The sequence below is a fragment of the Daphnia pulex genome, chromosome 10 (genome assembly GCF_021134715.1).
Source record: "Daphnia pulex isolate KAP4 chromosome 10, ASM2113471v1".
Taxonomy (NCBI): Eukaryota; Metazoa; Arthropoda; class Branchiopoda; order Diplostraca; family Daphniidae; genus Daphnia; species Daphnia pulex.
The window spans coordinates 10,834,925-10,976,774 of record NC_060026.1 but is presented as its reverse complement, the minus strand read 5'-3'; the positions used below and the strand labels follow the sequence as shown (position 1 = coordinate 10,976,774).

At 40.3% G+C, this 141,850-nt stretch overlaps 10 protein-coding genes, 1 long non-coding RNA gene and 1 other non-coding gene across 21 annotated transcripts; 7 read left to right on the top strand and 5 right to left on the bottom strand.

Moving 5' to 3' along the window:
- The first annotated feature begins 19,599 nt into the window (after nt 1–19,599).
- Nucleotides 19,600–20,791, top strand: LOC124205035. The gene is made up of 2 exons (XM_046602325.1): nt 19,600–20,488; nt 20,582–20,791. Exons 1-2 carry the CDS (start codon nt 19,615–19,617, stop codon nt 20,695–20,697), a joined length of 990 nt encoding a protein of 329 aa, XP_046458281.1. The 5' UTR covers nt 19,600–19,614; the 3' UTR covers nt 20,698–20,791.
- Nucleotides 20,792–23,797: 3,006 nt separating this feature from the next.
- On the top strand, nt 23,798–24,540 carry LOC124203516 (putative uncharacterized protein DDB_G0272516). Its single transcript, XM_046600190.1, has 2 exons — nt 23,798–24,424; nt 24,502–24,540. Exons 1-2 carry the CDS (start codon nt 23,798–23,800, stop codon nt 24,538–24,540), a joined length of 666 nt encoding a protein of 221 aa, XP_046456146.1.
- Nucleotides 24,541–64,982: 40,442 nt separating this feature from the next.
- LOC124203515 (zinc finger MYM-type protein 1-like) lies at nt 64,983–67,877 on the top strand. Its single transcript, XM_046600189.1, has 5 exons — nt 64,983–65,156; nt 65,222–65,393; nt 65,537–66,067; nt 66,165–66,653; nt 66,706–67,877. The coding sequence occupies exons 1-5, from the start codon at nt 64,983–64,985 to the stop codon at nt 67,875–67,877; spliced, it is 2,538 nt and encodes an 845-aa protein (XP_046456145.1).
- A 4,587-nt stretch (nt 67,878–72,464) lies between these two features.
- Nucleotides 72,465–75,042, top strand: LOC124205034. Its single transcript, XM_046602324.1, has 2 exons — nt 72,465–72,955; nt 73,137–75,042. Exons 1-2 carry the CDS (start codon nt 72,766–72,768, stop codon nt 74,291–74,293), a joined length of 1,347 nt encoding a protein of 448 aa, XP_046458280.1. The 5' UTR covers nt 72,465–72,765; the 3' UTR covers nt 74,294–75,042.
- A 128-nt stretch (nt 75,043–75,170) lies between these two features.
- Nucleotides 75,171–82,864, bottom strand: LOC124205033 (mitogen-activated protein kinase kinase kinase 11-like). Of its 3 annotated transcripts, XM_046602321.1 has the most exons (15): nt 81,774–82,850; nt 81,516–81,699; nt 79,969–80,298; nt 79,677–79,852; nt 79,531–79,614; nt 79,283–79,460; nt 79,054–79,131; nt 78,617–78,778; nt 78,222–78,464; nt 77,932–78,157; nt 77,503–77,863; nt 77,244–77,441; nt 76,824–77,183; nt 76,397–76,756; nt 75,171–76,326 (listed from the first exon to the last, which is right to left on the bottom strand). In XM_046602321.1, exons 1-15 carry the CDS (start codon nt 82,458–82,460, stop codon nt 76,243–76,245), a joined length of 3,711 nt encoding a protein of 1,236 aa, XP_046458277.1. In that variant the 5' UTR covers nt 82,461–82,850; the 3' UTR covers nt 75,171–76,242. The 3 variants fall into 3 exon arrangements, with proteins under 3 accessions (XP_046458277.1, XP_046458278.1, XP_046458279.1); XM_046602322.1 differs by lacking the exon at nt 79,054–79,131 and having other exon boundaries at nt 81,774–82,864; XM_046602323.1 differs by lacking the exon at nt 78,617–78,778.
- Nucleotides 82,865–83,131: 267 nt separating this feature from the next.
- LOC124205032 (pecanex-like protein 1) lies at nt 83,132–91,720 on the top strand. Of its 2 annotated transcripts, none has more exons than XM_046602319.1 (15): nt 83,132–83,444; nt 83,514–83,585; nt 83,652–83,827; nt 83,933–84,239; nt 84,303–84,667; nt 84,730–85,133; nt 85,193–85,327; nt 85,409–85,495; nt 85,556–85,615; nt 85,681–88,601; nt 88,664–88,912; nt 88,980–89,889; nt 89,956–90,953; nt 91,020–91,160; nt 91,223–91,720. In XM_046602319.1, exons 1-15 carry the CDS (start codon nt 83,364–83,366, stop codon nt 91,424–91,426), a joined length of 7,110 nt encoding a protein of 2,369 aa, XP_046458275.1. In that variant the 5' UTR covers nt 83,132–83,363; the 3' UTR covers nt 91,427–91,720. The 2 variants fall into 2 exon arrangements, with proteins under 2 accessions (XP_046458275.1, XP_046458274.1); XM_046602318.1 differs by having other exon boundaries at nt 84,297–84,667.
- Nucleotides 91,721–92,413: 693 nt separating this feature from the next.
- On the top strand, nt 92,414–95,337 carry LOC124205029 (molybdopterin synthase catalytic subunit-like). Of its 2 annotated transcripts, XM_046602314.1 has the most exons (7): nt 92,553–92,702; nt 92,771–93,268; nt 93,332–93,444; nt 93,545–93,732; nt 94,555–94,649; nt 94,721–94,886; nt 94,944–95,337. In XM_046602314.1, the coding sequence occupies exons 2-7, from the start codon at nt 93,140–93,142 to the stop codon at nt 95,270–95,272; spliced, it is 1,020 nt and encodes a 339-aa protein (XP_046458270.1). In that variant the 5' UTR covers nt 92,553–92,702; nt 92,771–93,139; the 3' UTR covers nt 95,273–95,337. The 2 variants fall into 2 exon arrangements, with proteins under 2 accessions (XP_046458269.1, XP_046458270.1); XM_046602313.1 differs by having other exon boundaries at nt 92,414–93,268.
- Nucleotides 95,338–97,319: 1,982 nt separating this feature from the next.
- Nucleotides 97,320–99,236, bottom strand: LOC124205030. Of its 3 annotated transcripts, none has more exons than XR_006879189.1 (4): nt 98,337–99,012; nt 97,979–98,249; nt 97,527–97,914; nt 97,320–97,334 (listed from the first exon to the last, which is right to left on the bottom strand). XR_006879189.1 is itself a non-coding variant. In XM_046602317.1 (4 exons), the coding sequence occupies exons 2-4, from the start codon at nt 98,421–98,423 to the stop codon at nt 97,778–97,780; spliced, it is 495 nt and encodes a 164-aa protein (XP_046458273.1). In that variant the 5' UTR covers nt 98,424–98,493; nt 99,034–99,236; the 3' UTR covers nt 97,326–97,777. The 3 variants fall into 3 exon arrangements, 2 of the variants coding, with proteins under 2 accessions (XP_046458273.1, XP_046458271.1); XM_046602317.1 differs by adding an exon at nt 99,034–99,236 and having other exon boundaries at nt 97,326–97,914; nt 98,337–98,493; XM_046602315.1 differs by having other exon boundaries at nt 97,326–97,914; nt 98,337–99,066.
- Nucleotides 99,237–107,555: 8,319 nt separating this feature from the next.
- Nucleotides 107,556–108,887, bottom strand: LOC124205028 (putative ankyrin repeat protein RF_0381). Its single transcript, XM_046602312.1, has one exon. The coding sequence runs from the start codon at nt 108,885–108,887 to the stop codon at nt 107,556–107,558; it is 1,332 nt and encodes a 443-aa protein (XP_046458268.1).
- Nucleotides 108,888–117,859: 8,972 nt separating this feature from the next.
- Nucleotides 117,860–121,797, bottom strand: LOC124205027. 4 transcript variants are annotated; one of them, XM_046602309.1, is made up of 17 exons: nt 121,592–121,797; nt 121,397–121,533; nt 121,202–121,336; nt 120,956–121,076; nt 120,747–120,889; nt 120,550–120,674; nt 120,332–120,486; nt 120,029–120,275; nt 119,837–119,968; nt 119,569–119,772; nt 119,330–119,501; nt 119,138–119,269; nt 118,927–119,039; nt 118,658–118,863; nt 118,267–118,580; nt 117,976–118,096; nt 117,860–117,905 (listed from the first exon to the last, which is right to left on the bottom strand). In XM_046602309.1, coding segments are annotated over exons 6-13 (1,101 nt in total). In that variant the 5' UTR covers nt 120,608–120,674; nt 120,747–120,889; nt 120,956–121,076; nt 121,202–121,336; nt 121,397–121,533; nt 121,592–121,797; the 3' UTR covers nt 117,860–117,905; nt 117,976–118,096; nt 118,267–118,580; nt 118,658–118,863; nt 118,927–119,038. The 4 variants fall into 4 exon arrangements, with proteins under 4 accessions (XP_046458265.1, XP_046458264.1, XP_046458267.1 ...); XM_046602308.1 differs by having other exon boundaries at nt 117,860–118,096; XM_046602311.1 differs by having other exon boundaries at nt 117,860–118,096; nt 121,228–121,336.
- Nucleotides 121,798–126,529: 4,732 nt separating this feature from the next.
- LOC124205026 lies at nt 126,530–127,871 on the top strand. The gene is made up of 2 exons (XR_006879187.1): nt 126,530–127,502; nt 127,564–127,871. It is a non-coding gene; the product is annotated as an uncharacterized LOC124205026 (long non-coding RNA).
- Nucleotides 127,872–139,980: 12,109 nt separating this feature from the next.
- On the bottom strand, nt 139,981–140,051 carry Trnag-gcc. Its single transcript has one exon. It is a non-coding gene; the product is annotated as a tRNA-Gly (tRNA).
- Nucleotides 140,052–141,850: the final 1,799 nt, after the last annotated feature.

Genomic DNA, 141,850 nt, shown 5'->3' with positions numbered 1-141,850 from the left:
CAAGTCATCGTCTGAATACTAATATATAATATATAAAAAATAGCAAATAGCAAATGCGTCCTTTGCCACCTTACACAGCTCCAAAGTCGCCGAAAATCTTTTATCCTTGTCACTTTTTTCAAAGACTTTTTGCTCGACCTCTCTGAATTCTTCTGCAAATTTTTCTACTCTCAATTTGCAAACTCTATAAAAATCTTAGGCAATCTAAACAAAAACATAATATATATATATTTTCACCGATATAGTTAAAAATTTGATTACTGCTTCTCGACATTTGGTTATCAAAGGATATCTATTCATTACGTCTTCAGCATCAACACCATCTTTTAGATGTACTTCCTTCGGTCGTGAAAAGTTAGTTTGAAGTATTCTAGCAAACCAATCGGCTCTCGTCAGTTAGAGGCGTTATTTTCTTTTCTTTTCTGAGCTTAAGCCTCTTTAAGTTGTGCATCAGTAGCAGACAAGCCGTCGACGCAAATTCTATAAATAGTCAAGCAATATTATAGCAAATTAAAAATATGCAGATTGAATCGTTAAAAAACTTTTTGGCTTTAGAGTCCCTAGGGGTCGATAAAAAATCACGGCTTCGTTTTTGTCAGCCTGTAAAAATATAATATTTACAAAAAAAAACATTTTTGTATTGTCTTTATGGCACGAAACTAACCCAAGGAGGAAGGTCTTTAGAATAAGTCATTTTCAAGTTTGGGAAACAGTGGATAGCAGATTTTACAATTTGCTCCTATTCAGCGTTGCTAGGGTAGTGTTTTTGTTTTTTTCCTGTCAATACATTATAAACTGTAACGAACAGAAGAGTAATAAATAAAAAATAATTATTTTACCCGTTGCAATTGTACATAAGCCATGACCCGATACATTTCTTCAATAAAGTAATATCAGACTCTTCACATGGTTTTTTGTTTCGTAAATCTGTGACTAATTTCTTCTACCTTCTTGGCTCGTTTTCCTAGCCTCATATTTTTCAATATTTCCAAAACAGGGTACAGATCCTGTACAACCAAAAGTAACTTAAAATAAAGCAAAGCAGAAAAATATAAACCAAACAAAGCAAGATCTAAGTAACCATAGTATAGTACTATTTTAGTTTACGTGATGATATGAGTCTTCCGGACACAGCAGATGGTGTGCCCTGCGTCGGTTGTTCAGCGTCTGAACCACCGTCGATAACTTTGCCGTTGCCTTCATCTACCTAATTAACAATTAAGAAATTCTTAAATTCCTTTGCATTCCAGAGCTACACAGATACGATCTTGCAAATCAGTGTTGCTTATAATGAATGCAAGTTGCATTTTTCACTTTTAATTCCGAACATCTTCTTCCCTGCATAACACCTTTAGTCTAAGCTCCAAGAAAGTCACAAAACACTTTTTTTTATCTAATATGCTGTAAACAACTCCTCACGTGTATTGCCTAATACGAACGATTTCTCATCCTTGTTGGTGGCTCAAAAATTTCAGATGCCATGCCTACGACTAAAAAGTTTAGCGCAATTAAGAACTGCTAGCTGCGCGCCTACTCCATCGTTTGAAAGTCTGGAATGCCATCGATAATGAATGGAGGGAGAGGAAAAAGAGATAAGAATGGTAAAACAAAAATTTGTCTCTGTCTTCGTTGGGGATAAAAAAGATGAGAGGGAAATAGTAAAAAGTACAAAGTCTTTTCTTTTCAGAAAAGGATGAGGGAGACAGAGAAGGCATGATCAGGGTATTGTAAAAATAGAAACGATTATCTCTGCGCTAAATTTTATTGACACGCGACGTATCTGGAAAATGTTGAACTGCTGTGTGTGTCTCAGGGAAATAGAAATTGATTCGGTTAAAGATTTGAGAAATCATTTGAATCTCTCCCTCACCCGGTTCCATGTCGTCAAAATGATTGTTCTAAATCGTATCCCTACCTTTGGCGTTTTATACGACGCAAGAAGCATTCTGCTGACATCAACGCTTTTGCGCCAAATGACCTTGGCGAGGCAGTTAACGGACAAGACGATGGCGAATTTGAAACCGTCGCATCGCCAGATAATGAAAGGTATATTAGCTAGCATCTTAATGCCTTAGATTTTAGCTAGTCAATTCGCGGATGATAATATTTAAGTTTCTTATTCATATGGATAAATTTAATTCAACAGATCGGAGGATGACATGGTACCGGATGAAACTCTTTGTGCGTTGAAGGATTTAATTAAGGAAACGCCATTTAATTTCTGATCGCGCTTCAAGAGAAGTGGAATATCCCTTACAACGAAACACTGGATTTCATCCGTTGGCTGAGCACTGTGATTGAAATGGTTGTTTCTTTGACTCTTCAAACCATCAACAAAGCATTTTCGGATATATCAGAGGTCAGCAAAATATGTGGAAAAATTGCGGCTTTAAATAAACAGTTAGGAAGCGCTAAGTCAGCCCTCATCGACCTTGACTCTGAATATCTCATTCAACAAATGTATGAAAGACATCCGCTCTTTGTTAAACCAGAAACAGTTTCTGTAGGGACACGAAGCGAAATTTTGTCAGACGGTAGGACTGAAATATTAGAATGTACTGCTGAATATGTACCCATCACCAACACAGTTGAATCTCTCTTTAAGAGTCCAGCGTTTACAATTCTTTTTTGCGAACTATCATGTTCCATACACATCTTTAACCTATACTCGCTACCAAGATGGTCAACGATATAGGGAAAACCTTCTTCCTGCCATTAAAACTATTTAATCTAACCCTGAAAATATTGTTCTCCTCCCACAGTTTTTCTATGATGGCATGGGCGTTACCAATCCACTGCGAGCCCAAGCATCACTTCAAAACTATGCCATGTTTTATTTTTTGTGTGCTCAATTTACCCACATCCTATTGTGTTTCTCTAAAAAACATTCACCTGGTAGCCATTTACAACAGTTTAGATTTAAAAAGTACGGGTTTAATGTAGTTCTTCGCCAAATGCTCCCTGATTCAAGAATACTAGAGGAGGAGGGAATATTGATTAACATTCCGGGGATAGGCTTTAAACGAATATTTGCGTTTTTCGCACATAGTTTACGGGGGATAACTTAGGAATTAACGAAGCCTTTGGCTTAATAACCTGCTTCACGGCTGAGTGTGTTAACCCTTTTGTTTTGAAATTAGAGAAGAGTTCCTTTTTTCGAGAGAGTCAATTTGAATTGAGAACATTAGACAAGTACAATAGGGACATATTGCAATTATCTTGGGGTTAAAAAACGTGTGAATTGACAACTCGAAACATTGGAAGTCTCTGCAAAATTGGACAAATGATTGTTTTCATACAATACTACAGGGAATGGCTAATGACGTCATCGGTTGCGTTTTATTTGGACTAAATGACGATGGCGTTGTAAATTTAGAACAAGTAAATCAGCACATTATTATCTATTCCACCTTTTTTGTAGTGGACAAAAAAACCTTGTTGTTTGAACAAGTGGAAAAGGCCGGGAGAAGGACTTTCCCCCAAGTCTGGCGTAGCTGAAACGTAGTGTTTCGTTCGTTTCTTCCCCCTTATGTTATCAGATTTCGTTGAAGTCAATAACAAATATTGGAAACTATTTATTCTTTCAAGAAATAATAGATATCATTTTCTCCCCTGTAATCTATATGAATAAACTCTTTTGCACTTTGAGGAGATTTATGCAGAATTTTGTCAAGATTCAAAGCGCTGTTTCCAAATGTTAACATTAAACCAAAATATCACTTCCTTTTTAATTTCAAAACGATTGTGAGCAAGAATGGACCACCAACAACCTATCGGGTTTTCAACTATATGAAAGGTTAAACGGCTCAATAAAAATCCCCTCTTGTGTCATGAATAACTTTAAAAATCCTGCAAAAACGTTGGCATACCGTAGACAATCAACTGCCTTACATCATCTACTACACAATGACTTCCAGTCATTATACTTACGGTGCAATACATTATTAGCAAATAGACTTGGATCTCTGTGACTATGACAATATTTTATTTTCTGATCTCGTTTACAGCGATCAACAGTTCCCTGTTTCGGGTAATAAGGATCGAAGTAATAACGGTGACCTTGTATTCAAGGAATTTCTTATTTTGTATGTCCTTCAAAACATGAGCCCTTTTTGTTGTATCACTTAAAAAAAAACCTACATTTCGATTGTCATAGTTTCAGCTACTGCATAGAGAGAAAGGTTCCACTTCATCGTGAAATTTTGTAATTAAAATTTTTTTAGATTACCACCCCTTAGACGGTATCAAGGCGTCCCCTAACTATATTTACATTAGATTGAAATATCAAATTTTTCCACCTCTGAATTGCTAAAATGGATTTAGTGTCATTGGTGGAACTGCGTTGTTATCCACTACTATCCATTATTTCCCTGGTGTTTTTGTGATGCATGTTTAATGTCTAGTTGAACAATAAAAAAAACTGAATAAACCACATGAATAATTAGCATGTAGTATTTTGTTACTAGAAAAGACTATTGTTCAAGAACACAGTAAAAAAACTTTTCAAATTGCAGCTTTGAACTTACTTCTACCGGGCTCATATTTCCGAAAGAAACGACAAACAAATTGTATTGTTGGCGGCTACGAATTCATCGTCTTTTTCACGACTATCTATCTTATAATTGCAATCGTCAAACCATTGTTTCTCTTTTTTACGACAACCATTTTGAGAGAGCATTTATTCGGCTTCCATCATCAATTTGGTTGGCATGTCAAGTATATCTTGCAAATAAATCCTTTGGTCTGCCAGAAATATGCGTCACTCTTCAATGGGAGTCAAATTGTTGTCGGTTGTGGCGGCGACGGTGGGCGTATCGAGTTTGAAAACGGAGCCATAATTTCCGGTTGGGGATGAACTGATGGCCTAGCAATTGGACGATGTAAACAGCGCCTTGCACGTTGGGCATTCCAACTTTATTTTTGACCATTGGACCAGGCATTGATAGCAAAAGACAAGGCCAAATTTTGGTCGGGATTTGTTCTCGTGCTGGCCTAAGAAAATGGTGCACTGCCCATTATCAAAGTCCGAAGCGGGGATCGAAGTGCGCGACAAATAATGGCCAATTTGTATTTTTAATCAGTTCAGTTGTGTTCAGCCAGTTGTGCGATGTGAATATCTTCTGAACTTATATGATTAATATAAACCTGTGTTGTCCAAATCCTACCAGGAGCAGTGGAAATTATTTGGTTATTTTAAATTTTCCTATTAGAAGGGGCTTAATGCTTAATGCTTCATAATTGGTACTACACCACTCCAAAAAAAGCTTCAATAATTTGAAGAACTACTTATAATGAACTAAAAGAAAATAATTAGCAGTACCAAGAATAATTTGCATTTAAAAGTGAATCAATTTATTTGTGGTTAATATTTAATAATATGCATACATTTGCTTCTAGATTTTTTACCAAATGTAGAAAAGAGGAAAAGGTCGTTTGATTATACATTCGGTTCTAACCTATCAGTGCCAAAATTCGCCAACAACTACCAAAAACACACATTAAAAAAAAAAAAATCATCACTCTCTCCCTCGAGCAGCTTTCGGCAAGATGACAGCTTGGCAATGATTCGGGGAGACAAGCTGCTCTCCATTTTCGATTAATTGATTTCACTGAAGAAATCTATTCATTCTTTCATGGCATATGATTGTATTATATACCTGACACTAATCACTCTTAATAAGTTAAATATTTAAGGAATGCTTAATCATTTTACACAGTTTAGCTGGACAAAACTTATATGTTTCTAGCCAAAAAGGACATTAAATATCCTAATTTTGAAGTCCTAAAGGTGGATGAATCTACGGGGCAAGCTTTTAATCAATTTTTACTTTTTGTCAAAGGTTAAACCCATATATAATGTTCAAATTCCAGACATAGGGTACTCTGATCTCATTCAACTCACCTCTTTGGATCCTAATTCTGGAGTTGGTTTCAGTAAGTTCAATCAACAGTTTTTTTTCTACAAATTTCATTTGAATATCTCCTTATAGACTTTTGTCGTGTAAATTGTTAATTGTCTCCCATCCAATGGCCCCAACACAGAATACGACGTCATGCAACAGCAGTTTAAAGTTCAGGACCATACAAAAGCCGATGTTAGTAGAGTTAAATTAATTTTATGAAAATAATTTGTTAACTATTTATCTTTCATTTTAGATTGACATGATTTTCAAAGGAAATTAGCTGGTACCGAGGATGAAAACTTTCAAACCTAAAAATGAAAGAAGAATGATTGTACGTATTCTCCATTGCAAACTGGAACAGTTGGATTTTGATCCATAGGTTGATGTCGGTGAGAATGAAAGTGAAATCACGATCATCCTAGATCAAAAGAAGGGGAATATTGAGGTCTATTTCCACGTATTTTTTTTTTAATTAGATTTCAATCGAATTAATTGATTATTTATAGGTTTTATCAGTCAGTTCTCCTTTGAAAATTAGTCTCCTGGCCAAACATTCTGCTGTCAAATAAGGCCAAAGCAGTGAAGAAGATGAAGCAAATTCAACTCCAGAAAAGAAAACTAAATGAAAATGTTTTTTTTGCACCTATAAATTTCTTAGCTATCGTAAATTTTTAATTATAGAATCATTCAAGGAAAGCATTAAATTCAACTTGTGTGTATTAATCTAAAACAAATTTGAATAGTGATTGATATAGAAAACAGTAGTACTGCATCTCATGTAACTTAGTAGATTGCTTCAACATCAATAAGCGAAAATCAAAGGGGGCAAATCCTGTATGGGCGAATAAATGTAGAAAACTGAACAAGTTTAATTTTAGTTGCCCACCCACCAAATGTTGCGGTCGACGAAATAAATGGCGAAAAGATACTCGTTAAACTCGTTCTGTATTGAGCACACGCTCCGACAACGCCGTAATCGAGTGCCAAACATACACTGAAAATTCAACTAGGGGGCCATTCGTCTCGTCCACCAGAAAGAGGGGATGGGGGAAGACGGGAGGGACAGGGTGGCAGCATTGCCAAACCGTTTCACAACATTCGGCCCTTCCTGACAATACAAGATCTCCTGATCTTAACAGATGGTCTACATTTTGGGACAGGTAATCACGACAAACTGCACATGAGGAGAACCAATTAAAGGGGGGGGGGAAAGCGACACACATGAACTGAATTATTGAACATCACATAACAATTAGACGGAAACGGATGATCAGGAATGTTTCGACAATAAGAAAAAGGAAACATGAAACGAACAAGTTGATAGGAGTATTAGTACCACGAGTAAATTAAATTATGGTCGCTACAGCTCTTCCGGCCCATGATACCAAACTAACGGGTAATTGTTTTGTTTGGACTGTTGACTTCCGGATGGCTCGACTTGTTGACTTTTTGTGCCATCTTCTTCGGGTAGCCGTACATTGAAGCGACGCCAAATTCTTCTTCTATACGCGGGGAGGTTTTCCACTTTGTGACGGGTTTTCGAGACTTGTTTCAACACTTGGTACGGTTCTATGAATTTCTTTGTTCATCCATTAAAACGTGGCTTTCAGGAAGCCAGGAATTTATCACCCGGTTCGTAGATTGGATTCGACTTGTTGCGGTGATGGCCATAGATGACCTTACTCTTTCGTTGTTTTGTTTCTATTAGACGACGGGAAACTTTTCCACCGTGACTTTCAACAAACTGGACACTCGACACGAGAATTCGTTTCACCCCTTTTAACTGAATACGCGTTTTATGCTCTCTTTTCGGAGCAATCACTTCGTCTTCTACCATAGCATCCATTAAAAGCAACTGATCGGTGGCTTTTTCAAATGAGTGGTTGGTTTCTACAGAGACGATTTATGCTTTTTCCTCACCATCATCGACGAATTCTTGTTCAGTTATATCCTTTGAAGCATCATCAGCAACTACTTCCTCTTTTTCTCGATTTACACTCGGCGAACATATTTTATCTTTGTAATTCTTCGAAACGTTCACTACCGGCTTCTCATCTTTGACGTAGATGACGGCCCCTGCTTTTCCAATCCAATCCATCCCCAATACAACTGGGTAAGCCGCTTTTTCCATCACAAGCACTTGTTTTAGATCTATTGTTTCGCCACTATATCTTACGATCAAATTAATTTCTCCTACCACAGCTAGAATGTTACCATCTAATGATCTCCAGTTTTTTACAGGGGACTGAATATTGAAAGATGACCGCTCTCGAACCAAATTAGCACAAATGACACTTTTTACAACAACGAAATGATATGGCGATTCGACGAAATGATTGGACGAATGAAATAAATGTATCGGTCGACGAGCCCAATAAATATCCGACCGAAATGTTCAGTGAACAAACGACCTGGAGAATAAGGACCACAACGATGCTTCCAGAACAAGAAATGACGACGAAACAAAATGGCGGCTCACGCCCACGCGCTGAGATGACTCAATCTTCAACACACTTCTCTTTTTTTTCTTTCGTTCGTTCGTTAACGTTCTTTCAGGAAGACAATACAAAGTGTACGATCACTTAAGACAAATGTTCAACACGAAATCAAAACCAGTCGAGACGTTCCGTTCTCGCACACCCAAAATGGCGTCTCCACCCGAGTTCTCTAACGTTCGACGACATTTACCCAACGTTACGATTTTTCTACGAATTTCTCGTAAAATCGACAAGACACTGATTTTTCACCTTAGAAAGATCTCGCCGCTGCCACAAAATGTTGCGATCGCAATGATTGATCAAATTAGATTGATTACAGACAGAAGTCACCTGTAAATCAAGAGGAAATGAGAAATTACATAATATGGAATTTATAAAACAATTTTACCTTGTGAGAAATCATCCAAAGTTCAAACAAAGTTCACAGATACCAGGTAGTAGATCCAATAAGACTTATAAGACACTATACTTCGGTCAGGCCTGTTTTACGGTGGCCATTGCACAGTGCAATTTGCACTCCGGATCCAGGTAGCGCCACCGTAACTCTAGGGGGGACACTTGGTGTTGTTGAAAATGAACAAAGTAAACATCATATGCGTTGAGTTTTTCAAAAATATTGATTCTATGAAAAAGTTCATGAATTCATCATTCATAATGATACAAAAATCCTATAAATACCCATAACTAATATACCATAGCTTACTTTAATTAAACGCTAGTTTTGTAGAATGAAAAAAATGAGATTGATTTTCGCTTAACTAAATTGAGATGCATATTTTAAATAAGGGAGTTAGGCTGCATTAAGGTTATTAAGGAATACAAAGAAAGGAATTAGCGTTATTCACAATAAACTGATGTGACGTATTTAAAAGAAAATCCGTAAAATTTAAATTTTTTTCGTAATGTTTACGGTTTTAGAGACCGAATCCACATTGAATCGGCCCGAGGGAAGAAAAGGAGAAAGAGAAAGTATGAAAAAAGGGAGACCCATATACTTACCAAGTACCCATATCACCAATAGTACATTTTTAATTATCTATGATATGTTTATTCATGTTATGACGTCTGTTCTTCCACAGGGAAGCACATTGTGGGAAAGGAAAGCCTTGCAGCAGCTGCCACTTGTATCCCTCAAAAGAAAGCCATGATTTCTTTGCTGGTGGTTTAATACGTCTTTGACTTGGAATGGTGCAAAGATGTCTTGGCAGTGTTTCTATTCATTGAATCTGAACTATTGGAGAGAACAATTAGCCAATCCAAATCTTCTTATGCAGTTAACATTTTCAAGAATCTGCCTCACTCTACACCTAAGTTGAATATCTCTTTAAAAAAACTTAAGCACTGTAGGTAACGTAACCTTCAGTGTTTTTTACTACTTATTTCAAACTTGTTTCGCTAATATGCGTATAGCACAATTGGCTGCCACCAAATCAAAACCGAAGAAATGAAAGGATTATAGCTGTTATGCTTCTAGAAAGGAAGAAGATCCGAATAATCTGCATCACAACAACGACACTTTAGCGTTCCCGGCGTATTCGTCTTCTTCAAATTCTTTAACTTTATTTGTAGCTGATTCCGGAGCTACTGATCACACGAATGATCAGTTGCATATCTTCAACGTATTTACAACCGTTACTCCTGGAGATTGGAAAATAAAGGGAATTGGAACTAATTCAGCATTGCAAGTTCACGGCTACGGCACAGTTAAAATCCGCAGTAAAGTCAATGGCATCTGGTATGATGGTATTTTGGAAAAATTCCTGTTTGTACCTAACTTGGGAATCACCCTCTTTTTCAATCGGGACGGCAGCTGATCTTGGCTGTGTTGTGACTTTTGATAAAAACCAGATCCAAATTTGTCAGAATAATACTCCAGTAGCTGTTGGAACACGCTCAAGTCAAAGCGATTTGTACTATTTAAATATTGAGGTTGTACCAATCACGGAAAATGCATCTTTGTCTCATCTGTTCCTCTCATAACTTGGCATCTACGTTTGAGGCATTTCAGCACAAACATTATCAAGTCAATGGAGTCAAAAATTCTGTGTCATTGTTTTACAATTGTATAACTCTTATACTACTGTAACGATTTGTTTTTTCCTCTATTTTAGAAGAGGTTTTATTTAATTTCTGGCTGAGGATTCTTCATCAATTCTAGAAGAAGTTTTATTTAATTTCTGGCTGAGGATTCCTCATCAATTCTGGAAGAAGTTTTTTTTAAATTTTTGACTGAGGATTCCTCATCAATTCTCACATTTAAATCTTATGCTGTTTTATCACTCTGTTACGCTTTTAGCGTTTTTCATTTCTAAACCTAGAAGAAGTATTTAACTTCCAATTCAATACCGAATTATCTCAAATCGCATTCCTTGTTTAAGGGAGGGTGTTGAAATAAACATGGAATCAACGTTTGAATCAACGTTTACTGAACATCGGTATTTCCAAGTACTTTGGATCATTTGCCTATCGTCTGTTTTTCTACCTCTTCCTTGTGGAAGAGAAGTATTTGTCTCAGTTCTCCTATAGAAAACTACCTTCTGATTCAGAAGGTTACCAAGTCTACAACTTGAAGTCAATACAATTTTACTTAAACGTACAACAGTGTTTTGCTGTCTCTCCGTTTCTTTCATAATTCAACAAAAATTACCTTGCTTTTTCTATTTCAATTTATTTTTGTAATTCCAGAATGCATGGTCGTGTAAAGAAATCTACGGTTGCAGTTCAACATCGAATTCATCATCGATCTAAGTTCTTAAATGGTTGAGATAAACAATGAAATACCTCGTACGCATCATGTGGCAAATTGTCGGTGAATGACAAAATTAGAAGATTTTGTGTTAGTTTACTGTTTGAAAGTAGTGAGGGACAATCTACTTTATACGGAAGGAGCACGAGGGCCGGTCAAATTCAGCAATGGACCACCACTAATCTTGTCTAGCCATCATATCAAAACAATAACTTCTTCAACCCAGGATGATTTTGAATTTCTCCATATCAGGACCGCTGCGTACAAAATCACGGCAGAAATAGAAATAGTCACTGCTGTCGATATCCGGCTGGCCCAACTCAGGGACTAATGGACAAGTCTCTTCTATTTTTATTAGTGAAGCTACATCATCCCAAACTCATAGTGATTCCAAGTCAATACAACTGAAATCCTTCCTTCGAAATTTTTGACAATAATTTAGCCACTTATGGGTCATCATTATTTTCAATACAATACCAAAACGCATTTCTTGGTGGAAGTTATTTTCTAAAGTAAAAAGTATTTGTCAGACCCCCACCATAACTTTTCCCAATTATTCGCGTCCAGAATCAGGATTCCACTCATGATCTGAAATTTTGGGACGATACTGCAAAAATTTGGATAATTACATGATAACCAAGTCTCAATAACACTCCTATTTAAGTAAATAGAGTAGTCGTAATTAAAAAAGAAAACCTTGATAGTTGGGGATTGGTAAGAAAATAATTGAAGATATCCACAAGGAGTACAAAGTTGTTGACAAATAGCGTGGGGCAACAACCGACAATGTTTCAAAATTTGCAAAGGCATTTTGGGAGAGTGGTGAGGCACCTAATGTGCCAAAATATGAATATGATGCCTCAACAATCTGAAGGATTGTTCATTGTATATGGACTGTTCATATAACACATATTCCAAGAATTGAGAAATTCAACACTAGTGAAACTTCAGCTTTTACTGAATAAACACACATAAATTTCTTTGAATTCGAACCAAATAATGCAACGCACTGGAGATCTGTTCATTTTAAAAAACGAATCCAGATGGAACTCCGAGTATACGCTGCATGGTCCTACTATTGAAATGGAAGAATAAAGGCATTAGAAATCTTTTTGATAAGCTACGTCTAATTCCTTTCACCCCTAACGAGCAATGATTTCCGAAGGAATATACAAGAAAAAAGCGATATATTGCTGATGCGTTAGACGTGTTGCAAGGCGAAAAGAATGGCTCGGGTTATAGAATGGCGTTTGGCTATGCTCACCAATCCTCTTTAAAGCTTCGATTCTTGGATAATGACGATGTGTTCGTCGCGCACTCAAAGTCGAATTGTCCGTTTTCGGGGACTAAAAAACCAGTACGAATTGCGTGTTATAACTTACATTTAAAGACTTTTATATATTTCTTACGCAAATGTTATTCAGTTACATTTGTAATTTTTTTAATAATTCAGATGAAATTACAAATATCACAACTAGCTGTAATTGACATAGATGATAACGATCGTTAGTTTGAATCTTTTCTCAAAAACTCCAGATAATAATCTAGAAAAAAAGGCAGCATTCAAAATTGAGGAAATGAATCACTCACTGTTAAAATACCCATGTATTAACAAATAACTTTTAACAAGCAATCCGCCACTCAACCGCACTGAATCCGTAGACCCCCCCTTTTTTTCTTGTTCCACTTTGGGATCTAAAATTTAAAAAAAAAATACAGCCTATCCAGTTTTGGACTCCGGATTTGCCTGATTTTCCAAATTCAAATATTCCCTGCCATTCGGGAGATATTTCACTTTAAAGACTTCTTCTGTGAAACACAAGAGTGTTCTTAAGTGTTTCTTATCAAGAAGGGTATCACTGTCTCAGTCACTTGTGTTAGGTAACAAAAAACCAATTTCAGCACTTTAAACATTTGGTAAATGAACATTGTAAACGACAAAATTTCTAGTTAGCCACACAAACAATAACCATGTCATTGAAACTGTTAAGTCAGCCCGATTTACGATCAGAATACTCCTGTTGGGGAAGCATATACCGTGATACACACCAACAGTCCATCTGAACACGCAGTGATGAATCAGTCACTCAAAGTATGTATTTCAAATCACTCAGTTGTAGCATGTTTATACAGTTTTGTTATTATGTATCAGAACGAATGAAGGTACCATTGAAGGAGTACTTTTCTAGTAACTATCAAAGAATCTATGAGAATTCAAACCCAATAAAATCTAGAGGTAAACCCATTCGTTGTAAATGATTACAGCTGATGTTTTACTTGGCACAACTTTTCCCATTCAAGATTGCAGACGAAGAAATATGTTATATACAGTCATGCTTGAAAGTTTCTGGACCAGACAAATTGCTCTATATGTTTGTATTTTAAATCGACGGAAGGTATTCCGAAAAGCACAACTTTCCCCCTTTTTATATTTCTTTTGCGCTTATTCTTCATTTCTTCTTCCCGTCCTTTCTCTCTTTCAACTTTCCCACCACAATCAACAAAAATTAGAGGTATAGTGTGCTTCCTAAGCTATACCTTCCGCCAAGTTTAGTTAATATTACATAGAGAAATTTGCTTGCTCCAGAATTTTTCAAGCACGACTGTACATTCCAAGTAGGTGATGAAGTAATAAGCCAAAAAATACTTTTAGATAAAAAAATAGATAAATTAGCCAAACGTGATGGCAGTTTAGTTTTTTTAGAACGTATCGTCAAGTTCGCACAGATAAACGGACGTAAATGAACTGAAACGGAAATTTAAAAAATTCCTGTCCAATTTCGAGGACTTGTGATTTAATAAAATATGCATTGAAAACACTGCAACTAGTGATCTAGGTTCAATGTTGTTGGAATTCGATAGATCAAGTATTCAATTTTTCTAAATTTAACTTGTTCAGGTGTTTAATTCGTGTAATGTTTACCTTCTCATTTGATTTTCAGAGCAAGAAAAAGAGGGAGTGCATGGATTACCACTGAAAGAAAGTGGGGTTTGAAAGATTGACATATGGGAATGTAGAAAAGATAATAACTACCGTAAGCCAAATAACGGACTTAATTTCACAAATCCTTGTCATCAAGGTGTCGTTTGGAACGTGAACATGGATGATTTGATATGTGAAATTTGCCATACTACTGGAATCCCATTGAAATCAATTTAAAAAAGATGGAGCTTACCAAAATTTATGCCACGCTGTTGACAACTTGTCTAATTTTTTTCCTTGTTCTCATTTCAAGATCTTCTAGTAGTTCGAAAATACACAAGGCGTTTTCGATGTACCACGAAACAAAGTTATTTCCAACAACAAAATTTAATTTTTAAATATAATTTTGTTTATGGATAATTCTCTATCAATTTCATTTTTCCCCATGAAAAATATTGGCCTTTCTGAAAACAAAGACCAATATGGAATTTATGGATTACAAAATTCAAATTATTCAGGTAATTGGGCATCACGGATCAATTCTTTCTCTGCTGTCCGAACTCTGAGAAACACGTCAGATCAGGGGCAGGAGAATAAGGAATACTGTTGACAAAGAAAAAAATGTATACTGGGTTGCCAAACCCTAATTGCTTTTTAGCACCCCCTTCTTTCTGTATCGCTCCGTGTTACTGCCTCGCTACTTGGTTGCTTATAGCACTCTCTCAACAGCAGAGTCTGTGACTCCACTGGACTAAACTCTGTGTGAATTCTCTTATATATTTCGTGTCTCATCATTACTCAGGATTTTCCCCATTCATGTAAGTGTCTCATGATTCTTGTTTGGTGTGATCAATACATAGAGATAGAAGACAGGTCACATTTCTATCAGGGTATGAGCCCAGACACGTGTTCTCCAGTACAAATGCAACAACATTCGCCATATGGCATGAACGATTCGCCCAGGTGAATTACGCAACCATGCAACGAATAATCAAACTCAAGGCGCTCACAGTCCTAAACGTCGTGGGAAGCACCTCACACAAAGAAGACTGCACAGCCTGCATAATCGGCAAAATGTCACGTCTCCCGTTCCCAAAAAGAAGAACCAGAGCTGGACAAGTTGGAGGAATCGTTCACTCAGACCTAGTTTGTCCATTTCAAGTAGCGACTCAAAACGGAAAACTGTAATATGTCATATTCAAAGATGACTACAGTGGATACAAAGTGGCATACTTTATGAAGAATAAATCCGAGATCGAACGAGGTTTTAAAGAATACGTCGAAAAGATGTTTACTGATACTCGACAGTGCCCTCGCATACTTCGCTCAGATAATGGGGGCGAGTAAACAAGTAACTCTTTCCGGAAATGGCTCTCCACCAAAGGTATTCTTCACCAAATATATGCAGCTCATACACCACAACAGAATGGCGTATCTGAACGCGATAATCAAACTACAGTGGAAGGTGCCCGAACTGAGTTACATGCCAAGAATATACCCTCTACCTGTGGGCAGCTACCATCAGCTATACAATTTACACCCTTAAACGGACGCTTCATCATGACACAACAGTAACGCCTTATAAAATTTGGCATGCCAAGAAGCCAGACGTATCTCATCTTCGAGTCTTCGGCACCAAAGCTTTCGCACACGTTCCAGATTCGGAAAGGCGTAAGCTCGAACCAAAACTGAATTCTTACTTAATCTCGACATTACCCTTGGACTTGGGAATGTTTCCCACATATAGGCACATTTTTCGGACGTTAACATAAGTCTTCAAGCGTCGGCCTCCTTTCATTTCAAAACCGTCAAACTGGAAAAAGGAAACTAAATCACCGTTGCCATCTGAAGGTATAAAAACTGTTTTAAATGTTACCTTCACGATTGCCTAGTCGTCGTCGTCATCGTCGAGGAGTGTCACGACTCAGCAGATGGAGGTCATATGGGAGTAGAGAAAAATCTGGCTCGAATTCGTCAACGATTTTGGTGGAAAGGAATCGCATCGACTGTTAAAAGTTACGTATAGTCCTGTCATTTCTACCAGACGTTTAAACCCCACGTCAGATTAGCGGTAGGGAAGCTCCGGCCAATTCCGCCACCCCGTGAAATGTTCCAGACATTGGGCATGGATCATCTCGGTCCGTTAAAGACTACTATTCCTGGAAATCAGCACCTCATAGTCTGCATCGACTATCTTTCTAGATGGATGGAAGCCCGCCCCGTGGCTAGTAAAGGAGTCGACCAAGTATTGCCTTTCCTAGAGGAAGCTCTTCTCCTACATCATGGAACGCCAACTAGAATAATATCCGACAAAGGGCCGTGCTTCACCTCCTTTGCTTTTTCCGCTTTCTGTAAGAAATTGGAAAATTAAACATGTACAGGCTTCGGCAGAGCATCCAGAAACCTCTGGTCGAGAGGATAAATAGTTCATAGCTACAACACTTGCAGCATTCTTCAACTTTGACCATTCTGACAAGGAAGAAAGAATCGCGAGGGCTTTGTTCTTCATCAATACGCCAAAACAGTCGACAACAGAAATCACCCTATTTGAACTAGTCTTTGGTAGACCTGCAGTTATGTCCATGGAGTCAGCATTTCCTTGGCCACCATCTACACCTCTTACGCACGAAGAACGAGTGGAGATGGTATCACGTTGGAGAAAAATGGCTCGCCGACTGATCATTATCCGCCAGAAAAAGAGTAAGCTAAATTATGATCGTTTCCGGAAAACTGACCCAAACTTCCAGATCGGAGAACTAGTTCTAATTGCCCGGCGCCTAAAAACCAAAAATACCACGAAGAAATTCATCCCGCGGTTCGTTAGGCCGTAACAAGTCTACCGCAAAGTATCACCTACATGCTATGCAGTCGAAGATTTACCGTGTTTCCGAAGAAAACGACTTTGGCGCCGTTTCAATGCACACTTCAGTCAAATCAGGCGATATTCTGTACGACGCGAGACGGAATGGTGCCCGTATAGCGAAGAATATGAGAACTGTGACGAGGAATCCGACGAAATTGGAATCACGCCTAATGAATCCAGGCCCATCGAGAATCAACCGTTGTAGCCCAGCATCGAGAATCAACCGTCCGAGCCCAGCATCGAGAATCAACAATTTGTGCCGAAACGCCACACTCCATTTGTCTCTCGAGCAGGAAGAGCGGCTCGACCAATCAATAACGACAATAATTTCATTTATTATTAATACCCGTTGTGCCGATTTGTTATGTTAATTTCAAATGTCGCGCTGTTTATTTCTGGTCGTCCGTCTTAATCTAATGGTCGATAACGTGTTTGATTTCAAAATCCAGTTTATTCATTTGTTCGTTCTATTCATTTTGTTGTTTTTCTCACGCACTCTGCTCCATCAATTGTATTACGATAATCTGTCGCTCGGTTTTATGATCACCCCCTTTTGTTCGGTTCTCGTTGTGTATTTAATTACTGTCTGTGGATTCCGGAATCAAAACAACAAAATCTTATTGTCAGGAAGGGCCGAATGTTGGGTAATACCTGGCAACGTCTCTTTCCTTCCCCCTTCTATTGTCTCGCTCGCCCCTCCCCCTGGTGGGATAAGGAAGAAACTAAGAAATTATGTAAGAAAAGGCTGTACGAGTCTGGACGCGCTCTCGATAGGTCGAACGAGTTGGCAACAGCCAAATACATTTCAGTCGTACTCAACGATTCGTTTCGATTTTCAGTTATTTCACAACATTTGGTTGCGAACGTACCGTTGTAGCGAGTGCTTCGCTCTTTAAGAATTGAATTAACCCGTATCCAAGGTGAAAATTTAGCTGAATAGCCAAGATTGCCCCGCATGTTTTGAACAATTCCATTGGGTCATCTTTGCAGACATTCTTAGGAATGTTGCAAAACAAGATCTGAAAATTTTTTAGAAAATGTTAGAAAATTGTTATCTCTACAAAATTATGTTGGGCCAACTTACATCACATTTGTTGCGCCTGTTTGGTGGTCTTCCTGAAGAGGGGTCACCACAGGGGTTTTCTCTTTTCTCGGGCTCATCATTTTTCACAGGCTCACCACTAAGGATGTGATGGGCAGTCTCACTGCTGACCATGTAAATTGTATTGGAGGGATATATTTTTACAATTGCTGGCGTAGGGAAAGGCATTATAGAACAACGAAAAACTTGAATGGGACATTTTAAGACCAAAAATTTAATAATTACTTACCCCCCAGCGTCATAATATTGAAAAAATTTCCCGCAACTACCACATTTGTCTGTTGGAAAAATACAATCTTTTGGTTCGCAATCTTCAATATGTTGACTGACAGGTTTAGTTTCAGTCATTCTTATCAGAATAACACACGTTCCACTCTTAAATCAACAATCGACCAATCTAAACGTGTCTAAACCTCCAAGACGGAACGACTGAAATGCCAAAACCTGAAAATCATATCAATCAATTAAAATCTGTGGAGTGATTGTGTTGAAATTTTGTTGAAATCGTGTGCGAGTCCGTGGTGACCGTAGCCGTGTCCGTATCCTTATCCTTATCCGTATTCATATCCGTATCCCATTTGTGTCCGTGGGCGTGTCCGTGAGGGGCAGAGAGTCGCGCAGAACACACCAGTGGGTCTGTGTGTGTGTGTTATAAGCACACAAGACTTTTTTTTTGCAGCGGGAGGCCTTTTGCAAAGAGGATGGAAAAAAAGGCCGTCTACAGAGAAGAAGCGGCGGTCTCCCCTTCTTTTCTATACTTACTATCACATCTATCCGTCTCTTTTTTTTTAACATTGAAAAACACGTGAGCGCCATCTTATATAAAAACGAGATTCGAGTCAAAGTCTTCTTCTTTTTTTCGCTGTGTGGAGATTTCAGGGCTCTTTTCTCTCCATGAAATGAGCTATAGTGATAGCTATAGCGATTAGACATAGTGATTAGACTCTTCTTCTTTTTCTTACTTTTCCTATTGAGAGGGAACTGGGTTATTAATATAAAAGAAACGAGGAAGACAAAAGCAGAAACGAGAAAGAAACAATGGGGTAGACATGAGAAGAGAAACGAGAGACATGGCATGAGACATGGCATGAGAAACGAGGCAGACAATAGAAATAAACCACGCAAGCTTGAGGCTTAGGTGGAAATTGGCGATAGACGTTTTTTCCAGCCATCCATAAATTTGTCCGCTTCGTTCAAAAATTCGAGGACCGTGGGAATTGGCGTTGGAGCCTCTTCCCGTTCCATTAGTGGCTGCTGTACAAAAAATTTAAATTAATACAGTTTTTTTAAAATCAAAATCAATATTTACCTCAATCGGAGCGGTTTGTGGGTGCGGGATCGCAGCCAATTGCCCCGGTAAATCATTTTGCTGTGGCGGCAGTGGCGGCAATTCCACTTCGTCCGCTTGAGGATGTTGTGGGGGATTTTGTGGGGAACGACGACGACGACAACAACCAGAAAGGCCCATGGAAAAACTCCATCCTTTCTGTAGCCACTTCCAGCAAAACTTTTTTGTATGCCCAACCAAAGCGAGCGCGGCAACAGCCAAAATCCAGTAGAGGAGTTGGCTTGGAGATAAATGGTCCAAAATGGCAATGCCTTTTCAGCGGCACCAAAGAAAATTTTTTCTAATTTTTCGTCAAAGTCCTCCTCTACTTTGGTTCGCTTTAAGACAGAAGATCAGGCAACTCTCTTTAAAACTAAGTTTGAGGAATGCCAAGCTGCGTTAAAGAAGAACACGACCGCAGTAAAGCCAACGTTGGCCGAGTCAAACATTGTTTCAACTCTAGCTGTGACTCTAAAAGAAGGTTCTTGGGAATGCCAAGGATGCTTTGCGCGCAATGATGCTACTGTGCTAAAATGCCCTTGCTGTGAAGCCATGAAACCTGGAGAGACTCTACCTACTTTTACTCCTCAACCGGAAGTGACAGGTGCAACAAATGACGCCGAAGAAGAAGAGGAAGAAGAAGGTGAAGATGAAGAAACAGTTGAAGAAGATCAAGATGAAGAAGAATATGAAGATTTGGAGGAGTCCATTATGTTCGAGAAGCGCTGCACACTCTCGTCCCTGGAAGGTGGTCAGACCGACAAGAAATGGGTGCTTTTAGGAACCGGCAATCTTAAAATTGTGTATGACGATGAGATGTTGTGTGCGAGGATCGTTGTCGAAGATGTAAATGAGCAGTTGCTCTGTGACAATGTCATTGCTATTGAGACTGAGCTAAAGGTTGATAACAAAGAGTGCGTATGGTCGGCTATCGATTATTTGTCTGAGGAATCTGTGCACAGAACTTTCCGTGCCCAGTTCAGCTCTACTGACGCTGCGCTTGAATTCCAATCGATGTTTTCCGAAGCGAAGCAGTATGCAGAGAAATCTGATGTGCACGACGAGCCTGATTTACACGCAGCGGGTTACGACCATAGCAATGACGATCACGGAGACTATGTCGAAGGAAAGTTTTAATGAACATCCGGAGAGAGGAGTTAGATTTTTTCATCGTTAATAAATGTTCCGAGAGAGAGCTTAAGCACCTAAGCTTTTGCAGGTCAATCCATGCCATCTGAAGGAGCCGTCACGTCTTTCAAGCCGGCAGTACTTGTTCGTGCTTGTGATCCGAAATTAGCCCAAGCGCTATCAGATATTTTAAATGATGTGAATTAAATGTTTTCTGCCTATTTTTTGGTAGGTCAGGGGAATATCCCCCTTTTTGATATGACGTTTCTTTCAGTTGTAAATGATTGAACTCACTCGTTTTTCACCTGTAGAATAGAAATTCCCGAAATAAAAAATTATTTAGAAAATTGGTTCTATTTCTCTTTCGGGGCAGCAGCGCAAGTTGGATAACTTGCATCGTTTCCCTTGGCTCATTTCATAGACTTGCATTTGTGGAGTTGGATAGCTAGTAAAAACAAAGCTTTCTGGTATGCAAATAGCATACTCATTAGCGGTTAGGCTTGTTCCCATCTGTTTTTCACAAATCACAATGATAAATAAAAATGGTAATGACCAAGTGACGACGGAGTAACCGTTTTTCTCTTTCGTGAGCACGGTCGTGTAGCGCGTGTAATCGCGCGTAAATCCAATATTAATGAAAATGACCTCCTCTGGTTACTTGCTACTCAAGAGTCTCATACTGAAGTGCATATAAGGACCACTCAATTCAGAGGTAAACATCCAACAGTTTCAACGGTGAATTCAGTTTATAGCTGAAACTAATTAAATTCCTAAAATGGATAAATTGGAAATCAACTCTCCAGAACCTGAATTCAAACCCATAACCAACGCTGACTTCCAGAAAGAGTACGGCCACATCCCTGTCATGTGTAAAATACTGGAACACTTCCGAGAAGTCTTCACCACCTACACCACGGATGAAAAACAGAGACATATAGTAGACAGGACTCTAAACGAAGTAAAAAAAGATCTAAATTCCATGACTGAGCTCATCGACCGTCTTATAAAGGAGAATCAAGTATTATCCCAGCAAATGCAATCCGCACAGTCGAAATCGAACCATCTCCGGGAGGAACTTGATGCCGGAAGGGAACGGAACGTACAACACCCAAAAGTAACCTGTGCTGACGATACGGCCTTCGAAACTCAATTTAAAATGGAATCATTGAGTGTGGATCAATCTAAAGACCGGCGGATCACGGAACTGGAAGAAGAAGTTGCCAAGGTGAAGCGTACTGTCCAGCAGCTATCCGAACTGGTTGGCACACAAAAGTCTCGTCCAGTCTCAGCGCAGCAGGCTCCTAGAAGTCCCAAAAACCGCACGAATGGCAAGAAACCGATCCCTGAACTGACTCCAATGGACACCAGCCAGTTTTTGACGCGCCAACCTAAAGAGACTCCGGCCGAGGATTTCGTCATTATCGCCGATGATGTAAACTAACAGAAATCGGTAATAACCTTATTCTTCTGAAGAACATTTTGAATCAGGACTATGGCCGTGTCGTTGGCCGAAGGCGTCAAAATGTGGAGAGTCTGGAACAGGAATACGGCGTAAAAATACATTTTTTCGATGTTAGGCCAGAGAAGTTAAAAATAATCATATCGGAAGGAGATGCGGACAGTCGTCGTGTGGCCTCCAACGACATCACCGAGAAGTTGCCGGTGGTTGTCGAGTGTCCCAACCTGAAAATCGACAGTACAGCATTGCAAAATGCCACTTTTGATTGCGATGTCACCATCCAACGTACAAACTTGAACAGCCGCGGCGTAACGATTTGCGGAAGGATAATCAACTGTCGTCAAGCATACAAACTGCTGGTAAACAGCGGCAACATTTTGTAAACGAAAAACGGCCACAAGATAATCTGCTTTGCCTTTTATTTCTTTCTTTCTCATTCAGTTTTCCTTTTTTTCCCACATTTATGACATCTTGGAACCGATCCGGATTTGCCAAAAGATTCGACTTTAGACGTTCGCGTTTTGTAGTGAATCTAATTCAAATCTGAGAAGTGACAATGGTGTCGAGTCGACAGATCAAATTTCAATAAAACTAATAAAAAGCCAACGGGTTTTTTGTTCTTAAAAAAATAGAAAATTACGTCACCTTGTTTATAATTTGTGTCATAAATGTGCTTGACGTCAAATTACGGTCAATTATCTACAAAATTATCTTAAGTTAGCTGCCAATAAATGTCTTTAGAATTCTGTAAAGTAAAAGTAGCGAGAAAAGTAGCTAGTAGTAGTACAGTTCTAGCTTTGTAAACATGCTGAAATATTTAAAATTTAAAACGGTCAAATGAAAACTATCCCTGCTTTAATAGCTAATCGACACAAAAATTATAGCTAATCAAGACTAACTAGAATAACAGAGAATAACATAGTAAGACGGTAAGACCTAAAAATCACGCAAGATTAATATGCAAGATTGTTGAAGATCGCATCCACAATTCAGTTTTTAAGACGTCAATCAATTCGTCATTCTTTTAAGGCCGAATATTTTCAAATAATTATAATCATGGTCTAAAAATGAATAACAGGAATTAATTTATACTTCACAATAAAAAAATGCAGGTTCCCCCTGGATCTCGGCCTCCACCTCCTGCCCACGGCCTACACGCTGCGACACGCCCGCGGTCCGGTAAATCAGCCCTCCGTTTCCAAAGACGGACTCTTGTGGACGACCCTATTCATCCACGTCAACGACTGCTTCCTAAACGAGCCCGGATCGACGACCACTTGGCCCCTGGAGCCGCCCGGGATGCGGAGAGACCCGAGGATGCAACAACATCCGCATTCAGCAGATGGACAAAAACGCCTCGGGACAGACGCACTACCTCAGCGTCAGCGGATTGGAACTCTACGGAACGGTGAAGGGAGAGCTGCACAACTGACAACGGCTTGATTGACGTCACGAAGGTTCCAATTCATACCGGTTGGGAGCAGAAGGCCAATACGATTTGAGATTGGGGCTTCGTACGATCCCGATACCGCCCAACAAAAACACGCAAAAACAGCAGCAGCAGACGGCAGCCACCACTTCGTGTCGTCGACCTTGTCGGGCAAAACATCTTCGGCCCTCAAGACCATCAACCTGGACAAATCGTGCACTTGGCTGTCCACGGGCGTTCTTCGAAGAAGAGAGAGAGGCCGTTTGGTCTCTTACCGGCCCCGTTGCTCCAGTACTGCGCCATCTATGATCACGCCGAGCAGCTTTACTGGTTCCTGAGAGTTTTCCTGGCCAAGGCACTTCAGGACTGCCGTCTTGTCGATTTGCCTCTCTCGGCCACCTTCCTCAAATTATTTTGCCATGGCGACGTCTCATGCCCGGCCTATTGTCGTCAGCGACAGCAAACGGAATAAAAAATACTTTCGGGATGAATTTCACCCACCGCAGCTGCAGCCGCCCCCACCTCCTCCCCAACAACTTCAGCAGCAGCAGCAGCAACAACAGGAAACGCAAAACCCCATGACGTCGTCAGTCTTCTCACAGGATCTTGGAGGCAGCGGCAGACCGTTGACGGGCAGCAGCAGCCCTCGAGATCCATCGCTGCCCTGGTTCTCCGGCATCGTCTCGCACGAAGATCCGACCCGTGGTGGATCCGACCCGCTGCCGATTCCTCCTCAAGTTTTGAGCACTGGCCACTCGTCGCCGACAGATCCTGACGGATCCAACGCTCAGTCACGAGGATCGCTTCCGCCAGGCAAACAATTTGGCTCTGGCCCATCGCAATCTGTTGAACAGCAACACGACGACGAGCGTGTCTATAGTCAGAACCGCATCAGCAACATCTCGCAGAGCCAGAAGCCGGCCACCATCTTCCCGCCACAATCTCAGCCGCCTGGAACATTTGGTGTTGACGCTCCAGTTTTCCAGTTGTCCAAAGTTTTTGGATTCATTGACGCTGAATTGCATTCCGGCGGTGTCAATTTCAAGGTCGGAAATAAATGATTTTATTTTATTTTTTTTTGTTTTGGAGATGAAATGTTTAATATTTAAATTGAAAATGTCAGGTGACGCTGGAAAATGGCGAGGATTATACGTGGAACTGATGGCGAAATTTTGCCTGGAACGAGGCATTCACCGCTAGGAATTCAACCACGTTTTCACCATGTCGCGACTGGCCGGCTTCAGCCCCTCTGAACTGTGGCTGCTCCTCTGCGGCGACCAGAGTCCCAGCTGGACGCGCGAGGACATACTCAACTACTCGGAGACGAAGCTGGGGTACACCCGCGACAGCCCAGGCTTCCAACGCTTCATCAACGTGCTGTCGGGCATGAACGCCGAGGACCGCAAGACCTTCCTCCAGTTATGTATGTGGAGCTATGTTTCCCAATATCATCTTGACAAATCGTCTCCAACCTTCGGCGATGGTAGACGAAGGCGTCTGTGCATCCTGTGTTTTCAATCAACCTGAAGCCCTGTGTTAACGTAACATGTCATGGATGTGGTAAGATCATTTTTTTGCGGAAACTGACTGTTAATTTTTTTTTAGAATACTATTTTATTAAATGATCATTTATTGTTAGGCGTGGTGATGCCCACACGAGCTTTCCATCAACTTCCCCGCGAAGAACAGTCGGCCAAAGAGAAGCAGCGTTTGTCCGAATACTGCCGCAAAGCATACAAGAAAGTTCGTGTAACGCGCACTGAAGAGAGACAACAAACAGTTTGTCAAAAGGTTCAGAATTTTAACATAGCGTTCCAATACCGAAACTTAATAATCAATTGTTTTCGGAGTAGGAAAACAGCTTTTATGTTGACACCGTTCGAACCTTCCGTGATCGACGATAGGAATATAAAAATCTGAATAAGACTGCCAAGAAGCAAGGTTTGAAAAGGCAGTTGTTTTAAAACCACCGAAAAAAGTTGTTTAATTTTCACGTTATGTCACCCGTTCTGTCGTTCGTTCTGTTCATTTTCAATTCAAGTGGAAACAGATATTCGCCAAGTCTACCGTCAAATAAATCGTTTACTGCAAACGTACAAAGATGAGAAACGAGGTCCAACTTTTGTGGCTATTCAGTCTCCCCATCGCAAATTCAAACACTTGACGAATTCCCGCTGGATCCCATCCATAGTACTGATCCCGACGGTTTATACGTTGTGCTTGATTGGCAGAGAGTGGGCTCAAAAGTTTGCTTGCGTCATTTCCTGCGTTTACACACCGTCCTCGACGCTAATCTGGAACAGTGTCGCTACTTCCACATTCCTATTGGAAATTTGCCCTCCGATGCCAATCTTTTTGGTGCCGACCTCTTCTTCGCCCGCCTTTTACAATTCGAAATAATTGTATTCTCTGGTGTTTACCGACTGAAAGTCCTGATCTGGGTGGCAAAGAGGCTGATGACAATCGGCTCGTCACGGAAATTGAAGATGCCACAACTACACTAGTCGTCAACAACCCCGGAGTATACACTAATGTCTGTGTCGAGATGGACGTGGATACGTTAGCCGTTGCTACTCTACTTCTGTCACATCAAGTTTTGGACGTTGAAAGCACACTGCTTTTGATGTTCCCCAAGTATCACTAAAGGTGTGTTATTGAATTTTTTAATGTTGAATAGTGAAAAAGATGAAGAACTTATGGAGCAATAATGGCTGAAAATTGTAAATTAGGAGAACTGTAATTTGATACCATCTACTATACTTCGCGTCTCCAAAAACACCAATGAGCTAAAGTTTGATAAACTCGTAATCAATTTTATTGTACTTGTTTGAACATTTTTACATTTACAGGTTTGTCTGGTGAATATTGGCACTTAAATAATGTTTAAAAGTAAGCGTCGCTCTAATTACCTTAAATTTGCATAATTAAATTTGGCTGCATAAATTTGCATAGCATAATTTATTATCGTTGGAGTATGACAACGGTTACCTTGACAACTTTTTTCCCACCTTCGGGATATTTCACCAATCAAGCAATTTCTCCACTCCTCAACAGAATGGTGTCTCTGAAAGGATGAACCAAACACCAATGGAATCAACCCGAAGCAGTTTACAGATCAAAAGCAACAGACTAAAAAATCTGTTTAAGAAAGCTGAAAATTCAATTCTGGAGTTGTGGGGAGAATTTTTGAAAAGCGCTATTTACGTATACTGAACCGCACTCTGTTTAGTTCTACTACGTTTTATTCGTCCACCAAGACACCTCATGGATTGTTCTACAAGAAGAGACCAAAAAACGAGAATCTTCGCGTAATTGGCTGTAGCGCCGATGTCCATATTCCCGATTGCAAAAGAAAGAAGCTGGACTCGAAGGCAACTCACTGCTTGCTGGTAGGATATGGTGAAGACTATGGGACCCTGTCTCTAGAAAAATTCTCCTAAGTCGGAACGTGATATTTGATTAAAATCTGATGATTAGTGACTTCAAAGACGACAACAATCACAACGCATCGAACCAGTTATCGCCTAATGACAACAAAAATAAGCATGAAGTTGATTTGTTTTACGCTAGACGTCACTCGTTATGTTTACCTAGCTGACAAATTTGCTGGTTTTGCCTTCATTTTTGAATATGTATAATATATTTTCTTTTGTGCAAATTCTACGAAATATTCGTATGTGAATTTACTCGCGATGTTGAAAACCGTCTTGATTGTATACTTAAACCTACCTTCTACTTGAAATTTAAGATGATGTATGCTTTAACTGTAACCTATCCAACCAAAACTGTTTTTGTTCTCAGGTTACCAAAACCATGACTAAAGCCTTATACCTTCTTCTTTCCTTATTAAACATCTTCCACCTAAAAATGCAGCTTCATAGCCCTACAGTTGTAGGATCAGACATCTACTAAAGGTTATAGCATAACTTTCTCTATTAAAACCAGCAGTGGGGAAACAGGTTAGGGGGGAAACAGTTTCACATTTATAAAATTTAACCATCTCACGACTGTCACTTATTTTGCAGGTACATTCATGCCAAGAAATTATGCTACATCAGTAATTTTTTGGATTTATGCATTTCAGGAAAAGTTGTGAAATTCTTTAACTACAATCCTGCACTTTTTCTTTACAAATGAAAGCTATTTATGTTAAGGAGTAGTCGTCCTAAAGAAGATGTAGGTAGAATGTTATTGAATTGTATTTTCAAAATTTTCCAATGCTATGTATTTAAATGCAGTTGTGTATCCATATTTGAGCCAGGAAATTGACGGCTACAAGAGTGAGACTGTGAAATAGCCATGAAATGACACACACCAACCCCAACACCAATCAATACTAAGCTATTTTTATAGACAGCATATGTATTCGTGGTGAAGTATAAAAGTTGTGATTGAAATTATGTTTTTGGTATTGCTTTCACTTTGCACTCAAACGCAATTTTGTTTCCATGTTTTGTTATTCAATGTTCTTTGTTTTCAGAGAAGAAATAAATGTAAACCAAATGTGTTTTGTGCGGTGGAGATGCAAAACACATTTGCTTTAGTTGCAAATGCAAGACACCTTATTGCTGTTATTTATGCAAGCAGGCTGATAAGCAATCCCACAGACGGATTTGTATTCAATAATTGTTAGTAAATTTCTATCCTTTTATCACATTCACTTTAATTCATTTGTTAATAATTTCACAGGGCCAGTGTTTACGCCAAAACGATGAAGCCTGCTAACCAAATCGTTAAGGCTGGTATACTTTTAGTTGCCTACGTATCAGTTGCTGTCGTTCCAGTTGCCGAAGTACCGATTGCTGTCGTTCTAGTTTCCGACGTACCGCTTGCTGTTGTTCCAGTTGCCGACGTACTGATGGTTGCTGTCGTTCCAGTTGCCAACATATCGGTTGCTGTCGTTCCAGTTGCTGACGTACTGATGGTCGCTGTCGTTCCAGTTGCCAACATACCGCTTGCTGTCATTCCAGTTGCCGACGTACCCGCTGCGGGCAGAAGGGATTTTTTTGTTGCAAAAATACCCCCCTGTTTCTACAAAACCGCTAAGCTTGCCGAAAGAATATCTTCAGAATATCCGGATATCTTCATTGCACACTACGTGTCGATGGTAATTAATTTTAAATGTATTTTCATTGTTTAATAGTAAATAATTGAGTTTTTTATGTTACAGGTTATGTTTTTGTAACACATCATTTTTTGAAGACAAAAAAAAATTTAAAGACACTGCGGTGCACAAAATCTGCATTACCTTCAGGAATGGCAATATGTGTCGCCAGATTGTTTGCCCGGGGCAAGTTTTCAAAATTACCGTAGCATGATATGTAAGTATCATGATACCAACGGTGTCTATCTTCCACACATCACTCGTTTGATGCTTGAAAAAAAGTTTCCTGAAAATAATTTGACATTTAAGGAATGGTCAAAGAGATCCATTACTGTTCGGTTTGGGGAAATTTATTTTGCCAAATAAGGTGTAACTTGAAATGACACCAGTAATTTTTTTTTAATCACAGAAATTTATTTTGGTAATAATTTGGTTTTAAACTGAGGTGATTGGTGTTACATGTCCATGATTTGCTAGAATCAAATTCTGATGCTGATACAAATTTTGCATGGTTTAAAAATTATTGTTACACCATTACCTCAAATCATGAGTTAAACATGTAATGGAGGAATGTTTGTCAGTTGATTGAAAGTTAGTTTTAATTACATTGAAAAGAAAAACAATTATGGCAGGCGTTTTAGGGCTGTTAAGAGTTATTGAGATGAGGTGCAACCATACCACAAAGGAGGGTAAGTCACTAGTTAACTTTTTATTCTTTATTTATTGCAGCTGTACTATAGCTTGTACACCGGTTGTCTAACATACGGGACTGTTATAACTCATCAAAACTCGGCTCTGCACCGTTTACTGACTGGAAGATTGAGGTCTTGTCAGTTGAGTTCAAGCCGAACCACTCTAATGCTCCATCTACTCGGGCACCAACGGACTGGACAAGCTTGACGGTCCCCAGTCTGATATCAGCCCGCTTCTGGTATCAGCTCTCCGGTGTAGCCGACAATTCAGCCGGGAGAGAGACTGCTGCTGATGGAAAAAGAAGTCTTTCTGCCACAAAAAAGGCTGATTTCTGCTATTACTTTTCTCTCTTCTGGATGGAACTATCTCCCGTAATATTAAAAATGTAATGTAATTCTACGATTATTGTTTTCCCAGAATGAAAAAATACGTTAATTTACGCGCACAACAATTACCTTACCTCTCTATCCATTTTTATAACTGATCATTAATTTTTTATATTCTACGCTCCCTTGTATGTTTCCCCACCCCATTTTTCGTTTTTGTGTGTTTCAGTTCATGGTTTCTCTTGTTTATTCCTCCACATTTGTTTAATTTTATTAAATTACAATGAACACGTACGACCGCCAACTGTTTGGCTGCATCGTGGCCACCACCCTGGTCCTCAATGTGACCGTGTAAATTCCGATAGACACGGCCTACTGGACAATCGGCAAAAACATCTTGCACTGGGGCTCCATGGTGGCTACTTTTATTATCCAATATCTATTCGGCGGTTCCTACTTTGGAATCCTTCACCAAGGGTTTGGGCAAGGCGCCTTTTTGGTATAGTCTCTCGTTATCCATCGTCATCTCTGTTAGTCTGCTGCTGTTGAGACGCTTTTTCTTTGATGATCATTCGACGCTGTTGGACCGCGCTGGTCACAAGCCAAAACTGCCCGCCAATCGGGCGCACAGTCAACGCCGACAATCGCTTCGCTCCGGCTACGCTTTCGCTCACCAGGAAGGTTTTGGCAAACTAATCACTTCGGGCAATATTTTGTGGAGGACAGACTTGAATATCGGTAGTGAGGCCAGCAGCAACAACGCAGCAAATAACAGCAGGAAAAGTCTCCTTGGCGAGACTAATGATGATAGCATGCAGCCGAGAACTTCGGGAAAGCTTATACGTAAGAAGGTATCTTCAGTCAAACCTGAAGTTCATCCGCCACCTCCAAAATCCGTAAAAATCCCAGAAGAAAACATTGGCACTAACGAAAGGCACTTAAACGAAAGTCTCCTGGGCGAGACTAATGATGATAGCATGCAGCCGAGCACTTCAGGCGAGATTATACGCAAGAAGGTCTTCTCAGTGAAACCTGAAGTTCATCCGCCACCTCCAGAATCCATAAAAATCCCAGAAGAAAACCGGAAATAAGCATCGAGCGCTCCTACAGCCTCTTGTCCCGACATTTGTTTGGTGTTCAGATCCCTGAAACTCAAATGACTGCGGCAATAGAACAATAAATTCCGGAAGTTGAAAATCAAAAATAATGAATTATTTATTCCTCCCTTTTCTTGCATTCGTAAAATGATTGTGTTTTTTTTAATTCAATGAAATTAAGCATGAAAGTATCTAAATTTTACCCTGTGAGGACAATATATGTATTGGTCAAGCCATTATGTTGGGCAGTCGTTTCCTATTCCTATCGTATTCCTTTCGTATTCCTATCGTAATATGTAGAAATATAATTATAAAATTCTTGTTTATGAAATGAACTTTAATTTAAGTCTAAGTTTAACTGTTAACCTTCCGTCATTCTACGTCCAGGAGATCTCTTTCCTGTGGCGATTTAAAGATTTGCAGGACAGCCTTAACAGAGAGCGCCTAGGAATGTCTTCTAACTTTTCCAATATGCAATGTTAATTACATCCTTCTTTGTAAGTCGTCTTCCAGATGCTTGCTGCCTCCAATTAAGCATGGAATGCAAAGCAAAGTTCAAAAGAGATGATAAATGGTACAAGGTAGAAGTGATGACTGTCAGTAATGATGGCAATTAAGTCACTGTATCGTTTGTCGAAAATTTATTCTTTATTCTTTATTTGGTATTTATTTGTTTAATTTATTTATTTGTTTAAAAATTGTTTCTTAAAAAACAATCAAGTCTTTTTTTCTAAAATTAAAACTTAATGGTTAGGCCTGTAGATATGAACCCACTGCCATGAAGGTGAGAGATGTGCCCAAAGTCTCTATCCCTTCTTCTGTGAGAGCCAATCAGAAGAAAAAAAGTTGGTTGAACTTCGCTATCTGACGTTTGAAGATGCCACCTCATTAAAAAGTAAATAAAAAATACTGAGGACTAAGAAATCATTGCAAGTTACCAACAAATATGACTCGCAAATTGATCTTTTATTAATATTAGAAATTTGCATCATTTTCCGCCCTGTTTGCGTAGGGTGAGGGTGTGAGGATACTACTAGTAAATTTGTTAAATAAAAAATATGTTGGTAAAACCTTTCACTGCACAAAACTCATGGTAGTTCCGTTGCACCCAAGATAATGCTGAAGTCAAAAATTGGAAAGATAAACACGCGTAAGTTTTCGTTCTAACTCGCTTAGTTTGAACCAGAGCTTTATTTTTTCCCTCCAATGTTCTATCATGAATTTACAACATTAAACAATCAAAATTAAATTTTGCAAAAGATAAAACCTGAAACAGAGATAAATAAGTGGATTATTCTTTTGATTTCAGAACGACGTGCTTATTTTCCGAAGGGTTAGGTTAGTGTGGGAGTGATCTCCTGCAAATATTGAACCGACAGCGAGCTTTTGCTGAAATCATAACTGTAACTGCATCAAAAAAGAATGTTAAATACAAAACAAAGTATCTTTATAAGTATTAATTAATGGTAACCTATAATGAGACAATCTACAAAATTGACACGAGCAACTCCAACCTTCTGATTACATAATGAGATCATGAGAGAAAACCTTCAGTGATGCAATTGACTCACGTTTAATATTAAAGTGCCTTACGGATTCCTCTGTTCCATTTAGATACATGCAGAACATCTTATCCTAGCGACAAATAAAACTAAGATTTAATTAAAATTCTAAAAAAAAAATTCAAATACCATTGTTGTCTAACAAGTAGCAAGAAAAAGTTGTATTTAAGTTTGAAAAACAAGAGAAAAACTTTCAACCTATCCAACAACGAATATAGAGCCAGAACATGGAGACCATAAAACAGAACTCAAATTTCAACACTCAATAGTATGTTTATTTCGTGAATTTTAACTAATAAACACATTGCTGAAGAGTTCAAATGTGTCTCAGCTCAGCCACAATTATCTATTTCTCCTTCCTTTTCAAACGAGATAGCAATATCAAACGCCAGATGGCGAAGTTGAACCCCTCATTTTTCGTCTGATTGGCTCTTTCTCTAGGAGAGGATAAAGAATTCTGCAATCTTCTCTGCAGTCAAAGAACTACATAGTTAGTTTTCAGGCCTTAACCATTACGTAGACCATGAAACAGTGAACGTAGTAGACGACCGTTGAAGGTTAAGGGCGTTCAGAGAACTAACGCTGTCTTCTAGATTTAATTAAAGAATCTGAGTGTGAAGGCATCTGGCTTAGCAGAGAAAAATTTGGTAACCATGGAAACGTAAATATAGTAGACCAAAACTCAGTAGACGCTTTTTTAAGTTCTTTTTCCTAGTTCACCCTTTGGGAACTGAGGTGATTAAGACTGCTTCCAACAATAAAAAAAATGATATTACCCCTAACTGAATATTCTCAAATGATTCTTTTATTCATACATGTCTAAAAAAAAAATATCAATTTTGAAATCAGCAACGATTTTTTAGACATAGGAAAATTAATAAATCAGGGAAATAAATTATTATTCTTTCAAATAGATTCATGGCAGTAAAAGGAAAACTAAAAACCCAACTTTTTTTTGTTTGTTTTACTTCGTTCTTAAGGGTATTTAGATTACGAACTTCTGGTATGCTCAATTTTTTCTGTTTATTAACTTTCTAATATCACATGATATGATTTATTTGCATTAGGAGGGCGTATTTTCTAACCTAAAATTTCTTCATGTCCAACCGCTGTGGTAGTTTGGTTAGACCAAAATACTTTAGCCAGTTCAATGGAGTTCAATAGAGTTAAAAACTTTCAGGGGGTAAAAAAACAAAAAACTAATACAGATAAAATAAACTTCGCACATTATGCAGCTACACCTGTTGCCACCAAAACCTCGACATGACCTTTAACATGAAATATTAACGTCAAAACTCTGCCATTTTAGCAAATTGAATCAAATCCAGTTTTTTAAGGAAACCTTGGATATTCGCACCGTAGAGCATGCATCCGTCGAGCAATAATTGCCATTAATTGCCTGTACGGCATCGAAACAGTTAATTCCAAAGTGAACGAAGGTGGAATTCCTCATCTTTTTCACACGCCGGATTAACCTCTAAGCCCTCCCTAAGCTTTTATCCGGTGAAATCCTGCGTAAAGTTACTCACATGAAGCACCTTTCCTTCAACGTGAGAAACGACACATCACCACCAGCAGCAGCAACCACAAAAGCATCCCAGCAGGTCTTACTTATTTACTTATTTATATTACTGTGATCAGTTTCAACTGATCTGAGATGAGTTCACACTTGTGCTTTGTAATCAAACTTCACGATCCCTTGTTGGTAGGGTGATCTGCAAAAGAATAATTCATAAAATTATTAGTATTAACTAAAACAAAAAAAAAACATAGTAGGTTAGTAGAGACTTACTCCCCGGGATAGTAATCAACAAGCTCCAGGCCGCAATCTTTGCAAACCGTTCCGACGTCAATTTGTTTTACAACAGAGTGGTCACAAGTGACGGCCCCTCCATTAGCTTCCTCGAAGACATCTTCGTTACTTTCAAAGTCTTCCATTTTGTAACGATTATCAATGAAGCCAGACCTTCGCCAGATGAAGACTAAATTCGGGATGACCATAGGTGTGAAGACTTAAGATGACAGCGCCTTCTGCCAGAGAACCACTTGGCTGGAGGGGTTCATCCCAGACGACAGTGATGTCTTCCCAGGGCCACTAGGAGAAATTATAATTTATTCTTGAAATAGATAACTTTACTAGGATTGACGAATAACTCATGGAGTAGTACGTCAGAACTTAGGAAGGAAAATAAACCACCAATGGATCTTATCTGAAAAAAGTGGGAAAAAAAATCCAGTGAACAAAAAAGAGACGAGAACGAGATGGTCGGCACTTGCCCGTGTCATTAGATAGACGGCAGAATGTCTACGTCCACGGGCTTGTTATTTATTTGTCTACGTCAAGGAGGTAGCATAGGATAGGACGGCAAGTGAGGACATAAGAGCTCGAGTTTGCATTTTGGTGAAACTAACGTCTAGTGCCAACCAATTCTCCCAGGGCTAGTCGGAAGACAAGGTAATCCGTCTCCTTCGCCAGCGCCTTCTTCCTGGAGAATGGAAGAGCTGGGCCGAAGCGGTACATTCCCTTCCACGGCGCCTTCTGCCAGAGGAGCGTTTGGTTGTATCGGTTCCTCAGCTTCATCAGCGATGTCTTCTCGGTTCACCTAGAAGAAACAATAATTAAAGAACATTAATAAAATCAAATGAAAAAAGCTTATTCTTAAATATTAATTAATTAAATTAAAAAATTTACCATTTGTTGCTGTGCAACTTGAAGAATTTAAAAGTGGTTCCGGAAGTTGTAACTTCTGGCGAAACATAAATGGATTCACTTTACCACATAGATAAAGGATTTTAAATAGCCTAAGGTAGGCATCAGTGACTGCATATTCCTTAATGGAGTCAATCACCGTCACCTTGTATTCTGAAAAAAAATAAAGAAATTATATACAACAAATATAAAAAAAAAAAAAAATTAAAGACTTACTTAAGCCAGGTAAAAACACCAGCAAGGTACAAACCTTCGCTTTCTACCTGTGGAACATTTGTCTCAAGCGGAACATTCCCTTCCCTAGCGCCTTCTGCCAAAGGAGCGTATGGTTGGATCGGTTCATCAGCTTCATCTGCGATGTCTTCTCGGGCCGCCTAGAAGAAACAGCAATTAAAGAATATTAATCAAATCAAATCAAATTTCACGTATATAAGATGTACTACTACTTCTCCTTGATGATATCTTCTGCTTTTTCTATGAACACCAACGCGAGTCACCATCAAATACGTTCCATAGAAAGGCCTTCCTTCCAATGATTCGATAGCCTTGTCGGCATTTTCATCGTAAAATAAACCCACGATGACCTGTCTACCATTCTATATCAAAAGTGAACAACGAGTGAACGAGAACAATAATGCTGCCGAAGAAGTTACTTATGCCAATGAAGTAACAAATGATGATTGGCCATTGAAGGTGACCTTTGCAGGTATAGCAAATTCCGAAAGTCAATAACAAACAGGATAGCATTAAAAATGCATTCAGGTATCGCTTTGCTCCCGACCAGCGCATGTTCATTATGATAATAAAGAACGTATACATCATCAGGAATGCTTGAAATGGCAAGAATGTAGGCGAAAATGAAGAACGGACAGGCAGCCAAATGTCAATTGGTGTGGTGCAGTAAACGTTAACAAGATGTATACTGTCAGGACGACATAGGAGTTCAAGCTTGGCTGGTTTGCAGGCTGGAACGAATTTGGGCGATAAAGAAACCTCCATTAGGTATTTGAGCTCGATGGTGTGCATCATCACTAAGAATAGTCCAATAATTAGTAAACTCCACCAGCGGACCAATCTAACTACAGGAATGATTTTTCTAGTTCCGTGGAAAATTCCCGTTTGTGATTCTCCATCTTGCTTCTTCATGACGGAAATGGTATGTCCGATGCTCATAGAACAGAACAGCAATATTCCTAATGCAAAAAGCACTTGGTGGCCCAATCAGTTTCTTCTTGTGGGGCAGTTGATGTTTGGGTCGTTGCATTTGATTAATACTGTTGTGTCTTGGAATGAGTTTCATGGCATAAAAAGTAAGGGAAAAAATCTGAAAAAAATTCAGACAATAGAAAAGACATAAAATGACATAAATCCCAAGTTTGGTGAATTTATGTCATTTTTTCGATTTTTGCCAACCGAAAAACCCATATGGAAAATACACGCCGCCTTATGGAACGGCGCGGGGTGATCCCATACTTATGGAGGGGACTGTATGTCACTTTGTCTTTTATTTTTGTCATGAATATATGCCGCAAGGACAATGCTTTCTTTCCGTTTTACAACTAATCTGCTATGTAGTCCCAATAACCAGTAATAAAATCAGAACCTAGATTTATAAGGATTATTTGTTTTACTAAAATTTGCAGTAAACCACAGCTTTAGCCTGAATTATTTATCTAGTTGACTATACGATAATGTTACTTTTTATTTGTATTCTACATGATAGTCTGTTTTCAAAAACAGGATGTGCTGGGCAATGTGTGGTGTGTGTGTGTGAACTTTAGGGCCAGCTGGATGATGATGGGGTTGACGCCATATTGTAGCATTGTCTTGGCTCCTCGGCGTGTATGAGAAAGGCAAGTCGGGTGATGTCGGTCTACTATTACCTGAGCTACCGGTGTGATTGGCTCTTCTTTTTCTAAGTACCTTGCAGGTAAAATACATTATGATAAATGTCAAGTATTTCAAAATTGCCAGTTTTCTCCCAGATTCATACCCAAGCTCTAGTTTTCCTGATCCAAATGTAAAAAGTATGAAAAAAAATTAAAACCCAATAAATAATTCATAAGTTGATTGATATTTTTTATTCCAAGCGTCAGTTTTGTCGTGATCATAGAACACTTGTCATTAACTACACTTGTATTCCATAAGAAGTAAGAAAATAGCAAATTGTGATGCTTCACTGGGGAAATGGTTTTGAAAACTTAAACGCAATACAATTGATGGGCCAAAGACAAACCACCTTAGAGGCTTATACAGTTCACTAACAACTCAAAATTTTTAAATTTTGGAATGTGCTGTGTGTTTTATCAAAATTTAACTTAGAAGAAAATTTTTGGTTTGTCACTTTAAAAAGAAGACACACTGAAAATTTCTTCATAATTGTCATTGATGAAAAATTGTTTTGGTCAGAAATCATTTCTAAATTTTGTTGAAAACAAAGACCAGGGGAAAATTGGCTATCATTTTTAGTTGGAGTAAATTCAATCCGAATTTGTTCTAGTGGAGATGTTCGCAGACCAAGTTCCTCTAGTTGTGCATTTACGGCAGCCATTAAATGCATTGTGATTTTTTACATTCAATAAAAAAGCAGTTGTAGATATTCCACTGATGGAAATGTAAACAGTTTTGTCTTTATACTGAATGCCGCGCCTGCATAAACCAGCAACTTATTCTTTGAAGGAATAGAGGAACTGGTTCACGTCGCCCGGTTTACCTGGTCAATGATAAATGCCGCCAAAATACGTTATACCACCCTAGAGAAAAATAATTAACTAGGATTTATTTTGATATAATTTACATAAAGGTAGTAAAATCGATTAAAAATGCTAATTCCTACCAAGAATTCTAAAAAGAATCGACCAGAATTCTGATGTGATACTCTTTTTCATTGGAATTCCATCCACGTTGAGTAAAAGCTTCAACTCAAGAGGGATTTGTATTCCTTTCAACTCTAACAATGTAGCTCTACATCAAAATGGCAGTATTTCCTGGTGGAACATCAATACACAGGAATTTTCCTCGTTTGGAATGTAGTAGGGTACTCCCACGGAGTGGTAAATCAGTTAATTCAGATTTTCTGTTCAGCAATTTCAGTAAACTTGAGACGTGTGCTAGAGGAATGCGGTTGTCAATTGCACAATTACGTAAACAGGCTCAAACTATTTCCTGTGAATCTGTCTTTGCTGTTGATGCATTATCTTACTGTTGATCAGCATCTATTACAGTGTTGTTGTTCTACCAGTATTCGGCATCGTCATTCTCGATTATTATCGTCGAAACGTTTTCCTCCAACAGGAAAATTTCTACATCGAATGAAATGGTCCGTTTGGCACTTGTTGCTGCAAAAAACGGGTCGGTAGTTTATATATACTGCACCAATCATCGCAACATGTATATTACGTTATTCAACGAGCTATTTTCAAGTATTCAAAGAAAAATGCCAAAGTCGAAGAAACTCCATGTTCATCCCGCTCAAGCACCGAACAAAACTGACTCATCTGATTTCAATACCTGTACCACGATCACATCACTTGCTGGCAGTGATTCGATTCAGTGATTGATTTTAATTCTAGTTTCATCATGTCAATTGCAAATCTTATTTTTCGTCCGTCAATGAATTTACGTACTCAAAATATTTCTGAATTGATTTTGCAAGGTGAAATATCCATGTTCTTTGACATTATGGTTATGTAATAGTGCATTGGAATTGAAAAATTTCAAATTTAAGCAAAATTCACAAAATAATTTTGAAAATTGATTAGTTTTTCCAGGGGTTAATTTCGTAATTGGATGATTGACCAAGTAGTCTAATGGTAGCTTAACAGTGTTATACAATTTGTATATGTTATCTAAACAAAAAATAATTAGATCAAATAAATAAAAAATAAAACAGAAATAGTAACCTAGATGTTTAGCCATAATATTGCTTTTATCTATCAGAATATTTGCTATCTTATTCCTGCAAAAGTAGCGTCCGAAGCGGAAGCAAAAGATATTCTTTGTACAATGGCTTTCGTTTAATCGTTCATTTGCTGCAATTAAAGAGCAACGTTTAGATAAAATTTCCGTGTTCAAAAGATAATGTTTCTATAATTACATAAAACAAACCGCCAATATCCTTATTCATTGTGTTTTGGTTATAACTCCTCAACCTTGCCCATACCCCAGTTTTTGCAAAACAACCAATTGGTGTATTAAACGTAACGAATCCATTTTTATGAGATACATTTTACTCTCAGCTTTCAATTTTTTATTGCATTGAAATGTTTATTAATCTAAAAATAAAATTTCATTCGAAATATTTCCAATGTAACATAGCGTGTCATAGTCCATTCTTTTATTGTGTATTCATATGAAATTAAATGTTTGGATAGAAAAATTGAAACTAAAGGAAAGCAAAGTAAAAAATCTTCTCTACTCTCGGCAAGGTTCAAATGATTTTGTCACATGTTTTCTAGTTTAAAAAGTTAAAGACACGCGATTGTGGTGTCTTCAAGTAACACACAACATTTATGTATGGAATTCAGAAATAAAATGCTTTTTCTTCATTGAACAAGTATATCAAAATGAGATAAAAAAATATCATAGCGACACGTTTGAATAGATTTGAAGTCTAAAAACATTTAAAGAGAAACTGTCTATATTCTTTTTGGTTCGAGAGGGAGCGATATGACGTACCATGATAGGTATGATGCAGACACCAAGGAACTTCATCTTCCAATGTCGCATGTAGCTGATTTATTCAAATATGTACCTAATAGTAAGGTGGGGTACATGGTTAACTTCACGAGTTATCTAAATGGGAAAATTGATAATTTTGTAAGAATTTATTTTTGCGATAAATAATAAAATTCAAATGATGTAAAAAAAATAATGTCTTTAAGGCAGGGAATTTAAAAGATCTTGAAACGGCTGGCATTAAACCTGTGGATGTTATCTACATGGCGTATGGTGTTAAAATTTAACGACAGATTACAACGAATATGGAGTAGTTCTGAATTTCAACATTTTCTCTGGGGATGAGATGCTTGAAAAAATTTTTGAATACAGTTCTCCAACGTCCACTGGAATTCCTGATTCTAATGAAACATAGGTTATTGGGTTCCTTTCAGCTGTAAGTCGAAGCAGTAAGTAAGGAAATGTAAAATTATGAATTATAATTAATTTTTTTAAAATTACATATGAAATAGAAACCGTAACACGGATGGTTCGTAATGTGGGAGGTCGAAATTCCCAAGCAGTTCCCAAGTAAAATGTGTGTAACAATTGATTCTTTTAATCGTCTGAATTATACAACCTGGACAAATTTTCAATAAACTGATTCTAAACTAACAATGGTGGTCCTTTATTATTATTCCCCTCTTTTGAAAATTTGCAGCTGGAGCTGATTTCTTTTCTGATTTCTTTTTTTTTATATCCCACCGTGTAAAAAAAGGCGATCTTTTTTTGACATCGCTCAGGTAGTAAATGCTCAGGTGCATTTTGATCTGAGGCGTGCAGAGCAAATAGTATTTCTATTCCCCACCAAAACAATAACAGTGAATAAGAGAAGATGAGTGAATTCTTTCCGATTGAGAAAACATGAATCAACCATGAATCAACGTCTAAATGAAGCTGACGTGGAAAACTAAACGCCTGCATGGATGCAAGCAACCAAAGAAAAGATTCTTTTTTTAAACTATCTGTTAATAGAGGTAGTTGTTGTTTAGACATATCGGCAATACACACCAGCGACATACCAGGCAAGCGCTCAAGACACACACAGATATAAAACGAAATTTTAAGTTACAAGGCGTTTAGACCATGAAAGAAATAATTGTTCATGCTGGTCATATGCAGAGTCAAATACGATTAGTTCATATATGAAATAATTGACGTAAAGGCTGTGAAAATTATGACTTAGTATACAATGCCTCACTGGCCGTCAGGCCCCTTTCCATACAAACAAAAATTATGGTTGGTATAGATGCCATAGCAATGCCGACGTGTTGGCAAGTTGACATAGATGCCATTGAAGAATTCACCCTCCATAGTCGCTTCGACGGGAAGTAAAACAACAAAGCCTTCCACTTATTTTTGTACGTATAGCTCTATTTTTCCCAACATTCATTATGAATTTCAATAAAATTATAATATATTTGGTGATTCATCCACCACCATACTAGCTTCGACGTCTTACGTTCCGTCTGGTGCGAGCACCGACTTTATCCCGGCCACTTCTATGTCGTCGGGTGCTGGATCAAGCCATTTTCCCCCTATTGAAAAGAATTCACCCGCCATAGTCCTTTCGACGTCTTCCGCTCCGACGGAATCATGGAATCTGAATCTCTCTCCAAACCACTTTCAATGAAAGAAATTGTTCTTCATCACAAATTCATTATTGAACACACTACCAAAAACTTGTACGGGATCAAGAAATTTTTAATAAGGAAAAAGAGGAAAATCGAAAAAGTATTGCAGAAGAAATGGAAAAGTTCGAGGAAAGAAAAAGAGAAGAAAGCTTGAAGAAAGAGTCCGGCAGCTTGAAATGAAGTTGCAGAAGGAGCAGTCAAAAAGACAAAATCCTCCAATCCTGTTTGATTACAAGTCAATAATCCTGGAAGCATAACAAAGCAATCCAAATCCTGGATTACTTTCATTGGGTGACGAAGAGAAGATCAATTTATTCTTCCGTCACAACACAACAAACAACAAGCGTCAAAACCGTATTATTCGGTTGACGTAAATGGAAAAATACGTTGCCACTGCTTTGGGAACCCACCTGCAATCTATAATTCAGAAAAAGGTTATTGGTGGTGCCGCAAAAAACTGCCACTAACGGCAAGTACTCCCTTTTCATTCCTAAACTTGATTAATTTTGAATTGTATTCATTGTTTAACGAATTGTAAAACCGTTGATGCCGTTTATTTCATTCCAGTTAAGTATTCCAACGTAACAAAAAATATAATACTAAGATAAAAACTTCTACTAACGTCTGAAATAGCCTTTTATTATTCCTTATTCAATTAGCGTGTGGTTTTTGAACGCAACGTCACTTTTTGGCCTACCTTTTTTATCGCAACTTTTTTTGCTCTTGACGAAAATGATATTGGAACATTTACCTGTTGCCATCTAATCCTGGCGATGTGATTTCATGGTGTGTGGTTTTTTGTGGTGCGAGGGATTTCTGTGTTCTTGACTGCTAACTGCAATGTTTAGTTATAATTGCTATTATGTATAGTTGTAATTGCTGTTTAGAGATATTGTGCCAAGGCTTATCCTCCACCAACTAAGAAGACAAAAACATCAAGCTATAAACTGTTATTGTTAGTATAACATGTACTAAAACAGACCTAGAACTGGGGCAGAAACTGGTCCGAATCAGAAGCGAGGTGGGTCAATGCACATTCAAGTAGGGAAATAAAAGGGACCAAAATTAAAAACTCAAATTTTTCAAATTCTTCAACAGGGTGACACTCGTACACCCAACAAGGTGAAAAAATAGCAGCAGAGAGCCTTTCCTGCCTTACAACTGAAAGGGCTGCATTCGTATTGAATCCTTTTTGTTGCCTATCGTATTGATTCGAATTACCGTGACTATTGTGCAATTCCATGCAGCAGGGCGTGAACGACGAAGGTGGCAATCAGAAACAGGGAAGACACAAACAAGAAATAAGGAAAAATGGATTGAATGACCGAATTCTCCTCGCTTTCTTCCGCTTGCGAAGGGAAACACATCAACGCTTGCAATTCCTGCCAATAGTGTTAGCATCGTTTGTTACACCTACTGTGTTGTGCTTTTTGTGCTCCCACCAAATTGGATATTTTTAACTTTTTTTAGTTTGTTTTCTTCAGAAGTCTTTGATTTAACTCATGTGTGAGTGTTTCAGGGCTCTGTAGAACACATTTTTTTCCAGAAATCGTATTTCTTTCATATCGCCTTTTTCATAGCCATTTTCACTCATAGTTCCCCTCCCACTATCATCTTTCAAACCGAGCTGTCAGTGGCCCGACTTCCCTTTACTTTTCACTTTTCTTGCCTCTCTTATTTCTATATATCTTGATCCTCTCAACCACCCCTCTCGTTTCACATTATTGTATCAAATTGTTTATTTATTTATTTATTGTCTTATTCCAAAAAATTAGGTTCTCTCTCTCCCACTTGTTCTGTCGTTTGGATCAGTATAGGAAAATAAAAACAGTGATTTTACCCAGTTAATTGTAAGTTGCGGAGTACATTTTAAAGTTTTTTAAAGCAGGAAATGCGTGGTATAGATTCCACCCCGTCCGGTCTGGTTATAAGCAACAACCGAAAAAGGCTTGGTCCCCTTGGGTTTCTAGCTCTTTGAGCTTATCCCTGGTGATCTCTCTCTTCCTCCCTGAGCGAGTAGCACGACCAGTGTTCAATCCGTCCTTGTGTCGTGGGCTTCTGAGGAAGTGCCGGAAACCTTTTGGTGGAGACCTTGGGGGGTTTGGGGCGCTCACTCTGCTCATGCTCTGTGTGATGGGGGGGGGAGGGAACTGATGTAAACATTGCGATAAAGTGTTCCAAATCGTACAAAATGGTCATCGCTGTTGCTCTGAGGATTGCAGGAAGGCTTGTCATGCGCAAAAGAGACAGTCGGCCAATACGTCATCGGACTCAGCTAAAAATCGAAAGAAAAGGAAGAATGATAGTCGTTCCCCTGGCGTCTCTGATGCCAGCAACGTAAAGAAAGCCAAGGCCGATTCTGCCCGTGCCTTTCTAGCCGATCTTTCTGTAGACACTATTAAATCACTAAATAAGGCCGACTTGATTTCTTGCCTGTGTTCTGCTGTAGATCTACTAGAGATCCAACTTCTTTTGATTAGCGAACTTGAATCCAAGGTCTCTCGTCTTGACGAAGACCATGTTTCTGATCTTGAGTCCAAAATCTTGCTCCTTAATGATGATCTGGGAAATCGTGATGACCAAATTAAGACCCTCGAAGAAAATGCTGTCCAAATCAAGGTTTGTTTTGCTGAGCATGTATTGAGCCTCCAACAAGCCTGCTTACCGGGTTTTGCCGGGCAATCTTTTTCTGGTCCGTCCGCTCCTGGCCCATCCTATGCCTCTGTTGCCCGTGGCAACCTTTCTGGTTCTGTTTTCATGGCCAAGTGTGCTGACGATTCGGCACCGCCCTTGAATGTGCAAGCAGTTGAGGACTTATTGGACACCAAAAACAGTGGTCTTATTCCCACCCACGTTCGGTACAAGAACAACACATTGTTTGTCACTCTTGACAACGAGGTTGCCGTTGCCAAAACCGTGGATATTCTCAACAAGAAGCCTGAGTTCCAGGCTCGTTTTGATACTGCTTGAAAACTCAACGTTCTTTTTCCTGTAGTGCCCCTTTTTGTCAACGTTTCTGACACGGTCAGTTTGCACAGAGAGTTGGAACACCGCAACCAACCGCTGAGAAATCAGATCCAGTCGGTTAAAGTCATTTATACCAAACCCCACACATCAGAAGGGCATGTTAAGATCTTTCTTCGCTCCAGGGCAGCCAGAGACAGCATTTTGCTCAGAGTAAAAGCTTCGATTCTAGGCACGAATCATAGAATTGTTCCTGTAGACCTTGACCGAGAAGTTAGACGCTGTTTCAAGTGTCAGGGGTATGGCCACACGCAAAAATTCTGCCCGGCTGCCACACCCGCCTGTGGCAGATGTGCTATGCCCCACCAAATCTCGGATTGCGTTAACCCCTCCGCGTTGAAATGTGTAAAAACTGCGGTGGCTCTCACCGCTCTGGAGACAAACTTTGTCAGGAGCAGATCAAAGAGGTGGCATGGTACAGAGCCTTCCTAGACTCTCATGTGTAACCCTGTTACCCTGCTTCGTCTCTACCCAAGAACGTTCTCCCTCCCAACCGTATTAGATGCATCCAGATTAACCTCCATCATTCCAAGTTAGCGTCGGCCACTCTGGCTCAGACGGTGCTGGACCTTGATAACGATGTAATCTTAATCCAAGAGCCATATGCCTATTCAGCCGAAATCCCAGTCGTTGCTAACATCCCACCCGGTTTCTTGGCATTCCACCATCTCTCAAATGATCAAGCGTATGGCTCAGTTATCCTAATCAAGGATTTCTTTTCAATAGCAGGCAACCTAAGCGTTATGCATCTCTCAAATTTCGCATCCTGGGTTGAACTTCATACAAAATCGGGCCCGCTGCGTTTGGCTTCTATCTACCTTCGTCCCTCCATCTCCGACTTCCCCAACACCGTTCAATTCATCTTTGATGCTCTTTCCTCGCCCTACTCGCTTTTTGGCCTGGACTCCAACGCTAAAACCGAGTTTGGAACAGCTCGGTTAATGACAGACGGGGTGAAGATCTGGAAACTCTTATTTTTGGCTCCGGCCTTAACATCGCTAATAGGCTTTGCGATATGCTGGATTTTGTCCCTGGAGGCACAGCGTTTGTTGGCCTCACCCTGACCGGATCACGCCTGTTCATCTCTCAGTGGGCTTTTCTGACGATGCCATCCCTCTCGGACCATCCGTATATCTACTTTGAGGTCGACTCGCCTGTTTTCACTCCCAAACCTAAAGCTCATCCAAACAGACTTAAAAAACCACCTTCCCTGTCCAACATGAATCTGAATCTGTACCGTTCCAAACTGCTTGCTGCCTCGACGACCTGGCCTCGCTCTCTTACGTGTAGTTACGAATCAGAAGTCGAGGAACACATTAACGTTCTAGTCACTTCGATTCACTCGTGCGCTCAAGCGGTTAAAACTTTTCGGCCAGTGTTGTCGAGAGCGAAATCCATGCCCTGGTGATCCAGGGAACTATGTGCACTCCGCTCCAAAACTCGCTCTCTATACAGAGCCTGGTCTGCCCAAAAGTCTCATCTCCCAAATAAACTGCTCTATTGCCAGAGCAAAGCCAGCTACCAGAAAGCCCTGCGCTCTGCAAAGTGTGCAGAATGGGCCAAACTCAGACTATTCGCCTCATCCAGCGACACGTTCCGCGCTCTGTCTCCTTTCATGGGCATATCTAGGTCTATTCCCCTCCCAAGCAAACTGCTTGTCTACGGCAAGCTTTCGTCTGACCCTGCCACCATTGCGAAAGATTGTGCCTGCCACTTTTTCCCAATTTAGCCTCCTTCTAACTCTTACCACCTAGAACTAGAGGCCTCCGTCGTCCGCTCACTCTCACTCCCCGTCTATGTCAACCCGCCTGTCATCTCCGACTGGGAGCTAGAGGCGGCGCTGCGATCTCTGAACCCAAAAGCAGCCCCCGGATCTGATGGCATCTCTGCTGAGATACTTATTCTCAGTCTGCCGGAAATTAAGCTCTATCTATCAGCGATTCTTAACGCTTGATTGCAGCTGCGCATCTTTCCTTCCACCTGGAAGCGATCAAAGGTAGTGGTAATGGCAAACCCAACAAGCTGGACTATAGCTGCTTAAACAGCTTCAGGCCTTTCAGTCTGGTGTCTCATCTTGCGAATATTTTCGAGAAAGTCGTGCTCGGGCGCCTGCTCTGGTTCACAAACGCCCACGAATGGTTAAACGACTGTCAACATGGATTCAGAGAAAATAGATCTATGGACTCAGCAGCTCACTCTTTTATTTCCTTCATTGAATCAGCTTTCTCAGAGAAAAAGGTCGCAGCCGCTGCTTTCCTAGACATTAAGAGTGCGTTCGACTCGGCCTGGCACCCAGCTATTATTGCAGCGCTTTCCAGCCGTGCCTGCCCAACCTATCTTGTCAACATAATCTCCAGTTTCCTTAAGAACAGGTCGGCGGTTCTCTCCATTGGCGATTTTACCTCTGAGCACCCCGTGAGCCTTGGCTGTCCTCAGGGAGGAGTGCTATCTCCTTTCCTATGGAACGTCCTAATTGACGATATTTTTAAACTCTCCTTCCCTCATTTTCCAGTCAAAATGGCCGGTTTCGCTGACGGCCTCTCGATCGCCACGACTCACAAAGACCCTCTCGTGGCGACCAAAAATTTGCAGACCGCCTGCGATCACATTGGGGCTTGGTTGGAATCAAGGAAACTCCAGCTCAATGCGGGCAAAACAGTGTTCATGATTTTGCCCGTAAGTGTTCGCCCGGGTCGAGCGAGCCCCTTGTTCTATCCATAAAGGGGGTTCAGATTGCCCCTTCACTTGATGCCTCTTTTCTTGGTCTTACTTTAGATCCCAACCTGAAATGGCACAGACATCTGCAAGGGAAAATCGTGTTGGCCAAGCGGGCCATGTTTGCTGCCAATAGCTGTATTCGCCAAACCTTCTGCTCCGATGGCCATCGCCTGCGTTTTTTATATTCCACAGTTGTTGAGCCTATTTTCTCCTATGGCGCCTCGGTCTGGATCTCTGCGATGAGAACTAAAGCAGTTGTAAAAAAAACTCAGGTCCTTTCACCTCTCGCTCTGTCGAATGATTACTGGTACGTTCAGATCAGTCCCCTATTCATCCCTAGTTCTTCTTTCCAACCTCCTTCCTATTGAACTCAGACTACTGGAAATTGCGGCGTGTCGTTTTATCTCAGTGTCAGCTAAGTTCGGCCAAAGAGATGTTCCTTAAGCATCTACCCTTCCTGGCTGTCTCTCCAAAAACTGAAGTCTCTAGCTTGCCACACTCGGCAAATCATCCCCCATGGAAGCTAAAAATTCGCAGCACCACCATCCCCTCAGTAATGGTTCCGTTGCTTCCAAGTGTCCCCGGCACTCTCCAACTTTTTGTCGCTACTTTGTGCTCAAGTTCCAACCCCAGTTTTGCCGTCGTGGCCACTGACAGCATAGGTATCAAGTCTGTGTGTGAGGCGTCCCTTCCAAGCTCAATCACTCATCGCCAGGCTAGCTGTATCTCACTTCTAAAAGCTTTGAAAGTCATACAGGCCTCCCAACCTACCTACTCATCCTGCAACCTATTCCTGTCTGCCAGCTCATCCATTCTTCTCCCTGCGACTCCTCTCTACCCAGAAGAAGTTACGGCGCTGGTTTCTCTCTCAGCCCTAGGCCCTTTCTGCCATCTATTTCTTGCGGCCAATCCTCCTTGCTGTAAGCCGGGCGAAATCTCCGTCTAATTGTTTGATGGTTCACCCCACCTTCTCCCACAAGTTCTGCAAAAATTCCGTCAAAGATCACCTTCTCGCTGTGTGGAACAATGAGTGGATGACCGCGAAAACCGGGTCTTCAACTCGCAGCTTTTTTCCCGACGTACATGCCGCCCGCTCCCTCCTCATGCTGAGGTCAAACGTATTGGCCAATCAACTTATTACAGGCCACTGTCACCTCAATCACCACCTTTTTCGCCTAGGCTACGCTCCAACCCCCGCTTGTGACTGTGGTTGGCCTGATGAAAACACATTTCACTTTTTATTTGATTGCCCGAGGTTCTCATCTCTTAGAGGAAAGCTGATCTCGGCGTGCGCGACCTCCAAGGTCGCTTGGCCCCCTCCACTACCGGCTCTCTCCCAGTCTAGCCTCATCTGGAACACCTCCATTCGCTACCTGTCCAAGACGAAGCGGTTGTGCAGTAACGCGAGCCTCGGTTTCAGAACCATCCAGGAGCATACCCCCATGCCCAACGCAGAACTCGGAAGGTTTCCTTCCGTCATGCCTTTGTCTCTCGCTGGGGTCTAGGAACCTTCGGCAGTTGCCGCGCTGGCTCCTTATTCGCAGACCGGAGCTGCTCATCTAGGCTGCCGGCGCCCAGCCTCTAAACTCTCTGTTTTTTAAATCTGACCAATTCGCCAATCTCTCAGCCCCACAGTCTTGTTTAACCACAGGCTCTGGTTGTTCCGCGTTTGTGTGGTCCTCCCTAATTCGTAGCTCCTCGCAACTTTACCGCCTCACTCCTATAAACGGAGGCGCTGGGCGGCAAATAGTGTCGAGTTTTGCGCCTTCCCCGAGCTAACGGGGTGGCGCCGGCATCCGATCTAGGTCTCGGCTACACCCGGTGCCCACATCTATAAATTGTGGCGTCTGGCGCCGGGACTGATCGGGCAAGGGAGAGGGGGGCCAAGCTGGTCCTCTTTTTCTCTCTGCCCGTTTTTCAGCAGTAGCTTGTGGCCGTTGCTTTCCCCTTTAGTTTTGTGCCCCAGGTTGTTTTTCTTTTTTTTTACAAGCTTTTACTGCCCTCCTTTCCTTCTCTCTCTGTACTCCCTAACTGTGATACCCCATCTGTCTCGCTAATACACTGTGCCATACTCGGTCGCCGAGTCCATGCCTTTTTATATAAAAAAAATAGTAATAATCGGATCATGACGTCCCTTCCGACAGCCCCCCAAAGGTTTAATAGCATATAATTTAATAAAAATATGTCCTTACTACACCATCTTCGCTGACGAAATTGTCGATACATTAATCGTCGTGTGGATCCTGCCATTTGGGAGGATGTAAAACTCATCATCGCCTTCGACGAATGGCCGGAGTGAATAGGCCCCGTGCTGGCAGTCTAGAAAGACTCCATAGCTGACGACGAGGGAGGAAGAGAAGGTCATTTGCACTCACTTTGGGTGTAATTTTCACTGGTGCCAAGCCATCATCAAGAAGATTCGTGACCTCAAACTTTCTGCAGCGTACAAAAAAAAGGGCCCAATCCAATTCGCGATTTTGTGTTCCATCTTCTTTGCTTGGCCTATCTTCCTGGTAGATATTAAACGATTTTTAATTGCAGCTTACCTTACCTAACCAAACGTCCACTCCCATGTCCACCCCTATGTCGGACATATCAACTCATATCAACTCATCAACATCAACATCATCATACTCATCCACATTCTGGCCATCAACTACCGACACGGAGGGATTGACAAACACCTCTAATTCTACCACCTCACATCAAATTCTCCTCACCACATCTAATACTAACCAAAGCGGGACCACAATTGATTTTTGCAGCCAATCGACATTGATTTGTGCAGCCCATCGACTATTGATTTGTGCAGCCCATCGACAATCAGCAGCACTGTTGAAGTCAGTTTATATGAAGAAAACCTTACGACAAGTCAACAACGAAAAATTAATTTGTGTCTGAATATTAATTTCTGTCTGTAATTTGTATTTGAAATTCAAATTTAGAATAAAAGATGCGTAACCTCAAAAGTTCTTTTTATAATTTTGCCTATTCTGGGTTATTATAGATTATTATTCGATTCAACCATTATAATTAGTCAATAGAAGGATGTGCAAAGGGGAGAGCGAGCTTGGGGGGGGGGGGTTGAGTCCCAGAGTAAGCGCGAGAAAAATCCCTCGGAAATATCTTATTTCCAAATTAACCTTATTAAGTTGTATTCCAAATTGAGTTTTCTCACAAATGGGCTTTATTTATATGATTGCATTCAACCTTTTAATTTAAAAAAAGTTTAAAAAAATTTTAAATATAAAAGTTACAAATGAAAAACAAGCAGGACAATTATTAACATGGTTTCATCGGCTGAATACTATATGAACGGTGCCGGATCTAGATGTCGACAAGTATGCCAGATCTCATACCTGGTAAAATATGACAGGTAGAAATAGGACTACAGGATGGTAAAAATATGACTGCTCGTATGGAGAAATAAGACTAGCAATATTCAGTTGCTAAAAGTAGTCCTCTTTCGACCAGTCCTATTTCTACTTAGTCCTAAAACGTAGTCCTAAATCTACCAGTCCTTTTTCGTTTATTTCCAAATCACCGCCAATCACATAGAAAACAGTAGTACTGTATCTTGTGCAACTTGATTGCTTCAAGATAAATAATCGGATTAAAGTGGGCAAATCCTGTATGGGCGAATCGACGTAGAAAAACTGAACAATAGTCAAATTTTAGTTGGAAATTAGATTGCTGATCATTGATTTTATTTGACCGGGATAAGAAGACCAAAGGGGAAAAAATTACAGACAGAAGTCACCTTTAAATATTGAGGAAATGAGAAATTACATCATATGGAATTTATAAAACAATTTTACCTTGTGAGAAATCATCCCAAGTTTGAAATCATAAACATGACATGTGACTCATACAGATACCACATAGAAGATACAATAAGACTAATATGAAAATATCCTTTGGTCATTGCACGGTGGCCATTGCACAGTGCAATTTGCACGGTGGCTATTGCACAGTGCAATTTACACTCCGTACCCAGGTGTGGCAGGAAATCATCAACTGGGTTAACTGCTCAAATATCTTGTTGTTGCCAATTTTGGTTGAAAAAATATAAGATCGAGATTGAAGCAGGAGATAGTCCTCACACAAGGGTATTTGAGTGGTGAACGTTTGTTAAGTTTCTGCAGCATGCAACAAGAAAATCACGACAATCTTGTCGAAATACAAAAACGTCTTTTTCTTTCTCCTACAGATCTTTCAGCTTGTTTTTACATGCTGGTCCAATTTTGACTTTTTAGCAGGGAGGAGAATGTCAGAATCATTCAGATACAGAAGACAAATTTGATTCAAGTTCAATTCTGAACCTTCCTTTGGTTTTAACACGTCCGGTTTGACAATTAACTCGCTCGGAAATATTACGATATTAATAGCACCATATTCTTTGTAAGGAAAAACAGAAAGAGGCTTTGATGACTGAAATCGTCGAAGGAACGGTTCAACTTCTTGTGAAACGGAGATAAAAAATTTTACTTTCGCTCGAAGAAACGGATCCTTTATGGCAGATTGAAGGGTAGAATAACTGCTTAAAATTTTCAGGTGATCCTTGGTTGATTCAGTTTTTCAAGAAACATGGTCGAATAACTATTAGAAACCTGTTTGCTACTGCAACATTCTCGACCCAGCCAGGACCCAGCGTATTTGACAAAATTTCAATGGGAATACTTTGTTTTTCGTGACGTTGATGTACTCTCTTCGGCGAGCTGGACAGTCTTTCATCAAATACCAGACTGCAGAAAAAATCTTGTGAAGGTTCCAGCCTACTTTACTGTGGGCAATGCCGATCGAACCATGCACAAAATGAAGGCCGAAAAAGCCAAGTTCTAAAAATAAAGGCGATCAATCGGGTTTATTTTAACCAAATTTAAACCAAACTTCTTGTTTTAATAGGGCCAGAACCTTCCAGTTCACATTAGGGCCGTCCATAGAAACTTGTAACAGATTATCCAATTTTGCGCTGAGTCCCAATAAGCCATCTTTCAAATCCTGAAGAATTCTTCTGCTTTTTGCTTTCCTAGAAATGATGAATTAACATAGCGGGTTGACACTTTTTGTGATTCTTGATCAAAGAAACGAATGACTATATCTTGCTGCTACTTCTGGGCAATTTTGTTCATGGACTCTTCAAAAACGACAACAAAAGGATCACAAAAAGTAGCCTTTTCCACAAGCTGATCATGAAAAGTTTGGGCAATGCGCCGACGCTGTTAAAACAGAGATGTAAATACAAGTTATCTACAAAATATCTATAAGATAGAAATCGCATAGATCTAATAGATATATAATGTGATGTATCTTAATAGTATCCTATAGATGTAAAACAGCAGATAGAAAAGTTGATATCTATAAGATATCTACAAGATAACTTGTTCTACTAGGGTAACGGGGAAAATAGTTTTCTGAAATCAGCAGAGTTTAGTCTAAAGTCTAGCGAGGTAAAAAATGCGCAACTAGTTTTTGCTGAAATTAGTTGTTTAAAAATGTGAATAATGCCATTATTGATTTTATATTTTAGTAACCAATAGTATATAGTAAATCTAGCTAAACTTAGCTTGTTTTAATTTAGCTATCCTTTTCGAAACTGAATTTAGTCATTTCTTACAAATTTCAAAAATCCTACTGCGAATTTAAAGTGATAGATGGCATTTATTTAGTTTACGATAAAAATGTAATTGCCATCGGCTTCCAGAAATCAGAGTTCTATATATCAATAAGTAAATAGTTGATAATAAAGATGGCAATACAGAATAGAATTGTTTTTAACAGGCTGTTAACATTTGTGTTACAATTTATGTACCAATTACTGATAAGTATTGCTGTGTAGTTTAATTTAACCAGCTAAACTTTATAAAAGATGTAAAGTATATAAGTATAATAGCTACTAATATGGATATGTATACTAGCTAAGATTTGATGATCAATTGGTATAATGGTTAGCAAGTCGAGCAGGGAATCTAAGTGCGTAACGATCAGAGCCCTATTCTTTTATCCGGCAAATTATACTGCCAAGATAATCCTAACTGCAATTAGTTAAATTAAATCTAGTAAGCGATAGTATGAAACTTAAATACTACGCATATTATATACAGTTTCTTCCTGGTTTGAGTGCAAACTTCAGCGATAAATATTCTAGTAGAAACCCTTGATACCGTTACTAGAATTCACAAATTTAAGCGGTTTTTTATACGTGATAGCTATTTAATTTTGAGGATGAGACAATGAAATTTAAACTTGTAATCTTTGCGGGTAGGAGCTGATGTGTATTACCTGTGCATATCAAAGGCCTACGGTATATTAAATTGAATACTTGTTTATAGTTGAGAGAAGAAAATAAAGAAGTCTTGATTGCCCAGTCCTGATGTAACATCTGGTAGTAGAATATATTTAACAGCGTTAGAAACAGCCCAGGTAAAAATGTTTGTCAATTAATTGAAAATTCAGCCAATTAATTGCGAAATCACTTAATCAATTCGGAAAATTATTGATTAATTATGAATTAATTTTGAACTAAGGAATTAATATAAAATTTTATTCGCAATTAATGGTCTGTTGCAAATTATTCTTTAAAAATCGTAATATTTAGAAAATTAATTGATTGTCAATAAATTAATTGGCAATTAATTGAAAGATAATTATATTATAAGATAATTAATTGAAATTGATTAAAACAATTTCGCAATTAATGGTCTGTTGCAAATTATTCTTAAACAATCGTAATATTTAGCAAATTAATTGAAAGAGAACCAAAATAATTGTTTATCGCCCAGGTCAAAATCATCAAACAACCTTTAGGAATTAATCGGTTTATTATGCATTACAGTTAATCTTTCTCAAATGCAAAGTTGTTTTCAAAGCAATATTCTCGTTCGTTCATATCTTTCATCAACAAACATTTAAATTGAATTAATGCAGCATCAATGACTACAATTGGGGATAGAACATTTCTTTCCCCTTTTTGTATGAAGGAAAGTTAGATTAAGGGAGGAAACAGGATCATAAATGGGGGGGGGGGCACTTGACTTAAAGTTCACGGTTTGGCCAATATTATCACATTTTAATCACATTGCTGCCCTGTCCGATATTTTTTAATGAGACAAGTTTTATCATTCCGGCAATTACATTTAGTATTTCATAGAATAATCTTAAGAATCTCATAAACTTTTCGCACATTTTGACCGTGTGAAACAACCCAGTTATCTCTTTTATAGTTTTCACTGTAAAACTTTGTTGAAAATTGTTGCCCTTTGATTGCCATTCTCTTGTAAGAAAAGGCAAACATGCAGTTTAAATTTGGTAAAACGGTTTTCACAGCTAACCATTCAGATGCTGACAACAACACAATTTCCTTTCCCCCGACGTGAAATGACAAAATTGAATCTATGAACTCGTAAAAATCACGCACTTCATCAGCTGCAAAAAGAATGAATTTTCTACTAATTTTTCTATAATTTTTATTCTTCATAAAAATGACCAAATATTTTATGGTTGACGAAGGTTGTACCGTGAAATTAATTTTTTAAAATGCCTCCGGCATCTTCAAATATAAAGGATGAACTGGACCATGGAGCTCCCCAGCGTTCAACGCATGTTCGACTACATGTTGAAGAATATGTATGTTGTAGCTAGAATTCTCATGCTCATATAAACTAGGAACTAATTCAATGAATCTGTGGATAAGTATCTTTGCCGTGGCTAAAACTGAAATTGTTAAATTTTTCCCCAACAATAAGCGAAATGCATTTACCTATAATAGCCAATGATTGTAATATAAGTACTACTAAGAATCCTTTTGAGAGAAATTGGAAAGTAAAATAAGAGCCAATTTCGGTGCTCACTAGCTTTCAACACATAAAGGAATTTTGCGATCGATCTTGGGGTTCGTCTTATTTCGTTTGGCGGTTTGATTTAAAATAAAACTTGGTCGATCCATTCGGCACGTTAGATATAATAAAGAGCACCAGTTGATGTTAGCCACAACTTTAGAAATTAAAATGTGGCACCCAACCACGAGCAATGCATATAGTCTGGGGCGAGCCCAGATACAACATTGAAAGACGGAAGAAGAAATAGAATAGATTGCCCCTTCACACCACGAAAATGCGTCAAGTTTCGTTCAGCACAAATGGTGGCAAGTTGTAAAGTCATGGCATGAGTTCTTAGTTTGGTCAAAGGAGTTTTTTTTTTTGATAGACCTGAACATGACCATCTCCTTTCTTAACTCTAGTTCCGGGGTCAAGAGAATACCCACAACCATCATATTCCGTTCCCCGTTCAATTGATTAACATTTGCAACCATTGCACGTGCCGGAGCGTCTAATACACACATAATGAATCTAACGCGAGAGACATGACTAATACCGTTTCATATCCAGGTGAAACCTTCGTTATCTAGTTTTTGAGCATCTTGAACAAAAGGGAGAAGAAATGTTTCTGGTTTGGGCTTCGATTCAGACCACAGTGCTGTCAATGCCATAAAAGAGGGTTTCAAAAATACATTTAACTCGTTGGTCGTTACAGTTACTGGCCAAAATTCCTTATTTGATGATTTTGAATAACGGACAGCGTCCGTGCTGAATGTCGCCGTGAAATTGTCCCAGCAGATATCATGTGTATTGCAGCAATTGTTTTGGTTTTTCATGATTCAGGCGTCTTCCCTGCTATATTGTTTAATTCTCATATAGCAATAGAAGAAAAAGATTTTTTTTATGTCTAGTTTCATGGATTTTTGGGGATGTGGGGTGTAGTGGACTAGAGCGTCAACGCTTTGGAAAAAGGCAATGAGGCTCTGGTATCGAACCCCAGCTGAACCCGTCATAAAACTGTTAGTAGCGCCCTTGAGGCTGCATGAATTACACAGGATTCTTGATTGCTTTCAAGGATATGACGTTAAATATACTATGATGTGTTTAATCACATCTTCCAAATCGGAAACTAAACCAGCGTCATTTGATCTAATCTCTGTGATATGGAAAGTGCGCTGTATAAATCTCATAAATAATAAATAATTATTATAATTATTGACGCAACAGTCCTTTTGACATCAAGGAGTGATATTTATTTCATCGATTAACTGCTTGTGCAACTAGCCCAACGGACTATTATTTTTCCCGTGAAACAACACGTCGTGGGATTTGAAGTTGCATATTACGTACAAACAGTTGCATGAAAGAATGCACAACATTTCTTTTACCTATATCAAAAGCATTGTTAAAGTAATATTTCGATAATTTACCACAGATAATTTATAACAATTTTTCCTATAGAATATTCCAGAAAGAACTTCGTTTATACTTGAAGGCTTTAGGTCTATATTTTCATTTAATAGTAGGAAAAAAATGAGATCTAATATTATGAGGCTTTCATAGACATTATTCTGAAGTTCGGAGGTAAATATCAGTAAAAACCCTTCAAAGCATAGATTTCAATAAAAACACAAGTTGTCTTTGTTTTCCAGTTCAGACAATTACATGTTCATGCAATAATTTGTACGTAATTTGCAACTTCAAATCCCATGAAATATCCTGATTCCCACGTCCAGTGCTTTGCTAATATTCTGAACTTAACTGTGGCTGCTCTTCTTTCTTATTAAAAAGGCAACGCACCATAAAATCCAATAAAAACTGACGAAAAATGTATCAAATGAGTAATAAACATCATAATGAAGGTTAATGTCTTTCTTTCTTCCCATTTCAGCTAATGCTGTTTTTTCATGTTTTCGTCGTCAGCTCCGAGCGCTGGAAGTTAAGATCCGTGGCTCTTCTAGGCGAGGTGAAAGTTTAACTTAACTTGCAAATGGGTTTTAATAGATAACTAATCGTGATAATTTTATGTAGAACTACATCAATGAGGGTATTCCTTCTTTTCAATTCCTTGCACTTCATTGCCTTCTCTGTTCTCTTTGCTCTCTTTGTCTCTCAAAACTTCAACGACAGCTCTTGATCTTCTATTCTACGTCGTATTTTTCATCCTTTTGAGTTCTTTCTAGAACTCACCCCTTTCTCATACCCAGAAATCCGGATCAAAACGCAAAATTTTCCCCCATAAAAAATGTTTACAATTTGATTGATTCTTTTCAACTAAAAGTTTTAAGAAAAAAGACATTCAATTTTATTTATTGTAATACATTGCGATGTGCACTGAATCATGAAGATTAAAAAAATTCTAGCATAATGGAGAATTGGTAACTCTAAATGTCCAAACGAGGACGCTAAAGTATAGTGATTTTGACATACAACCCTCCAGCCTCCAAATTCGGACAATATTAAAAAATGGTATCATGTTCAATTATTTAAAAAAACATAAAAAACTTTACCGAGATGTATTAATCTTGGCGACATCTATCGATTTCTGTCAAATTGACTTGTTTTAAATTTGTTTTGGCCAAGTTACTTCAAGTTTTTTCTTGTTCTTGTAAAAGTAGAGTTCATTACAGTTTTTCATGCTAGGTTTTCGTTGTTCGGATTTTTCGCGCACTGTTTGGAAGGAAGAAATTGAAAAAAGGTTTGATCCGAATATGGTCCACTTGTATGGGTATATCCCCAACAAAACGTCTTTTGTCGGTTTTTTGGAAACGGATTAACCGATGCATGCTCTGAATGGCCTTAAAGATCACGAGGGGGACGTTGGATGGGACGCCGGAAACACAGAACCAGACTGCCTTATCGAGGTGGGAGGGGGGAGTAAATCGATTGCTGTTCTTCAAGCAGAACTATTGTCACGTGGAATCTAGAGACACACACTTGTTAATGAATTTCACAAGAATCTCTCCCACCCTTCTGCGATTGTAAGGTCAAGTAGACTTATATACTTGACCATCTTAATAACTTCTTCCATGTAAACTTCTCCTTACCCTCAAAAGGGGTTAAAAACCACGTAGCGGTCATATAGACGTTATCTAGATGACCATCTTTCCCTAGACTCTTCCGGCGTCATCCGGTAACAGGGTGACGCTTTCTGTTAAATACCTCGAGTCAAAGCAGATTCGGGGTCAGTCTGGCTAATGCCTCCGCTTAGATTGTTCAAATACACCCAGCTTCTTTAAAGAACCATAACGTGTTCACCTTACTTGTTTTTCTCAGCACATCTTCAGAAATCCCTGTCAAACTATCAATATAGGAAGAAACTGTTGTGCTGTCTGTTTTGTCTGTTTATTTCTTTGACCCTTCATTTCTTTGATCAAGCCTGATATCAGCCCGCCTCCAGTGTAGCCGACGCTTCAGCCAAGAGAAAGACTGAAGCCAGAAAAGAAGTCCTTCTACCACAAGGAAGGCTTCTTCCTGCAATTTCTTTTCTCTCTTTTGGATGGAAGTATCTCCCGTTATAGCCCATAGTAATATTTAAATATTAACTGGGTGCAATTCTCAAATTGCATCTATGCAAAAAGTTCTATATTCTGGGTAGTCCCACAGCTGCCACCGATGAATGCACAGGCAGTGATTAGGCAATTGCCTTTTTGGTCTCACATTTTCTAAAATTGCCTATTTGACTGCGAAGGTTTTTCTCGCCTTTCTCGTTTTCTTTTTGGTTGTACAAAAACAGGTTTCAGTTACCCGTATTATATGAATGTGCGACTCTTATCATCGAGATAGACAGACACAACTTTCCATCGAGGAACAAGGGCTACAAGTTAGGAAAAAAAATTGTTTTTTTTTAATTGAATCACTGCACTGCAGAAGTGCAGAAGGGATATTTATGGATGTCTTGTTTAAAACATTTGACAGCATTCCATTGAGCAAATGCTTTGCTAAGAAGAAAAAACTGGAGCCATTTAAAATTAAAAAAACCGGCTATAACAATAAATATCTACGTTTGGTAAGTTGTTTTTCAAAAAAATTTAAAGATATGGCCAAATATCCTAAATTACAGCGTTCACTCTGGTCCCAGCAGGATAGAAACCGCAAACATTTCATTTAGGATAATGTGTTAAAGTTTGAAATAAAACATTTCAGTGTCCAACAGACTAAACCAACCATAGACGCCCCTTTGAAACACAGGGATATGTAAATATTTCTCCCCACGGGATTCAAATTTCTGGTAAGAACAATTTAATGTTACTTTCTTTCTTGATATAAGTAAGTGTAAACATTTTTATTTTTAGGATGGCAATCAAGGAATACAAGACTTTTGATTGGAAAAAAAGCTATGAATCATTTTCAACAACAAGGGGCTTTAGAGAAATATGGCAAAATATGGTTCTCTGCACATCCCTAGCTGTGACTGTCTTTGTACAATATTGTGAATTTTTGAATTCTTCTAATTTTTTTAAATTTATAAATGAGATTCTTGTAGCTGACAAGTCCATACCCGCCAAAACCAAAAAACAACGCGAGTTTGTTCCAATTACAAAAAGTTTTTTTTTCGATTTGAAGTCAATTTTTTATTTTTCATGGTTATCATTCGTCATACACCGGGTTTATTTCCTAATATTCCTTACACATTAGTTCTAAGCTAAATATCCCGTATGCTAGGCATGCTATGCATGCTATGCAAGAAAATAAATGTGGCCAATGCAACCCAAATTATGAAATTCTCCGTATTCTTCTGTTTGAGGTGTCAGGCCTTCCCAACTCCATAAAAATGACCTTCCTCAGCTCAGTCGCTGACGACTTCCGATTGCTATCCCCAATTGACTTTTTTACTAGAGCCCCAATCGCTGATATGTTAACTAGTGACTTTCCTCGCTCATTGGCCGATCACTTTAATGAGCTCTGGCATTGCACAATCTTAGAGTTAATGACATTGCGACGGAAGTGGTCATAGCAGGCCCGTAATGTGATTCACGCATCTGGTAATATAAATAAATTTATTTTTAGATATAATTTAAATTTTCATATCGCTGTCTATTCTGGAGAAATTTTCCTTTTTTAAGAGGAGAGTTTTTGAATTTTTCCATTCTTCTTTTCCATATATATCTTATTAAGATCCAAAGGTATGGGTCAAGCCGACCCCTTAGCGGTGCGTTGCAGTGTGAAGGGGTTCCGTGAACAGCAGATTTTTATTTGGCTCGCCCGATAAGGTTGCTCACAGGGCTTTTCGGGTAAATCGTGCCCGAGGGAAGAAAAGGGAGAAAAGGAAAGTCTGGTCCCCTCTTTTTTTCATTCTTTTACACGACCGCTTTGGTGGTGTAATAAGCTGGGGTATGTAATGAGCTCCATCATGTACTCTTCCTCGTAACTTTCTTCGCCCACGTCGAATAAATCGTTTTCATCCTTACTCCATGGCCTTCTTCTGAGCAATGCCTATCTAGACTATAGACTGGGTGTGTCAAAAGGAAGACTGAAGAACGACTTGATGCTGGATAACGCTTGAGTGCTTCTCCTAGTTACTGTAAACGGAAGGAACAATCATCGAGCCACTTTTGGGCGCATCCGGTGCTGAACGGCCAACATGACGGACGAGACCCCGGTCTTAACCAGACGCTCGAATGGCGACACGCCCATGTGAAATTTGGCGGCCAGTTTATATACATTACACTAAGGTCTCCAGCTGCAAATGATCACCTGTTTCAGAAAAATTGAATAAATAAACCGCTCACACGTGGAATTGGTTTGACATTTCATACTTATTATGATCAGATCCTGACGACTGGCAGATAGCAAAGCCACAATGTGTGATCCCAAGACTTGGCTGGCATCTTCAACTAAAACTGCAATTTAAAAAGGATAATTACTGGATATTTCAGAATTGTATAGAAATAAATTTCTAATGAACCGATTGTTGGCTATAAAAGAGCGAGAACGTCCCTGCGACGAGTGGCACCTGTGATGGGTAATCCAACGACGTCGACAGAGCGAAAAACTGCCTCTTCTGACTCTGCCTTGTATTCGCGTATGCAATTGTATTCGCGGATTCGGCCCCGGTACGTTTGCTCCATTTGGTGCAGTTTTACATCAAGATCGCGTTCCAGTGGCGATTGAGCCGATTGAGACTGGCTGCCGACTATGATGACTTTTTGGGTGCATTTTAAAACTTCTTTTAGAAATTGATCCAGGGCTTGATTTTTCAAACAGATGACGACCGTCGGGCTCCGCATGTCTGTCCACAATTAACCAGAAATCTTGCATTTCTTCTCTCTTGAATTTGTCAACGAGACGGGTGTTGTCTTGAAAAAGAGCATTTTGTTACGAGCTGCCAAAACAGAGGAGACACCAACCGGAACGATAGAAGGGGCTGAAGGAGGGTACAGTCAGGCAAAATTGAACACTCCATTTGAAGGTCTGCTGGCCGAAAGCGTTGGGCATAAGATCTGATCGGTGGAAATAAAAAGAAAATTTGTCAATACTATGTTCTAAGAAATAAAATAACATTGCTCTTCTTATTCAAAAGCAATATCTAAATTTCTTAATATTTACTTTTCGACCAGTCTTGAATATGTTGTCAAGACTTCAAGACCGACAACCGGGGCAGCAGGGGCACCTTAGTAGATTTTATCAACGTTTAACTTGGGCTCTTGATTCTTAAAGAAGATTCTGAAGTAATTCGTGTTAAAAATTTTTGAATTATTGTCTAGAAATTTCATAAAAAACTGTCATTTTATGTTCAGAGTAGAGGAAAAATTTCAACCCAGTACTCAAGAACGCTACTCAAGAACTCAAAAAGACGTCAAGATATTCTCAGGATTTACGAGCGTGGCAAACCCACAAGTTCCCTCTTATCAAATTGCAAGGTTTTTTTATTTTTTTATTTCAATTTATTTGGTTCTCGAATGAAGTTTGGCTTGTCATTCTTTTACAGATTGATAAGACTTGATTCTTAAAGGTGAACTCATCTCAGATCAGTTGAAACTGATCGCAATAATATTCGAACGTTGATTCCAAGTTCCAACAGAAATTTCAGAGTTGCCAAGTCGGCAAATTGAGAATCGCATGTTGTCATTTGACTGATAATAACATACAAAATTTCCGAAAAAGTTCTCAAAAATGAAGAAAAATCTAAAAATTAATTATGAAATTATACTATACAGACTAGGAAATGTGCTCAAAATAAAATCTGAATAAAAAACGTCTGGAAGACGCCATGACGGCGACGGCGTGGATCTGTCTTGTCAAGGATTTGAAAAAAATCAGGTTTATTTTCCATTTAATTTTGCTTGTCATGATATACAATTTATGATTTCTAGGAGGAAGAATAAGTAATTTGCTATTCTATACTCAAACCTCTTTTTTTCCTCCTGTCTAAAATATACGAACGGAGAAATCTAAATATATTCTATTCTGCAATGAACGGAACCACACCATCGGGTTTTTTTTCAAAAAGGAAATAGAGAACATCATCCTTTGAAAAGGCATTCAAGGAATATTTGGAACATCTAACAAAAAATCCCAGCCAGATTCTCTACTGGATTTTAGGGGTCGCAGCTCGCTCTGGTTCGGCACACGAAAAAATTCTGCTGGTCCCTAGTCATGAAAGGCTGGATATTTTTAAAAAAGGGTATTCGGCGCCTTTTTTGTTGTTGCCCAAACAAAAATCCACAAACCGAAAACCACAAATTAGTTGGAGCGGACCCGCAAGGCCAGAAATCTAAAAGCACTCCGGAATAAATATATATAGAGAGAGCGAAAAGGGGCTTCTATGATAAACAAGAGCTTCGGGAGAAAAAACAAACAAAATGAACTACAACTAAAATATTTCTATTCTACAGGAAACTTGACAAAAGAAGCGGAAAGTGACATTGAAGAAAAAATGGACAAAATATTTTTTGCTGCCGCTGAAAAGGCATTCAATGCCATTGTGGACCATCTATCGAAAAGTCCAAGCAAACTCCTCTACTGGATTTTAGCTGTTGCCGCCCTCGCTCTAGTTGGGCACACCAAAAAGTTTTCTTGGAAGATGGTACAGAAAGAATGGAGTTTTGCTAAGAGCAAACTTAGCAAAATACACAAGTGGACGAAGTGGAACTTGTCAGAGCGGTTCCGCCGGACTTGCCGCCGCATAATGATAGGCCGGGGCAATTGGCTAACGTGGACCCACAACCTGCTCCGATTGTGGTAATTATTGATTTGGATTTAAACAAAAATGTATTTATTTAATTTTTTTAAAATTTGCGAGCCAGCAGCCACTAATGCAACAGGAAGTGGCTCAACATTGGCAAAATCTGACTGTTCTGGAGTTTCATGATGAAGCCAATTAATTGATGGAAGCGCGGCGCAAAGTCAATCGGCAGATCAAACCACAAAGTTGAACTCCGTGAAGAGCGAAAGACATCCGATAAGTTGATGGAAACTGGCATCACGGCCGCTGTCGATGATCCATAAGTCCCTGATTGAAAATTTGTCTTCGTTGTATGTTTAGAAAAAGTGGGCTCCTCCGCTATTCAACGGTGACTGTTGCACGATGGGACGACCTTTGAAATAAGTAAGACCTGCCGTGATGTCGTGATTTCACATCATTACACAACAGCAGCAGCAGCAGCTCGGCCAAAAAAGCCTCAAGTCCAATGGAGATGTGACTTACCGTTACCGATGTTGGCCTCGACGGACGAAATTAAATGGCTTGCGGGAATAAACGTCGGGTCCGACAGACAAAGCGTCATCTTGAGCTGGCAGATATTAGCTGGAAAAATATGTATTGGGAAGATGGAATTTTTTCAATCAAAAGTGTGTAGCCTACCGAATGGCGAATGCCCACAACTGTCAAGCCAGAAGTCTGAATACTTTCTGTAGTAGCAGACTAATTACCAACTGGCTCAGGTTAATGGTATAGCCTTAGCCCAACTGCTGGTGACCCAGCTGCTGGTGACGTGTCGTTTCTTACGTTTAGGGAAAGGTGCTTCATGTGAGTAACTTTACGCAGGATTTTACAGGATACAAGATTAGGGAGGGTTTAGAGGTCAATCCGGCGTGTGAAAAAGATGAGGAATTCCACCTTCGTTCACTTTGGAATTAACTGTTTCGATGCCGTGCAGCTGGCAATGGAGGCGCTCGACGGATGCATGCTCTACGGTGCGAATATCCAAGTCTTCCTTTAAAACTGGATTTGATTCAATTTGCTAAAGTGGCAGAGTTTTGACGTTAATATTTCATGTTAAAGGTCATGTCAAGGTTTTGGTTACAACAGGTGTAGCAGCACAATGTGCGAAGTTTATTTTATCTATATTAGTTTTTTGTTCCATTACCCCCTGAAAGTTTTAACTCTATTGAACTCCATTGAACTGGCTTAAGTATTATGGTCTAACTAAACTAACACAACGGTTGGACATGAAGAAATTTGAGGTTAGAAAATACGTCCTCCTAACGCAAATAAATCATATCATGTGATATTAGGAAGTTAATAAACAGGAAAAAATCGAGCATACCAGAAGTACGCAATCCAAATACCCTTAAAAACGAAGTAAAACCAACAAAAAAAAGGTTGGGTTTTTAGTTTAACTTTTACTGTCATAAATCTATTTGAAAGAATATTAATTTATTTCCCTGATTAATTTATTTTTCTATGTCTAACAAATCGTTACTGTTTTCGAAATTGATATTATTTTTTTAGACATGTTTGAATTAAAAATCATTTGAGAATATTCAGTTGTGGGTAATATCATTTTTTTATTGTTGGAAGCAGTCTTAATCACCTCACTTCCAAGGGCGAACTAGGAAAAAGAACTTAAAAAAGCGTCTACTGAGTTTTGGTCTACTATATTTACGTTTCCATGGTTACCGAATTTTCTCTGCTAAGCCAGAGGCCCAGGGCCGCCGAGAGGGGGGGGCTAGAGGGGCAAGCTGCCCTGGGCGCCAAGAAGCGGGGGGCGCCAAAAAGCGGGGGGCGCCAAAAAAAAACAGAAATTAAAAAATAAAAGAAATAAATAAATGATTGTAAATGATGTGTCTTGAAATAGGAAATCGTCTATGTTATTTCATACTTAAATTGAATTTTAGGACGAAAGTGAGAAAGTGAGAGAAGCGAGTAAGCGATATGAAAACGATTTTCCAATTACTTCACTACTCAACTAGCCCACTAGGTGGCCATCAGGCCATGCTTGTTTTCCTAGTGTTGAACTGTTTATTCAATAAGTCCTCATGGCTTCGATGGGCCATAAAAAGCTTTCCGGGGCGCAAAATCGTGCTAAGGCAAAGAAAAAAGAGGATGAAGTTAACAAAAATAAACGTACGCTAAGAGATTTAGGGTTTTTTACTGAAACAGGTACAACCAGATCGTCCACTTGCACATCCAGCACTACCAGCAGTCATGAGGTAATCAATTAAGTTATAGAGTGTGGCACTTTGTAGATGAATGTCTGGAAAAATCTTTAATGTAGGATCCCCTCGAACGGTCTAGAGATCAGGTATCGGAGGAATCAATTCAAGATTCAGCTCAATTATTGCAGCCGGTTGCCTCGAAAGGCTCTGACGAAAGTTGTGAAAGTGAGGTCACGTTAGATTCTGACAATGATGACAAAACTATTTCTGACGCACTTCAAGCAGAGAGTGGTAAATATGTCTATAATTCAATAACAATAACAACCCCATGGAGCTATGCTCATCAATAACTTCCTAATTAAATTTCGTCCAAGATAAAAACGACAACGGTCAATCTATGTATTTAAATTTAAAATTTTTATGGCGCGTGATAGGTATCCAGATAGCAACTGATCCGATACATTGGCCTCGTGATTTGAAGCAAAGTGATAGAGATGATATCGTGATGAAAGGCCCTCCAGCTCTTCCAACCAACTTTCCGCGAGATAGCAAGAAGAGAGAATTCCCGAAGAATATTCTTTTTCAGAAACTACCTAACGGCGAAAGCGTTCCAAGAGATTTTTTGGTTTGGAGTTCCTCATCAGCCGCACTTTTGTGCTTCCCTTGTTCGGTTTTCGGCAAACAAGGAGCAGCTTCAGAGAGTTCTCTCCTTTTCCGTTGGAACGGTGGCATCAAAGATAACTGGAGAAAACTGTATGATCGCGTCTCTTCTCATCAGGGCAGCCAAATACATCAGAAGTATTACCTCGATTGGAAAACTTGTCTTGCAAGTCTCGCAGACCACACAGGGATTGATTCGAGTTTGCAAAAAGCAATTACTGCTGAAGTAGCTAAATGGCGTGAAATTCTCCGAGGGATTTTAGACGTAACACTGTTTTTAGCTTCACGCAACTTAGCATTCAGAGGTGAGAAAATAACAGATGACTGACGAAATATAGAAACTACTAAAACAATATGTAATTAACTCGATAATACGTTTGTGTTCATTCATAAATTAAACAGGCCAAAGCAGTTCCGTGATTGACGAGCAAGGAAACGGCAACTTTATCGGAGCGCTTCAAATGATTTCAAAGCACAACCATGTTATTAAACACCATCTCGAAAACGTTGCTCGTCATCAGCAGGAGGGTTCGAGAATGCAGGCTCATTACCTCTCTTGGCAATCTCAGAACGAGTTTATAAAAGAGTGCGCCTCTATCGTCAAAGAATCCGTCTTGAAAGAAATCAAAGCATCCATCTACTACACGATCATCACTGACGGGACGCCGGATGAATCCCACACTGAGCAAATCACTTTTGTCCTTCGCTTTGTTTTCTTCAAAACGGATGAGAAGAAGTGGGAAATAAGGGAGCGTTTTCTAGGAGTCGAAGATATGGAGAAAAAGAAGGGTGTCGACATTGCTAATCTGATTTTTGACGTCCTTGCCAGAGAGAAGATAGATCTGCAAAACTGCAGAGGACAAGGCTATGACAATGGCTCTAATATGGCAGGTACCTACATTGGTGCGCAGGCTCTCGTTCTAAAAAAAAAACTCGATGGCAGTGTATGTTCCCTGTAGCGCTCATAGCTTAAATCTAGCTGGAGTTCATGCCGCTGAATCATCCGCAGAAATGAAGACTTTCTTCGGAAATATTCAAGCGCTTTACGTGTTCTTCAGTTGCAGTCCTGCTAGATGGAAAATATTGCTAGAATCAACCGGAATATCCCTTCACAAGCTATGTGACACTAGATGGTCAGCGCGCATCGACGCAGTCAAACCCTTGGCTAAGAGACCGCGAGAAATCATCACGGCACTTGACTATTGTGTCGATAAACTCGACCTCACTGGCGAAATGGTCAATCAAGCCAAATCCTTAAAGAAATGGTTAAAATCTTTTGATACGGTGGTCCTTCTTACTGTATGGCTCAAGACGCTTCAAGCGGTGGACGACGTCAGTCGTCTCTTGCAATCTAATTCAATTGCAATTGACGACGAAATTATCCTCATCAATCAGCTATTAGATGATTTGGGCCGCATTCGTTCGTCATGGAACGAACTTTTGTCAGAAGCAAAATTGGTGGCCGAATCTCTCGGTTTTGAAAAGGACTTTGAAGTCAAACGAACAAGGAAAACAAAAAGGCACCATGATGAACCTCCGAATACAGCCTACTTCCACGACGGCGCAGAGAAGAAGTTCGAGGTGAGTGTTTTCAACGTTGGATTGGATCATCTTATACAACAAATCCGATCAAGATTCGAAGTCGTTAAAGAGGTTTATGCTAGATTTGATTTCATATGGTCATTGACTGATGATATTGTTGCTCAAGAACGAAAAGCCCGTGAGCTTGCCAAGTTCTACTCTACCGACGTGAATGAAGAAGATCTTGTGGCAGAAATTCGTCACTTTGATCGCGTGAAAGGGGCCCTGTTTAATCCTGGCAACTCATTGAATCTCCTCAATCAGATCTTTTCTAAGGGGCTAGAACCCATGTTTCCATCGATCTGCATCCTTCTGCGGATTTTCAATACGATGTCAGTCTCTGTCGCCGAGGGAGAAAGGTCATTCAGCAAAATGAAAATCATCAAGAACTATTTTAGAGCGACCATGGGACAGGAAAGGCTTTCGAGCCTTATGATGTTATCTATTGAAAACGATTTGGCCAGATCCGTGTCGTATGAAGAAGTAATTTCAAATTTCGCGTCGAGGAAAGCTCGCAAAATATGCCTTGCATAAATATGTGATTGTGATTTGTGATGTCTTGAATGCCTGTTGGATCTATCTACTGAATAACGATCTATGCGCATAGAATATTGGATTTTACGTGCTTTACTAATACTAAATACTGCACGGATGAAGTGACTAGTTAAACTAGACTACTGTGCTATCTTGAAATGTAATAACCCAGAAAACTGCAAACTAAAATAAATGAAAGCCTATTTGGTTCATCGTCAAATTTTGTCCAATTTTTTTTAGAACTGTATTACTCGAAAGTGGCAGGGCGCCGGACGACGCCTGCCCCGGGCGCCAAAATAGCTCTCTGCGGCCCTGCAGAGGCCTTCACACTCAGATTCTTTAATGAAATCTAGAAGAGAGCGTTAGTTCTCTGAACGTCCGTAACCTTAAACTGTCGTCTACTACGTTCACTGTTTCATGGTCTACGTAATGGTTAAGGCCTGTAAACTTGAATGTAGTCCTTTGACGGCGAGAAGATCGCAGAATTCTTTATATCCTCTACTAGAGAAAGAGCATGGAATACTTTATATAAGGACGGGACTCTTCGCCTATCTCGCCGTATTAAAGCTAGTCGGGTGGGCTATTTTCATGAACAAATTAATAAAAAATATCAAAAATATTCAGTTTTTTTCGCTGATTCTAACTATGTAGATAAATCTAAGTAAAATTAACTAATCAATAAGATATTGTAGTTTTACTTTCAGCAGTAAGGGTAAAAGTGGGAAACACCGGTGCCCTCTACCAACAAAGCACCCTAAGCTCTTGCCAATATAACCTACAAGGTAAAGGAGAGTTAGACAGCTATGTCAGAGGAATAGAGATAAGAGAGTGGTCTCTATTGCACGCAATGGGTATCTGCTTGTAAACTTACAAGAGCTTATGAGGTTTGGTTCCTAGATGGCACCGGTGTTTCCCACTATTTTAAATTTTCAGTAAAGAAAATTTAACAAGCGATCTCCCACTCAACCGGAACGAAATACCGTCTTTTTGGTGGAGGTACTTTTCGGATCGTAATCCGGAAAAGGACTTTAAAAATCCGGACTAGGTCTATTCTGTTCAGAATCGCAAGGCGATTCCAACGGAATTAAGTCCGGATTTTTATCTTTTCCCGTTCACGAGATAATCACGGTTGAAAATCAGGAAATATCACGAAAACCCAAAGTCTCCCCGTCCGACTACATCGCTTTTAGCCGTATATTCGGCTTGTAAAAAAAAACTAATTGATACAAAATGTAGCCCTTTCATCCCTCTTTCAGAATCCAAAAGGATTTTTTATAATTCTTTGAGATGTTTGAGATATCACGATTTTCGTGATACCCCCATTTCGACACATTTTCCAAGTATTTTATTCGGCGTTGCCGATTGCCGTTCGCTTCTTCGCTTCGCCTTCGCTTCGACTTCGCCCCCACTCCTTCGCTTTTTCCATTGTTTCCTATGTATCAAGTCCCATCTGTATCGATATACAAGGCCTTGATACATAGGAAACAGGGGAAAAGCGAAGGAGTGGACAGGAGAGGGGGCGAAAAGCACATATACGGCAATCGGCAACGCCGAATGAAATGCCTGAACGGTATTTCGGTCTGGTTGAGTGGGAGATCGCTTGTTAAATATCTCCATAAAGATAAATTTTAGGGATAGGAACATTAGGTAATTAAATAATTATTTTTTTATTCTGATTCCGATTCGCCCGAAAAAATTTTTACATGGCCGACATAGGAAATGCCGAAGAGTCCCGTCCTTGTATAAAGTAGTCCATGGAAAGAGCCAATCAAACGGAAAATGAAGGGTTCAACGCCATCTGGCGTTCGATATTGCTATCTCGTTTGAATAGGAAGGAGAAAAAGATAATGGCGGCTGAGAAACGTTTGAAGTCTTCAGCAATGTGTTTATTAGTTAAAATTCACGAAATAAACATACTATTGAGTGTTGAAATTTGAGTTCTGTTTCATGGTCTCCATGTTCTGGCTCTACATTCGTTGTTGGATAGGTTGAAAGTTTTGCTCTTGTTTCTCAAACCTAAATACAACTTTTTCTTGCTACTTGTTAGACAACAATGGTATTCGAAAAAAGAACAAAAATCTTAGTTTTATTGGTCACTAGGATCAGAAGTTCTGCATTTCTCCAAATGGAACAGAGGAATTCGCAAAGGGTTGCCGACTCTTTTTCCCGTGTTGCACTCGTCGGGAAAAATGGGAAAAATTTTGGGAAAAATAGGCCGAAAATTGGTCAGAAATCGAACAAAAAAAAAGTTTAGTGGAAAATGCTCTTTATTAGTGGAGTCAAGATAATTTTTGACCGTGAACAAATTGCAACACGAAATTTTTTTCATGAGCTTTGTTTTTAAATATGATTTTATATTTCTTGTAAAAACCCTTCTCAAAAATAATTATTTTTACTATAAAAAAAATATAAAACAAAATGTAAAAATTAGAAAATGTGTTATAATTCTGCTAAGAAATAGAAATAAATTTTTTTTGACAGCTAATAAATGTTCCCCGTCTTTTTATTGATCAGGGTTCAAATTTTGAATGTTCTAGCTTTAACGATTTTTTAGTAATTAAATAAACCATGAGGGACTATGCCTCAAATTTTATAAAATCACCAAAAGGCGTTTACAAGGGACCTTATGGCGGATAGTCCCTCCGTAAACACATTATATCTAGTCATGTAGTTGTCCTAAAATTTTGATCTTTTGTACATTTTTAGTTAAGATATCAATTTTCCTAACTGTAAAAGTCGTTTTTTTTTTTAATATTGAATAGCTCTTTAGTTATTTAATGAGAAAGTTCGCAGAAAAAAATTATTTGCGGATGCGACAAAAAGTCAGCGGATGCGTAAAAAAGTCAGCGGATTTTTTATTGTGAAAGGATCGAAGAAGACAGAAACAATTTACTGCAGCTTTTATCCTAATCAAAATGGTACGACGACTGCGGCGTGTTCATCACGTTTCCTGGTTATTTTTTGTCTAACTCTTTTATTTGAAGAGTTGAAGAAATGGATCGGATACCCCAAGGTAAAATAATCCCCCGTCAATTTCTCCAGAATCCAGAGAAATAATTCATTTAATTTAATAAAAACTCCAATTCCATTCGAGTTGGCGCGGATCAGCGAGAAAAATGCCATGAATTTGACATCGGGAAAATTCAAGGCACTGCGCGTTTTTCAAATTCTTCATCTTAAGTTTATTTTGGAGTTGGTCTTCATTTGAACGGGGAATAAATATAGTTTTGGGTCAAGAGACAAACACCGTTGAACTTCCAGTAGAGACTGAGCTTAGAAAAAAACGATCGAGTCTGGGTGCAAACACTTCACATCCAGATGCGAAATTAAGTAAAAAATTAAAATGTTCAAAAATTCTGGTTTCCTGAAGCAGGATTAGATTAAGTTATGTAGTGAACGATCCATGCGGACAGCGTGGCCATAAATGGGGAAAAAACAACCGATAGTCGGCTAAGCCTAAAAATTGAACACAAATAACAACGTATCGTAATAAGTTTTTTTTATGCTTTATGCATTCTAATGTTTTAGCAACTATAATACTTGAGATTGGAAAGCTTCAGCTTCAACCAACTTTGAATTAAACATTTTAATCATTTATATTTGAGAATGCTACAATCGTCTCCGGATTACATCCTAACAAACTAACTGCTGGAGGGGACAAACACGAGATAGACAATGGATTAACAAAACATAGCTACCGACAAAAATAAAAGGTGATCCACGGTGATGAACATGTCACTGATACCATTTTTAGGACGCACAATCATGTTCACTCTGACTGGCAAAATCTAAATGGGAATGGGAATAAATAACAGCGATTAAAATTCGCACCCGTTTCACGGGTTACCTGTTGGAAGAGGAAACTGGCGCCCCCTTTAAGAATTTGTGTTGTTCAATAATAATTAACTGATGACAATAATCTGATAATAATTAAATTAAGCTTTTATTGCAATCAAATCGATTTCGTTCCACCTATTGTGTTACCGTTACACGATAAACTTGCAGACTACTTCGGCTTGTTTTGAGTTGCATCGTTGAAATTAGAATTACTGTCTAATTTCTAATCACCTTCAATTGAGCCAAATGGCCACTTTAAAACGATAATAGCCTTTTTTCCTGCTAAGTGTAAACTTGTGTTTTAACGAAAAGGGATCGCTGAATAGTGATTTCCATAAATCAACTTGGGTGTTTCTGCCAATGGTTACGCAATTTTAAATCGTTCCCCTTTTTGTGTTCAGCACACGCGTTCCAAGACCTACGATCAATCACACAAAAATGTGGGTTATCTTACATTTCAAAATCACATTTCGTTTTTTTTGCTCTTGAAATGATGTAATAATACGCACCAAGGGAAAACAAATGTCCTTGTTTTTTTTACACATACTTTTCAAATACGTTTGCATTCCGCAAGATTTGCATATGAAATGCAAGACTCCGTAAAACCGTCATGTTACCGTAACTTAAATTTTTACAAAACATTAATTTCCAACTTAAAACTTGAAACAAACTTTTTAGAAAAAGAAATTTTAGGATTTTTGATTTTCCGATCCTGTTAAAATTCCACGGGGTTGTATTCATAAATCTGGCAACGTCTATTTTCATTTTCATGGCTGACAAACACTTTGTTTTTTTCAAGATCTTGATTGTTAATTTCTCCTTTGGCGTATTAATTTTTGTTGAAGTAATGTATCTTCTCAAATTTTGAAATCTACTGAAAATTTGTAACTGCAATTGTTAAACATCGTTTCGACCAAACCCAAAATGGGTAAATTTCGCAAGAAAATTGACTGTGACCCATCAACTGCAGCAGGTGTGTCACTTTGAATCGGGAAAAATGATCCCTGGCTAGATTTCAAATCTAAGCCATTTCGGAATTAATTGGAAAATTATGTCAGACGTGACTATGGACTATAGTGGTGATGCATCGCAAGCCGATGAGGCTGCTCAAAGCCCTGAAACTTGTGTGCCCAAATCACCAAGTTCACCGTCATCACACAGCAGAATCAAGTCAGAGGATAACAGTGACTTTGAAAGCAAGCCCAAAGCCCCTGAAGGGGGAAGACTCCAATTTTACTTTGGTAATAAATACATTTAAAAGAAATGATTAACCTGTTCACTTTCAGAAAAACCTTAAAGTATTTTGCATAAACAATAAACATTCTCAAGTGACCCTGTGCTTGCTAATCAAGGCTTGTTTGGAAAACTCACATTTACATTTTGTATCATATTGTAAACTAATTGTTTCTTATTACCTTACAGATGGGAAAATAGTATTAGAGTTGAACGATCGGCGGGAAAACGGCAAAACATGGTGGGTTCCAGTGACTCAAAAAACATACTGGCCACCTCCACCGCCCTCGTGCTCAACACCGGGTAGCACTGTGCGTCAGGAAAGCAGTGCATCTTTCAGTGTAAGTGACGAATCGTCAGTTCAATCTCAGTCGTCACCTTGGCTACGAGAAACACGTTGGAAGAACCCCAACCCGACGAAAAAACGGACGCCTAGTGATGTAGAGGGCTTTGTGTTTGCCATTAAGAGCCGTGAACGATGTCGATACCAGTGGATTCAACGGCGAAGACCTTTTCGCTTGACGGAGCAGTGTCACTTGGGGCCCAATTCCGAGTGTGGCCAATGCAAAGTTCAATGGAAGAAAAAAGGTTTGGCTCGACCGAGCGTGGCTGCTATCGCCCCACGTCTTCTGGAGAAGGCACTTTCGAAGAAAATGATGGCCACCGCGGTGCCAATAGAGCGTATGGAAACGCTGGTTTCGCCCAGAAAGCGTCTCTTGCGCGACATGGAGAAAGTTCGGCTCAACGACAAGTCCTCCCACTCATCTTCCAACGTTTTGAAGAAAGCCAAAGCCCTGATGCCAGCTACGCCTTTGCCGACTCATTCGGCCGCCGCGATGGCTGCAGCTGCAGCGGCCGCTATGGCCCATTCACTCCAGCCAAGCAAAGTCTACGATCGCCAAAGCAGCTACAGCATTGACTCTTTGCTCAACAAGGAGCGACAGGAGGAAGCCGCAGCAGCGTCATGTAGTTCATCCTTCCTTCGCTCTCTATTACGTAAAGCTCCTCAACCAGCCCCCAACGTCCCGACGGTCGTCAATGGAGTCAGGAACAAGAGCTTGGTGTCCCATCAACGACCTCGAGATGTGACCGTTTCGTCTGTTGGTGGTTCACGTCCTCTTCAACCACCTGTGTGGCTGCCTTACCCAACGCCGTTTCCTCCTCCTCCAAACTCTATGACTCCGGGATCTTCGGCAACTCTGGCAGCTCGACCTGGACCTAGTTCTTCTTCTCGGAGAGAAACCCTCGGTGATCGGTCATCGAGGGTACCCACGCCGTCTGATTATGATGGCGACGACGATGTCCCGCTCAATTTGACCATTAGACGAGCTAGAGAGCACTCCTAACCTTTCTATCAAAGAAAAGATTTACTTCTCAACCGTTCAAAACAGTCGTTTTTTTTTGTTTTAAATGGAATCTTGTCCGGTAAAAAGCTGTAAAAAAAATTTTTGTTTGCTCTCTAAAAATAAATCCCAGCCCCTTTTAAACCTTAATGCAAAAAAAAAAAAAAACAGAAAAAAAATAGAAAAATGCTCTTGTTACATCGACCAGGGAATCTCGTTTGTACTCTGCCTTCCCCCCTCCTCCGTTTAATGGTGGTGTAGTGACAAGTTATGTGTGTTGTCGAAATATTTTCCGACATGTAGACCAAAATGAACTGACCCAGTGACGCTGTGTAAAAGAGACGCAACTGGGGAGTTTTAACCTAAACATGAAAGTGCCTCGGCCGTCTCACATCTTATACGTTCTTTATTTGAGTACGTGATTCACGGATGTTGACACGGTACCTTCCATGTCGCCCAAAGACTCATCCACAGCCTCTTTATTGTTCTTTTGGAGTGTCTGAATTTTGTCGGTAGCTTCTCTTGTCTCGTTAGCTGAAACTCCCTCCCCCGTGCCATGTTTTTTTTTGTAACGTAAAAGAACAACGCCAAGATCTTTGGCCATTTTTTTTTTTGAAATTCATCCTCAGATTCGCTTAATTTCGTTGTAACATAAATGTGTCTTGTGTGTGTGTTGCCTGTCGCGCGTTGTTTTTCTTTTCATTATTAATATTATTTCTCGATATTGGTGGAATATTCATTGTCGGTCTGTACATTCTGGGGGAAATGATTTTCAGTTCAGTTTCTTTTTTGTTTAACTATGTTTTGTTTTTTTTTTAATGAGAAAAGAGGTACAATTTTTCTCTTCATGGAGAATAAAAAATAAATCAGTTCATGATGAGACGTTCGATTGGCACTGTATTTCTCGTCCCAGCACAATTGACCGACATGATAATAGATTTTCTTTTTGTTTTCATCAAGAAAGAGAAGACCCCAAACAGACTTTTACGATATTAAGTATTTTTTTTCTTTCACAAGGACAGGGGGGAGAGGGGGTGTATAGCCGTGTTTTGATCATCAGCGTGACAAATATGTACATCCAGAACAACGAAAGGAGAAAAAAAAAATAATGTGAAAAAGGGAGTTAGGAAGAGGAATGCATCGTTGTGTCAAAACCACTGGTATATGCCAATCATAGATTGCCACGGTCAAGGAAAGAAAAGAATAGGGTTCAAAAAGGAAGCCTTCAAATCCATCCAGAGCTGCCATCGTCAGGGGATCGAAGAGTCACACACTTTGATGAATCGAAAAAAAGATAGGGGACACACACACACACACGAGGCAGATTGTGATTGATAATTTTTTTGTTTTTCTCTTTTTACTTTGGACAAAATAGAAGACACTGGAGATTAGGTGTTTACTATACATATGTATATAATATTTAAAATCGCTTATGTATAGAGGTTTATGTGTGTAAAGCACGTATTAAAAATAAAAAGAAGCGGCTGTTTTCCGTGTCGACGATCTCTCCTAAGCCACACAATCAAGGTGATCAACAATACTAGGCAGCGGAGATTTCAGAGGTAAAAAAAACAAACAAACAAATAAACAAAATCTAAAAAAACGGTTGCGTTTAGTTGGGAAAGATGTGAGGGAGTTTGATATGGCGGAATGTTATTTTCACTGTTATAAATTTTTTCATTTTAAATTGTAGACATCACAGAGGTGTTTTTTTTTTGCCTCGAATAAAATCCAACACAATTTTTTAGATACAGCGTCTAACTATTTGTTCTGGAATACAAAGTAGAATCAGTTAACTGTCAACTCAGATCCTTAATTAATTTTAAAAAAAGTTCAAAGACGACGATAAAAAGCAGCAATCCTGTTGGCTTGGCTATACATCTCAAAAAAAGATTCATGACCTGATTTTTGTTTTCTTGCCGACAAAGGTGGTGATGCTAATGTGCGTCCCTTCACAAGAATTCGCGTTCCAGTTCGCTCAAGGTTGACTTGGATGATCGCGAAGCGAGGTAGTCGCGACGCACTGGTCTCGCAGCCTGTCAAAACATTTCACGCAATTATTTTTACAGTCGATAATTGAAATCTGGATCAAATGTTGAAAATCACCTTCAGAGGAATGGTGTAGTCCTGACTTTGACCCTGAACCGGAATGTCCATGAGGGTGCGCCCGTCGCCGCTGAACGAGGCGGCCACCGGTGAGAAACGGACGCGTGGAGCTGAAACGCTAGAATGTTGTGACGAACTCGTCTCTTTGGCCGATACGTAACTGCTGTCTTCGCTATGCATAGAATCGGGAGGAGTAGGGTTGGTTGGAGTGCCTCCACCTGATCCTCCGCCGCTCCCTCCGCCACCGGTGGATGAATTCCACACCCGGCTAGTATTCCCGCTCCCACTTCCCCCGATCACGTTAACTACAGAATAATTGGTCTTCCTTAAACTGGATCTAAGTCGCGGTGGTTCTAAACCCTGTAGAAGAATTAAATATGAATTGATGAGAGTAAAATAATCTTTGGAGACAAATATTTTTGTTTACCAATGTGCCAGGCCGTTCCATTTCCAACGAATTTTGACGAGCAATTCGATACGATGTGGCGGGAGAGGCAGTAGAACGAGGATCTAAATCGAAAGCCACACGACCCGGATGTCCACCCGTTGCAGCCGTCTGAACGTGTACCGAATCCAGTTCGTCTTCCAGCCGGAAACTGGGGTTAACGTTCGAACTATTAGCTAAGCCAATGGTGCCGCCGCTCGAAGAGTTTGACACGTTCGACGATGTTCTACGATGATTGGCGCTGTTGCCGGCTCCATAAATTCTGCCGGACAAACGACTATTGCCACTCGTGTTGAGATTCCCTGTATTTTCGTACGTGTGTAAGCTTTCCGGGGCGCGAATCTGCTTCAAAAATACCGAATGAATACTAATGAATGACGAAACCGGGTCAATAGCTTATACCTGTTCACTTCCGTATCCTCGATAAGACGTCGGATTCCAGTCGCCAGTGGTGGAATAATGACCTGATGCGGGATGAGGTGGTGGTCGACCGTGATCACTGCTACTCGGATAACCATAAGCGTACTGTTCATACGATCGTTCCGCACCGTAAGCACTGCTCTCCATCCGAGCAGAATCGAAACCACCACAAGAATAAGCCTATTCATGTAAATGGACGATTAATAAGGCAAACTTTTCAGATGAATCAAATTGTTCTTACCTCGCTATCGTTACTGGCATTGGAGGATCGTCTTCTTTGGTGGTAAGAAGCCAAGGCGGATTGTGAATACAATGGTCCCGGTGGATTATCAATGAACCGGAGTGGTTTGGGGTTGTCCATGATCAGTGGCGCTCGTTGGTGTCGCACCTGCCCGTGGTACGTGTTGTGCGAATATCCTCCAGGCGTTGCTGTTGTCGTCCCAGCCGCGGCCGTCGCAGCGTATTGAGACAACGGCAATTCGTAATCTCCAATAGCGGAAGACAGACGTGCTGCTACTTCATTATTTGTCAACGTACCGGCAGCACTTGCGTAACCCCACCGTCTGGGATCTGATATTTCGTCATCTTGTTGTTGACTGGCTCTGTTTGCGTGTAAAAATTGGATCTTGAAAACAAAAATCCAGCCAAGGGTGTTCAAAATGATGCGTACCTTCTATTCTGTGCCGGTCGACTGGGGTGTAGCATTGTTACTCCGGAATAGCGGATGTCTCCGCCCAAAGCCACTCCGGCCAACATGGCCGCAGCGTTAAATAAGTGATATTCTAACCCGCCTTTAGATCGTTTCGAATCTGAACTACTATTTCCAGAAGAGCCATTGATTCCAGAGACATAACCGGGGGGAAGAGGGCGCGGAACGGAGCCGTTATCCATCCGATCTATATACGTAATAGGAACAATTTATTTCAACATCTTGGAATGCGTCGTAAAACACTAACTCACCTAAATCGGGTAGTGTGGATGATGTGGAGAGCGAGGAAGGATGGCCACTTTGGGCGGCAGCAGCAGCTGCAGCAGCGGCGGCGGCAGCCAATAATCCCTTTTGGGTCTTCTCCAAATTTGGTGCTGATCTACTCCACTGGCGGTGCCCTTCAGCTCTCTCGACGACAGGCCGAATATGAGCTCGTTCTTTCTGGTGCACCGTACTCGGGCCCCAAGTTTTTCCTTTGACTCCATCGGCCGGAACTGAGGGGATGAAACAAATTTGTAAAACAAGATCCTCACGCAAATGTTCAATACGTACGTGTTATTTCCCTTTCTGCCCAACCCAACCGAAAGAAATGAATGTAAAATAAAAAATGAAACAGACGGTTGAAGAGTGGGTTAGTATTACTCACATGCGATAGCCTTTAGTCTAGCGATGGTGGAAGTGGAAGAGCTGTCGACGGAGGGATCCGATGGAAGGGCCACGTTGTCGCCTCCAGCAAGCACAGAACACGGGTGACGCAGTTCCATGAAACCACCCTCCGTCTGCTGAACGGTCAGGTTATGCCGGAAGTCTAGTCCCGGGCGATTAAAAAGAAGAGCAGCGTAGAAAGAGTGCGGAGATAAAAGAAAAAAAAAGGAGAAAGACAGAAAAAGATGTAGGCTATATAGAAGTGATTAATTGCCAAGATGTCAATCTACGTGAACGGAATAAATAACGAAATATGAGTCACAAAAGCCCTCGCATGCGGAATTATGAGTTGATCTACACAGATTTGGTATTAGTCGAATCCTTGTTTGGTAAGAACGAATTACAAAAGAAGGACACCACGTATGCACTGGTACAAACCATTTTGCATTTGAACTTGGAGCCGGTTAAGCTCGGCACGCGAGGGCGTCAACTGTATCGTTATATTGTGGCGAAAGTCTAAAAAAGAAAAACGAATAAACACAACACAAAACACAACACAGACACACGCACAAAATGGTGGGGAATATCTAGCAACGACAAAAGGAGAACGATCTAACAAACAACGCAAGACGCCGCAACACAAAGGTGCATGTTCCATTGGCGTTACCAGTCGGCATGGAGATGTGATGGCCGCCGTCCTTTTTCAACAATCTCAGCCGGCTCTTTTTGAATTTGCCTTTCCTTTTCTTCGGCGTAGGGGCAGCTGCAGCAGCGGCGCGTTCTTGTTGGATCATCATCATGTTCAGCTCACGTTCCAGCAGGTCGATTTCTCGCTCCGCCAATTCCTGACATGAAAAGTAATCGAATCATGTTGGCAACATTACTTTGACAGGGAACAAAAAACAAAATGCAAACCTGTTCTCGTTTCTTCAAATGTTCTTCGTGAAGCTTTTGTTGGAGCATAGCTTGACGCAATTCCTCCTCGCGACAACGTAGTTCCTAAATTTTTCATTGACATAATTGAAAATGCTGAATTGAATTAATAACGCTGAATTTTCTACTTTTTCTTTGACTCGGATGTCATCAAACATGGCTTCAATTTCCATTTTCCAATCTTCTTGCATCGTGTGGAAGCTCTCGTGAGGGGTTTGAGCGAAAGGTGATCGAGCAACTTCATCCAGGAGCATTAGGATCTTTTCAAACGATGGTCGATCGTGAGCCTCAGGCTCCCAGCACACTGTACACAGAGAAAAGCAGTTTGTCACGAATTCTACAACATGGTAAAAAGCGCTCCCGATTGGGCAATAATCGTATATTATGACGTCGAAAGAAATCAGGAGAGAAAACCCGTACTCTGCATGAGATTCTTCCAGGGCGCCGGGCAGGTGGTAGGAATGGGCAGCGTGAGCTTCTTGACGGCCACGCCGTAGGCGACGGCCAGCGCGTCGATGCCCTTGTATGGCGTTTCGCCCGTCAGGATCTCCCAGAGTACAATGCCGTAACTCCAAACATCAGATGCTTTAGAAAAGGTAGACGATTTGATGACCTCCGGCGCCATCCAGGCATAGGTACCGGCCGCCGACATACGCGTCGTCTTGTACGCTTCGCGGGCCAGTCCAAAGTCCGTGATCTTCAGCGTTTTGAACTGCAAGTCCTCATTTTCTATCGGCTCCGCTATCAGCACTGCAAGCATAACAAAAGTCCATTACTATGAAATTCTTTTCACTTGTGCACTCTCGACAATCATCTTTGTTTTCACTGTGCCCAACAAATCCTGAATGACTAATGGACGCATGACTCAAGACATTTCTCCCCCAATATCTCCATCCTGCTTTTTGTGTGTCAGAGTTCCATAATCGATTCGGGGGGCTATTATTCCATGAGGGCCCTCACCGACTGTCGGTTGCCTAATGAGGCTGTAAGCAGCTGAAACAACAACAACAACAAAAGGAGAGCTTTCCTCCAAAAATAATCCATCCATCACATGCCAGACCCCCCCCCCTCGCTCCCATTGTCCCGGAAAAGAGAGGGGGAATAGGGGGATCAATCGAGCTCCTTTGGAAAAAGAGCAACTACGTATGTACACGCAATGTGTTATGTGATAGGGATCAGGCACGTGCCCTATGTGCCATCTGGAACAACCCCACGATAGAAACAGCCAAACAACATGAAATGACGGGTCATCATGCCATGGAAAAGAAAAAGAAAACGTTAGCTAGGAAGACTGAAAAGTGGCCGTGTAGAGAGGCCCCAGTTATAGACTGAGGGATTGGATTTTTGTTTTTCGTGCTGGTGCCAACACGGCTATGACATCGATCCCGTGTCGCGCCATGGCAAGGGCGCTCGGGTTCTCGAAATCTTCACGCGTCGGGAGAGATGTGACGGTTACGCTGTTGAGGCTAAGTCGGACCCGCGTTCCACTAACAATGAACGACAGTGACGACCAGAAAGAAAGGGAGCGAAGAAATGTGACTAAAACCGGGTTTCCTCCGATGAATAATGCATCAGCCGCCGATGGATTGATATGGAAATGGGAGTCCAGTGCCAAACCGAATTGGATACTACTTGTAGTGGCACAAACAGCCGGAATATTCAGGAACCCCAAAAAGAATATCATAAATAATAAGAGAAGTAGCCAAAGAGTCTATCCAGATTTTTTCGGTTGGCATTTGGCAAACGGCCCTCGATGCACACGACAAAAGAGGAAAATGGAAGTCGATGCGGATGATGGAAACAGAACCAAACGGAGCGAAAAACACATTTCTCTCTTCCCCATAAAAGGTCTTGTCAAGACCTTGCAGACTTGCGCCCGATTGTCAAGGACGTTCAACCAACTCCCACACAAAACGACGCCCGTGTCGCCAAAGCCCTGGCAAAATGATGGATCGAGGTGGACTCACCGTTCGACGACTTTAAGTCGCGGTGAATGAGCGAGATCGGGGCCCCGTTGTGCAGGTAATTCATTCCGCGTGCGATCTGAATAGCCCAGTCGACCAAAACGCTGGGACGAATTTTGCGGCCGGTAAGGACTCGGTTCAACGGCCCACCACGAGCGTACTCCATCACCAGACATAAATTAGGTTCCTATAAATACAGAAAGACAGCGAGTTATAAATAAAGAAATGAGGACTCCGAACGAGCTTGTAAACGGAACTAACCTGTAGACAGACACCCTTCAAAGCGACGATATTCTCGTGATGTAGCCTCCAAAAGACGAGGGCTTCTTGGCGGACGTTATCAAGGGTGAGACTGATGTCTTCATCAGGATCTTGGCGAGCCGCTTTGACGGCGATCACTTCGTTTCGCCAGATACCGCGGTAGACTTTGCCAAATCCACCAACACCGATAACTTCTTCCAGCTGTAGTTCTCTAAAGTCGATTTCAATCGGCTGGTCATCCTCGTCAAAGAGATTGCCTCTCCTGTGGCGATGGCTGGAAACGCGGTCACTTTCTTCTTCGGCAACAAAATTTGACGGAAAGATGCCCACCTTGTCACCGATCTTACCCGTCCACCAGCCTTCATCCCCAGATATCTTAGCATCCTTGGATAGGATCTCTACCACTTGTCCTCTGCGTAAGCTGAGCTCATCTTCTCCTTGAGCGTCATAATCAAACTGAGCTGTACAGGTTGACAGTCTCTTTTGTCTACTGTGACTACCTGAGCTGCTGCTGTCTGTCCAGGTCAGATTTAGGCTCGCAGGCTGTTGAAGCTGTTGTTGGTTGAATGAAGGGTTGGGAGTTGTGCCAGTTCTAAGACGTCTCCCATCTCCAGCTGGCAAAATGCTGGCAAACTTGCTCGATTCCATTTGGGTTCGAGTTTTCCAGGAGGCATCGAGAGGAGGCATTCGTCACAGCCACCTCATCAGCTGTATAGTAGATTCCTCCTTGCTCTTCTGTAATTTCATCAAATACTACTGCTTGTATATCCTCAAGATCGAGTAGTAGTTCACCCATGGGTTTCGTCGACACCCCAATCAACCCACTGTACTACAGACTGTAGTTTTGTTTCCAAAGTACCCTATTATTTCTAGTCCAATCCTATTATAGAATTTGTTGGTCAAACTTCACTTGGAAACGGTAAGCTGTGAGAAAACTCGATAAACACTCATCAGACTAGTACACACAAATATGAGTTCTATGAAATCCTCCCATATTTTGGTCAGCAGGTCATCACTTCTCACACATACACTAACGCCATTTTTACACAATTTTTTGGCCCACAATAACACCAAGTGTAGAGCGCCACCGTAGTCTAATAATGCAACCAATACAAAATAAAGGCCATGACAAAAAGTTTATAATCGTTCTCAATAGATGGCCTTGCCGAGAGCAGTAAAACTGATTTTCACGTTTACTAATTTAAAAATAATAACTCTTAATTAAATAAAATTAGAATAAAATACAAAAAAAAAAAATTATAATAAAGTTTGATTTGAAATTCAAATTGCAACGGATGATTATTTAAAAAAATTATTGAGCGAGTTTGCTGACAACAAGTAGGCTAGTAAGGCCCAGTATTTTAGAAAAACGGGAATGAGTAAAAGATGGTTTCGTCGTATCAGCTCGAGGGTATCTCTTGAATGAATACATGAAGAACGTATAAAAATTGCGAAATTGTGTTTCTGTTACTTACCGTTTTTGGATTAAATTCGACGTTGCTCAGCTCTCTAGACAAAGCTCTCCATGTATATTCCTTGTATATTTATTAATGTGGACGTCAACTGCTGAACAAGTCGGCAAACTCCATTATGGGGTTTCAAACCCTGGAGATTCTCAGACAGGGAGTGTGGGCCTCTGTAACGGGAGGATTTTTCTACGATCCTCATCATGTAATAACGGTTATATTATAAAAACACGGAATTTAACATTTGGGCTTACAAATATTTTCATCCCATTAGGACCTCTTCTGCAACACATTCCACTTTTATACGTGGATTTTTCTTGTTCTGTCACCCTTCTTGGTTCACTTGGTAAGCAAATAAAATGAATATTTTCTCAAATTTCTTATGAATACATTATATTTGAAACATTTTCAGTGGTCTAGTTGTACGTGGTATCCTTGGGTGGCTTACGCTGGTGCTGTTCTGATTGCATTTGCTGCAATCAAAATAATCAATCTGCGATTGCATTTGATGTTTGACACCAGTGAATCTATTGAAGAACAACCACAAGATATACATAGGCAGCGACACAAAGGCAACCAAGCAAACAGGTCCGTTTAAAAAATTCTATTTTGTTTATATTGTGTCACCATATGTTAGTAATATTATAGCCAACACAAATTCAGCTGATGACCTTGCTTGTTTTTTTTTTACAGTGATTTTGAAGATATTGAGCTGCAAGTGCTGAATGCCAAAGATTCTCGTTGTGACAGTGTCTCGCCAACAGTGCCTGACATTTGTTTTCATTCAGAACCGAACCAAAGTCCGCAAGGACGACCTAATCCTTCAACGGCCGAAGCTATTGTAGGATTGTCTACTGCTGCTACAGCTAGCAACGATCAACATTGTGATGTAAAAGTCGACGTTCATCGCAAAAGTAGTTCGGCCAGCAGTGAGCCAGCCATTGTGGTCAACGATGCCCAGACGGAGAAGACATCTCGACAGTCAGTCGTCAAACTGAAGGTACTGGGAATCGAAAACTTTCTCTTTCAATTAGAAATTGCATATCGACTTTCTCAGGGGCAGTCATTTGCGGACGACGATGATTCATTCACGCCTGAAGCCATGACTTCACTCAAATCGATGGACTCGGAGGAGGCCGAAAGAGCACAACGAAGTTGTCTTCGACCATCCACTGGGGGCCGACGCTTCTCAAATATCTCGAATCTGGCTTTTGAACTCAGTAGGACTACTATTTCAGCACCACGTCTTCAAGGGGGAGGATCTTTGGAGCTAGGATTTGTTCTAGAAGACGGACCAGCCCAACTGACTAATAAAAGCGCTTCCCGACCTTCGGGCAATGGGGGTTTATCATCTGTTCGACGAACTCTTAGCGCCCTTGAAACATCATGTGGTTCAGCCGATCCGTCATCAACCGCTTCGGCTCCTCAGTACGAATGCTCCGTCACCAATTGATTCACAGCTAATTTTATTAATATTTTAATCCTTTTAGAAATGTTGGAGGAGTAATGAGCTATGCAATATGTAATCCCATTAAAGAGCATCAAAATGCTGAACAGTCTCACCAACAGAGAGAAGCTGAACGAGAAAGTGATCTTTCTATCTGCGAGGATGGTGCGGTGGCTGCAGCTCAAGCGACAACGCCTACTGAGCGGAGTCCTCTACTAGTCCAACCTACTGCTGAACCGAGTACCGAACTTCCAGATTGGGCCGCTTTTTTGACAAGCACGCCCATGCAAAAGCAACAACAACAGAAACCCATCAGCAGTAGCGCCAGTAGCAGCACCACGGCAAGTCAAGATGCTTTACATAGTCTGAATGTATCGCGAACCCGACAACTCTTTGCGTTGTCTCCAATGCGAACTCATCCCACCACTTCTGCAGAGCATTCTACAGGTTTTTATTTTACACGTGACATTTAAGTGTTATTTTTCTTATTTTAAATTGTTGCAAAGGTCGATGTGCCCATCCTCCACTTCGAGATTTGGACACACCGACATCTAATTCAAGTTCGAGCAGCACCACGGATAGTACAGAAGGCGAAGCTGTTCGACTTCTACCTCTTCCTCCTCGATCCTTGCCTCAGTCAGGTAAATCAACAATTTTAGCAATGGCACACATAGGCAGCAATAGATATCGGAGAAGAAATAAGTCCTGCTTTCAAATCTCAGGAGAAGCGCTTCCTTTACGCTCACCTCCGACTCTTACCACTTCGATTAGCACTACTATTTCCACGTCATCTCTACCTCAGGTTCCAGGTTGTTTCATATAGTAAATCAAAATATTTCATATTTTAAAACATTTCTTATTATTTTAAGCATCTGGAGATCAAGGAGTTATCCCCAAACGTCGTCAACATTCCGGAACGTGCCAAATTGGTATTATATTAACTTTAATTTTAATTTATGTTTTCGTTTTTACAATTTGAACGAAAATTTTACAGAAGAGGAGTCGGAAGAAGAAGAAATAGTTGCAAATTCTACGGGATTGCAAGATGAATTAAGTCAATTCACTCCACCGAAGAGGCGAAAATTGGCGGCCAGACGAAGGCGACACCCAGCTGGTGATTCGTGTAGCAGTAATACAATGGCGATGTTAGAAGATGAAACGTGTGGAAGCAGTAGTGCCGGCGCAACCGGTCAAAATCGTAACCGTAAACAGTGTACCAATCGGCCGCGCCGAAGACGACGAGCAAATGCTTTCTATGCGTCCAGTGTTCCTTCTGAAAGAAAGGACCAAGAAGTGAAGCGACCGGCAGAAGCGGCGTGTCTTCCTTCTACATTCGTTTTACCTCCGTCTACTTTTCCGTGGTTTTCTGGCACCGGCACGCAAACAGCAGATGTTTCAACCAATTCTGGAGCAAACGTTTCCACGGCGACCAGAATCACCCACTTATCTACACCTGGAAACAGCACAATGGCCGGTGATCATCTGAGTAGTTCATCCATCAGTTTGAGCTCTGCGTTGACAGTAGTCGTTCCGGACAGTCCAACTGTGTTGTTTCAACCTTGTCCAAAGGAAAGGCGGCGCGAGTCGGATCGACCAGATCGACTAAGAAGTCGTAACAGCCGAGATCGAGATCGAAGGAGTCACGAGGCTGGATCAAGCACGTCTAACCCAGCCGCAATGGAAGCAGCTAATGTGGCTGAATATTTCGGATCTAACACAATGCAGTACCTGCTGTACAACCTCCATACTGGTCGTAGTCCATTACAATTTATTAGTGCAACTCATCTTGGTCCGGGAAGTGGAGAACGCCATCATGGCCATCCTACTCGTCATCACCACCATCATAACCCGTTTGGCCTGCCTAATATGGTGGATAGTGTGGCTGAAGCTTTGGGTCGTGTCAACAGTCTACCCAATGCCAACAACAACCACAATGAAGCCGTCAGGTTACGAATAACGGGCTCTGAGCCGGAAGAACTTCAATCACCTCCCATTTTGCCTCTTGTAAAAACGCGGCGTTATTACCGTTTCCAGTTATGGCCACGTTGCCCATGGTCTACATCTCACACTTCGGGTTCTATAAAAATTCGCTTTGATCGTTTAGCACTTCTGGCTTTGCTTGATCGGAATGTGTCATCTTGGGATAGTGCCCTTTGCGTTCTCTTAGCATTGACTGTTAGTATTTTGACGGCCCTAGTACTTCGCTCTGGACTTCTTCAAGACGCCTACGCCTTTCTCTTTTGCCTGGTCTGTGCCGGATGCCAGTACTCGATGCTCAAAAGTGTTCAGCCGGATGCAGCTTCACCAACTCATGGCTTTAATCGACTGGTGGCTTTTAGCCGCCCCGTCTACTTTATCGTTTTGGTCTCACTTCTCCTGCTGGCCGATTACTACGCCACCAGCCGCGTTGGCCGATCTACTTATCTTTATGGTGTGGAATGGGGCAGTCCCGAACAATTATTAGCCCTCAGAAGTTTTTTGTTGCTCCTCATTCTTGGATTTCCTGTCATCTTCAGCTTGGGTTTATTACCGCAAATTTCTACTTTCGCCGTTCATATACTTGAACAGCTGGACATCCACGTCTTCGGAGGAACGGCCGTCACCGGTCTCAGTTCAGCTGTTTTCGTCATATTTCGTTCGTGTTTCCTCGTAGCTATTCTCTACGGCCCAGCATTTGCTGGTCTCAAAGAACCAGCCAGCTCACAGCATATTCTCTTTTCTGCATACTGCGGCCTTTTGGTTGCTACTTGCTATCACGTCAGTCGTTGCTCTTCGGATCCGTCTACTCTGTGGGGTTGGATTGTCCAGTTTGCCACCCACAAGGACGTTATTGGAACAAAAGAAGATTCAAAACCAGAAGAAAAAGTGTTGCCGAATGAAGAAGAAGAGGAAGAAGATTCGCTCCCTCGGCGAATGCGGGAAACGGTTGTTGCCCGACTCCGTTCCGACGCTATTGTTTGCCCGTTAGTGGCCATCTTGGTATTTGGTGTCCATTGCAGCACCGTGTTTACCAGCCGACAATTACAACCCATCCTAGGTCAGGTGTTATGGATGGCTCCATCCGCGCTGGGTCTCTTGCTTCATTATCTCGTCCCACAATTGAGGAAACAACTACCATGGCTCTGCTTCTCCAGACCACTGATGCGCTCACACGAGCACAATCAGTTTGAAGTTCACGAACCAGCACGTCTCATGTGGTTCGAGCGGACGTACTTATGGCTGACTATGCTGGAGCGCCACGTTCTTCTTCCTGTTCTCTTTTTGGACGTAATGACACGAGATTCTCCGGTGCTGGTAACCAAATTTGGCGTGCCAGCTGGGACGCTCTTAGCCGTTGTTTGCGGTACCAAAGCCGTTCGGTCCTGTCTGACAGACCCGTCATCTCAATATCTCATCATTACCTTTGCCAAGTTACTGTTTGGCAAAGACTTAGCCAACGCTGGTTATTCGGAGACTTTTCTTGTGGATTATTTTGTCGTCAGCTTGTTGATGAACAAAGTGGCAGAATTACTTCTAAAAATCCAATTCATCATCACGTACATCGCACCGTGGCAGATCACTTGGGGTTCCGCTTTCCACGCCTTCGCCCAGCCATTTAGCGTACCCCATTCCGCTATGCTCTTCGTCCAGGCTGCGGTTTCATCGTTGATTTCGGCCCCGTTAAGTCCGTTTCTTGGTAGTGCTATTTTTTTTACATCCTACACCCGACCCATCAAATTCTGGGAAAGGGATTACAAAACACGCCGAGTAGACGCTTCTAATACCCGCTTGGCCAGTCAACTGGAACCGACGAGAAACCCAGGAGGAGATGACAATAATCTTAATTCAATCTTTTACGAGCACTTAACGCGATCACTTCAACAATCTTTAGCTGGTGATCTCATGCTCGGTCGTTGGGGTGGTCCCATCAGTCAGGTATGAACATTAATTTTTTTAAATCAATTAAAATGAGTTTTAACTAAAATTTGATTTCGTAGGGCGACTGCTACGTGCTGGCATCGGAGAACCTTAACTGTCTCGTCCATCTAGTCGAATTGGGCAATGGAGTGACGACTTTCCAAGTGCGCGGGTTGGAATTTCGAGGAACTTATTGCCAACAACGCGAAGTGGAGGCTATATCGGAAGGTGTTGAAGAAGATGATACGTGTTGTTGCTGTGAGCCTGGCCATTTACCGCACATGCTTGGGGGTAACGCTGCCTTTAACCAAAGATGGCTAGCCTGGCAGGTAAATCTAGCTTCCTAAAATTACGTTGGTCCTATTTCGTTTTATTATACCATTTTGCCTGTTTTAGGTTATGGCCACAAAATATGTGCTAGAAGGATACAGCATTTCAGATAACAATGCAGCTAGTATGCTGCACGTGTTTGACTTGCGCCGGATTCTCGTCACTTACTATGTCAAAAGCGTTATATACTACGTAACCCGGTCGCCCAGACTAGAAGATTGGTTGACGAATCCATCGATTGTCGAGGCACTCCAGTCTATGTCATCGGATCGCTCTTTCGCTGATTTGGATCCGGTCTTTAATATCAACATCGACGAAGATTACGACTATCACGTGCCTGGTATTACTCGCTTTAGTTTTTGTTCCGTCTACCTCAGTTGGATCAAGTACTGTGCTGGGCGCCGTGAAAAACCCGTTGATAGCGGTCGCGACTCGCTGCTCGTTTCGCTTTGCCTAGCACTTAGCCTACTGGGTCGTCGAGCCCTTGGCTCAGCTGCTCATTCGGCCTTATCCAGCGTTGAATTCTTCTTATACGGCCTTCACGCTCTCTTCAAGGGGGATTTTCGAATCACCTCCTTCCGCGACGAATGGGTTTTTAATGACATGGAATTGTTACGTCGGGTTGTTGCGCCGGGTGTGCGGATGTCGCTCAAGTTGCACCAAGATCACTTCACGTGCCCAGATGAATATGACGATCCCAGCGTTCTCTACGAAGCCATCAGCGGACATGAAGAGAAACTAGTGATTTCTCATGAAGGAGATCCAGCTTGGAGGCGAGCCGTCTTGTCAGGTGTTCCTTCGTTGCTTGCCTTGCGACACGTCGTCGATGACAATTCAGACGAGTATAAAATCATCATGCTAAACAAGCGATTCCTCAGCTTCCGCGTTATTAAGTTGAATCGTGAGTGTGTCCGGGGTCTATGGGCTGGACAACAGCAAGAGCTTGTCTACTTGAGGAATCGTAATCAGGAAAGAGGTGAGAAGTCATTTTTATCCTCCTAATTTGTATCTTCGTAACCTTTCTATTTTTATGTTGTTTTAGGAAGCATTCAAAACGCCAAGCAGGTGTTGCGAAATATCATCAACTCCTCTTGTGACCAGCCTATTGGTTATCCGATTTACGTTTCCCCGCTGATGACTTCATTCGCCGAAACGCATCCACAAATCCGAAGCACCTTAGGTGGTCCATTGAGCTTACAGGCCATTCGAAAGGCCGCTCTTGTCTTTTTCCGAAGATTGAGAACACGTTGTGGAGAAGGCTGTTCCAGTGGCGGATCAGGAGGAGGAGTAGGAGGTTCTGGAGGGGTGCAGTGTGCCGATGTAGAAATTAGCTTGGAAAATCTTCGCTCCAATTTGGTGCCAACCACGACAGCAACAGGAAGCTTGAATGGTAATACTGCAACGGCATCTGTTGGAAGAGGGTATCCGGCATTCACATGTAGCTTCACGGGATCAACTAGCAGCGCACTCGGACCAATGGGCTTAGGAACCTACGCCGCGTTAAATGCTTCTAATGCCGGAATGAATTCGTTTGCGTTCAACACGGCAAGAGGATCGAGTCCACGTAGTTCATTGGGCACCCAAAGAGGTAGCATTGCCTCGACGATGAGCGGGACATTGAGAAAACCGTCCGGCTCCACTCTCATAAGCCTAGCAGGAATGCTGGCCGAAAGGGATTCAGTCACAGCCGCTGCCGCCGCCGCGACGACCACTTCGACGCCCATGGGAAGTGGGACGTTAAATGGAAGTGCTCCATCCGTCCGTGAAAGACGTCCCAGTCGTGGTTCCGAGTCTCAGGAACGTGATGTTCGTTTACGTCGTACAGCACCAGAATCTAGTAGTAGCGCTACAGCTCGACAGAGAAATTCTTCCGGTAGAGGTGGCGAAGAAGAAAGACGTGGTGCAAGAGAAAGGAGTCGCAGACGAGATCGTTCTAGACGCGACCGTTTCGACAGACTTGAAACTGTCGACACTGACCGACCTCTGTACGAAACGGAGCCGTTTATGGACAACAGGATTTCTGTCGACCAACGAGTCAAGGTACTTTTTAAAGCTCTTCTAAATTGTATATTTGTAAATTAATTTACTTATTTTTTCTCTACTCAGATTGTCGATCCCAATCAAGTCTACGATACCATTAATCTGGGCCGACGAATTGATGTTCTCTGGCCAAGTCCAACAATTCGTAACCAAGGTGGAAAATCTTATTGGAAATCATGGCTTCCCGAAGTGGGTATGGAAGGACAGGTAAGAAAACTATACGCGATGGGTGAATAGTTTTCCTTTTACTGTACTTTGTGTTTGATTAGGTGGTACATCGTTGGGTGCCTAATCATCCAGATTCGCGACAAAGATCGCACGTGGATCGCGTCATCCTTCTCTTGAAAATAGACGATAAATACGTCCCAATCGCCGAATCGGCGGTCGAAATTGCATCATTGGTTAGTGTCAACATCGGGGATTCTATCGTCGTTAATGATACTAAGCTTAAAACCCAGGGAGTTGCTGATTGAAATTCCCAAACGCCGCAGTGTTTTTTTTTCGAGTCCATTAGGCTCATCGTTGTAATATGAAACGGTATTTTGGTTTGAATGTGAACCCCGAAATTTGTTCACGAACCTTGTTTTGTAAATAATGTTTGTGTTATGCGGAAATGCTATGTGTTATTTGACATTGACTAGGAAAAACCACTGTGATTTGAAAACATTGTCAATAACGTTTACCGAGTTTTTCAAATGTCGAATGAAATTTGAAATTGAGTAATTCGAAACAAATAAACTTTTGGATTGTTTGTAGTCTAGGAACTATATATTTAGATTTTTCCTTATTCAACTACCGCACCCGCCTCATAGTTACTGTTAATTATTAAAATCACGAAAATTCCCGTGTTAGTAGTGACACAAGGAGTGATGGTGAGAAAGTAAACACTTAACAGTCGCATAGAGGAGTGACTCCAGTAGCATAAGAATGCGCCTGTCATTTTATTTGGTGTCTGATAGAAAAACTTGTCGGATTTTTAAATAACAATAGCAGGGGTATGGAGAGAAAGATATCTCCATAAATCTCTCCATACCCCTGACAATAGTATGCCGGTATGCACATAGTTTGAAATTTGAATATTATGAAATTGTTGATTATGAAAGAATCGGTGAACGAATACGATCGCTCTGATACGATATAGATGTTATACCCTTGAAAAAGTAGTAGTCTAGAAAAAAATCGTGCGCAGTTTACGCCGATGCGCACCACAGCGGCAGATAGCAGAACTAAACTTTTTTTTACGCTTGACTACCTGTCTACTTCAAGTCCTTTGTTCGACAAGCAGTCGGTTCTCGTCTCGTTTCTTGAAGTAGACAGGTAGTCAAGCGTAATAAAAAGTTTAGTTCTGCTATCTGCCGCTGTGGTGCGCATCGGCGTAAACTGCGCACGATTTTTTGCTAGACCACTACTTTTTCAAGGGTATAACATCTATACACAATACACATAAAGTTGCATAGAATATTTGCATCGTTGTTGGCTTCTTGCAGATAAGGGGGCATAAAATTAATGTATATATTTTGCGCGCAAGAAAAACTCCGCGCATATTACAATTTTTGAATTTTTAAAAAATACGCTTTAGTCTCTTTATGTCATTGCCACTTCCCACTTGCCAGTGCCAGCAGACGACCAGTGACCAGACGCTTTTCTGATTGCCGAGCCTCTGTCACAGTTTTACAGACACATAGTCAACGCATAAGAAGAGCGTATTGCTAATCAAGATTACTACTCAAAGTTAAATTTACTTTTGCGGTGACAACTAATTAACATATATTTTTTTATTGATTGTTACATGTCAACAAATCTGGTTAAAATTATAGTCAGGGATGCTGTAGTCTTGACCTTGATCAATGGATGAAGTAGTTATTCGGATTCTGTTCTTTGCAAAGGCCAGAGAGTTAGTTGGAAAAGATTTTGACAATATTTCACTTTCCAGAACAACTTCAAGAATCACTGGGGCAAATCTTTTGTGCATCATTACAGAACAATTTCCAGCTCTAGAATCCATATCAAAGAACATTGTCCTAGCTGCTGATGAAGAATATGTTGAATTTGATCAGCTTATAGACATTAAAAATTGCAAGGAAATTGCAGTGATCCCACCATTAAGTGGTGGCTAGGTCGCTAGGATTCTTCATAAGCAGTGTGCTACAGCTTAATTCGCCAGAGCCCTTCAATTGTATTTTAAAATGGATATTATTAACTTAGTTGAAGAACAGCTTGATGTGAATTCAATCTACTCTAAAGTGGTTGAACATTCTACTGGAGCTGTGTCATTATTTGTGGGAACAACAAGGAATAATTTTGAAGGAAAGAAAGTAATGTCAATTTGAATAATCTAAAGTCAAATATTTCTAAATCAAATTTGCTTTATATTTAAGGTGATTAGTCTAGAGTATGAAGCTTTCAAGCCAATGGCATGTAAAGAAATCAAGAAAATTTGTGAGAATATTAGAGAAAAATGGAAGGTTAAACACATTGCATTCCACCATAGGTATAATTTTTTTTTTTACCATACTGTAGTTATAATGAGGAAACTTAAGAAACATTTTTTTGTTTGTTTGTTTGTTTTAATTACCTATTTTTCTTTCCAGATTGGGAGAAGTTCCGGTTGGTGAAGCAAGTGTTGTAATAGCTGTTTCATCCGAGCATCGAGCCGAATCTTTAGAGGCTGTTCAATTTGGGATTGACGCGCTTAAGAAGTCTGTACCAATTTGGAAGAAAGAACTTTATAGTGATGGTGCTCCTGAATGGAAAGCCAACAAAGAATGCCTGTGGACAAGTAAAAATTAAACAAATAATGCTTAGTTGTTCCTATTTGTTGTATGAATTTTGAATTCATAACAGTACTGATTCTTAACAAGTAACACAAATATTGAACCTTAATCGATTTTCCGATATCAGAACAATATTTGAAATGGTTTCCAGTACTTTTCATTAGTTAAAAATCGGAGCATGAACGTTAGTTTGGCTGTAGTTTCAATCTTACTAAAGTGATAATATCTACGTAGTGCTGTCAAGTCTGACATTTAAAATATAAGGTTTTTAAGGGTTTTTAATTCTCTTTTTATTTTTTAACTAAGCAATGTTAACATTCATTTTACTTATTATCCAAGTACTTTCCAGTTCCCAACGCTTTCCAATCTTTGCCCTTTCATTATATAATAACATATACTGTGTGATTCTAAAGATGAGTAGCTGCAATGCTGCATTCTACGCACTGCTTCAATCTATTAGACGTTTTCGTGTGGTTCGACAGCTTTGCTGCCTATAAGCTTTAAGCTAATTATCTGACGGAATAGGGACAACCACACATAGACGTCCTTTATTTAGTATTTAGTTGTGACTTCTGCATTTGTTCCCTTCACTGCCGCGTACGTCATTTGATTATTTGGCTTATAGAAGTATGGCTTAAAGAAAGCACAAGCGTTCAGAAGTTTTTATTAGTCAAAATTAAAAAAAATAAGTACGAAAATATTCTAATCTTGTTAGGTGGGGAAATTCGGGATTTGAAATTTTTTATTTCCATGAGAATGAGTTGTTGGAATATTTGCTTGATGTGATAGATGCTTAATAGTCAATAGCATGTTTTGAATTGATATAGATCAAGAAGAAGACGCTAGTCTATCTAAAAAGAGGAAAATAATGGTGGACTATGCAGCTGCCGATTGCGTTCAGATCAAGGCTTCAAATTTAGAGGTATTGTTGATCCGTTTTACTTTTATCAAGTCTTTTCTCAATAAATATTTTAAATGTTTTTAATTTTTCAGTTGGGAAAACGAATTACTGCGTTTATGGAACGGAAACGATCAGAGTCGGACGTATTCAACGTTCAGGAGTTCTGTCACAGACTACCATTAAACGAATTAGAGAATTCATGTGCTCGCACAGAGGCAGTGCTTGTAAGCAGAAAAGATAGTAAAAGTCATCTAAAGGGTAAAATTATTTTATTTTAAGGATTCAACGCTGATTACTGATTTCTTTACGTTTTAGTGTCGAGATGCGTAAATATGTGGGGACCACAAACACACTCTGAAGTTCCGGCTCCATCTTCAGTAAACACCAAATTGAATCCGACTCCTGCTATCCAAGAACGGCTACAAAATATGGAAAAACACTTGGGTTTTAATTCAAGAGAACAACCTATTCCACTGGATGTGTACGGACGCTTGAAAGCCCTTGAAGATAGAATCCTTCATTTGGAAAGCATTAGTCCTGAATATTTCGACGGACCGTTTAATCTTCAGAATAATAAAGAAGATGAAGATTTGATATCAAAAATTGAACAAAAAATGGATGAATTACGTAGAAAATTAGTATAGTACCACTTTCTTTTTTCTGGTTGTAATCTGATCAATAAAATATAATGCATCCTTCAAATTGGTAATTGCCTTATTAGTTATTAGTTATTATTGCTTATTGTAGTCTGGGAGCCGAGGGACAGAGGCGGGGCAGTAGACTTCTTGGCTACTGGCAAAAGGTTTAGGGGGAAATACTGTCATAAAGTTGATCGGGTATTATTGATATAAATTTCTACGTCCATTTGTGAAAGTCGCAATCGTCTAGCTAACATATTTTTGGAGATATTAACGGAAAACTTTCAGGGGGTAGCCGAATTTTTGATTTTTTTTTTTTCGATTTTTGACCGTTTCATCCTGGCGGATTGGCATGTCCGGCTGGTGATATTTCGATGTGGATACAAAATATGGTATATAAATGACTATATCTATACGTTGGGTAGAGCCAATAATAAGAAGAGGCCCGGAGTTGGATCTCTTCCCAGGCAATGATGACAAAAGCAAACAACAACAAACCAAATCATCCGATTGACTTTTCCGCAAGCTCCGATGCGGATGGAGTGAGGAGGAGGAGGAGGGTAGAAAATAAAGAATAAAAAGACGTAGGCTACTATACATTTATGTATGTATTTCTTGCTGTGCTGGATGCGGGGGTTGTGTTGGCTAGACAATTTTCGGGGAAGTCGAAGCGTATATAATGCATCCAGGACTGCAACGTGAAAAATCCATAGGAAATATGTAACGAGAGCAGCAATGGACTTTTCTAATTCGGCCCCCGCTCTCTCGCTGTACACAGCGGCGTTAAGTGGCTGAAAATTCACAAGGCGAAGAATGATTAAAAGTGACAAGGTGCTTACAATAAAAATGGGTGCTTAAAAAACTGGGTGCTTATCGTATTTTGCATGCTTAAAATAAATGTACTTTCAAAAAATTACAACCTTCGGCTAATGATTCTCCCCACAATCCCCTTTCAAGGGCAGGGGTAGAGCGCCCGTCTTTTTTCTATTCAAGTGTGGGTGACCACTCACCCCCAACCCAAGGTCATATTCTGTGTTAAAATTTGCGAAGAAAAAATATACTTTGTGAGTTCCTTCTAAGTTTAGTCTTTAACTGGATTTGAACCCAACACTCAATTGCTTGAGATTCTGAGCTTCGAACGCTGTCAACTGAGCTATGTGACATTATACCCTTATAATATATTAAGACGATGTAAATAATGTGGGACATTCGTTAAAAAGGACTTAGAGTTTTTCATGAACCTCATGTTAGTTAAACACGTGCTAACAGATTACACAAGAACAGTCAGTATAGGGATTTGACAGAATATGAATTTTAAAGATATCAATTGCGGCTATTTATAAACTGCGACAATTTATAAAGTGCGACATTTATGAATTTTTAAATTCAGCAAGCACGTTTGTGAAATACCTAGAATTAGACCCAGTATTCCCTGTAAAAAATTGATTCACTTGCCGTTTATTATGACGGGCAAGTGTTATGATAGTTGATTGTAATCAGTACCCCCCTTGTTTCAACCACTGATTGTGCAAACTCGGTAGTGAGTGCCGGGGAGGGGGGAACAAAATAGGGGATTATAGACGCGCGGCAAATAAAAATAAAGAGTTAGAGCCTTAGAGGTGGTGTCTAAGATAGGCCTACCAACCTTGAGACTAAATTTTTTTATAGCAAGTTTTCAGGGGATTACCTTTAATGAAAGGGGACGTTAATTTCTTTCCTGAGAAACTGGCTCATCAGGGGAATGGCATCATAGTGAAATTTCATCAGGGTGCTTAAAAATTGAAATGCCCTTTCTAAATTAAGCACCCTACAGAAAATAAGCATAGACTGTTGAAAAAAAGTATTCAGAGGGGGCAGAAAATTAAAAGTGCATGCTTAAACGGAAAACAGGGTGCTTATTTCCATAGTACTTTCAATTATTAAGCATGGACATTGCGTTTTCAGCACCCAAACAAGGTGTTACTAAATTTTCAGCATACTAATAAAAGTACTTCGCGTTTTAAGTATGCACAGGGTTCTGAAATACTGAATTTTAAGTACTATTGCGCCGCTGTGTAGGTACTTGGTTCTAATCGAAAAAGAGAATATAACTTTCATTTAGGAAGTCCAGATGAGTATGCGATCAGTATTATTTCATGACCCGGTATATATGTACAACATGTACCCTCTCTACTCTTATATGCTATACGGGGACAATGTGAGCGTGTTACATTCCGATGACTGCTGCATACCCTTTTGGATGATATTGTATATATATTACCGGGAAGAACAGTAAATCGGAAGTGATGGAGCCCGTGTTGGCAGCAACTTTCTACTGCCAGTTAAATAAGTCAGAGAGAATCCCTTGGTCTCTGATGTTGAGCGCTAATGGAAGAGAGCACCGTCCCGACTCCCGACGGAGATGCTAGATATACTTTTCAAGATTTAAACGTTTGAATTGATCTTTCTTATAACTTGCGTGTTAATTCATCATTGTTCTTTAGAACTCTCTCTCTTCTGCTGTTGCTTTTTTTATTGGCTTTTTCCGGGGCGCTCCAGCGCTTCCGGTTTCATTGCGTGTCTAAAAGATGATTTGTTCATTTCCTCCGCCTTCATGACCAGTTGACCACCTTCAACAGGTAATTGAAGAATCACCGTACCAAAAGTTCCTTTGAAGAAAATAGAATAACTACCAATTAAAAATGCATAAACTATGATAAACTGTAAATATACCACAATGTTTGGGATCACAGACTATTTCTTTGTAATGGCCGCCAGCTTCATATAACAATAATTTAGTCAGCTTGATTTCTACATCTATAACATCAACAGGTAGCCGTAGATGGCATCCAACAATTGACCAAATGTCATAACTCTCATGAGTTGAAAAGAGCACTTTCGGCATTGTTATCTCCTTTGCTAATCTTAAAGAGTTTTCGAGAGGAATGCTGCATCCTCTTCCATAAGATAACTCCCCGGAAACTGTTTTTAGTTTGTCAATATCCTACATTTGAAAGATTTGAATAATGATGAAGTTTGTATAACAATAAAAAGTGTACATGTTAATTAAACTTTAATAAAACATCCTTACCTGTAGAGATACAGGAATCTGGACTTCACCAAGTGTTTCAATGTGGACGGTAGCATTGAGAAGTGCAGTATCAGGCAAGGTTTTCATAAACGTTTTTTTCAAAAGAGGCTGACAATCATTTTCTTGATTTTTGATGTTGAAATTGTTATTTTATTTCCTGCTATTCAAAGCATTTTTACTTCACAGAAATTAACCAAAAAGAAATAAAGGTATGAACACAATTTCTTGTAAAAAGGGTAGACAAAAATTAATCAAATATCAATCAAAAAGAAGAGAAAATAGAATTAAGAAAAAGGCAACAAAAAGTAAAGGATTCTAACTGTGCTAAGGTAGCATAATCATTATAGTCTCTTAATTAGAGGCTAAAACTTTTTATCGATAAGAACTCTCCAAAAAGATTACGCAGTTATGCATTTTCCTGAACTCCTAATTTCGAGAATGTGGATTTTTTTATCTAATTTAAATATATCCTTCTTCTGAATGCGTACAGTCGTTAAAAATCTCATGCAAAAACAAGCAATAAATCGTTTTCGCACACTGACTGCATCAGCTATCCATCCCCTATCGACAATTCCTTTTCTAATGGGCTTAGAAAACTCTTTAATGTCTGAAACTGCCATAGTAGATAGTACTTCAACAAATATTTTAATACTAAGCAAGCAAAATATGGAAATTTAGCCAACACAAATCAAAATACCAAGCAGAAGTCAAGCGGCTCGCTATGGTGGCCGATTCGTGATTTCCACATCACATTCCTCATTTTAGTCCTTAAAAGGAGATGATGACATGGCGAATTATAACGACCCGACTTCAACTAGACTCGAACATCCTACCGCCAGAGTGCTGGGCTAAGGCTATACCATTAACCTGAGCCACTTGGAAATTAGTCTGCTACTACATGAAGTATTCAGAGTTCAGACTTCTGGCTTGACAGTTGCATTCGCCATTCGGTAGTACACACTTTTGATTAAATATTTCAATTCCGCCGGTCAACAGCCTATCTGTCAGCTCAAGATGACGCTTTCCAACATCGCTAACGGTAAGTCCCACCTATAGTGCACTATATACTCTCTTTTCTTGTATGTGTGAAGTGTGTGTGTGTGTGTGTCAAGGAGATCCCCCTTGACGACGTGGTTCCGCCTCCCTTGCCGCCACGCATTGAACTTCATCCGGAACAATTGGCTCCAATCGCTGAGGTAAATTTTCATTTTGATTTAATAAAAAAAACTGTTTTAATTTAATTTTTTGTCCAGCAGCCGCTGACGGAACGGGAAGAGGCTCCAACGCCAATTCCCACGGCCTTCGAATTTGTTAACGAAGCGAACAAATTCATTGGTGCCCGCAGAACTACATCTCTGTAATTCCCGGATCGCTTCTCTCTCTCTCCCTCTCTGCAACTCTGCCGGATTTATGCGCAGATACTAAAAAACAACAACCGTTTCCCCCTCGCAACTCCACCAATACCCAATCAGCCCTTTTTCCTTCCTCTCTTCTTCATTTCGTTTTTTTCTTTTTTTCTTTTTCTTTTCTCATTGCAATATTTTCTCTCTGCTTGTCTTCTCTCTTTACCTGGGCCTCTTCTATTTCTATCTCTCGTTTCATACACTAAACAGGCACTAAAGTATTTCAACTTTCGTATTAATTTTTTTAAGTGTAGGTTTATATCTTTCAGTGGCTTCCGGAATAAATTGACTGTTTACAATGCCACGGCCAGTCCATAAAAGCTGACGGGGTAGAGGGCCATCAATGCCAACCGGTGTATACTATAGACGATATATACGGCCTCGTAGTAGTAGTAGTAGTCGTCATCTTCGTCAGCTCAAGATGACGCTTTCCAACATCGCTAACGGAAAGTCTCCATTTGACTTGAGGCTTTTTTGGCCAAGCTGAAAAACAGATTTTTGGAGGGAAAAACAATTGATGGAGGAGGAGGAAGAAGATTTTTCATGCGTTCGCCATGTGTGAGTGAACGGGCCAGCTTATATTTCAACAGTGTATATGCATATATAGAGTGTTGTGTAGATGAAATGCGCATCCCAACATACCGTACGTACAGCCGAGGCATCTGTTTATTTAGCTGCTGGCCTGCCACATTTATAGTAGAGACTCGAGTTGAGAGTAAGAGACAAGAGGGAAAAAAGCTTCTGGTAATCCGATCACCTGGGAGCTGAATTCAAGCCAACCAACCCATCAACACAATCCGCATTCTATGTCTCCCTCTTTTGCTTTTTTCCTTAGCTTCCTCCTCGTCGCCCAGCTAAAATATCCATCCCAGCCAAATGTCTAAATGTGTTGGTTCCATCAGTGTCTTTAAGATCCGAGATGGATGACAATCAATCGACTATAACTGACCGTTATGATTGCAGCAACGACTAAATCATTTGAATATTACAGCATCAGCACTGTTTTGGTTTAAATGGAGAATTTCGTTACTATTATAATTGACGTTTCCCCTTTAAAACACAAGTTATTAAAAACGAGTACATGTGTGTACAAGTGATGAAGAGCCCCGACACCCGAAGGGACTCTCTGGCAAAAAAATTCGTATGGGGTTGGAAAAACACGCAGCCAGCGGCCGTCCGTCCGTCCGTCCCCCTCTCTCTCGTTCATTTTTAGTGCAAGCACATCACTCCAGCCGAGGGTAAATAAAAAAGACTCTCTCTTCTTCTCCTTCTTCTCGCCGACGCCGAACGCCGAGTTTACAAAAGAGATAAGAAAACGAAAAAAATACAAGGAGGAAGAAGAAAGAAGATTGAGAAATTGTCAGGTGGCTAATAAAAATGTGTCCCTGAAGCTAAGCAACAAAAAAGAAAAGAAGAAGAAGCGGATGGAAAACCAAAAAAGGGAAAAAGACCAACAAAAAAATTCAGTCGGCAGCTTTTTTGATACCCGACATTTAAAATATTTGATGTTACACAGCAAAACAAATTTTTATAGACGCGTGTCGATTATGGGTATGTAAGGCCCGGTCCGGGGTGCTTACAGAGAGTACACGAAGACAGGTAGGCGGATGAGAAGCAGTTGTATTGAGTGTCCGACCGACAGGAAGGGAGTACAGCAGAGAGAGAGAGAGAGAGGAAGCGGGGGTTTATGTATGGCGGGATTGCCGCATCAGCATGTCTGCTGGCCGGTCCCGGCTGTCTTCACGGTTGGACCAGCCGGCGTTACTACCCAGTCTGGCCGTGAGTGAGGGCCAGTCCGTCCGGGACGAGTGCTGACTCGCACCTGCAGGTAACGCGGACTCAGCAACTCCTGAGTCAGCATCGGTCGGTGCCGGTCGTGACGTCTTAGCGTGACGTCGGGGTGATGCCGGTCATGACGTCGTGGCGTGACGTCGGTGTGACGTCATAGCGCGACGTCCTTGGCGGCGGCCATCTTGAAAGGGGCGGGGCTGCCGCCGGGGCATTACAGAGCCGTCTCCTTTAGAGACGACTCTCGGAGTCGGCAAAAAAAAAAACAATAACACGTATTTGCCATGATTGAAAGTACAGTAAAAGTGGGAAGAATTAATTGAACCAAAACAAACAAAAAGGTGGGATGTAGGGTTGTCGGTGGGACAGAGAAAAAAAATGTTGGCGGGGATATTTGGAGCGGGTATGTTTGGAGGAAGCTTTAAGAAATATAGTGGGGGGGAGTAGCATGTAGGGACAAATGATGGAATAAACGTTATACTGGTGCGTAAAATCAATAGGGGGAAAAATTGAAATGGGAACTGAAATGTCATGGGTCATAGTATACCACAAAAAAAATGGTTATGGGAAACTGGGGTGGAAGGCGGAAATCTTAGGAAGTTACAGAGTGGAAAAAATGTAATGGGATTTATCTGTAGCTAGGCATGTAGAAGGGTGAAGAAGAAATATGGTAAAGGTAGAGATTGGGTGAAAAAAAAATGAATGTGTATGAAAAAGAAAAAAAAATACGGGGAAGGAGGTAACGGCATCGATAAGGGGTAAAAAAAAAAATACAACCAACAAAAAAAAAATTTAGCAAACGATATTGTAAAAAAAAATGGTTAACAGGTGAAAAAGAATTAGAGCGATATTAGAGTGGGTGTTACTGCTGTGGCCGTGGGTCAATAGCCCTGGCTCCCTGGCTCCTTTCTGCCGGGCGTGGTCGGCCCGTGCACTGTGAGCGCAGGTGGCCCGCTTGCCGGCATCTTGGGCATGTTGGCCCGTTGATTGCAACTGTGCGGCGCCGTACTGGGCGGACCGCGAGAGTCCGTGGCCAGGTAATTTTGAACCCGGGGAATTCGATACGGTAGTTGAATTGCCTTAAGTAGTTCAATCCAAGGGTAAATGGGGTGTTTGTGTCCGTGATTAACACACTGAAGGAGTCGCTTTGGGTGCCAACTGGCAGTCGACCGACTGGCAGTTGAACCTGTCCCACCACTCTGAAGCTGGTGTTTGTCACTAAATCTTGATGATATTGTCGATGGAAAGGTTCTATGGCATACGAGGATTGCCTTTGCCAGGCGAGTGATGCGAAGGATTCTGTTAGCCCCGTTGCAAAGATTGGTCGCGTTGGTGATAGTGGGTCTTCTCCCGGGATTGGGAAAATAGGGTTGATCTGTTCGTCGCCCACGCTGTTTAACAGCCTCCCTCGCATGGCTAATAGGGAATCCATTCCCAACAGAATTGATTTGGATATGTCGCTTACCACATAGGCGGTGACTTTTTCTTGTTGGCCCGCGTATGTCAAGGTAAGCGTCGTCTCTCCTTGGATGTTGAACACTTTTGCCGTAACTGGGTCTGTGAATGTGGTATCCGGCCCGTACACTGGCCGGATCGGCATTCCCAACACTTCTGCCGCGCACTTTTGGATGAGAGTGATAGCGAGGTTGGTGATAAAATGTGCGACTACGCGCGTGTTGTTGATGACGATGGTGATCGCTGTTCTCGTGTCCATCTTGTATGGTTTGGCGGTTTACGCTCGACTGACTGTCGTTCGAGTCGAGACTTTTGGCTTCGACAGATTTTGCTTTTCGATGAAGTGGATCAGTTTCCTTTGAATTTGAGATGCTTGGTGGTGCTTGTATAGTAGACGCGAAGTTTGTGTACGACTAGGCATCTGTATTGTCGTGGCCACCTCCCCCCCTTTCCTTAATTTGATCCTCCCGTTGCGTTTCGCAATTTCCCTGTTGAGTGGAGTTACAGAAACTGCGGCTGGTATGGCGTGAGGATAATAAATTGTCCTCTGTTCGGGGACGAGAGGGGAAAAAAAAAACTTGATCCCGTGGTGAGAAAAAAAAACGTCTGTTGGAGTATTTGGTGTGAGAGTAGGGAGGGGGAGAGCGGGAGAAAAAAAAAACATATAGGATCATGTTTCGGGATTTTAGATACGGGGGAAAACGAGAATCGGGTCGGGGGAAGGAGAAGAAGAAAAAAAATAGTGATCTGGGACGTTTACTTGTAGTAAGGAATGGCGTAGCAAAAATCGTCAAAGGAGAAAACTGGTACGGAGTCAAGCAAATCTCGGGGGAATCTGTATTACGACATTGGGAGAAGGGAAAAAAAACGTAAATGCCGTTACGACTGAATTATTGAGATCGCTAAAAAGTTGGGATTTTGTTGAGGACATTGACCATACCCTTGCGGTCGAAAAGTTTGTCGCCACCAAAGAAAAAAAAATTGGGGTTTACGAGGGGGTCTCAAAGGGAAGCTTTGATTCCAGATTGATTCCCGGGGAACAAAAAAAATGTTTTCAGGTGTATTTACCACGAAGCTGGTGGCAATCGACGACGATGACATCGACATGGAATTTGTTTTGCCCATGACGAAGAAGAGTAGTGTAATGAGAGGGGGGGGGGGGCGGGATTTAACAGATCGCGGATAACGCGAGGGATAAGAAAAGTAAAAAAAATAACGGGTATTATAATAAGAGCCCGATTTCAGAACTGGCTCTGGCATCAGCAGAATCAATCTGGTCGATCATTATTGGGGAGAGGGGGGGGGTGAGTGGTCCCTTCCCATTTTTCATTTCTTAAATTATTGTCCCTTCCCTGCGAGGTGAAATCTCGCCCCACAGACAGTGCTGTATAGTGTTTTCCGTTATTTTCTTTTGGAAAAAACCGTCGTTCGTGATTTGACTTCTTCTTTTGGGGACCCAAATTTGGTTTGACGTTTCACATTGATCTTTGCATGTTGAAGATCTACCAATGTCGCCATTCGGACACCGTGCCCGCCAATCAATAGCGTTCGTTCATGTAGCACGTCCATTATTGAACGTCAACATCTCACCCTTCCCTCATGGCAGCCCGTTGGATATTTCTTTTCCCTCCTTTTCTACAGGCTGAATTTAATATTTTTTCCCTTTTTTTTTTTTCTTTTCAATACTAATGTCACGACACGCTCTGCCGTGAGTCTTATGACAGCGCCCTAGCTTTGGCGGTGGGTGCTTCGGCTAATTCGCTGTCATAGTGGGCGCGCGTCAGACGGTCGGCTGACAACTTCCCCTTCTTCTTTTTTTTTCGTTAGGGAAACGGGTATGTTAAAAAATAAAAAATTAAAAGATATACCAGTACAGCCCAAATGAAAGTATTAACATCCAAACCAAAAAAAGAAAAATTACAATTATCTGCCACACAATTCTCCATCAAAGCCGGCGGGGTGTGTGTTGCCTGTTCCTTTCTTTCTGGCGGAATGTCCTTCTTCCCTTTTCTTCTTTTCCGGCGCGGGGAAAAAAATGTTTTGGGCTCGTTAGATCGTTTTTACAATCTTGACATTTCGGAGCGGGTTGTAGGACGTCACTCTCAATTAGCAAACTATTTGAGGTTGTTTGTTACTATTTTCCCTATATTTCCCTTATTCTTTGTCTCGGCAAATGAAGGGGTTTGGGACCTTCTGCTGTACCACGGCTCTTTATAACAACCGGTTTAAAGGAAAATCGGCTTTTTATTTCGTTTCTTTGAAATGTGTTGCATAAAAATGCCTGCGTAAACGGAGCGGTAAGCCTGGCGGAAAACTTATTCGTTATGGGTTTTCTACATTACAAAAATTTCTTTTTTTTTTCTTCACGTGTGCGTGAATTTGATTTATCCCTCGCATTTCGTATCTGAAATCCTTTAACTCTCCCTATGAGCTAGGCTAAAGAAATTTAGCGCGCGACCGAAACATTTTAAAATCCAAACTTTTCCGGAGCCATTTATTCGCAAAAATTGTCCGCCAATCATGCGGCATTACTGTAGGGCAACGCGGAAAAACAAAACTGCAACCTATTGCTTTCGCTCCCTAGCTTGTTCCGTATCCCCTATTTTTAACCTGTTGATTCAAATCACAAATCGTGATCTTCTTTCCGTCACCACACGGATATTTTTCGTCCCTTTTTCCTTTTTCATCACAATTCTCTCATAGAGCGTGTTACCGCCCCTTCGTTAAAAAACCATTGCAAGGGTACGATTAGTCCGGCCCATTCATCCCTTTATCGCACAGCATTTTTTTTTTCTTTCTGTCCCCATTTTCTTTGTTCATACTGGTTGCTTCTTGGTGCAAGTAGTAGACGGAAATATGGGTTTTCTGACACTTTGCAGCCGTAGGCTGTCTCGTCTTCCCTTTAGCTCTGTGGCCTTGGTGGGGGAAATACGGTGGGTCGTCCGACCGAACGGATGGCGGAAACTAAAGCCTGCATATCAAGATACAAAATCTTGGGAAGAATCAAAGAATTTAAAAAAAAATAATTTCGTTTCCCTTTTACTTTTCCCCAATTTAGGCTAAGAAAAAAATATATATATATTCTTCAACCCTGAAATTTCTTTTTCCGTCCCGTTTGCTTGGGAGATTTGTTCAAAATTAGCTTTTTTTTTTTTTTTGGGAGTACAAGTTCCAAACGAAACTCGACACCCATCGACTCCGCGTCTGGGCCCTGGTAGGGGCTTGCATTGGCCCGCATGGTAGCCGGCCTAGCCGTCGACGCTCATTTGCCGACGGCTTTTCTTCTTCTTAGATTCTTTTATTGGCGCTTTCCAACTAATTATGTTGAATTGATTGAGGAAAAAAAAAAAAAAACTTGGGGGCAAGTCAATACTATCCGCGCTTGGTTATGTGGAATAAAAATAAAAATAAATAAAATTAAAAAAAACGGAACTTTTCTCAAAATGCAGCTACTGTGTCTTTACCGACCCAGTGTGCGCTTTAGGCGGACTATTTGGCACTCTTTTATTTGTAATTAACCTTTTCTTTTTTTATACTGTAACGGGGAGGTCCCTTAATTATTCGGGTGAATTGGCTGAAACAAAACCCGGGTCCTGTCGCTAACTGTTTTGTCCGTAGGACGTTAATGGTAACACGGCGATGCATATTTTTCTGGACCGTGCGGGGGAGAAAAAAAATTGTCTGGGGTCTTTGACTGCTGGTGCCGCTTTCAACGGCCAGCTGACTTTTAGCTGGTCGATCGAGTGGCTGAGATAAAAAGGCCATGTAAACTAGCGCGTAAATCGCGTCACTGATTCCCTATTGCAGAAAATCTTTCATACCTCATAGTTGGGCGCGTGGGAGTACGGTGTCCAGCCGACACCGGCATTTGTCATGCCCGTAAGTAATCTTAACTGAGAAGGGATAAACTTTTTACCCCGATAGGCCTAACTAGTTACTTCGCCTCAGCAAAGTGCAAGAAGAAATGAACGACCGATAGTTGGCGAGTGGACGCCTAGGAACCATAATGGCATTAACTGGGGGGAATAAACTGGGGCTTGTAGGCCTAACGCCTACTAAAGAAAAACAAAAATGCTTTTGTTTATTTTGCCTCTGGTTGAACTGAAAACTTAAAAATTATTCTGCTACCTCCATTAAGATAAAAAAAAACAACAACCCTGATTAGTCTATAACGACTAGCGTCCACCAATTTATATTCCCTCCACTCGCCTTCAAATATCGATATTTTTTTTTTTTGTTGCGACATTTCTAATCCAGCGTACGTTTTATGTTTTCGTTATGAGACAAAAAAAAATCGAGAGAAAGAAAAGAAAAAAAAATACAGCGGGGTGAGGTGACTCGGCTGGTCTTGCTTACGCGGACCAACGCGTCGAGTACTGTCGCTCGCCTCTTACACAGTTCGTGTCTTGTTTCATGTAACGCTGGCCTTTACAATTAAATTCCTCAGGGAGGGCTATTGAGTCTCTGGCGTACTACCAGAATTTATTGATAATATCTAAATCTGGGTGACTTGTACACCCTGTAAAACGGGAATAAATGAATATGGGTTAGGGTAAAAGTTTGTAGCTAGTGCCTATTCGTCTTCACTGGTCTCTAGGGGGTCAGTGGTTATGTAACTTGGTGGCGAGGTGTCACCTGCGTTAAGATAAAGGGTTAGGCCGGGTGTTTCTAATGGATCAACCGTTTCATATTCTATCGCAATTTCTTCTTCTCCCGGCCTGAAATAAATTGTCCTAGTCGGCGGGGTAACTTGACGGTTGCTCAATAAAGCTAACTCTATTGTTCTTATTCTCGCTGCCGTACTTTGGTCGTTAAACAGTATGCAATACTGTAACGCATTCATATTGTTGTCGTCTGTCAACTCTAGCAAGTCCGTGTTTACTACAAATTCCCATTTTAAAATTGTTAACGCGGACCCTTGATTCCCTGACACGATGGCAGTCATCAACGGCGTCCGCTGTTTGTTATCTTGGGCCGTTACCCTGGCTCCCCTAGTACAAATATCAAGAGCTATTGCTGTATTACCTGACGCGCATGCAAGGTGCAATGGGGTTTCCCCCGCCAGGTTTTTCGCGTCTAAATCGGTGAAATGCTCCAACATATGCCGTGCAATGTGGATCGACGGCCCAGCACATGCAATGTGTAACATTGAATTACCCGAATTATCTATCTGTTTTACGTCTGCCTCTTGTAGCAGGAGGATGTCTACTGCGATTTCGTTTCCCTGGCTGATGGCTAGTGCTAACGCGCTGTGGCCACTGTCGTCTACGAGATTGATGTGGGGTAATTTGGCCAAGAGTTTAATTACGTTTATGTTTTTTAGTTCTACAGCTAGATGTAAAGGGTTCTTGTTCTCATTTGTACGCTCTTCCGGGCCCTGGCCCAGAGAAAGAAAATATTGTATTATTTTTAAATTGCCTCTCATGACGGCGGCCATAAACGGGGTAAGTCCGTCATGGTCCTTCATGTCCATTGCAATGGAATTTCTTGTGTGGCAAACGTGCTTAGCTAGATTACTGTCGCTTGAAAACGCTAACAAATGAATTGCCGTTTGACCGTCAGAGTTCTGGATAGTAACGTCCGCTCCCGACATGGAGAGGATTACTACCGTCTTCTCTGACGCGTTCAAAATAGCATAGTGTAGGGCTGTATTACCTTGGATATCCCGTTCGTTTACCTCGGCGCCCAGCTGGACCAGTTTTGCGACGACACGGCAGGCGGAGTGTAGTGCGGCTGTGATCAACGGCGTCTCCCGTCTATTGTTTTTGATGTTGACGTCGCACTTGTCTGCGTTCTCGCCGATCCCCGTTGCACTATTTGCTCTTGCATGTTTATGCAAGACACTGTCACCGTTTAAAGGCTCGGAGCCTACACTTTTACTAAGTAGTCTTTTCGTAGCACTCATTTACTAGCTTACCGGCTACACAATGTTATTAGCTGGAGTCTAAAGTTGAACTGGGGTTGAAGGAGAGTGTGAGCGTGGAAGAGAACAAACACTCTTTGTCTTTAATTGTTTGATTAACGATTGGGGTTCGCGACACGAAAATATTGGAGCACTGGTACACGCTGAAGTCAAAACTGTACTGACACAAAAGGGGGTTGTGGTTGCGTGGGAGAAACAAAAAGTTTCGTCTTCGAATTGCTTGATGTACGATTGACAGCTGCGTTAATTACCCTGTATTGACGCCAACTGACACCCGATTTTTGTTCTTTTTACTCCGTCAGCATATTGGCTCTCTGGCGCCGTCTTTCTTGCAGGTGAACGGCGAGCTGCTCCAGTATGTCTCTCAGTCCAATTATACGTGACTTATATTTCCAAATTATACCCAGTACAATTATGGAGAATAGAGACGCGGCAATGACTGAGATTAATGATGCTTGGAGTTTCGATGTCCATCTCCGGAGGTCCCAGTGACGTGATTCTTCATGCTCGTTCACTATTATTGCTGACAGGCTCTTTGAATTTGATTCGTGGATCCGACCGACTATTTCGTTCACTGAATTTATTGCTTCATACTCTGGTCTGTAAGAAATGTCGTGGGAATTGATTACATATTGAGCTTCGTTATCCTCCAATTCTTCGAATTTTGCTGTAAGGCGGAGGGTAGAAAGATGAGACGATGGCTGCATTGGGGTCCACTCCCCGTCTTTCCATATATGGGGTTTTCCATTTAAATTGACAACTTTATTAGGCCAAAAACACTCTTCGAAGGGGTGTAACGAAAATCCGTCTTTGCCTACTGTAAAGTCTTTGTAAATAGGCTCAGGGCCGCATCTCGTTTCTTTCATTCCAACTGAAATGTTTATTGCCGTACATTGTTGCACCATAAAATATTCACCATAAGTTTTAAGTCGCTGACACATAGGGAGTTTGTTTGCGCGGGCGGCTAACAGGCCGTTTTGTTCCGCTAGTAGCATTAATGTATATTTACGCACTTGAAGGTTTCCACAATATATTTTCTGTATTTCTTTTTCCAACACATTTTCATGAACTGTCGCTTGACGTTCCATATACTGGTGGTGTTGAAGCAAAAGGGGCTGGCTATCTTCCGTCTTCCGTTTGATAGGAATCTCGGGTGGGCCAAATATCCATTTTTGATTTTTTTCTTGTGTACAATGTTTAAGGGTAGGTTGGCTACCTTTGATTGCTGTTAAGCAACCTTCTCGCCTATTGGGCATGTAGGCCATTATTTCAAACGTTTCGCTATTCCAGCGAAAATTTTGCTTTCTATCGCAATCCGTTGATATGACGTAAAAATATCGTACGTTTTCCCTCTCTTTTCCCTGCATTTTTTCCATGTTATTATATAATTCGCGCAGCCACATTGGCGTCAAACAATTCTTTTTTACTTTCGCTAGGTGTGTACGATTTAGTGCGAGTTCATTTTTGTCTAAAACAAATTCCTGTGTTTTCTGGCTGGTGCATATTACTTCTTCTAATTCGTCGTTTAGGCAAAGTTTTGATTCCGCATTTGAAATACGGGTCCAATCCTGCGCGATAATTCGTAGGTATGCAGAGTCTAAATTTTTTAATTTGTGGAGCGCTTTGCCGCAAATTGCTTCTACGTTTTCGTAATAAAAATATTTCAATTGAGCGTTGTCGTCTATCAATTTTACAGAATTACTGTCTACTTTGTGTACAAATCCTGATCCGCTTTTTAATTCTCTTAAATTACATTGTCCTGAAATATTAGCCTTTGTTGCATCCCATACTATGACAGAGTCATGATGGCGAACAAAAGACACTTCAGAGCTGTTAGTTAATAGACCAAAAGGGGAAGTGATCGGGCAATATAAGCAGTCTTTTCGAATACTTATCTTTTGAAGCATGCAATTAATTACGCTATATTCTTTTGTTTGCATCCACACACCGTCGCCTTCCGGTGACGCAGTGAAAGAGAAAGAATCCGCTGATCCTTCCATTATATTATTTACGCAGCGATTATATTGGGCCATTTCCCAACATTCTTTTTCGGCCACTTGCCGAGAGAAAGTTGTAAATGTTGTATCGTAAGATCCAAAGAAATATCCTACTATCTTTTTAGTTTTCGCCCATGATCTACATACATATCCCTCCCAATGGGCATGAGGTTCTTCCTTAATAAAAAATTGGTACTTTTTGAAAATTGGTGGGATGGTATCTTTTTCCTGACAAAACGATGGGAGCTCCGCGTCCAGCAAGCCGATTGCCTTGGGATTTTTGCAGTCGCAAATAGTAATATTTACTCCTGTTGCCGTGGCAAAAGCAAGTGTTGACAGCAGTCCCAGCGCGAGTTTACCGTCCATCTAAAACATGTCTATACATTAATTACTATATCTTTGTGGTGCTTTTATTTTTTCTCTTAAATTATATCTATGTTGTACTACGTTATACTGTGGGGCAACTCGCGCTTTGGACTTTGTCACTCTGCCGGGTGCTACAATGTTAGTAGCCTGAGGGCTCTCTCGGCCTTGGAATTTTTTCATGCGATCGGCATGTACTACCATTCGTTTCTTCCCGTCATCTGATCCGATTTTATAGCTTACGTTGCTTTTCTTTTCCACCACTGTATATGGTCCTTCCCAGCGCATGTTGAATTTTCCGGGCACGATGGCCAACTGCTTAAATAAAATTCTGTCGCCTATTTTAAAATCAACTCTTTTTGCTGTTCTATCGTAATAATATTTTTGCTTCTCTTTCGCTTCAATTAATCTATCTTTGGCTATTTTAATCGCATCATACCATTGCTGTGAAAAAATCATGTTAACATCTGTTAAATTCCGGTTTCGCGCGGGCGGCATTAAATCGTCCGGCTCTCGCGCCTCTCTTCCGTACATTAAATAAAAAGGACTATAACCCGTGCTCGAATGGACTGCGGTATTAAAAACAAAAGCTGCTACATCTAAAAAGTCTGTCCATGTATGGGGGTTATCTTTAACATAACAAGAAATTATATCGGCCAGCGTTCGATTTGCACGCTCGACCATACCGTCGCACTGGGGGCGGTAGGCCGATGTTCGAATGGCTTCGACACCACATTGTTTATACAAACATTCCATTACTTTTGATAAGAAATTTTGACCTTGATCGGTCAGTACCATTTCTGGCACACCGTGGCGTGTTATAATATTTTTATAAAAGGCTTTAGCTATCGATTCCGCTGTACTATCTGGCATTGATGCAACTGTTATATATCTAGTTAAATATTCGCCCATAACTAAAATGTACGTATGATTTTCGGGTCCTGATGGGGTCAGTGGGCCTACAATATCCATAGCCATAAATTGCCATACGTGATCTGGGGGAGCGATTGGGTTCAAAGGAGACTTGTTGTCTCCACCGCCTTTTCTCTTCGCGCATAATTCACATTTACGTATATAATCTCTAATTTCTTTTACCATAAACGGCCATTTAAAACGTCTTTGAATTCTCGCCGTTGTCTTTTTTACGCCTAGGTGCCCCGCGAATGGGCTATCATGAAATCTTATTAATATTTTCTCTCTTAATGATTCTGGTACCAATATTTTTCCGTCGGCCGTGCCGATTAAGCCATTATTAAATTCTTTTAATTGTTCCTCTTCGTCGAGGTCGTCCTCGTATTCTTTATTTTCGTTTTCTCTAAGTGCCTTATCGTTTTCTTTTCCGTCGGCTTCAGCTGCTAAATATTCTTCCATAAATCTGGTTCGTCGTTGCTGTTCCTTTATATACTTTTTCTTTGCTTTCTTACAAAATTCATCTTTTTCCTGTTCTTGTAAAAACATTTCTGTTGTTAGGGCTTTTATACTTTGTGTCTGGCCAGACGTTGTTATTGCCTCCTTTTGTTCTGGTATTCTACTCAGCCCGTCGGCATTTTGGTTAGCTACGCCAGGCCTAAAAACTGTTTGAAAATCGAACTCATTGGCAAACAAAGCCCATCTAATTACTTTTTTCGACATATTCTCCGTTATTTTAGGGAAATTTTTTAATGCTTCGTGATCAGTTTCTACTGTGAATTTCGTACCGTACAAATAATGATAAAATGTCTTTAACGCGTGATATATTGCATATGCTTCTTTATCTGTCGTGTGCCACTTTTCTTGTGTCTCGTCTAATTGCTGCGATGCGTATGCTACGGCATATTCTACTTTTTCGCCATTTACAATTTTCCGTTGCGCTAGAACTGATCCTACTGCGAATCCCGATGCGTCTGTTTGGACAATGAACTCGAGGTCGACATCTGGGAAGCGTAAAATCGGATTTTCTAACAAACAAGTTTTTAAAAATTGAAACGTACTTTCTTCCTCGGGGCCCCATCGAAATTCTTCTTTCTGTCTCGTTAAAATTGTCAGCGCTCTTGCTTTGTTCGCATAATCCCAAATGAATTTTCTATAATATCCTGATAATCCTAAAAAACTTTTCACATGATTCTTATTCTGCGGTGTCGGGTAATTTCTTATTGCTTCTGTCAACTTCGGATCTGGCCTCAAGCCATCTTCTGATATAATATGTCCCAAATATTTTACTGCTTTTTGTAAGAATAAACATTTCGATAATTTAATTTTCAATCCTCCCTCCCTTAGCAGATCTAGTACGCATTGAATGTGTTTGATGTGTTCGTCGATAGTTTTGGAATAAATAATTACGTCGTCCAAGTAAACTAGTGCAAATTTATGAATAACTGGTTGTAATAAATTATTCATTAAACGCTGAAAAGTTGCTGGTGCATTCGTCAATCCGAATGGCATACGATTAAATTCATAATGACCCTGGCTAGTTGTAAAAGCTGTTTTGTGTTTGTCGGCTTCCTCAATTTCTATCTGCCAATACCCGCTGATCAGGTCGAGTGTTGAGAAATAACGAGCGCCTAACAAATAATCTTTTGTTTCGTCGACGATTGGTATAGGGTATTTATCTTTTATCGTTTCCGTATTCAAATTACGAAAGTCAATACAAAAGCGTTTGGTGCCATCTTTCTTGTCGGTCAGATGGACTGGTGAACTATATGGACTTGAGCTCGGCCTAATTATATTATATTTTAACATCTCGTTCACTTCTTTTTCTATTATGGCTAGGTTTGCCCTGGCTTGTCGTCTAGGTCGCATATATATAACTTTTCCTGTCGTCTCAATGTGATGTGTAATACCTTTAGCTTGGCCTAATTCACACAATTTGTCTGCTATTACGTCTTTGTTTAATTCTAACAGTTTGTCTATCTTATTTCTATGCATTTCTGAATTTACGTCGTCGATTATTACCTTAGAGACGGGGCTTTCAACTTTTAATGCAATATTGTTTCCTTTTTCACTAGTTGTTGCCACAGTGGTGTTCAATAGTTGAATAATGGGCGAATAGGCATAACTTGAATTTCCCGTCTCTGCTATAAGCGAAAAAGTTTTCCCTTTCATTTTATAAGTTACCCGACGGGTTTCTCCGTCAAGGACAAGCGCGTTTTCAGTAATAAAATCGATGCCTAATATACACGTTTCTGACAATTGGGGTACGACAAAAAATTTCTGCTCTACCATTTCAATGTTATCATCTAAGCTAATATTTAAATTGTATACTCCTAATATATCCATACTGTCGCCGCATATGCTGCGAAGATTATCATTATTTATTATTTTATTTTGTTTTACTTCATTTCTCAATCTATTAAAGAAATATTCTGAAACTGCACTAACTGAAGCTCCTGTGTCTATTAAAGCATATGTGAAAATATTATCTATCTTTACTGGTACATGAAAAAGTTTATATTGCGTATTTACATTATTCGACTTTTGCGTAGTATTTACTGTCTCGGTTCGTTCGGTGGCGCATTGCGATAATCCTGGCTGTGACGATTGCCGATTTGATTTCTTTCCTGATTGAAAGGTCTGCCATATGTACTGGTGTTGCGATCGTATCTTTCGTTGCTGCGAGCTCGATAATTGTTTTGTGGCCCTCCATTCGGCCTCCAATTTTGTCCCGATCGCTCTGAGTTTCGCCGTTCGTCTCGCGAGAATCTTTGATCGTCGCGACGTCTGCCTAGCTGTTGTTGTTGTTGTCCTCGACCGGACCAACATTCTCTACTAATGTGCCCTTTCTTCCCGCAGTTATAACAAGTAATACGAGTATCCTGACTGCTATTATTATTTCTAACCGGCGTCTGAGCTCTTGCTCCTTCTTCTGGCCTATTGGGTCTGTTATACGTGAATGGACTTACGCTGCGGCTTCTGTTATTTTCCGGGAAACGAACTGTTTTCGGATAATTTGTCTGCGCGTTGTTGTATGTGTTGAAGGCTGCGATTACTGCTGGGTCTCCCAAATCGACTGGTGTTGATGCCGTCGGAGGTGAGACCGGTTTCGTCGACAGTTTGTGAATCAGACCTTCCAATTCTTTTATCTTTGCCGCGTTTTTCTCGTTTTCTTGGGAAATAGCTGAAACTGCAGAATTTATATCTTTACTCTGTGCTATCTTTTTTACTTCCGTTACTTTTTCGCATTCTATAGCTGTGTTTATTGTATTAGCGTACGTTGCATCGGCTTCTACTCTATTCCAAACTAGTGTAGCAATTTCCCTGCGTAGGCCTGCCAAAAGAATTTCCTTCTTCATATCGTCTCGGACTAATACTACGTTGGGGTCGTTGCTGTTCGCTGGCCCTGCTCCATAAGCTATCCGGTACATGTCGTCTATACGTGTTTGAAAATCTCTGACTCTTTCGCCTGGCTCTTGTTTTAAATCTTTTAATTCTCCCTTTTTAATAGCTTTTGCCGTATTATCATGTAACCCTGCTATAAGTAACGCTTTCCAGTCTACGTACACGTCTCTTTGTTGCGCTGTCAAAGAGTCATTAAAATTGGCTGCTGACTTACTCAATTTTTCTTGAAAAAATGCTATCTTTTGTTCGTCGTTCCATCCTGCTAACCGAGCTGTTCTTTCCGCTATTTTAAACCATTCTTCTATGACTAACGGACAATTACTTTCGCCTGAAAAAATTGGAATATTTTCTAGTTTTCTCTGTGCTGCTAAGGTACGCATGCCTGTTACTAATGCTGCCGTATTATTTTGTCCTGCTGTCTGCAGCGTGTCGATTGCTGCTTGAGTTAAAGCCATATCTTCGTCTGGGTATAATAAATCAAGATCAAAAGTACTAAGTTCGTCGTCGCTATCGTCCTGATATGGATATATTAAATCGAGATTGTAATTACTAAGGGTATCGTCGTCACTCTCCCACCCTCTAAAGCCTGTTGCTTCGTTTAATTCTGCGGAATAATTATTCCAATCAAATTCTGGCGATAAATCTGCTCTCCACAATCGATCTAGGTATTTAGCTCTATTTCTTAAGTCTGGCGATCCGCTTATCTGTTCTTCTTGCAAGCGTTTAATTATCTCATCTACTGGTAGTTCATTAAATTCATCTACGTTATCAAAAATGCTAGTTCCGGTCTCTCTGTCTACTGTTGGCCTCCACTTAATTTCTTCAGTTACTCTTGGAATCGGTGGTATTCCGCCTGTTGCTTCTGCAAGTAAATCGGGCTCTACTGGTGTACAAGGTGATTTTTCTTTCTGGATTTTTGTTAAATAGACTGTAACACCTTCTGGTAAGGCTACTGGGGCTATTCGAGCCTTACGGGAAAATCTACAAATCGGAAAATTTGGGATCGAAAGCTCGTCGTATTTAACTTCTAATGTTCTTATTTCCCTAGTTAATTTATCTTCTTTCGTTTGCAAGCATCGTCTTGCGTTATCTGTCGTTGCCCTAGCGTCTTGTATTGATGTAATTATTTTATCTCTTGCAAAATTTAACTGGAGTAATTTAAGTGCTATTTTATTTTTACAATAAGCTATCTCGGGAGCGGTCAAGTATTTTAAAGTAGGGCCAATAACTGGTCGTTCACCGTTGTCGTCTAGTGTACTAACATAATACTTGGAGTGATCTAAATTCGGATTCATCCGATCTTACCTTGTTGAGATTCCAGGTGCCGAAACAGGCAAGGTCGCCAATTGTAAGGCCCGGTCCGGGGTGCTTACAGAGAGTACACGAAGACAGGTAGGCGGATGAGAAGCAGTTGTATTGAGTGTCCGACCGACAGGAAGGGAGTGCAGCAGAGAGAGAGAGAGAGAGGAAGCGGGGGTTTATGTATGGCGGGATTGCCGCATCAGCATGTCTGCTGGCCGGTCCCGGCTGTCTTCACGGTTGGACCAGCCGGCGTTACTACCCAGTCTGGCCGTGAGTGAGGGCCAGTCCGTCCGGGACGAGTGCTGACTCGCACCTGCAGGTAACGCGGACTCAGCAACTCCTGAGTCAGCATCGGTCGGTGCCGGTCGTGACGTCTTAGCGTGACGTCGGGGTGATGCCGGTCATGACGTCGTGGCGTGACGTCGGTGTGACGTCATAGCGTGACGTCCTTGGCGGCGGCCATCTTGAAAGGGGCGGGGCTGCCGCCGGGGCATTACAGGTATTGAACACGGCAGACACCTGCCAGCCTTTTATTTTTTTTTAAATATCAATACTTTCTTTTCCTAATCAATTGCAAATCTTGTATGTTCCCAGAACTCTGCGCTATTATAAGAATTGTACGGACGGATTTGAATCTGGCGCGTTCAGGACTATACCCATGCTGATTAGTTCCAACTATAGATTTCTCTCCCCACAGATTCTGTGTTACTGTAAATAGAAGGGAAAATGTACATTAATGTTATCTCGACTGCTCGAATCCGAGTTGCACGATGATAGGGCATAGAGTTCTCGTGAAAAATGTCTACCGGAGTCTCTAGAAGATCTTCTCCCGCCGTGAACTCGAGATCATTTTGAAATAGTTCCGCATAGGAATGAGTCAACATTGGATGGCAAAAGAATCAAATCAGTTTATGTTGCATGAGGGGAGAAAAAAAGAAAAGAAAGAAAGAAAGAAGAAAAATAAGATATAAAATCTAATAAGATATAAAAAATAAAATATAATCTTCTTAAACATCCAATGAATCTGTGAGAGATAGATACATCAAAACCGTGTGAGATTTGACAACAAGATTTGACCAAATCGTTGTATATACTTCGGGGAAAGGACTGTCGGTCGACCGCAACCGGGGCGCTAGTTTGTCCAGCGATGATAAATATTCCTTCAGCGTAGACGTTTCTCGAACGGTAATAGAGTTGAACAAGACACCAACGATCCTGAAATAGGAGAAAAGGGTCCAATTCTAGTTTTCATTTTGAATTGCTTTTTTTTTCAATAACGCTGAGATGAATAATTAGAAACGCGACTTGAATCGGCGACTTGAATCGGATGCAAAATTCCAACGTGACAAAATGAAATTAAAAAATTAAAAATATGGTATGCATACCATTGACAAAGGGGAATTATCTTCGAGGAGGGGAGAGTTCCTGATGACGTTGACAGATCGATCGCCTTTTCCAGGCTCGTAGCAGCTTAACTCGTCAAACGCGTTTGCTGCTGTGCGGACAATTTTTCCCTCTCGAATATGTCATCTGTGCACTCACTCGTGACGACTTCACAGATCTTGGCATCTTTGGTACTGATTATGATCGAGGCCAGACTAAGAAAGAAGTCAGCGTCATGTTTGGGATTGACATCTTTATCGTCAAAATAGCTGTGACACAGTTTTTCAACTTTTTGCCAGTCTTTTGCCAACCCACACTAGACAAAAGAAACAAACACAAATGTGTTGAAATAGGAAAGAGAAAAAAAAAATCGAAATAGAATTGAATCATCACCAGTGCGTGAATTTCCATCAATTGGATTAGCTGGACGTGCTCCGAACCCTTAGCATGTTGGTAAAATTCATTCACGACATCACGGCATCAAGGGCGGACTCTAGAATACGCACGTAGGAGATTCGTTTGTGATTGGGACCAAAGTCAAAGGTGGCCTCAATCGCTCTGACCATCGCAGTTTTCATCTCTTTCATCCAACATGTTTCCTGTCGAGATTTAAAATGAAAAATTGTCTTGGATTTGTTTGGTGATAATCTTTTGAAACAAACCAAAGCAAAAAGCTGGCCCGACAGCTTAAACAGATGATGACGAAAATAAGCAGATTGTTTGTTTCCGATACGCCCCAAATTCCAGGATGTTCGGGCGAACCAAATCCTTATTTCTTGTTGAAAGAAGAAAAATAAAATAAGTGATTAAATCAATAAAGCGTTCAACACGTCTAAAACAATACGGATTTCGCAATGTCAACAATAAGCTTACCAACGAGAAAGGGAATCACTTGACTGAGCTTCACGCGTGGTAATATAGACAGCAGCGATGGTGGACAATATGTTCGTCAACATAATTTCCTTCTTCTCCTCCACTTCTTTATTTAACATTTCCATTTGGAATCTAAATAGAATGATAAAGTTAAAAAGTTGACTATAAATAACAGTAGAAATCCAATTACACCTTAATACAAAGCGTAGCAATATGACCTTCATAAACGAAATTTTGCAGTTTTGTGCTGCTGTCTCGAGGTAGTTGAGCATGGGAATATAAAACGCGTTGTCCCGAGCAATTGACGCGCTACGACTTATAGCTCGTTGGATTTTATCCCAATCATTATTTTCTCCCAGATTATCTGTTTTAAAATTAAGTAACTGTGGAGTAATGTAATAAAGAATTAAGAAAACCGTTCAAAAAAGTACCTAAATCCGCAGTGATCTGTAGCGCTTTATCGTAGTTTTCAGCTCTTAGTGCCATTTGCAATCGAATACAAAGGGGATCCTGATCAGCCCATGAGTTATATTCCGGAATCAGAGTTGACAGCTTTTCAGCCCTTTGATATCCTGTATCATGAGGAAGTTGTAACAAACAAGTCATCGCGTTCCATATAACCGAAGAATCGATTCCTGAAATTAATAAATCAATTAATGCAAAACCCAAAAAAAAAAGAAGATTCCAAGTAATACGTACCATGGCGATTGGCAAATCGAACGATTATTTCATACCAACGCAAGGAAGCCTCCACATTACCTTCGTCGTTAATTAATCTTAAAGCCACACCGTCAGACAGATACAATAAATCGTAACTCAACTCACTGTTCACTGTGCAAATTAAGAGAGAAAGAATTAAGAAAAGAATAACTTTCAGAAACACTAATTTACCATTTTCGTCGTTCCAGTGCTGAATATCACAAAGAAGTTTAAACAGGTCGTCAGTATGATCTTCAGCCATGAAATAACGTGTGGCGTATTTAGCACAAATCCACTTGATGCTTTCGACATGGGACCATTCAGTTTTCCAATCACTTTTAGTTCTATCGGTCATTATCTCATCATCTTTCCAGGGGATTTCGCGGAGTAGCTGCATGAGGAAAGTGATACCTTTTTGCTTTTGGATCAAACAAAACAACTAAGAGAAGAACAAATGGGTGAATAAATTTCAAGTAAGTATTACAAGCAATATACTTGATCGGCAGCCAATTTCACTGATATTTGACCAATGCCATCTTCTCTATATCGGAGAGCCAAGTATTTCGAAAGATACTGCTTAATCGAATGGATGTCCTTTCCACTAACTAGTAGTGTTTGCAACCTTAGCTCCAAGTTCTCAACAGTGTCATCTAGAATACATTTGTGATAATTGGTGTGAATAAAATGTATTAATTTCTGACGCTTCAATTTACCTCCAAAATCCAAAATTTCGATAATTCGAAGCCAATGCTCTGACAGGTTAAGATGCATGTAGCAAGCTGCCAGTAAAGTGATGGCATCGTCCGTACTTTAATTTGTCGTTCCTTATCTTGTTGTCCTACAACGATGGGAATTTTTGTTATACTTAACGTGAATTTTCATAATTATTTGCAATGTACTGTGGCCCTACCAAATGAATGGGCGAATTTCAATCAGATAATGGCCTCTTACAAGTCTTCTCGATAAGCAGACCTAGCGATTTGTTGTTTGAATTTTTTATCCGACGAGCACTGCAAAAGTCGTATTCCAAATCTTCTTAAACATCCAATGAATCTGTGAGAGATACATCAAAACCGTGTGAGATTTGACAACAAGATTTGACCAAATCGTTGTATATACTTCGGGAAAAGGAATGTTGGTCGACCGCAACCGGGGCGCTAGTTTGTCCAGCGATGATAAATATTCCTTCAGCGTAGACGTTTCTCGAACGGTACTAGAGTTAAACAAGACACCAACGATCCTGAAATAGGAGAAAAGGGTCCAATTCTAGTTTTCATTTTGATTCGCTTTTTTTTTCAATAACGCTGAACCAATCCATGAACGTCTAAAACAATACGGATTTTGCAATGTCAACAATAAGCTTACCAACGAAGAGAAAGTGGTCACTTGACTGAGCTTCACGAGTGGTAATATGGGCAGCAGCCACGATGGTGGACAATATGTGTCAGCATAATTTCCATCTTCTCCTCCACTTCTTGATGTAACATTTCCATTTGGAATCTAAATAGAATGATAAAGTTAAAAAGTTGACTATAATTAACAGTAGAAATTAAATTACACCTTAATACAAAGCGCAGCAAAACAGCCTTCATGAAAGACATTTTTCAGTTTTGTGCTGCTGTCTCGACGTAGTTGAGTATAGGAATATAAAATAGGTCGTATGTACGTATGTAAGTGCCAATATTCACCAGACAAACCTGTAAATGTAAAAAATGTTCAAACAAGTACAATAAAATTGATTACGAGTTAATCAACCTATAGCTCACTGCTGATTTTGGAGATGTGAAGTATAGTAGATGGTAGCAAATTACAGTTCTCATAATTCACAATTTTCAGCCATTGCTGCTCCATAAGTTCTTCAACTATTTCACTATTCAACATTAAAAAATATTCAATAAAATTTAAATAATTCAATAATTCAATACTAAGTTTTGACTTTTGATATGCAACATTCGTCTGCTCTTGTTGCCAGATTTCAAACGAATAATTTGCATTTTGTACAGAAATTTTTTTTTTAAATTCCTTCCCTCTTTTAATCACGCTCAACATATATTTAGCGTGAAATTTACAAGATATGAGATGATTTTTGTTAAAAATTTCATTTCATTTTTGTTTCAAATAAAGAGTCAAATAAGAGTCGAACTCTCGACCACCAGAGTCCAAGGCTTTAACCACGAACCTGAGCCACAAGTTGACGGTCAGCTACAATTGATTCGTATCAACTCTTCAACGGTTACCAGCGAGTTCAAGATGGCTTTTTTGCTGCCAACGTTATTTCTCTCCAGCCTAATTTCGTCCGTCTACGCTAACATCACTAAGTTAATAGTTTACTACTCCTTAAAAATCCAATTCCAACTGGCTGCGCTTCTTATTCCGTAATAAGAATCTGTTGGAGTTTAGTCTCTCACCAAAAGCTTGGGGCGATTCCTTTAACGATTCGTCGTCGTTGATGACATGCCCTGCGGGAGAATCATCAAAATGATGTCATCCCCAGCTGCCAAATCGATTTTCTAAATTTTCTAATTCTATTCTACAGGCAATTTGACCAAAGTAGAGGAGGACTTATTTGATGAAAAAATGCAAAAAATTTTCGTTGGGGCCGCTGAAAAGGCATTCAATGCCATTGTGGACCATTCAAGTCCAAGTCAACTCCTCTACTGTATTTTGGCTGTTGCTGCGCTCGCTTTGGTTGGCCATTTCAAAAAATTTTGCTTGAAGTGGCTAAAGAAAGGCTGGAGTCTTGCCTGTGGTTGTATTCGTTATCGTCGTCGTCGTTCCCCACGAAATCCCTCACCACAAGCGGACGAAGAGGAAATGCAGCCGCTGCCGCCGCAGCAAAATGATTTACCGGTGCGAGTGGATGTGATCCCGGACCCACAAACCCTTGCACAAATCGCTGAGGTAAATTTGTATTTTTATTTTAAAAAAAAAACTTTATTAATTTAATTTTTTTTACAGCAGCCACTGGTGGAACGGGAAGAGGCTCCAACGCCAATTCCCACAGTCTTCGAATTTTTGAACGAAGCGGAGCAACTTATGGATGGATGGAAGAAACGTGTCCTCGCCCCTCCTCTCTCGCCAATTTCCCCCTAAAAACAAGATCTGTTCTCCCCATCTACTGCAATCCAGTCAGCCGTGAGCGAACGGGAGAAGCGCGTGCGCCCACCGTCCCATATCCACCCACCACTCTCATCATCACTCTCATGTCATGTCTCTCGTTTCTCTTCTCTTGTCTGCCCCATTGTTTCTTTCTCGTTTCTGCTTTTGTCTTCCTCGTTTCTTTTATATCAATAACCAAGTTCTCTCTCAATAATAAAGAAAAAAGAAAAAAAAAAGCTTTCCTTGTTCAAAGTCGGTACCGCGGATGGAGGGCGGAAATGTTTGTTTCGTTCGTTTTTTGAAGAAAACGACTTCATTTTCTTTTCTCTTTTCTCCATCCGGAAGTGAGCAACAAACTATCACGTTTGCTCCGGTGCAAGTCCCGCTGTGCGGGAGCGAGCCCAAATGTTTTTTTATCTCTCCATTTTTTGGGGGTCGACGTATCTATTTTTACGAGGCGATATCAAAGTTAAAACGATCTTATAAGAGCCAGAAAAGAAGAAGAAGAAATGGTGAGGAAGAAGGAGTTCCGTGATGATGAGAGAGAGGGGGGGGGGGCGCCCTATTGCACCAGTGATTTACGACCCTCGAAAAATGGCACGCATGTGAACATTTGGATAGGAAAAAAGGATACGATCCATCTGGAACATGTCAACAGCACTCGACACAGAAAGAAAACCAAATCAAAAGGCAATCCCATCAAAATCGACGACCCCACCCATCAAAAGAAATATAAGAAAATTCATAATTTAAAAGAAACAGGTAAGTCTGATAAAAGAATCGACACGGGTGAGTCATAAATCTCGTTTGTACCGTTTTATTTTAAATTTTAACAAGTGGGTCCAATGGCATATCCTGGTGTCTGTTTGTCTCTAGGTCGAATTTCAAGTTGATGTTTACATAAGAGATCCTTCTTATTCTGGCTACTACTACTACTCTGTCCGTCCTGTGTTATCCCATTTCGCAATGTTCTTGTTTGCATCTCTTTGACGGGCGAAAAAATATCAAACAACGTGAAAGGGGGTTGCGGGAAAGACAAAATGGACATACCCGTAGATGGCGTCCTTGTCGCGTTTGTGGACGTCGGGGACGGAGGAGCTGGCAGCGGAGGAGGTCATGTGATTGGCTCCTACTTGCTGGGCATGATTGCCCAGACTGTGATAGGGCGACTGTGAGTGCTGCTGGGCAACGGCTGCCGCCGCTCCGTGCCTGAAAACGATGACAACGCTTGTGGTGGGAATTTTTGGAAACTTACTTTTAATAAGGCAAAATCATAGACTAACTTTAAGTATGAATAACTAAAGAAAAAGTCTTATTAACACCATATTTCAACGATCGATTCTTATACGCTAGGATGTTCTTTATTTGTGAATAACAATAGAAAAAATTTAGGTCCTATAGTTTATAAGTTATCGTCACTTTACTTAGGGACTATCGGGCATAAGAGACCGTGTTAAACCTTTTTGGCGGCACAGTAAAATTTTTAAAAATGAACTTCTAAATTTAAAAACAACTTCTTAAGATTTAAAAACAACTTCTAAATTATACAGCTGGAATACCGTTCGACAGAAAACATTCAAATTTGGTGATATGATGTAGCCTATCACAAGGTATCATTTCATGACTTTTTTTTATTTTTAATATTTTAAATTCGGTACTCAATTAATAGTTCAATGAAATTTTTAATTTTAATCCAATATTTTTAATAGTAAATATAATTATTTCTTCGGGGGGTTTTAAACAGGTATTTATTATCTTGATAGTTATAAAGCTCATTAAAAAAATCAATTCTTGCAATTTGTTCTAGGTTATAACCTAACTTTACTCCACTATAACCTGAGCCACAAGTTGACAGTCAGCTACAATTGATTCGTATCAACTCTTCAACGGTTACCAGCGAGTTCAAGATGGCTTTTTTGCTGCCAGCCCTGACGTTATTTCTCTCCAGCCTAATTTCGTCCGTCTACGCTAACATCAGTAAGTTACTAGTTTACTACTCCTCAAAAAAACAGAGAAAAATAACTGGGGGGCCCCCCTGTTTGACCCACCATCTCCTTTTCTTAACTTTCGATGTGGGATTCAACAAGTGGCTCTAGTCATCTCCTATTCAAATTTTTGTTCCTATTTGTAATGACGGTAGAGACTCGATTTTCTCTTATCATCAATCAATCGTCGAACAAAATTGTAATCCGTTCACCTAAATTTAGACGACGCCTCAACATTGAATGACCAAATCGACTGTTGCCGACGACGATGGATAAGTTTATAAGACTTTCAATAGTGGCGGATAGATTCACTTCATACGAGTTTAATTTCAAAAAGTCTTTGGCGTGATCCGTGAAATTGATAATAATCACCCAATGATTTGGGTCCTTTTCTTTAATTTCTTCGTAGTAATGCGACAAAATACTGGACTTGACCCGATCCAGCAGCGCCGGCAATGATTACAACCGGAGGAAATGTTTCTTTTTCATGACGATGAATCGACAAGTCATCTTCTGTTAAGAGTATTTGACCTAAAACAAACAACGATTTTCTTTTCTCTAAAACAGAATTCATTTTTTTTCAAAATTTTTGTTTTTTCTTCGTCATTGACAGTTGGGGTTACCTCTGAAATAATATCTAGAAAATAGGCCAATTGATTTTTACCTAAGAGTCTGTGAGCGGATTTTTGCAGAATGTTGGAATATTTGTTTAAACTGCAAATACAAGTCTATGTAGGCTCTGACCTCGCTCTACGGCGACTTCCAACTGGCTGCGCTTCTTATTCCGTAATAAGAATCTGTTGGAGTTTAGTCTCTCACCAAAAGCTTCGGCGATTCCTTTTACGATTCGTCGTCTCGCGTGCTTGTGTGTATAGTTCATTCGGTCTAGCTGCTCGGTTGCTGTCTGGCTCGTCATGAGACATTTTGGGCAGTCGGCTGTAAAATGAGTGACGCTGCTAATGACGTAATAAAATTGATTGTTAATTTGGGCTAAACAATTTTAATGTTCTTTTCGTAGTGCTGTTGTGTGTTTGAGGTTTAATTATTTTTTTAAAAGCTCCCGTCAAAAAGCAATAAACAGGGCATATATCTTTTTCCACTGACTTAAACGAAAATGCAGGAAGTTCCAGCACTTCCTGCCGCCACTGTTGGTATCTTAAGCTTTGGTTGCTTATTGCTAATAAGCTTGCGGCTATCCCGTCAAAGAAGTTGCGCACCTCTATCATTTTCAAGGTTTTCATTTTAATTTTTTTTCTTCATCAAGAATGTAACGATCGCCCTAGACTCGATGTCGGCTTAATCGTTTCCTCTTCCAGCTATGGACATTCCTTTTTTGTGCGGTTGAGTTCCAGTCCGTTTTTTTTTGTTTAGCGACGGTTCAAATCCTCTTTAGCTCTAGGCTACTTGTGGTGGCTTCGTACTGGAACGACAAGCTGTATTTTAGCTCTATAGTGACTCGTTTCATTTAGATAGATATTGTTTGAACAACTTTACGCCAGCTTTATTGGCTTTGCTTACATAGTTGATTAGTTGGCCGTGCTTGTTGTTAGCGCAGCATTCGATTACTTATTTGACTTGGATACCAATAACACGATCGACAGTCGGTTCTTTCAACCCCTTCATACTTTCCCTGTTTTTTCGTCTGTCTTAACAGAAACCGATAAAACTAAACATGTCAACTTACATTCCCATTTGGCTTTAAGTTCCAGATCGACAAAGAACGAATTAATCTGTGCAGTAATCCAATGGGATAAATTCATCATTTTTCGTGGGGATAATATTAAATATTTCCACAAGTTATCCGACTATTTGTTCTGAAATCGATGAACAATTTGTCGCCAAAGAAAACTTGTTTTTTAATTAGCGTACGAGCCTGAACTTGGTCGTGATCTGGTCATGATTCATTTGACATTTAGTGTTTTTGAACATAACACATTTTGCAATTGCAGTCACAGCTAAATGATTGCTTTAGTTGTATTTATTTCTTTAGTCATAATTTTTTAGTGGACGATCAGATCGCCATCGACAGTAGTTTGACATTAGTAGACTGTGAAATCTCTTCTTCTAGCATGTAGCCAGTGAATTGAAACTTGGTGCCGCCCTCTATGTAAACACCTGGCGACATGCCCTGCGGGAGAATCATCAAAATGATGTCATCCCCAGCTGCCAAATCGATTTTCTAAATTTTCTAATTCTATTCTACAGGCAATTTGACCAAAGTAGAGGAGGACTTTAATGAAAAAATGCAAAACATTTTCGTTGGGGCCGCTGAAAAGGCATTCAATGCCATTGTGGACCATTCAAGTCCAAGTCAACTCCTCTACTGTATTTTGGCTGTTGCTGCGCTCGCTTTGGTTGGCCATACCAAAAAATTTTGCTTGAAGTGGCTAAAGAAAGGATGGAGTTTTGCCTGTGGTTGTTGTCGTTGTCGTCGTCGTCGTTCCCCACGAATTGCCCCCCAAAATCCACAAGCGGACGAAGAGGAAATGCAGCCGCTGCCGCCGCAGCAAAATGATTTACCGGTGGGAGTGGCTGTGATCCCGCACCCACAAACCCTTGCACAAACCGCTCCGATCGCTGAGGTAAATTTTGATTTTGATTTTGATTAAAAAAAAAACAATTTTAATTTAATTGTTTGTCCAGCAGCCACTGATGGAACGGGAAGAGGCTCCAACGCCAATTCCCACGGCCTTCGAATTTGTTAACGAAGCGAACCAATTCATAGATGCCCGCAGAACTAAGGCTACAGAGACCGACGGTGAGTCGTATTTTTTTGTATCTCCCCCAGATGTACAAAAAGCTAATATAGTTACTATTTCCCAACGCATTTAAAAAAATTTGGACTGAGAATTAAAAATTCTGCTATTCTCCCTGCTGTACCCCTTTTTCTGTCCGGCTATGTTAATCGGATTATTTATTGATGAAGTGAAATACACCTATGTTGAGCTTAATCCTATCAGTATTCGTAACGAAGAGAGGAAGACATGACCATCGTCCATGACATGATTACTACATGGCGGGCAAGAAGGGGCTGAATGGGCGCGAGCCTCTCTGTTGACTGTTGGGCACATCTAGATTTGGTGGAATGGGTGCGGAGTTGCCAGATGTGGCGTCATCACACGCCCCTTTCGACAGGCAAAAAAAAAGTGTTTTTTGCTCACAAGCAAATTCAATAACTGATGAGTAAAATGAAGGAAGCCATGCATGAGTATTTTTCATAAATAGGAGACAGTGGCGCTTATTTCCTTTCAACAGTATTTTGCTGCGCCAAGCCAATCAATGCGGCGAGTGTACGAAACCAACACGGGCGGGGGGAAATTTTTTGAAAAATGGGGTTTATATTTACTCTCATAACTTCAGAAAACATTCCCCTTCCTCAAAAGCCTTTGCTAGGTTTGTAAAGGGTAGGTATATAAAAAATTTAATTATTAACAGAATTCATTTTTTAAAATTTTAATTAATTTATATTTAATATGTCAAAATTGAACTACAAAAATACATGTATTTTCAAATTAAAATTAATGTTAGTAAAAATTAAAATTTTGAGGGAGGGTTTTGGGATAAAATTAAAAAGGTTCTAAGTAGAAGTAGTGCTCACGAAAAAAAAACAAATTGTTGCGATTTTTTTAGGTCAATCCGCTATTCCGACGAGACTATATTGGCTAAAGAACGTCTCTTTGCGCAACGAGCCACTCAAGAGACTTAAACTGTTAAATCACTAAAGAATCTACATGTGGCGTTCTTACAAAAAAGCTTCCCATTAAAATAAAACCCTTTAGTACTAAGCTCAATAAGTTCATATACGAACAATTTTAAGTAATCATTTATATCAGATGGTTTATTGACATCCGGCGTCACACAATTCCCCATAATATTGATAGGTGGCTGTTTGGAAAAAAATCGCTGTTCGGATTTTTTTGCAGGATACTGTACATAAGGTGAAGCGGCCCGAACTCGATAAGTATTGTCGTTGCTTAGACGCCAAACCCCGTGTTGTAAAAACCAAATGATTGCAATTTTTGTAACCACTCTCAATCGATCGAAATTTTTACGAAGGGAGTTAACTCCAAAGGGACAGATAAAAGATAAAGAGTTTTATTTTTGATTTTACAAGCACTCAAGCGAATTGTGAAGTCCGTAAATTCAGCATCAAAAAGTAAATTTAACATCTCGATGTCTTGGCGATCCCTTTCGTCTAATTGATCGTCGATTTCATCTACTCGTTCAATGTCAGGCTCATCACAATCGTCGACTAGAGGACCAGCAATTTTTTTCCAATTCAGACGAAGTTGACGTAACAGCTAGACGGGGGTCGTATTTGAAACATTCTCTGTCAGCGGCATTCACCAACACTCCCAACTGATTGAGTTCTGACTTTGCCTCTTGCAATGCACGTTTGATTGTGGCAACAATTTGGTTCTACATCCTCCATTGCACTTTTAGTCCCACCACGCCGTTCTAATTGCGCAATATGCCTTGGGTAGATGATGCCGTGCACATCTCCTTCCGCCGTTGCTATCAAATTTGCATCTACCTAAATAATTGTAAAAAAATAATTGATTATTTCAATTTAAAAAAATATTTTTACCCGTTTTTACCTTCCATCCGCGACTCGTTATAACCTCTCCGATAGTAAAGTTTGTTTGAGTACTTCCAACAGGAGTAAATGACCTTAATGCTTTATAGTAGGATTCACATTTTTGGCTGCTAAAACACCAAGGCAAAAACAGCTCTGTCATTTGGGACTTCTGTAGTCTCAGTTCAGTTAGGACTAATGAATGAGCGATCAGCTCCAAGCACTGATACGCATTGCTGGTGAAAAAATGCTTTGCCAATGGATAAGCTTGATCACACATCATCCAATATCTCCAGTAACGAACGGAAAATACTGCAAACCAGAGGGGAAAATGCTTTCTAAAGGAGCCATTTGCTTGTCAAGGAAACTGGTGGTGGCATATTCCATCATTAATAAATAAAAAATTGTTCCCTTCCGAACCTGGAACATATTTTTTAGAAGCTCTTGTCTAGTCTTGAAACGGCGTCATAATTCATTTTATCTTCGGGAAGAAAATCGCGTTCTTGTAAAAGGTGTTGGTCTTTTGTCACCAAACCACAACGGGTCTCCAAATTTGCTCGACATGCGATTTTGTTCCCAAATGGCATACGCCTGTAGTCCTTTAAAAGCCGAGTCCTCATTTTTGCACCCTCGTGAATTGTGTCCTGAACGGGAATTGGTGCATCCTTTGCAATGGTAGCCATAAACCAAGGGCAGATGTTGCCTGGGAAAACTTTGTCAGCATTGTTGCGTACAACTCCCATTTGCAGCATTCCGCGCATTGATTTTTATTCCTGGAAAATAAAAATAGACCGATTAGTAAGCAATAATATTACGTTTAATTTATGGTAATTAATTATTACCCTTGAGTCTCCATCGGTACTGTAGGTTAACACACTGATGCCCTTTTCCTTCAATAGTGACACGATCGTGTCTGTCTGTTTTTCGCGTCTGTTGCCGTAAACGAGTTATCACTACCGAATGAGCAAATTCTCATGGGTGGAATTCCTTCACCCAACGGTTGGGCCATTATAACAATTATCACGGTCGCCCTCTTGTAAGTTGAAAACATTCGGACGGCATCAAGGGAGTTTTTCCTCACAGAATCTTCCCAATTAGGGAGTCCGTTCGATTTTAACGGTAAACTGAACCCATAAATTGAATTTATTGTGCTGTTGTATTCTCTCTTTCCCACAATCGCTGTTACGTCCTCGCTCAAGGACACCACCATTGGTAGTTTGTGTAATAATAGGTACTCTAGAAGACCATTGACGTTAACACATCCTAATAAAAAAAAATTTTCGTTAGATTTGCGGAATTAAATGTTGATTTATTTTATAAAACGGTTTACCTTCTGGGAAAAACTTTTGAAATTTGGCAACTCTTTCCCCCATCGTTCGTGGAGACGGGAATACTCCTTTAAAATTGGCGTGAAAAATTTCATACATACGCCTTCCTCCAAGAATGTTCGTGTTGAGGCAGAAGTTATTTAAACCCTCGTCCATATATCTGTAACCCTTTGCCTTTTTCTTGCTCTGTGAGATTGATTGTTGTAGCATTTTCTTTAAAGGAGACCCGGCTTCTTCAGTGGTGGGCGAATTATTGACAATCGCCTTTAAACTTCGAGATTTCTCACAAAGAGCAAGAAGCTGGTCAGATAACATCACGTTTGTCCGTGCAAGTTGACTAAATCGATCAATTGCGTCAAAATACATGTCGATTGTTGTTTGAGATTTGTCTGACACTGAGAGTTGCACAACTTTTTTCTTCATCTAAATTCCCATTAATTACAATGAGTGCTGATGGAGCCGTACGCGAAGGTCCATCAGCAATTAAAAATCCTTCCGGGAGCCTTTCTTCGAATTTTGTTGTGCTCGAGAAGTTTTTTTATCAGACCTTTTTTTAGGGGGTGGTTCAATATCAGGTTCAGTGGTTTCAGCCCGCGTTTCAGTTTCATGTGACGGTTCCATTTTCTGCATAGGCTGCATAGGGGTGACCTCGGTGGGGATCTCATCAGAGCTATTTTGCTGGGCTATTTCTTCAATATCACTGGGCCCTCCAGTACTATCCATTAAGGTATTTGGGTGTTCTTTCCAATTTGTTTTTCAGTGGTGGAACTATGTTTCTTAGTCGCAAATCTCTCCATAAGAAGTTTGCTGCCTTGTCCATGTCATTGACTGTTTTGTTTCGTTTTGTTGTGCATATTCTGAATTTTAAAACAAAACAACGTTACTCACGTGTTAAAAGCAGCTTACTAATTAACGTAGTTTTTACCAAAAGGTGACGTGTAACATTTGAAATTCTAAATTGTCCACTTTCTTCATTCATTGAAATGCTAATATTAACTTTGCATTGTCCACAGTTAACAAGGCCATTTGATTCATCAAAAATCCATTTAGTTTTGTCAAGTTGACTTCTTCATGCTTATCAAGCTGTCGGTAAGGATTTGTTATGAGGGACTTCTTTGACTAAGTCAATTTCTCATTTCCTTGTATCCGCTGTGATTCTCTCAGCACGTAAGTTTAAGCCAGTGTTTTTTTTAGCTTCTTTTACTGGATTTAGAGCAAAAATTTTTAACGCAGTCTTTTTTGGTTGAAAGATTGCAGCTTGTGGAAGACTCAATGTTGGCAATGTTTGCCCCTCGATAAGCTTTTGGCTGACTTCAACAGCAGCTTGTATGGAATCATTGTCACCAAGTGTGAAAGTTAAATTTTCTTGCTTATTCCAATACAAAGGTCCAAATTGAGACATCTTTTGATCATTAGATAATTCGTTTGTAAGGGTTTTATCAGCAAAAAGAGTTTGAACGAAGTTTTGAATGCTAGTTATTTTCTCTTCAGTGATTTTTATATAGCTCGAAAAGAAATATAGCCAGATGTTTTTAATACGAAGACAACCTGTTTCAAGGATGGAAAAGACGTTTTTTCTAGGAACCATTTACATTTTTTATTTTGAGTTTCATATCATTGACAGGTTTTCTCCATTTGTTTCTGAGCAGACGAAATGATTCGCCGCCTAGCGTAGGTGGGAAAATGAGATTCGAACGACGAATTCAAATAAAGTTTTTGTGCTATAACCCAATTTTTGCAATATTGGACGTTAATTTATTTGTTTTTCTTGGAAGTTCTTATGAACTTTCTATCAAAGATCACATTCAATGCAATATTGTAAAGTCTCAGTATATTTTCAAGTCAAAATAGTGAGGAATGAAATATTAAATTTTACGGAGATTCTAGGGATTCTGAAGATTCTACGGGATTCTACAAGATTCTGGCGATTCTAACGGATTCTACGAGATTCTGAAGATTCTAGCAGTGAAACTAAACGAGTTTGACGCACGTCAAAACAAGTTCAAATGGAGGTTGGCGGGAAGTAGTTTTGAAAACAAAACCCTCGTAGAAAAAAGAAAAAAAAACACTTTCCTTTGAACGTTGACTTGTCCTAAAGCCTCTCCATAACCAGTATTAATGGAATGGAAAGGCGTATGTGTGGATCTGCCGACTAATGCAAGTTATGGCGAACGCGGGTTGACTCAATTTCCGGCCTTGTCTTTCGGAAGGAAACGCTATTAAAAGATAAAACATTGCTTGCTCAGAGTTGACGTAGCAAAGTGAAAGGAAGGATAGAAAAAAAAGAAGAAGAAGATAAAAATAAGAGGATAAAGATCCCCCACGACTCTCTCCCTTCTTATTCATAGACATATGTATATAAAGTATACGGTATCCATGTTGACGAAAGGGATATGCATACATAGTGTAGTATATTATAGAAGGAGGCCTTTGTTGGATTGAAAGGGGGGGGGGGCTCGGGGTTTGTGAAGGGAATCGCTGGTTCCCGTCTCCACTCACAGACACATACTTTATTGATTAAAGATCCTGTGCGCGTCGGACATCGAAAGAACCGTGAGAGAGGAGAACATGAGAGACGTTAAAGAGGGGGTGGGGGGTGGGTAGTGTATATCTTGTGATGATTCCAAGCTGGATACAGCCTCTTAATTCTCTCTATCACCATTGTTTCTATATCTTTTTATCTCAACACACATGTATCCTAATTCAATTTGAATCTTAGTCAGCTGTTTTTTTTTCTTTTTATCAAAATGTGACTTTAGATCTACACGGGACTACAGTTTTTGGAATGGGAGAGCATAGAACCAAGTGAGTTTACAAAAGGGGGAACATTTGCGTCTGAATGTCGATTACCACAGCAGTTGGAACACGACGAGTTTGAACCGATAACTATCTTGGGTTTCCACGATACAAACACAGAGTCTGGCGATGGATATAATTTGTACCTCTCTGTCCTACAAATGGTTTATTCACCAATTGATATGATCAAAGGAAGATTAAGTAATCTAAACCAATCTGGCAAACAAAAAAGAGTCCGCTTAAAGAGATTGCTTCAACCACCACTAACCACTAAGTACCGTCCTTATACGTACTGCGCAAGAATATCAGCAAACTAAACTCAATAGAGTAGATTCTACCAATCTGTCTTGGGCAATGGTGATTTAAATGCATCGACCGGGAATCGAACCCGGGCCGCCCGCGTGGCAGGCGAGCATTCTACCACTGAACCAACGATGCTTGCCCCTCACGTATACTTCTTGATACAAATTGCACGACGACAACCCATCTATTGTAGCCGACTATCGTGCCTAAGCGTGTTAGCTTTCATTACGGAAATCAAGGCTTGTGGCGATCAAAAGATCCAAGGAAATATCAAAAAAAATAACCTGACTAATCTGACTGACTCTTTCAAAAGACTAAATGTGTTCGTGTGATAATCAATCTTACCATCAAAATCTATTCCTTTATAAAAGACACCGTAGTTCCCAAAATATAACGATAGTAATAACACCGGAAATCAAGATTCCGTGGCGCAAAGATAGCGCGCATGACTCCAGATCAGGAGGTTGCGTGTTCAAATCACGTCGAGATCAAGCAAAAATATTTCTTGTGAAGGTATGTTTAGGCTTTTAAAACGGTTACAACGTTCAAATAACATTAATCACCATTGTTTCTATATCTTGTTATCTCAACACACATGTATCCTAATTCAATTAGATTCTTAGTAAGATGTTTTTTTCTTTTTATCAAAATGTGACTTTAGATCTACACGGGACTACAGTTTTTGGAATGGGAGAGCATAGAACCAAGTGAGTTTACAAAAGGGGGAACATTTGCGTCTGAATGTCGATTACCACAGCAGTTGGAACACGACGAGTTTGAACCGATAACTATCTTGGGTTTCCACGATACAAACACAGAGTCTGGCGATGGATATAACTTGTACCTCTCTGTCCTACAAATGGTTTATTCGCCAATTGGTATGATCAAAGGAAGATTAACTAATCTAAACCAATCTGGCAAACAAAAAAGAGTCCACTTAAAGAGATTGCTTCAACCACCACTAACCACTAAGTACCGTCCTTATACGTACTGCGCAAGAATATCAGCAAACTAAACTCAATAGAGTAGATTCTACCAATCTGTCTTGGGCAATGGTGATTAAAATGCATCGACCGGGAATCGAACCCGGGCCGCCCGCGTGGCAGGCGAGCATTCTACCACTGAACCATCGATACTTGCCCCTCACGTATACTTCTTGATACAAATTGCACGACGACAACCCATCTATTGTAGCCGACTATCATGCCTAAGCTTATTAGCTTTCATTACGGAAATCAAGGCTTGTGGCGATCAAAAGATCCAAGGAAATATAAAAAAATAACCTGACTAATCTGACTGACTCTTTCAAAAGACTAAATGTGTTCGTGTGATAATCAATCTTACCATCAGAATCTATTCCTTTATAAAAGACACCGTAGTTCCCAAAATATAACGATAATAATAACACCGGGAATCAAGATTCCGTGGCGCAAAGATAGCGCGCATGACTCCAGATCAGGAGGTTGTGTGTTCAAATCACGTCGAGATCAAGCAAAAATATTTCTTGTGAAGGTATGTTTGGGCTTATAGAACAGATACAACATTCAAATAACATTAATCACCATTGGTTCAATATCTTTTTATCTCAACACACATGTATCCTAATTCAATTTGAATTGTAGTCAGCTGCTTTTTTTTCTTTTTATCAAAATGTGACTTTAGATCTACACGGGACTACAGTTTTTGGAATGGGAGAGCATAGAACCAAGTGAGTTTACAAAAGGGGGAACATTTGCGTCTGAATGTCGATTACCACAGCAGTTGGAACACGACGAGTTTCAACCGATAACTATCTTGGGTTTCCACGATACAAACCGATGGATATAACTTGTACCTCTCTGTCCTACAAATGGTTTATTCGCCAATTGGTATGATCAAAGGAAGATTAAGTAATCTAAACCAATCTGGCAAACAAAAAAGAGTCAACTTAAAGAGATTGCTTCAACCACCACTAACCACTAAGTACCGTCCTTATACGTACTGCGCAAGAATATCAGCAAACTAAACTCAATAGAGTAGATTCTACCAATCTGTCTTGGGCAATGGTGATTAAAATGCATCGACCGGGAATCGAACCCGGGCCGCCCGCGTGGCAGGCGAGCATTCTACCACTGAACCATCGATACTTGCCCCTCACGTATACTTCTTGATACAAATTGCACGACGACAACCCATCTATTGTAGCCGACTATCATGCCTAAGCTTATTAGCTTTCATTACGGAAATCAAGGCTTGTGGCGATCAAAAGATCCAAGGAAATATAAAAAAATAACCTGACTAATCTGACTGACTCTTTCAAAAGACTAAATGTGTTCGTGTGATAATCAATCTTACCATCAGAATCTATTCCTTTATAAAAGACACCGTAGTTCCCAAAATATAACGATAGTAATAACACCGGAAATCAAGATTCCGTGGCGCAAAGATAGCGCGCCAGACTCCAGATCAGGAGGTTGCGTGTTCAAATCACGTCGAGATCAAGCAAAAATATTTCTTGTGAAGGTATGTTTGGGCTTATAGAACAGATACAACATTCAAATAACATTAATCACCATTGGTTCAATATCTTGTTATCTCAAAACACATGTATCCTGATTCAATTTGAATCTTAGTCAGCTGATTTTTTCTTTTTATCAAAATGTGACTTTAGATCTACACGGGACTACAGTTTTTGGAATGGGAGAGCATAGAACCAAGTGAGTTTACAAAAGGGGGAACATTTGCGTCTGAATGTCGATTACCACAGCAGTTGGAACACGACGAGTTTGAACCGATAACTATCTTGGGTTTCCACGATACAAACACAGAGTCTGGCGATGGATATAACTTGTACCTCTCTGTCCTACAAATGGTTTATTCGCCAATTGGTATGATCAAAGGAAGATTAACTAATCTAAACCAATCTGGCAAACAAAAAAGAGTCCACTTAAAGAGATTGCTTCAACCACCACTAACCACTAAGTACCGTCCTTATACGTACTGCGCAAGAATATCAGCAAACTAAACTCAATAGAGTAGATTCTACCAATCTGTCTTGGGCAATGGTGATTAAAATGCATCGACCGGGAATCGAACCCGGGTCGCCCGCGTGGCAGGCGAGCATTCTACCACTGAACCATCGTTGCTTGCCACTCACGTATACTTCTTGATACAAATTGCACGACGACAACCCATCTATTGTAGCCGACTATCATGCCTAAGCTTGTTAGCTTTCATTACGGAAATCAAGGCTTGTGGCGATCAAAAGATCCAAGGAAATATCAAAAAAATAACCTGACTAATCTGACTGACTCTTTCAAAAGACTAAATGTGTTCGTGTGATAATCAATCTTACCATCAGAATCTATTCCTTTATAAAAGACACCGTAGTTCCCAAAATATAACGATAGTAATTACATCAAAAATCAAGATTTCGTGGCGCAACGGTAGCGCGCCTGACTCCAGATCAGGAGGTTGCGTGTTCAAATCACGTCGAGATCAAGCAAAAATATTTCTTGTGAAGATATGTTTAGGCTTTTAAAACGGATACAACGTTCAAATAACATTAATCACCATTGTTTCTATATCTTGTTATCTCAACACACATGTATTTTAATTCAATTTGAATCTTAGTCAGCTGTTTTTTTTTCTTTTTACCAAAATATGACTTTAGATCTACACGGGACTACAGTTTTTGGAATGGGAGAGCATAGAACCAAGTGAGTTTACAAAAGGGGGAACATTTGCGGCTGAATGTCGATTACCACAGCAGTTGGAACACGACGAGTTTGAACCGATAACTATCTTGGGTTTCCACGATACAAACACAGAGTCTGGCGATGGATATAACTTGTACCTCTCTGTCCTACAAATGGTTTATTCGCCAGTTGGTATGATCAAAGGAAGATTAAGTAATCTAAACCAATCTGGCAAACAAACAAGAGTCCGCTTAAAGAGATTGCTTCAACCACCACTAACCACTAAGTACCGTCCTTATACGTACTGCGCAAGAATATCAGCAAACTAAACTCAATAGAGTAGATTAAACCAATCTGTCTTGGGTAATGGTGATTAAAATGCATCGACCGGGAATCGAACCCGGGCCGCCCGCGTGGCAGGCGAGCATTCTACCACTGAACCATCGATGTTTGCCCCTCACGTATACTTCTTGATACAAATTGCACGACGACAACCCATCTATTGTAGCCGACTATCATGCCTAAGCTTGTTAGCTTTCATTACGGAAATCAAGGCTTGTGGCGATCAAAAGATCCAAAGAAATATAAAAAAATAACCTGACTAATCTGACTGACTCTTTCAAAAGACTAAATGTGTTCGTGTGATAATCAATCTTACCATCAGAATCTATTCCTTTATAAAAGACACCGTAGTTCCCAAAATATAACGATAGTAATAACACCGGAAATCAAGATTCCGTGGCGCAAAGATAGCGCGCCAGACTCCAGATCAGGAGGTTGCGTGTTCAAATCACGTCGAGATCAAGCAAAAATATTTCTTGTGAAGGTATGTTTGGGCTTATAGAACAGATACAACATTCAAATAACATTAATCACCATTGGTTCAATATCTTGTTATCTCAAAACACATGTATCCTGATTCAATTTGAATCTTAGTCAGCTGATTTTTTCTTTTTATCAAAATGTGACTTTAGATCTACACGGGACTACAGTTTTTGGAATGGGAGAGCATAGAACCAAGTGAGTTTACAAAAGGGGGAACATTTGCGTCTGAATGTCGATTACCACAGCAGTTGGAACACGACGAGTTTGAACCGATAACTATCTTGGGTTTCCACGATACAAACACAGAGTCTGGCGATGGATATAACTTGTACCTCTCTGTCCTACAAATGGTTTATTCGCCAATTGGTATGATCAAAGGAAGATTAACTAATCTAAACCAATCTGGCAAACAAAAAAGAGTCCACTTAAAGAGATTGCTTCAACCACCACTAACCACTAAGTACCGTCCTTATACGTACTGCGCAAGAATATCAGCAAACTAAACTCAATAGAGTAGATTTTACCAATCTGTCTTGGGCAATGGTGATTAAAATGCATCGACCGGGAATCGAACCCGGGTCGCCCGCGTGGCAGGCGAGCATTCTACCACTGAACCATCGTTGCTTGCCACTCACGTATACTTCTTGATACAAATTGCACGACGACAACCCATCTATTGTAGCCGACTATCATGCCTAAGCTTGTTAGCTTTCATTACGGAAATCAAGGCTTGTGGCGATCAAAAGATCCAAGGAAATATCAAAAAAATAACCTGACTAATCTGACTGACTCTTTCAAAAGACTAAATGTGTTCGTGTGATAATCAATCTTACCATCAGAATCTATTCCTTTATAAAAGACACCGTAGTTCCCAAAATATAACGATAGTAATTACATCAAAAATCAAGATTTCGTGGCGCAACGGTAGCGCGCCTGACTCCAGATCAGGAGGTTGCGTGTTCAAATCACGTCGAGATCAAGCAAAAATATTTCTTGTGAAGATATGTTTAGGCTTTTAAAACGGATACAACGTTCAAATAACATTAATCACCATTGTTTCTATATCTTGTTATCTCAACACACATGTATTTTAATTCAATTTGAATCTTAGTCAGCTGTTTTTTTTTCTTTTTACCAAAATATGACTTTAGATCTACACGGGACTACAGTTTTTGGAATGGGAGAGCATAGAACCAAGTGAGTTTACAAAAGGGGGAACATTTGCGGCTGAATGTCGATTACCACAGCAGTTGGAACACGACGAGTTTGAACCGATAACTATCTTGGGTTTCCACGATACAAACACAGAGTCTGGCGATGGATATAACTTGTACCTCTCTGTCCTACAAATGGTTTATTCGCCAGTTGGTATGATCAAAGGAAGATTAAGTAATCTAAACCAATCTGGCAAACAAACAAGAGTCCGCTTAAAGAGATTGCTTCAACCACCACTAACCACTAAGTACCGTCCTTATACGTACTGCGCAAGAATATCAGCAAACTAAACTCAATAGAGTAGATTAAACCAATCTGTCTTGGGTAATGGTGATTAAAATGCATCGACCGGGAATCGAACCCGGGCCGCCCGCGTGGCAGGCGAGCATTCTACCACTGAACCATCGATGCTTGCCCCTCACGTATACTTCTTGATACAAATTGCACGACGACAACCCATCTATTGTAGCCGACTATCATGCCTAAGCTTGTTAGCTTTCATTACGGAAATCAAGGCTTGTGGCGATCAAAAGATCCAAAGAAATATAAAAAAATAACCTGACTAATCTGACTGACTCTTTCAAAAGACTAAATGTGTTTGTGTGATAATCAATCTTACCATCAGAATCTTTTCCTTTATAAAAGACACCGTAGTTCCCAAAATATAACGATAGTAATTACATGTAAAATCAAGTTTCCGTGGCGTAACGGTAGCGCGCCTGACTCCAGATCAGGAGGTTGCGTGTTCAAATCACGTCGAGATCAAGCAAAACTATTTCTTGTGAAGGTATGTTTAGGCTTTTAAAACGGATACAACGTTCAAATAACATTAATCACCATTGTTTCTATATCTTGTTATCTCAACACACATGTATCCTAATTCAATTTGAATCTTAGTCAGCTGTTTTTTTTTTCTTTTTATCAAAATGTGACTTTAGATCTACACGGGACTACAGTTTTTGAATGGGAGAGCATAGAACCAAGTGATTTTACAAAAGGGGGAACATTTGCGTCTGAATGTCGATTACCACAGCAGTTGGAACACGACGAGTTTGAACCGATAACTATCTTGGGTTTCCACGATACAAACACAGAGTCTGGCGATGGATATAACTTGTACCTCTCTGTCCTACAAATGGTTTATTCGCCAATTGGTATGATCAAAGGAAGATTAAGTAATCTAAACCAATCTGGCAAACAAAAAAGAGTCCACTTAAAGAGATTGCTTCAACCACCACTAACCACTAAGTACCGTCCTTATACGTACTGCGCAAGAATATCAGCAAACTAAACTCAATAGAGTAAATCTGTCTTGGGCAATGGTGACTAAAATGCATGGACCGGGAATCGAACCAGGGTCGCCCGCTTGGCAGGCGAGCATTCTACCACTGAACCATCGATGCTTGCCCCTCACGTATACTTCTTGATACAAATTGCACGACGACAACCCATCTATTGTAGCCGACTATCATGCCTAAGCTTGTTAGCTTTCATTACGGAAATCAAGGCTTGTGGCGATCAAAAGATCCAAGGAAATATAAAAAAATAACCTGACTAATCTGACTAACTCTTTCAAAAGACTAAATGTGTTCGTGTGATAATCAATCTTACCATCAGAATCTATTCCTTTATAAAAGACACCGTAGTTCCCAAAATATAACGATAGTAATTACATCGAAAATCAAGATTTCGTGGCGCAACGGTAGCGCGCCTGACTCCAGATCAGGAGGTTGTGTGTTCAAATCACGTCGAGATCAAGCAAAAATATTTCTTGTGAAGGTATGTTTAGGCTTTTAAAACGGATCAAATAACATTAATCACCATTGTTTCTATATCTTTTTATCTCAACACACATGTATCCTAATTCAATTTGAATCTTAGTCAGCTGTTTTTTTTTTCTTTTTATCAAAATGTGACTTTAGATCTACACGGGACTACAGTTTTTGGAATGGGAGAGCATAGAACCAAGTGAGTTTACAAAAGGGGGAACATTTGCGTCTGAATGTCGATTACCACAGCAGTTGGAACACGACGAGTTTGAACCGATAACTATCTTGGGTTTCCACGATACAAACACAGAGTCTGGCGATGGATATAATTTGTACCTCTCTGTCCTACAAATGGTTTATTCACCAATTGGTATGATCAAAGTAAGATTAGTAATCTAAACCAATCTGGCAAACAAAAAGAGTCCGCTTAAAGAGATTGCT

Bases quoted from the DNA above. Each gene is read 5' to 3' on its own strand.
- LOC124205028 (XM_046602312.1), bottom strand. From the start codon at position 108,887: ATGAGTGCTACGAAAAGACTACTTAGTAAAAGTGTAGGCTCCGAGCCT.
- LOC124205035 (XM_046602325.1), top strand. From the start codon at position 19,615: ATGGTCCAAAATGGCAATGCCTTTTCAGCGGCACCAAAGAAAATTTTT. The intron at 20,489-20,581 runs GAAAGTTTTAAT...AAGCTTTTGCAG, and splicing joins TCACGGAGACTATGTCGAAG to GTCAATCCATGCCATCTGAA.
- LOC124203515 (XM_046600189.1), top strand. From the start codon at position 64,983: ATGGCTTCGATGGGCCATAAAAAGCTTTCCGGGGCGCAAAATCGTGCT. The intron at 65,394-65,536 runs GTAAATATGTCT...GGCGCGTGATAG, and splicing joins CGCACTTCAAGCAGAGAGTG to GTATCCAGATAGCAACTGAT. The intron at 66,654-66,705 runs GTACCTACATTG...ACTCGATGGCAG, and splicing joins CAATGGCTCTAATATGGCAG to TGTATGTTCCCTGTAGCGCT.
- LOC124205030 (XM_046602317.1), bottom strand. From the start codon at position 98,423: ATGAAAACCTTGCCTGATACTGCACTTCTCAATGCTACCGTCCACATT. The intron at 98,250-98,336 runs GTAAGGATGTTT...TTTCAAATGTAG, and splicing joins AGATTCCTGTATCTCTACAG to GATATTGACAAACTAAAAAC. The intron at 97,915-97,978 runs GTATATTTACAG...TTTTCTTCAAAG, and splicing joins CTGTGATCCCAAACATTGTG to GAACTTTTGGTACGGTGATT.
- LOC124205029 (XM_046602313.1), top strand. From the start codon at position 93,140: ATGGATATTATTAACTTAGTTGAAGAACAGCTTGATGTGAATTCAATC. The intron at 93,445-93,544 runs GTATAATTTTTT...TTTTCTTTCCAG, and splicing joins CACATTGCATTCCACCATAG to ATTGGGAGAAGTTCCGGTTG. The intron at 93,733-94,554 runs GTAAAAATTAAA...GAATTGATATAG, and splicing joins CAAAGAATGCCTGTGGACAA to ATCAAGAAGAAGACGCTAGT.
- LOC124203516 (XM_046600190.1), top strand. From the start codon at position 23,798: ATGGCGACGTCTCATGCCCGGCCTATTGTCGTCAGCGACAGCAAACGG. The intron at 24,425-24,501 runs GTCGGAAATAAA...TGAAAATGTCAG, and splicing joins CCGGCGGTGTCAATTTCAAG to GTGACGCTGGAAAATGGCGA.
- LOC124205033 (XM_046602321.1), bottom strand. From the start codon at position 82,460: ATGCCTCCTCTCGATGCCTCCTGGAAAACTCGAACCCAAATGGAATCG. The intron at 79,853-79,968 runs GTACGGGTTTTC...CTCTGTGTACAG, and splicing joins CTGGAAGAATCTCATGCAGA to TGTGCTGGGAGCCTGAGGCT. The intron at 78,465-78,616 runs GTGAGTAATACT...TCATCCCCTCAG, and splicing joins TAGACTAAAGGCTATCGCAT to TTCCGGCCGATGGAGTCAAA.
- LOC124205034 (XM_046602324.1), top strand. From the start codon at position 72,766: ATGTCAGACGTGACTATGGACTATAGTGGTGATGCATCGCAAGCCGAT. The intron at 72,956-73,136 runs GTAATAAATACA...ATTACCTTACAG, and splicing joins AAGACTCCAATTTTACTTTG to ATGGGAAAATAGTATTAGAG.
- LOC124205027 (XM_046602308.1), bottom strand. From the start codon at position 120,607: ATGCATCTTAACCTGTCAGAGCATTGGCTTCGAATTATCGAAATTTTG. The intron at 119,969-120,028 runs GTAAATTAGTGT...TAATTTGCACAG, and splicing joins GCACTGGAACGACGAAAATG to TGAACAGTGAGTTGAGTTAC. The intron at 119,502-119,568 runs GTACTTTTTTGA...ATTTTAAAACAG, and splicing joins ACAGATCACTGCGGATTTAG to ATAATCTGGGAGAAAATAAT.
- LOC124205032 (XM_046602318.1), top strand. From the start codon at position 83,364: ATGGGGTTTCAAACCCTGGAGATTCTCAGACAGGGAGTGTGGGCCTCT. The intron at 89,890-89,955 runs GTGAGAAGTCAT...ATGTTGTTTTAG, and splicing joins GAATCGTAATCAGGAAAGAG to GAAGCATTCAAAACGCCAAG. The intron at 90,954-91,019 runs GTACTTTTTAAA...TTCTCTACTCAG, and splicing joins CTGTCGACCAACGAGTCAAG to ATTGTCGATCCCAATCAAGT.